Below are 144,179 nucleotides of genomic sequence, written 5' to 3'. Positions count from 1 at the left end.
TAGAGGATGAGTCAAAAAAGGCGATAGATCCAACACCAAAGAATGTAAATAGGTGCAAATTAAAAAAAATGAAGAAGCCAAAACACCACCGACAAGAAAACTTGCAAGTGCCCCCTAGGTAACCTCAGCAGCATCACAAAATAGCAAAGGAATTTGCAAAAATATGGCACTACCAAAAGCTAACTGACCTGCTAATTTGACGGGCCCCTTATGCTCACACGGTGAAGGAGGTGCTCCAAATCAATTTTCAAACTTAATATGACCATTTTTTTATGTCTTGGAGTGCAAACAAGGCCATAAAAACCCAAAAAGGGGGTGGCCACAGGGTGCATAGATGGGGCAAACAAGGTCCCATCTATGCGCCCTTGTGGCCACCCCCTTTTCAGGCTTTTATGGCCTTGTCGGCAGTCTAGGACACCGACATGATCAAATATTCTATGAAATCATGTATTTATGCAACAGCACACTACAAATTCCACCACAATGGACCTAGTCAGTGCTTGGACAGTTAAATTGAAGCTGCACTTGTGATTTTCTAGTGTCCAGAGCTGCGGATAAGGACAGAAAGGGCTAAACGAGGACTGGACACAAGGGCGCACAAATGTGTCAGACAGGAGACCCCTTTTGGCCCTTTCTGACCTTGTCTGCAGCTCTAGACACTCAAAAATCACAAGTGCAACTTCAATTCAACTATCCAAGCATCATTTCAACCCCAGGGACCCCTCCCCACCCCCCTTGATAGTGGCCCCTTATACTAAGTTGTTTCTTAAAGAAAAAATGACACCGCTTATTAAATCACAACAAAAATTTCATTAATTTACAAGACGAAGAGATCACATTGAAAATAATTTAAAAGATAGAGAGGCAATTCAATATATATTTTATTACCTTTAAAAAGCTAGAAATTTACATCATACATCTGAGGAGCTCATAATTTTAGTCATCAAGAACACAAGATGTGCAGTTTGGGCAATGGTGCACAAACACAAAACCTTGCTTAAAGCTTTCAACGACCATGTCATGAACTGGCCTTGGGGAGTAAATTTATTATGTACAATGGAAACATTGCCACGGGGGAGTTTTCCTATGTAATGTGCAAGGGAAGATTGAGGTCCAAAGGCCGTTCGCTTGCCGCCCATCTGTATGTTGCAAACTTATCCACCTCTAGGACGTCCTATCATAAACCAGTCAAGGGTAAGAAAAAGACAGTTAAGGTTAGTTTAAAAAACCTTGAAAGTAGGGTAGAGTTTTCCTCCTGTTCCTTGTCTTTCTCCTCTCTACTACCCTTTCCACCCAAGTTGACGCTTGATTTCATCACATCCACGACCTTTGTCTCATCAGAGGGGGGACTCTGTAGTGGAGTAAGTATCCTAGTCACCACAAACTTGGCTTGCGTGGCCTAGAAATCTTCTTCGGCCACATGCAATTGCTCTGATTCCAGGACCTTTGCACACACAAAATTGCAATAGTGTCATTAATAGAGTCACCAAGTGGCAAAAGCTTACTTTCAAGGGCATCTGACACACTATCTAAGGAAATTGGGACTTTCAAGCACTCATCCATGCACACACTAAATGATTGCTCCAAGTCATGCAATAAGACATACTCCTCCCAATTCACTACCACTAAGGAAAAGCGGCCGATTCCTACTTCTAGGATATCCTCATTCGTGAGCGGTGCATCCTCTAGAGTATCACTAGTGCCAGCCACAATGATAGATATTTCAACCACCTCCTCAAGCCCCCTAGGATACTGGAGCCAAAGTGCCAGGACTTTTGCTCCACGGTTCACAGGGACACTCTCCTGCTCCTTGGCGTCGTTGATGAAGGACAAAACCTAAAGGAGTGGTAAGTGAAGCTCCTCTAAATCAGGCTCCTCATTCACAAAGAAGATGAATGTTCCAGTCAAGAAAGGTACTCCACCCCCAATTTGCACTTCTTTAGCGCTAGCACCCTTGGGCCTGCTCATCCAAGAAACGGCCTACGATAGAGGCAATTTCTTGGAACCGTTTCAATCGCTTGGAGAATGGGTGATCACCTTTTTGCTGAGGTGGACAAGGGCACGGAACAAGAGAGGTGACCTCTAAACACCCCTCAAGGCTCCTGTGAAGCTCAATCGGGGCTGGGGAAATCGAAAACAAAAGAAACCACAACAAACCCACAGCCAACAACAAGTGAAGGGGCACCACCTAGTTAGATATCAAACTAGGATGCAAAAGAGGAGAATCCATGAGCAATACAAGAAAAAATGAAGGGTACAATATCACTAATGTCAATGCTATAAAATAGACACACCAAACACCTAGAGAGAGAGAGAGGGAGAGTTTTGTGCAAGAATTTAGCTATAATTTTAATGATTGACGCGGGTGTATACACAGCTTGGAGGAGAGCCAAGAGACACAATTAAGTTTGATGATGTTGCAATCTACACATTATCTTAGGGTTATGGGAACCCTCTCACCATACAACCCTCTTGTAATGTTTTCCCAAGCAACAAAAACAAACACAAGAGCTCTTGAATCACATACAATAAAATACTACAAAAGAATCTAAAAATGAAAACGCATCACCTTAAACCAAATGAGATGAGATTTCCAAGCGTGAATTGAAGAGACTCAAGAGAGTTTTGAAACATGGTTGTACCCAACTTATTGATTAAATTGATATGAAAAAGTAAGTACAACTTTGATTGGAAGTTATGAATCACTCACTGCCTTACAATGCTACAACTAGCTCAAAGAATTTTTACTATACACCACAAGTAGTGGTGTATAAAGAGCTCACTCTCTCTCCCTACAACTAGTATGGAGAATGGTACGCTCAATGTAGTGAGCAATAGTGTAGAGATCATGTCATTTACAAAGGGAAAAGGGATCTATTTATAGGTGAGGAGAGCCCTTATAAGGATTATCTTGTGATCAACATTTACCTAGAAAACCATGTTTATGAAATTTTCTATATGTTCTTATGAGAGTGGGGCTCTCTTGTCTCTTGAGTCAAATGGATATGGGCTCAAGAGGAGAGAATTATTGAGGTGAAATAGATAGGATTCTAAAGAGGTGAGTGATTTTTTTGTGAGGTTGTCTACTCTAAGGTAGAGTAGAGTGGGTGCAATCTACAAGAAATGGTTAGCAATTACAATGTTTTTTTCTTATTTGGGAGATAATTGGTAGCTTCCACACACCTATGTACAATGAGAAGATAAGGTGAATTTTTCAAACATATGCCTTGGGTCAAATGTTTTGTTGCTTCACAAAGATAGCCTACCCAAGGTCGTATGCTTTATTGTAGGGATAAAGGACAGTAGCTTATTGTTCCAAAATTGGAAAGCCAAAAAATGGCTATCATTGTATGTAGTGCAAGAGATTGCAAGGCACCCAAATTTATGCATAAGGGGAGATAGATATGACATATTTTATGATGTGCTCCTCTATGAATGCTGGAATCTTGGCAAATTCATTCATGTGGAGGGAAACTGTGGTGTCAAGGTTAGGGAGACGAATGAAGAATGCATGGAGATCTAGCATCCCCTTGTAGTTGGTTTCCTTGAGGAAGAGGGTGAAGTGTGACAAAGGGGTGGATGTGGGTGCACATATAGAGGCTCTCAAGGTATCCATATCTAGTATGGGGTGTAGAAAGAGAGTGAAAGAGCTCAAGGGTTGCAAAAGTAAAATATTTGAATGAGTTATGCAGCACCCCTTTTATGATGGTTTCTTTTTTAAAGAAGGTACTTTTACCAAAAATGAACTTTCGTCTTAATGTGACGGGTAGATTTCAATAATAACTAATGCTTTTTTGACCATAAAATATGTTTAGGAGGGTTTTAAGAAGATAAGATTTGATTTTTGAAATTTTCAAAAAAGGAGGGAAACTTAGAGGTTCCAGGTGCCCCCCCCCCCCCCCCTTCCCCTTCTCACTAGGTAAGTATAACAGGACTTGATTTTGAAGTGTTTTAGCAATAAATTTTGTTTTTCTAGGAAGTTTTGGTCGTTTTAAATTTGGTCCACTGTGTAGAAGGATGTGTGGATTGTTTTCGTCCAATAAAATTTTTTGATCTGGAAGGCACTTTCTGGGCACTTTTGAAGGTGTTAACATGGGATTCTGGAAAAGTGATGTGTGAAGCGATTGAAGCCTGTGTTATAAGGAAAAACTTTGGTTCTTTGAGTCTTTAGAGATTTTGATGTTTTGATGCTCGTTGAGGGCCAAAGATTAAGAGAAAAGTGGGATTTGCTGTTTTTGCATCGTTTTTGTAGAAAATGCTGTTTTGCAAGTTGATTTTCAGCAAATCAGAGCAGGCTATGGAAATTTTCCTTTACGGATCGCTTCGCGATCACGTTCTTATCTTATTCTCGCAGGTATACTTGGTGCGTAAGTCGAGTCGACCGAACGCCAAAAATAGAAAAGCGGCTATTTTGAGAGGTCGCATGCTTTTCGAGGAAAAAAACAGAAAAGAAAGACGGGTGGTGCGTTTTGGGATCATACACAGATCTCTTCTTCTGCTAGTGCGAGTACGAGTGCTAGTGAGACGCTGCATGCAAGCGGACTGAAGCTCGGGGGTGGTCGGGAGGTTCGAGCTCCGTACAACGGAGTGCGTCCATATATCTTATTGCTCCTCTGTTGTATCAAAACTCTATCAATACAAAGATCTCTTTCTCTATCTTTTGTTGTCTATCTCTATTATTCTGTTCCTATGACAGTAAGAGGCCATTAAGAAGCGTAAGACTACTTTGTTCCCCTACCTTTTTGAGGGCATAGAGTCTGTCTACCACCCTCTTCTCATTGACTGACCTCTAATTAACCATAATCCCAAAGGGCCCCTAGAGGGTTCATATTTTTCCTAATGTATTTTCTTTACCTCTTTGGCATACACCTGTGGACACACATAGCCCTAATTTTCTCTCTTCATAGCATCAACCATTGAGTTGCACCAACGTGCTCCTCTCTGCTCTCCCTATCTATCTCTTTTGCATCTCTATCTCTCAAATGGTACATAGCTTCAATTATGGTGCACCTGCAACTCATCAAGTATGTAGATTCAATGATTGAATGTGCTCCTCTCTCTCTCTCTCTCTCTCTCTCTCTCTCTCTCTCTCTCTCTCTCTCTCTCTCTCTCTCTCTCTCTCTCTCTCTCTCTCTCTCTCTCTCTCTCTCTCTCTCTCTCTCTCTCTCTCTCTCTCTTTGTCTATTTTGCATCTCTATCTCTCAGATTGTACATAGCTCCAATGATGATGCACCTACAATTCATCCGATATGTAGATTCGATGGTTTTATCACTCATTGCAATCATATTATTTTGTTTATTTTGTACGCCATGTACACTTCCCGGATGTACCAAATTAAGTGCCCACTGGTCAAATCCAATCCTTTGCCAAAGTGTAACACATGAGCTAGTTGAGTGTAGTCACTTGTCAGGGGTTGCTATATCTTGGGCTTGCATTGTGCGCTCCATCTGCAAGACTTGTTGCATCACATCAACAGCTCAATTATCAACATCCTATTCAAATCCTAACCGGCCTGTAGCCAAGCTACAATTGTTGGTTTTGGCATCATGACTCCTATTCAACTGTATACGCAGACTTGCAATTTAGCATGTTGCTCAAATTTGAGCACCACCTTGCATTCAATATACTTTGTGGAAGCCTCATCTCTCCTACTCAATATTTGTTGCCCCATCACCTCGAGAATTGACTTTCCTAGCAAGGTGTGTCAAGCTACAAGGCATATAAAAATCAATTTTTGCTTAAATCTATTCACCACAGTCTTCTTAATTGTCTCAATGGCCTTTTATCCTTGAGCTCTAGCTTAAGGTTATGTTCTCGTGATGCAATTTTATGCCTCTTGCCCAAAGCTATTGCAAGGGAACAATTCCATGGCATTTTAAAAGGCCTTGTACTCTCACCCTCTTCCCAAGAGGAGTTTTTTGCAGCATTCATTAAAGTTTCTCCTTGGCCTATACACAAGGGAGTGCACTAGCCTCTAAAGACATAGCACTGTATGAAATATCCTATGCAAGATTTTCAAAACCTCACAAAGCACAAAGCTATTTTCACATATTTATCTTTGGATTTTGTATTCACCTTTACATTGGACACAAAGCACAACCATGATTGGATTCACAAGAGAAATATTTGTACAAGGATCAAACATAACAACAGGTATGCCCATCCTAACTAGCCCATATTTGGACAAAATCTAGCAAATACATGCCATGACAAACATTGGCATATATTTGATGGTTTTGAAAACACATTTGGAGGGGAGGAGAAGCATCATCATCGACAACAACCACAGTGGTACTTTCCAGCCAGCATCGACAACACAGAATGCCAAACACATTTGAAATATTTGAAGTACGGTTTATTTTGGCCCCTCGTCCATCGAGGGCATACAAAGCACCATTTTTATTTGGCCTTCCACCTTGACTAGAAAGGGGAGACATTTGTTTCCAATACTATTGTTACATTCTTTAGGATAGACATTTGATTCCTACACGCTAGTTGAAAATCTCTAGGGGAGGAAATTTTGTACTTAGGTACTACTTTGACACACACGGGGAGGATTGTTGGGGTGTGTGACAAATTAGACCCCCTCTCCCATCGAAGCCTATATAGCTGACATCACTGATTATTTCATTATAAACTCTCTCCTAACTCTATAGAAGAAGCTTAAGCTACACACTTTGTATCCTCTCATAATCCAACTCATATCCATTCATTGCCATCAATCTATCCCACTTTGTATCCACCAATTGGATATTATCTTGTGATTAATCTACTCGTGATTTCTCTTTGTAGTTAACACACTAATTATGCCATGGATGGCTCATTAATGTTCTTTTTTATAAACATTTTATTTCAAATTCTTAAAAATTTTATTGGCTATAGTGACAAAAGTTCAAAATCTACAACAAGACTTCAAATCTGGGACAAGAAATGGTATGCAACAATATTTTCTCTACTTCAAATCATCATCTTTCTGCTACAACCTCCTCCATGTTTCATGTATACATTACAAAGCTTCTGTCTATCTTTTTTGAGAATGTAATTATAATGCTTACTATATAAAAATGATCATGTGTAGTTTGGAGACTCGTCATTACACTTATGACGTGGCTTTGTGGGTAACTATCAAGGGTCTTTTCCTTCTTCTATACTATTTGGTGGGGATGGAGGGGGTGCTAATAATGGAGTTCGTATTGGTGGTGCTTGTAGATTGACCCTCAATAGTTAGGCTTGTAGAGAGCAAAATGTCAATTGCAACAACAATGTAAGATTCTATAGAAACTACACTACATGATTCTAGTGCCTTAATATTGGCATGAAAACATTCTGTATGAGAATACCTTGGAGAAATTGTAGTACTCTTGTGAAGATGGATCTTTTTTCCACAAATCATTAGGCATTGCATCATTGTTGGCTACATATGCTTGTGCTACTATCTTCAGTTCTTCTTCTCGCCATTCTCCTTAATCTTTTTTAACACCTTCAAATGTGCTTCTAACGCTTCACACTACATCTTATTGATATCCTTTGTGCCTTGATCAAAAAATTTCTTGCTCTTTTTCTTGTTCTTAGCAGTTTTAATGTTGCCAAGATGATTTTATATGCACCATTGTTTCAATTATATCTCATTCATTTCATTTGTCATTCTTTCAATCTTGTACCTAGATGCTCCTCTATGGCCTTTGCTTACTCTTATGCATCATGTATTTCTTGTGTATAAATTCTCTAGCAGTGATGCTAGAACTATCTTTGTACTTCTAGTGCAATATCCACTAGTACCCACAACCCAATGGTGTGCTCTAATAGTTCTTGACACATTGACCTTGGCACACATGCATCATCATTCTCGGCGAGGAGAGTAAGGATCAGCATCATGTATTTCTCATGTATAAATTCTCTAGCAGTGATGCTAGAACTATCTTTGTACTTCTAGTGCAATATCCACTAGTACCTACAACCCAATGGTGTGCTCTAACGGTACTTGACACACTGACCTTGGCACACATGCATCATCATTCTCAGTGAGGAGAGTAAGGATCATTGAATTCATCATCATGTGAGTGGCATCAATATTTTTGCATCACTTCCTGTTTTTTGTTGTTGATTACTTTTCTCTCCCTCAGAGCCAAATAATGCCGATAATTTGAGCTTGTATCATTATCATTAGCATCCTATTCTGGCATATTCTTTTTTTTTCTTGTCTAGCCTTTCTTGCATTATGTAGTCAACATTAAAAAACCAATTGCTTTTGCATTTTCATCTTTCTATAGAACTTCATCATCATCCTCCTTGACTGCATCACTTTCTTTAGCTCTTTCAAAACTTTACAGGTTGGCAAAACCTCTAGCACTATGTTTTTAAGGATGATCTAAATTTAAAAATAATATTTTCAATCATCATTAGGCATAAGAAATAGCATACGGTGAAGAAACAAAATTAAATGAGATTTTTAAAAGAATTAATTTTATAAAAAGCAGCACCCAAAAAAGTCGAGGTAGTTTAGAGAGGTCATAATCATCCGGAGGTATCATGGTACAGTATAGTTTAGTTATGATCACATTAGTTGCTAGGATATCATTTTCATTAATCAATTTTTGAGTAAAAATATGAATGGAAAGGGGGAGATTTGACTATCAAAAGCATGCTTCTATTCTTGGCAAAGAGGGGGTGCCCAATCTCATCTTGGGAAGCAGTCCAACTTTGCAAGAAACCTATAAAAAGGTCCCTAGTGCTCAATTTTTAGTTTCGATAGTTGCGTCTACTACCACATGGCTATACTTATGTATTATACAAAGTGGTACAATCTCTCCATCACCATCTCTAGTAAGAGCGTCTCTCTTGTTTGCAGGAAGAAGAAGAAGAAGAACACACACTCTCTCTACTTGCTTACTATATTCTCTTCTTTTTTACGGTGTATGCACACCTTCGTGGAAAAACACTCTATGGAGCTCTCATTACTTCTCTCTTTCCACAAAGCAAGAACCCTTCCAATCACCAGTAATCACTTCTCAAGTATGGTAAGAAGCTCTAAACTCCATAACCATCATCTCTGCTCTACGTTCTAAGTAGCTACCCTCTCATGATTGCTTTTTCATATATGTAGGCTTACCTGGGTTTTCTAGATGTGTACAACGATAGAGGTAGCTTGGGAGTAGATTGTACTTGCTAAGTACCTTGTAGGATTGTAGGATTAGGTTAGGATTTTGAGAATGATTGATGGACAAGACAAGGTGTTAAGATCAATGCTCGAGAAACCATAAAAAACAAGAAAACAAGTGTTTGTGGACACTTTCCACAACCCAGTTGCAATAGAACCTAGGAGTAGGGTAAGTAGAATCTGAGGTGGATCTCAAAGCATTGCTCACTCCAAAGGAACCATCTGTGAATTATTTATGTGAAGTGACATAATTTCAGGTCTACGTCTTGAAACAATACCAAAAGACTGTCAACCATTGAATCCGGCTGGAGATTATGCTCTAAAAGTTGTATGAACCAATAGGTAAGCTTAAAGATGCAATTGAGGTAAATTTTCAAGAGTTTGCCAAAACTCAGATTATTTACTTTTTCTTGAGATTTTAGGCCAAGAGGCTAAAAACAGGTCATAAAAGACTGCCCACCAACAAATTTGCAAAAAGTGCTCATTTTAGGCCAAATGTAAATAATCACCATTATTTACTTTCAGTTCAAAACTGACCAAGGTTGATACTAGAGACTTTATGGAGGATTACAAACATCTTTTGTAAAGGCTCATAGAGTTTGGATCACAAAACATGCCAAAAACTAAGTAAAAACTGAGATCTGTACTGATTATAGAGAAATTGAGTTTGACTTGATAAATCTTGTTCAAATTTGGTGAAACTTAACTCAGAGGCTTCAAACATGTCACAAACAGACGGAGTATTGAAAAATTTGCAAAAAATGTTCATTTTAGGTTAAAAGTAAATAATTGTAATTATTCACTTTTAGCTCAAAAATGATCAAGGTTGATACCTATGAATCATTGCAAACATCTTTTGTAAAGGCTCATAGAATTTGGATCACAAAACAGACCAAAATCTTGAGAAAAACTGAAATCTGTAGTACTGTTTGTCAAGAACTTGAGTGTGACTTAGTAAATCTTGCTCAAATTTAGTGAAACTTGATTCAGAGGCTTAGATTGAAGTATAAAACATGTGTATATGCTCATATGACCAAAAATATGTAAAATTTTACCATAAGTAAATAATCACAATTATTTACTTTTGCCCTATTTTTCAACTTTTTTGACCAACTAAGCATACCACAAGTTTTATCATGTTATATTGAGCACTCATACCAAATTTGGTAAGATTTGGATCATTAAAGTGGTAGTTGTGATTAGATTTATAAAGTCATTCCACGGACAAAAAATTGTTGACAAATTGAGCAATAATTATCCAAACTTAATGAAACTTGACTCAGAGGCTTAGATTGAAGTATTTAACATGTGTATATGCTTAGATAACCAAAAAGATGCAAAAATTTTCTAGAAGTAAATGATCGTGATAATTTACTTTTGTCCTATTTTTTAACTTTTTTTATCAACTAAGCATACCACAAGTTTTATCCTGTTATATTGAGCACACATACCAAATTTGGTAAGATTTGGATCTATTAAAGTGAAAATTGTGGTGAAATTTGAAAAGTCAGACTATAGACACAAAATTGTTGACAAATTGAGTAGAGTTTATCCAAACTTGGTAGAAATTGGCTAGGGAGCTTAAGTTGAGTTTCTTAACCATTTTGTATCAACATTTTGGCAAAAAGTTGCAAAATTCCCAGAAGTAAATAATTGTGATTATTTACGTCTTCTTTTAATTGGATTATTTACGTAATTTGGTAAGATTTGGATCTATTAAAGTGAAAATTGTGGTGAAATTTGAAAAGTCAGACTATAGACACAAAATTGTTGACAAATTGAGTAGAGTTTATCCAAACTTGGTAGAAATTGGCTAGGGAGCTTAAGTTGAGTTTCTTAACCATTTTGTATCAACATTTTGGCAAAAAGTTGCAAAATTCCCAGAAGTAAATAATTGTGATTATTTACGTCTTCTTTAGAATTGAACATTTTTGCACATTTGGGTATACCACAAGGTCAAGCATATCAAGTAGACTCCACAAATCAAATTTTGTGAAATTTGGATCACAGAAGTGAGACTTAAGCCAGATTCTTCAAAACTGAGTCTATGGACACCAAATAGTTGATAACTTGAACAAATCTTGTTTAAATTCAGTAAAACTTGTCCAGAGACTACAACAAGGTGTCTATGGCAAAACAAGCCTAAAAAGTTTTTTTTTTTTTAAAAGTAAATAATTACGGTTATTTACTTTTGAGCCCCATAAACAAGATTTTAGACTTTTGAGCTTGTACAGTGTTATAGCAACATAATACAAGGTCACTGGTCAAGTTTGGGTTCTATCGGATCAAAATTAATACATGATAACTCAGTTTTCAAGTTGCAGATTAGTCCTTTAACTCCTTGCAAGGATAGCATTTGCAAATCTCATTTGCTGACTCACTAATTAGCTCTCCGATTGAAGAACCAAGTTGCAAGCAAAGAATTGGGAGCTTGACAAGAGTTGAATTCAAGGCAAGTGGAAAAATTGATAACAATATAATCCACCGGTTAGGTTATTCAAGGCAAGTGAAAAAATTGATAACAATCTAATCCACCAGTTAGGTTATTCAAGGCCCAAATTTTCATCATTTTAAAAGTTGCAATCAATTTTGACACATTCAAGCTAGAGTTAGTCAACTGCTAGACTCTAAAGAGTGTGAACTGCAAAAATTTATTTGGCCCAAGTAGTTTTGTCATGCCAAAGCAAGAGAAAATTGACGGAGCAACATCAAAATATGCTAAAGAACATCTTTACAAATTAAGCATAGCATGGACTCAAGTCGAGACAAGAGTTTAAATGCATGAGAATCAAAGCTAACCAGTAGTAGTAGCAACATATGCACAACTCTAACAGAGTAAATTTTACAGCTATATGGCTACATTGGAGATAAGGTTTTGTATACAGATTTGGAAGGCCATAGGTATTTTTGAGTGGAAAAAGCAGCACAGGAGCCACGATCCTATTGATCAGAGTAAAGCCAAATTCAGAGAAATCCTAGATGTTCACAGATTTTAGTGGAGCCAGGTATTGCAAGCTCAAAAATCAAGTGCAGGTAGAAGTACAAAAGATTGATCCAAGTGGTTATCCAACAACCTGCACTAGCCAGGAAAGCATCCATTTGGTGCATATGGAATCATGGTCATTGTACATGTATTATGGTGGTCAGATCTATTATCAAGAGCTAGAATTGCAAGATCCAACTGATCAGCTAATAGAAGCCAGTCTAATTGGAAAACCGAGCCAAAGACAGTAAAAAGGTCAAGATGGAGCAGTCTACAACTTGATGCTTAGTGTCTTAAAAGAAGATGTCGACAACTTGGCCATCATAGAAGCAAAAACTTCTCAGCTAGAGCTTGACATGACATAACCAAATGAAATACCACCAATCATGGCATATTGCTCAAATTGTGGACGAAAAGGTGGACATTTTTTTGAAGATTGTCCAAGAAATCCAAACAACAGGGACACATCAACTGCCAAGCAAGGCTAAAGAAGATTGGAAATGTGAGTCTCGATGTAAGTGCTAACTTGTCACTTTTAATGCAATCAAATGATTTTGCATTACTATTAGAAGCACCAGTAAAAGCACTGCAAGTCCAAAATCAGCATAAAGATGCACAGGCACCTAAAAAGTTTAAAATTGATTCTTTGAACAACAAATCCTTGCACGAATTTGGTCAAGGTGTCCAAATATCACCGAATGCTGAAAAGAATGTTAAGTTTGCAAGTGATCCTGCATCCACTGCCACAAGTGTGAAATCATTCATGAGTCTAAGGGACACATCAAAATGAATGATGTTTGCTTTGTATGGCACACATAATTCATATACACTCTATGTAGACCAAAAAGGGCAACTGTACAAAAAGGATCAACCAGTGTTTGAACGGCCCACATCCCAGCTCATAGAAGTGCGTCCAGTGATAGATCAAAAAGGATGGTTCATTTCAGAGGAAAGAAACTATTATAGCCCATCCTCTCTAGAGCTGAAGGATATTACCCAAGTGGACCCAAAATTTGTTCAGAGCCAAACTCTCCTCCATTGAAATTCAAGCTTCGACGTTGTAACCAAACAAGCATATACTTTGACCAAAATAGTCGTAGATATAGAGGAGAGTCTAGCATCTATGATGACTTGGGTCTTGAAACCACAGAAGCTCCTATCGTAGGAGACCCATGGGATAGACAATATCAAGGCAAAGATAATGCTATCTATAGCTTGACTTGGGGAATAATTTGTCTGTTTCATGGAGATACATAGGAAACTATGCAGAAGGTTTACAGATGCCAAACATCAATTGTGCTATCCAAATTGTGCATTCACAATCCCAAACAATGAGACTAAACCAGAGCCAAACAATTTTGAACTCACATAATGAAGCAGGCTATAGTGATCACCCTAGGAAGGGGGGAGCTGCAAATCCATCAAGCTCAGCTCTTGTACCCAAGAACCACAATGTCAGTTAGAAGCCCTAGAGCCTCTAACCAATAGACCCCTTTCAAGTAGAAACCATTGAAAGATCATATGGTTGTTGGAAGTTTCCAAGTGACCCATATTCCATCAGAGTCTACAGATAAATGCCTCTATGAAGATCATCAAGGACAGAAGTTCCAGTTGATCTCCACAAGTCAGAGTCAAAAGCCAACAAATTTAATAGTGTTCAAGCAATTACATGTGACCAATCTCACATATGCATATCGAGATGCACATGGTAACAAATATCAGCAAGATCACAACCTTGTACAAACCCATCCGGATGATGCAAATCCTCAAGTTGCCAGAACAAGTGACAGAAAAGTCAAAATCAATGGAAGATAAATTCCAGAAAGCTACACAAAGGTCACCACCCCCTAAATCTCCTTCAAAGAGACAAATTCTTCCAGAAAGTACATTGGATCTATTCAGATCAAGGGTTACCCAGATGCAGGCAGACAATTCTCAACATTTGCAAAAAGGTGCAATATTACAACCAATGGAGTCAACATCAATTGAAGCAGGCAATCAAAGCAAAGAAAATGCATATAAAGCTCAACCAAAGGACACTGCCACAACAAAATCAGTCAATGCAGAAAGAGATCCTGAGATGATCAAGTGCAACATTGTTGGTGAGAATGAAGAAAAACTCTCAAGTAAAGCTAGATTTTTAGTTAGATAAGAACTTCATGTCCTTTTGCACTTGGAAAAGGACATGTCCTTTTGCACTTGGAAAAGATGTGGCCAACCACAGTTGGAAGATGCTCCTAAATTCATTGACATATCTAGAAACAAATGAGCAGAATGTTGGGGAATCATCTCCAACAACATTGAAGTAAGTCTATAGATCATCATAGCTCAATTTCATGTGATCACGGCAAAAGATATGCCATACAACATCACAATGGGAATGCCAATGGCCTAGAAGATGTTAGAGATACAGAATGCAAACATGACGGAGTCATCACAGAAAACAAAGAATGAAGACCAAGACTGTTCACCCACAAACGACAACACAAGGTCCTGAAGCACAGTTAAAGTGGAGACTTATATCAAAGCAGATCTTATTGAAGATGATTCATCTCCATCAAACAGAACTTTAGAAGAGCTTAAAGAAAATCAAGCAAAAGCAAGTTCAGATCAAACAGAACAAAGATCAACCACAAAAGAAATTGAGCAGAGAATACCACCAAAGCTAGAAGTAAAGAAGAACAGGGTTGCAGACAAACCGGAAGCAATAGGAAGTCCAAAGATCAATCAGACATTGCCAGCATAATTAGTTGTTGTAAGTCATATTGGAAAATAGAGTCTCAAGTCACCCTCCATAGAGACACATTTAGATCAAGATGAGACCGTGGCAAAAGCAGGACAGAAATCTTCAATAGAACCTCCAATGAGAATATTTGTAGGAGAAAGTCTCAAATGTAATGCTCTATTGGATAAAGAAGTAAAGTGCATCCAGAGAATACTAGAGATCACTCCAGGAAAACAGATACATGTACCGTTCATGCTAGATTCAGAGTTGCAAAAGTCACAAGAATCAAAGGCAAATATTCCATACAAAGGTAAAGCAAAAATGGACCTTCCACCGATTAGCACAAAAGGTGTGACAGCATATGCCTCTACATCAAAAAACCCTTGTGGATCAATACTTCTAACAAGTCAGGATTTCAAAACTTCAAGTCAATTGCTGACCCAACTAAAACTCTAGGAAGACACCCAGAAAAATAAAGATATATCAGTCCAAGTACTCAAGAAAATAAAATTAATTAAAGCAAGTTTTTGTTCAGAGAAATTTAGTCAAAGTCAATGATCCAATTTGGATTAAAGACAAGAAATCAACACAAAAAAACAAACACATGGGATGGATAGCATCACAATGGAGCTTAAAGGAACGGGAGTACTATAGAGGTAACAGACAGATATAGGTACCAAAACTGGAGGTAAGGGCATACAAAGTAACATCAAATCCCTCCCAAGAAAGAAGGCCCACAAGGTATCAACCTCGACAATATCCTAGGATACCTAAGAAGCAGGTATACAGCAGAACAACATCCAAAGATGATAAAGTCTACCACAACTCTCAAGAGGATACAGAACAAAGACAGATCTCAAAGAATCTTCCTCTTGAACAAGGATTCTACACAGGTTATACAGAGATTTGACTACCAATCAAACACAAGCCAACTGCAACTACATCAAACCTGCATGAAGATCTCAAGAACTCAACAAGACCTAGAGCTAAGCAAAGTCAACAAAGGAGCTACAAAGGTCCTCAAGAGATTTGGATTCCTAAGTCTTCCAATGAACCGAGTCAAAAGCCAGTTGTCGACAGCCAATGGAGGCTTACAACAAACTCAAAGACTCCTTACAACAGGCCTAATTGGAGAATCAAACAGATAATGGGGTCTTCACAGTCAAAGAAGGACAACCCAACCAACGCGAATGCAAATTCGAAGAAGATCAAACAGGTATGGCAAGAGAAACCCTCAATGTCAACTTGGTCCTTCAATAATCCTCTTTTTGAGGATTCAAGCTTACTTTTACATAACCAAATGTCTATAGTAAGCATAAGAATGTAAAAATTCAAGTCGCTAGGGTGCAAAAAACACTCTTTGGCATAGTCAGAGTCGGGTTGCTGAGCCATAAAATGAGCAAAGCATTAGTCCCAAAGCTTTAAGTTATATTAAACTTTGTGCTAAGAGTCCTAGTTATTAGGATTACGCTCAAGCTGGAAGAGTTGAGCATATTTAAGTTTTTTCACTCATGTTGGATGAGATGAGCATAAGAGTTGAAGTCTATTACCTTACAATTGGTGGAGTGTCGTAAAGTCCAACACTCACGCACAGTGCACAGTAAAATGAGAGCACATATCCTCGACAACAAAAAATATTCTTAAAGGGGTGCCAGCTTGCAAAGCCATGTCATATGCTTTTATAGCTACACCATCCTTCTCAAGAACCCCTCAAAATATTTCTGGCACATCATATTTTTTCCCATGCATTTATGTGTTTGCATATATAGTACGTCCCACCATTGGACAATATGTATTAGACACTCTCTTTTGCTTTCACCTAAGCACCTTGAGTGGACTACAACAGGCAAACCAATGTTCTGTCATGCTACCCTCTCATATTTGCTTCCTTTTTAATTCCATATCTATCAGCAAATAATCCCTTGAGTACTTTATTAATATTTTCCATGGTAATATGTCTCCAATAATGCGCTTATCTTAAAGGCACTTTTTTCCCACTGGGGTTTTTCCCTTTGGTCATCCAGGTATTAAGCCCCTAATTTAGAACCTAATCATTATACTTCCCTTGTACATACTTTTCATAAATAAACAGCAACCTCATCATATGCTATTACAGCAGACAAATGCAACATCATCTCTCACATCAAACAACTTCAAACCAATGAAGATGCTGCAGCAAATTAAACCTCTTCAACAATTTCAATGACAAATGAAGACAATAAGCCTATCAACAACCAATCAAAACCTTCCATTGCCTCCACGGACACTTCTTAACAATGCCCGAGGACGGGCACTAAAATCGAAAAAGGGGGGAATGTTAATTGAGCCAACATCAGTTAACAGGAGTTGCTAAATATTGAAGCCTTATGAATGCACATCAAAGATGAATATGAAGAAGCAATGAAGATTGGAGTTACACACTTTTCACATTTTTTCCAAAATGGCCATGTATTGTAATTTCCCGACTTATTTAGCCATTGTGATAACTGTAACGTGTTATGGGCTCAATAAGAGTTCCAAGATGTAAAGAATAGGCCAGTGTGTGTACTAATTTGTGGATACAGTAAGTTGTGGAGCCTTAAAAGTCTTGGGCGCCAGACATTACACATTTTAGACCTTGGCTAAGGTATAAATTCCAACTTTGTAAACATTTTATTAAGTTTTCGATAACAGAAACGTAGCGTGAGCTAATGGTGCTCACTTCTCTCCTTCTCGTGCTTCCTACTCCCTTCTCGATTGTCACATTGCAGTGACGTTTGTTGTGTTGTAACCGTAGGTAAGAGCTCTACACGTTGACGTAAACATTTCATGGTAATCCGTAGCTTTTCGCATCATCGATTTGATGCCAAATTTTATCATAAGTAGTAATTTAAGCTAGGAAATCACAAAGTAAGCATGGGCGGGGTATTGGGGTATCATTGCTAAGCATTTAGATGCATTCTGGGTCAAAAATGACTAGGTCAAAACCTCACTGCTATTAATAATTGTGATTTTTTCACTTGACCTAAACTAAGGTTTGAGACCATAAGCATGTGTGCTTAGGTCTTATAAACATTTCCTAGAAGTTTCATAATGTTTGGATGTCGTTTGATATTGTAACAGTTATGATTTGTTTGTCGATTAGCGACTAGCTTTTGGTGATTTTGGTCATTTGAGTGTAGCTTGAGTTAGATACGAGTTGTCTGTTGTTTTCTAAGAGATTGACAACCTCTTGTAGCCTCTATGCACTAGTCGAGCCAGCTTCATCCCATGGATTGACAGTTATGTTCGTGGTTCTTGCTATGTCTGCACTAAGATAGGAGTGAGGTTAAGAAACCCGTCCCACAAAGAAGCTCGTCTCATAGTTATGAAGCGTAAGGCACTACAACAAGGCATAGTTCAACCTATTATAACCAAATACGAGTAGTAGATGAATTGATCAATGGAATGGATGTTAGAATATACATTGGCTCATGCAAAGAGAAATCTAGTAGATACTAGGGCCAAAGTCAATTTCATGAAGTACATAATTTATTCTAGGGTGACAACAAAAATTATGGTTCTTTCTTATATGGAGTTTCGAATAGATCTGCATGAAAAACACTAGGCCCAATTCATAAAGATAGATGGGTAGCTTTTCCACATTTGTTCTATGTGATTCTGCTATGTCTTTTAAAACATGGTGTTTCTCGATGTAGAGCTTGGAGAATAGTCAATACTAGAAACATCATGTATTAGAAGATAGAAAATAGTTTTAGATTGGAATACCAACACTCCAATGGTACATACTTAGAAAGGATTCCAAACAATCTCTTTTAGCGACTACCCTATAAGAAACAATTTCTAGAAAATACTCAACATAATAGACAATAATAACAAAAACAACCATCATGCATAGGCATGCACAAATCTAAGTAGATTTGGTACAAAGGAAGGTGCTTGAAGATAATCCAGCCTACATTTGGATACCCAAAAATAAACTTCAACAATAGTCTCTCAATGAAAGAAAATACATATTTGTAGAAGATCACGATGGTGCGTAGATAGAAAGAGCAACAATACGCGATAAAACCAACCAAGGTACAAGCTCAAACCACGTTTAGAGAGAGAGAGAGAGAGAGAGAGAGAGAGAAACCAAGTTCAAATCTATATCATGAAAATTAACATTTGTATGGAGAAAAACCCAATGAGTGTTCAAGAACCCTAGTGGTCCATTAAAGATAGGGCAATCCAATTGCAAGATCTAATTTTTAGAACCAAGAGACTTTGATAGGAAGCTTCACCATTGTAAGCTTTTGGAAAGTGAGCTCATGTCCCTCCTCTTGCATAACATATTATTTTGAGTTGCACTGACTCTAGTAGCATGGTAGAGATAATCAAGATTCAAGGCTATGCATAGGCACACTAATTTAACTCATGCACAACACTATTTTGGTGGAATACTATTGTCTAGGAGGATGTCGTCTAGAAGGGACAAGGCATTTTAAATGCAAACCCAAGGTAGATTAGGATATTTACATGGGCAATGTTTTTGGAGGGGGAATTGCAAAACTTTTTGCTGGCATTCTATTGTCCACAAGGATGCTAATTAGGAGGGGGAATTCATTCTAAATGCAAACCTACATTAGAATAGGATATTTATATGGGCATTTCTTTTGGAGCAAAAATTGCAATTTTTTTGTGCTTGAGTCCAAATATTTTCAATTTTTTGTCTATGCCCATCAGAGTGAGTCAATTACGTGCAAGAAAAAGGACACCAATGTTATATATAGGCCCCTAGGTGTGTGTAAATATGTAACTAATGATGATTTTTTGTATATATTTTTCTATTTTTAGTCTAAATAGCATAAGAATGGAGTAATCCATCAAAAGTATAAATATGTGTTGATTATAGGCTAGCTTGTGAATTTTCATATGGGTTTGTAGTTTTTCTTTCATTTTTATCTATTTTTCTTTAATTTTCTAAAGAAAAGGTCACAAAAATATTAAATATCTACAGTGTCTAGATAAAAAGTATGAACATATATAGTGGATAACAACAACATGGTGGGAATCAAAAAAATCATAGGATTTGGAATACCTTCACACAAAAATTAATTTAGCTACATGGAGATTTGCAATTATAGAATATATGTCAAGTGGTCAGATGATGCCAAAATCAGATGATTTTTTAGTATTGGGCACTACATGTAAATACGTATGATTGATAGGCAAGCGAAACACTTTGTGGTTTAGAAGCTATAGAGACCATATAGTTGAAGGAGCCTTTAGGAAGCTCGTTTGGATCATGACAGTGTGTGTGTGTGTGTGTGTGTGTGTGTGTGTGTGTGTGTGTGTGTGTGTGTGTGTGTGTGTGTGTGTGTGTGTGTGTGTGTGTGTGTGTGTGTGTGTGTGTGTGTGTGAGAGAGAGAGAGAGAGAGAGAGAGACACAGAGCTTGTGGATCTTGTAGTCTATGGCCTTCTACACAATCTAGCATTGCACACAATGACTCTAGACATGAGAGGGATGTCTTGTATACCTCTAGACATGAGAGGTATGTTCCTTGTGTACCTCTAGAAATAACAGGTATGTTCCTTGTATATCAATAAAGCTCTAGGAATGTGTTTTAAGCATGATAATCACTATGGGTCATGTAGGGGAGGAGATATAAACCAAGGGACTGAGTGTAGAAAAGATTCCTAACTGAAGGGACAATACAAGACATCAAATCACACTAAAATAAAACCATAGTCTCATAAACAAGTAGTCAACAAGTCTATAAGGCAATGGTGAGTATATTAAAATTATTCCTAAAAACATACATCAAAATGGAGTTATGATCAAGTTAGGGAAATTTCTCAAGTCAAGTTTGGGTCATCATGCTATCACCAAGGCTAGAATCTAGGTTTTAGAGTTCTTTTTGCTAAATAGAGTCTAGATAATCTATTAGAACATTCAAATAGCTTCAAAATTGGATGAATAGGCTCGGGGACATGAGGCCAATAAGTCATCAAATTTTAAGATCATGATTTTTAACTTTGATAGCAATTGGGTGATTTGTCTTGAATTGGTTCATCAAGAAAGTGTAGGTGTATCTACACCTATGTGGGTCATTTTGGACCAAGAACCAACATTGAACATTAGATCATAGTGATTTGGGGTCTTTTAAACTAAATTGGCTATATAGGGGCAATTTACCAAGTCCAAAATTACTTTGGAGTGCATCATAAATGATTTGGCATATGTAGGAAATAATTAAAATTCTAGGTAATGTTCGTAGTCATGATTCTTAAGATTTGTTCATATTAGAACACAGTGGCATCAAAAGCTTCCCTATACTCTTGCCTACATGCACATGAAGTTTCAACTAAATTCGACCGCAAAAATTACACTAACCAAACATGGAAGAAAACTTCAAAACCCATGAGACAAAATTTGGTTTAAACTCAACGGTTTACACTCAAATGAAATGATCAAAATTAGCTCTATTTTACATGGAAGGTCTATATCGACACTGATAAACTCAAAAATCTACAATATGAAGAATGTTAATAATGGTGATTGCTTACATTTATCCATATTGGAGGGAACTGACTTCACAAGGTTGTTCCCATCATCATGTGGACATGCTTACCAAGTTTGGATGCCTTTGGACACCAAAATAATCATCTATCACCAAGACTACCAATTTTTGTGCCTAATCACCAACCTTTATAGGTTCAAACCTAGAAGTGTCACACAAAAGGACTCATGAGACATGAATATCTAGTATTTTAGCACTAGAATGGTAACAAGACACTTTTATGTCCTAGGACACTTTTGTGTCCTGTTAAGTGACCATTTTTCTTCAATTATTTGAAAGAGTATGAATATGAATTTCTAGGTGCTATATATCCACAAATTTGCCTTATGAGCTGAAAAAAACTTAGCATTTTTTTTGGAGTATCGATCTCACCATTAACCTTACTCTTGCACAACATTTTTGAACCTAAACTATGTGAAAAAACGGGTCTTGTTTTTGTCTTTTTTTCCATTTTTGGCAACTATACCACTCTAAACTTCATGTCTGTGAGGTTTATATGGCTAGAGGTTAGGCCTTCATAGTTCTCAACATGTTTTGATGCTTGTAGGGAGAGCTAAGTGTTAAAATTGAAAGTTATGACCAATTTACAAGAATTGCATAATTCTGTTTTTTGGCCAAAATTAGTACTTTTATGATTTTTTTGGTGGATTTCTTGATATCCAAATTAAATTTTGATTGTGTAAGTGTAATGTATAACATAAAGCTAATCTTCATTGAGTTTTGGGGGACCTAATATGCTATATAGCATAGTATATGATGCTGGTTGAGTTTTTTGATTACTGAAGAATACGATACATTTTAGAGTAGCAAGTATAACTTTCTCAACATTGCTAGTTTCTTAGGCCAATTGTGTGTATTTTGTAGGTAGTAACCATATCTAATCATAGATTACAAACTTGGCTAGATACTGAGTAGTTTCTATGGATTTCTAGAGGTCATAATGCTAAACCCAGTTTTTTCATGTTTGCTGTATTTAGCACTTTATCATTGACCCCAAGGTTCCAATTCTAAGAGATCCATTATCCTTTTGACATGCTCCATGGCTCCTTTTGAATCCAAAGGCCCAAAGGGAACCAAGAAAACATATTTATAGTATCTGTATTGAGCGTGACTATAGAAACTTTGATGATAGGTCCGCATAATGGCAAAAATGCAACTTTTTTGTACCTTTCTTTTTGCCCAAAAAAACTTTAGTGAGGTAAAAGAAACCATATGTTTTGGTCACCAACCCATTCAAGTTAACGGGGCATTTTATCTCATGTCCTACAAAAATCCCCACTCTTATTTATATGCAATCAACCGTAAGAAATTGCTATTTTGGGCCAAATGCACTTGTCCATCAACTTTGGAGGCTTGTATTAACCAAGTGATGAGAAAAATTACAAGTTTCTCATTTTTTCCATATGTAGTAGTTATTGAACTATAAGCTCATGAAAGGATTTTTCAAAATGAGTGGATCTACTATGGTTTTGGGAAAAAACCCTGAAAGGACACTTTTATGTCCTGTTAGGTTACCATTCTAGTGTTAGGTCAAACATATGCATCACGTAGAATGTTAATAGCTATGTTTCTTATTATGTCTTGTAAATTTTCATTTTTTTGTTACATTCAATTGTTCCAAGTCTCTAAACATGTCTTACGGTAAAATGTATCGTTGAAAAGTGGTAATCAAATCTCAAGCAATGTAAAAATCATAAGTAGGAAAATTGACTCTCTCAAGTTTGAAATTTGGAGCTTACATGAGCCATTGAATACTTCACATTTGCACAAACTATGCTTGCTACTAGTAGAGGAGCACCAAAGAAGAAATTCCTCAAGAAGATGATGGTAGAGTTCGAACCATACCAAATAGAAGTTGTGAGCATCAGGCAAGATATTGCTTGCTAGATAGACATGGAGTAGTTGAGAGTGTTCTCAACTACTATGTTTGAAGGCAATTTCATGGATTCACAAGGCACTATAGTTAAAGTGCCTATAATACCCCTATGATATAGAACACATCCCCAAGGTACTAGATGTAAAGAGGACCTTTTAGAGAATGGGATTTCAAGCCTATTATGAACTACCGGCCCATGGAGTGGACTTCCAAAGAGCCATGAATTATTCTCTACAATTACAAAAGAAGGGATAGCTCGACTATCTACCTCCAACCTAGAGAGGATCGAAGTGTGAATCCCAAAAAATGTTAATGCAAAATCCATCAAGCTTTGAGCATCTTGAGAAACATTCAAGATCAAAGAGATTTCTATTCTATATGCTTTCAAAAACATTGGAGCTATAGTAACCTTTAGTGATTTGAAGAGGCAAGATCACTAGGACTAGGTCTCTAGGCTCAATACACTTATGTTCCGAATTCACATGCACATACTTAGAGCCGTAGCTCTAGGAAGTGGTGGTTGTGCTCCTAAACTAAGGTGGGTAGTCGTGTTCCTAGATCCATGTTGGCTATGTTAAGCTTCCCCTGACTAATTCATCTCCTCACCCTTGGGTGGGTGGTGGGTCTTGTATAATACTAATATCATTTAACGTATGTAACCTAAAGAAGCAATGTTTCATTTTGTGCTTTCCCATTCTACTGCAAACATCATACCCTAGCATTCCACTAGCTCCTTTAGATATATTTGTACCTTTCAAGAAGCTTTATATATAGTGATTAATTGTACAAATTCTGCATACATAGGCTCTAAATATGATGAGTGATTCCACATGTAATAGCTTGGTCCTCTAATTTTCCATAGCACTTGTTCCACTATGGCTTCTAAGTTAACATGGGGAGAGGTGCTACTAAGGGATTCAAAGATATTTTTAGTTGCTTCAATAGGTCCCTCTGGGTTGAAATTACTTGCATACAATAAAGCATCTCTTTAAAAATCATCCCAAGTGAAGTGAAGCTTTAAACATAGGCATATGTACAAGTTCTTTTCCTTGAGCCCTTCTAGGAAGCAAGAAAAAAATTATTCTTTGAAGTCTTCTCCAAAGTAGAACACGCTGAGATATATTACTTCAATCAATCGGTTGCATCTTGCTTGGGGGGGGTCACTTAATAATTATGTGACCATCACGATTTATCATACGTTTCCACATGAAGAAGGGTACTTTAAAATGGAACTAGGAAAAAAATTACAAATTGATTTATACATAGTGGCCCCCCAAGCATCTTGCAAAGTTTGCTTATGTTGCTACAAAACTCAAGATTACAATTAGTGTATTTTCCTTGATGCCGTTTTTTTGTTTTCCTCTACAAATGTCTTAGCCATAACCTCAAAGTCATACAAGACAAGCACTTTTATGGTCCAAAACAAAGCTATAGAATTTCCCTCCTAAGTAAGACCAAATATTGGACATGTAGCTTTTGTAGTGAGAAGTTTTAACTCCTTAGAACTTCCCTCTCAAACCCACATTTTTGCATAAGCTGCATCAAGATTATCCTTGTGCATGTTTGTCTTGTGGGTTCTCTCCCCTATCTCCTCCACACTGGGTTGATAATTCTTGTAAAACTAGTGGGTGGAGCTGGTGGAATAGGGTAAAATGAAACATGGGCTTGATTTCCCTTCTTGGCCTCTAGTCCCCTTAGAACCATGCACCTATTGGATATTGAGGTATTTTGATGGCTAATTTGAGATAATTGTCCTCTTCCAATCATTGAACGTGTCTTAGAAAGGGTGGTGGGCAAAGAGGCATACAAATCTCTAGATGGTTTGGGCGGGTATAATCAATCATCTATACACCCCAAGTATCTTGCCTTTGTTATAGAATGGGGCATTTTGTTTATAGGGTCATGCCTTTTGTATTGATCAATGCTCTAGAAACCATTCAAAGATTCATAAATCATGCATTTAAGGCACATAAACTTTTACAGATGTTCTTAGAGGTATAGATAGATTAATTATATGTTCATTCTTCCCTTAGGAGTGATCATGGTTCACTTAAATTCTAATATATGTGTATTCATGGTATGACAAGGTAGAATAGTTGGACATATAGTGATAATGAACGGGTTTCAATGGACCTTGAAAAGATGAAGAAAAAATTCTGCAATTTTATAGACACGCAATAGTTTGTGAAGTACAATCACTTATGGGACATGGTGGATATTATCAAAAATTCATATACATGTAGATCCACAATTGGATATTATCAAGAATTTATATACGTGTATACTATTTAGCTAGGTCTCTTTTTGGATTAACTACTAACTTCACTTGGACTAATGTAAAAAAGGAGTTTTTTTTAAAATTGAAAGATGCATCATATCTTTGATATGAAAGACACTAGAGTGGAATAATATTTTTCATGTGTATCTTGATGCATCAAAATTTGCTATTGATTGTATGTTGGCATAGCCAAGTGAAGGTTCAATGAATTTTTCAGTGTTTTTACTAGTAGGCATCTAAATATAGCAAAGCCACATTATAGATTTCACCAAAATTCAAATCTTATGACATTTTGAAGTTTCCCAAGGTTTATACGTACACTTAGGGTCCCCTTAGTCTAACTGTTTGACTTTTAAATGCCAAAATTCCACTTGTTCCTATCTTTTCCTTGGTTCAATGATTTTTTTTCGATCCTTATTTATTTGGAGATATAGTGATCCAAATAACACCATGTTTGGTATTCTTCATCTATACAAATGCATACAATTAGGTCGTCAAGAAAAAATTGAAAATGGATCCCAAATGTCTGTCCTACAAAAAAGGAATGCTTGTTTGGTAGGTGGCCTTTGTGAATGTCAAAATTCCAACTTTATTATGTGCACATATATTCCTAGTTATGTTTGGAGTGTATTGGTGAACAAAGCCTATCCCAAAGCAATATGCTGGAAAATAAGTGTGCTCAAAGAAATTCCCCAAGATTTAAAGTTTGTTTGCCTTTTTTTGTAGATATGTGGTGTTGGTCTCACTCTAGTGGTCCAAACTTGCCCAAACTTGGTATGCAACATGTAGATAAGATGTACAATCAGTTTGTATATTCAAAGCCCCAAATTTTCCCTCTATTCTCAAGCAAGAAAAATTTGGACTTTTTTATTTGAATGATCATGTTGTGGATTCAAGCAGTGGTCTGAATTCTATGTGGAGTTTAAAATCTCATCCAAGCATTAGGCCTTTAGAGCTACAAACTTTAAATAAATATTTCATTGTTAAAATTTGTGTCTAATTTAGAAAAATTGTTCTTTATACTTTGTCCATTTTCGAAGTTTGGTCCTCTAGCCAGTATGGCTCATAACACTGGCAAGCAAAGTGCCATGGGTAAATGAATTACAATTGGAATCCATTTGCTATAAAGCATTGAATATTCAAGCATTGCACAAGTAGGAAAGGATAAGCAGTGTGTTCCATTTTAGTGGGTCTAATGGTAGGGACAATGAAGCTTACAATGATCCTTGTTTGCTGGATTGACAATGATATACCACTATGCATGCACGATTTTGTAGTACCAAGTTCAAGAGTGTTACTAAAAGAAATCTATCCACTGAAGATTTAGTATCCCATAGCTTAATTATTTGCTAAAATCAAAATATGATAGGGTTAAAGCACCTTAAATTTCACAAAGAAGAAAATTACTTAGGTTAGTACAAATATTTAATCTTGGAGTGTGCACCTTGTAAATATGTAGGTGTATCAAATGTGCTCTACACAAGGGTGTATTATTATCATTGACATTTACAAATGGAGATTTTAAGTTCAATTTCCAACTAAAAGTTGCAAGTTTGGGTCTTCCTACAAGAAAATGAAGATCATTTTAACAAATCCAAGTAGCCTTGAACTTTTAGAAACAGGGCTCAACAAAGTAGGCAAAGAGTTCACATTTAAAAATTGCCAAAAAACCTAGGAAAATTAGTGTAGATTCATCAAAGATGCTTGGAGACAGGTAATTGGACACATTTCTGATTGAATAGTAGTAGCACACAAATTTTGGGGGGGAAATAAGTGACATTTAAAAACATCCTCCATCTAGATAGCACAAAAATAAAACTAAGATGAAGTTTTAAATTTTAAATATTTAAAGAGTAAGAAAGAGTAGAAGAGCCAATTTTGTGTCTCCAAAAGAGAAACTATGGAAGAACACATGCAAGAAACTCAATAGAAAGATAGCAAAAATGAATGATTATGAGGCAATGATAACTAACAAGATGATTGAAATGAGCATAGGATTAGGTGAGATGATGCAATTGCTAGCTATTAATAATGTAGAACTAGTGTTATCAAATGAGATCTCACTGCAATATTTAACATCTTTGAAGAAAATCCAACAGTATCCGAGGCTGATTCCACTATTGCAATCATAGTTGCAAAATAACTATAGAAAGAGAAGAGAGAAAAAATCAGTGAAATGGGTAGTTTTGTGGCTATTAGCACGATTCTTATTAATTAGCAACACGCATGGTTATTATCACGGGTATAGACCCATGCAAACAACCTTGATGCACATAAGACCACATTGATGGTCGCTATTACCATGAGCAACACTAACGTGGTGGGTTTTGGGACTGAATAGGCATTCTCTTTAGGTGTCACTTGAAGATGCTCATCTACTCCACCTACTAAAATTTCTCTATGAGGCTCAAGCATCAAGATCGTAAGTATGCTCATTATAGCAAGCAGCCATTGCATAATCGTTTTCCCTACCCAAATATGAGCACTTAAGTAGTTAGTTAAGGAGCAAACAATTAACCATCAGTCAAGTTGTAGGAGTTTACTTGTGAGATTGTGAGACTAATCCTATGGGAGGATATATGCTTGACATAGAATGAGATGCCGCTATCCAACCAATACCAAAGAAGCATCAATAGGTTGTAGGAGTATACTTGTGAGATTGTGAGACTAATCCTATAGGAGGATATATGCTTGACTTAGAATGCGATACCGCTATCCAACAACAGACCAAAGAAGCATCAATAGGTTCTAGCTGTAAATAGTAGAAAAAGGTGCATGCAAGACGAACTCGCTAGAATCCAAATCATTTTGGCTTGCGGGGTAAGGCTATTTGGAAGGATAAATATGTAAGAAATTTAACCTATCCATTTAACATTTTTTAACTCGTTTCAACTTATGGTAAATCATAAGACAAGATTTGATCTCACAAGCATGTGACCCTCAAGCAAGACAAAAAAGCGTAGGGTAGGGCCTACTCTACGCTTTTTTGTCTTGCTTGAGGGTCACATGCTTGTGAGATCAAATCTTGTCTTATGATTTACCATAAGTTGAAACGAGTTAAAAAATGTTAAATGGATAGGTTAAATTTCTTACATATTTATCCTTCCAAATAGCCTTACCCCGCAAGCCAAAATGATTTGGATTCTAGCGAGTTCGGCTTGCATGCACCTTTTTCTACTATTTACAGCTAGAACCTATTGATGCTTCTTTGGTCTGTTGTTGGATAGCGGTATCCCATTCTAAGTCAAGCATATATCCTCCTATAGGATTAGTCTCACAATCTCACAAGTATACTCCTACAACCTATTGATGCTTCTTTGGTATTGGTTGGATAGCGGCATCCCATTCTATGTCAAGCATATATCCTCCTATAGGATTAGTCTCACAATCTCACAAGTAAACTCCTACAACTTGACTGATGGTTAATTTTTTTCTCCTTAACTAACTACTTAAGTGCTCATATTTGGGTAGGGAAAACGATTATGCAATGGTTGCTTGCTATAATGAGCATACGTACGATCTTGATGCTTGAGCCTCATAGAGAAATTTTAGTAGGTGGAGTAGATGAGCATCTTCAAGTGACACCTGAAGAGAATGCCTATTCAGTCCCAAAACCCACCACGTTAGTGTTGCACATGGTAATAGCGACCATCAATGTGGTCTTATGTGCATCAAGGTTGTCTAACTCTGTGAAAGGTGCAAGCCACTCTAGTGAATCACCCCCTCCTTCAAATCTAGTCCTCAACAAGAACAACCCCCCATGACAGGAGCAATAATCACTATCTTGTGAAGACCGCTAAACGACTCTAAAGATGTGCATCACCTATTGGAAAGTCTGCGATGCTCATGTTGTGGCTATTGTCAAAGAATCCCGAGGAATTCACTAAGGATTATTACATGAAAGCACATGAGTGTTTACTAGGGGAGGGGGGTTTTATAAGGGGGGGAAAGGCATATTCTATAAATTAGGGTTCCGTATATGGGGGCTAAAAAGGTACTTTGGTGCATCTGACACCCAGAGTACAAAAGTTCTTTAACCCTAGAGGAAGCATTAAAGACACATTAAAAAAACTCTATATTTTTAAATGTGAAAATATATTACATGCATACACCCATGGATATTATTGCACATAATATCATAGATATACCTATTGTGCACCACAAAGCTAAAATATCCTTCCTCTCTCTCTACTTTCCACTACCTCCCTCAGCTCTTTCTCTACTTTTAGTGGGAAATGACCATGTGGTAGTGGACTCAACCTCCCATAGTACAAGATCAACTAGAGACAATGGTTGATCAATGTAAGTGTTGAAGGGATTTTCATCACAATAGTGGAACTTTTTTCTATGACAACATAGCTACTAACCATAGGACACTTACTGTGGAATGGCATCAGAGAAAGATTGCATAAAATTGTTGGTATAGACGTCAGTATGCGCGGCGATATACATGTCGATATAGGCATCGGTATACGCATCAATATAGGCGTCCGTATACATGTCAATAAAGGTGACAAAAATTTACGTTTGAGTTTTGAATTGAGAAATGCCTCCTCCATTTTTATCAATGCTTATTCCGTTGCCCGCCAGTGACGTCGAGCAAATGGCATCAATAACCAAGCGATCCCTTGTACTGAAACTATGATGGTTCTAATTATAAGCATTCCAAATGAGGATGGAATTTGTGAGTAGCATGCTTGATTGATAGGTCACCATATAACCATTGAATTGTTGGCAATTGTGCTTATAAACTTGGCTACATACACATGTGTATAGGTCACCATATACCCATTGAATTATCGACAATTGTGCTTACAAACTTGCTTACAAACACATGTGACAAAACCAACCTTACTGAAAGAAGAAATAAAGGGTATGGAGCCTCTCTCAAGGGGGAGGGGACACCTCCCCTATTCGTTAATTACCTTTTTTATGTTGGGAGCCAGTCACGCCGTTGAACGAAAAGGGATCCCTTTTATGAAGAAGAAGAAAGAGTACCTTGCTCAAGTATTTTTAGTCAAGAGGGAACAAACCCTTCAATGATATGTGTGTGTGTGTGTGTGTGTGTGTGTGTGTGTGTGTGTGTGTGTGTGTGTGTGTGTGTGCGCGCGCGCGCGCATGTGCGTGTGCGTGCAAATATAACTGAGTACATGGAAATGTTAGCAATTGAAGGGCTCCCTATTCTTTCAAAAGACAAGTCATAGAATTTAGTAGCCTTCCCTATGGAAGTGCATATTTTCCTTTTGCCCTGTTAATGATGAGATATGACAAAAATTACAAGTAAATGTTTGTATTTAAGTTACACGTTGGTGAAGATTATAAGAAGGTAGTGTGCTTGGTGGGGAATATTGGTAAAAGTTTTATTTACAATCTTCTATGCAGGTCAAAACTTTATCCACTACAATTTTGCTATACATGACTATTAAAAGGAACTCCTATTTTACATACTAGTTTCCCATTTTTAATACTACAACATGTCCATGTTGTCTAAATTAGATGGGCATCTTAATGTACTCTTCCTCCATTGCCAAATACCCTATTTTCTTTCCCTTCCCTACAGAAGGACAATTTTCAAACAAACCCTTCTACAAGCCCTTCTAATGAAAGATCCATTAGACTTTTGACCTTCATACGGAAAAAAAAGCCTTAACACTAGGTTTATGTTTGAGCCACAATAGTGGCTTGTACCTCATTCTATAAAATTGGCTCTAAGACTGGAGATTTTTCAAAAAATGATGAACATAGGATATTGAATTGAAGTCTTATCACAAAATGGAAAATTTTTGTATACCATTTATCCAAAAAAAAATGCAAATTAGAGAATTTAAATTTTTTTAAGATAGTAAAAACACACAAAATTGGCTTTCGAATTTGACAGCATCAACGTTTTTAATGCTCAAAACAAGTAAGCAACCTTTTGCCTATAAATAATATATGCATAGATTCTCATTGTGTACATGTCCATGTATTTTTCAAAACAGTTTCAATGTGCTTTGAAGGTTTTTAAGAGCTGAACATGGGATATCAAGACTTTTGAGCGATTTTTGTTCAGTTGTACATAAGAGATGGCTCTTGAAAAATAATAAATTTATATGAAATTATTTATTTATCTTTTTTGCAACTCCCTACATGCTTTAAGAACAAATCCTTGAAAGGTTTTGATGAGGGATTTTGTGGTTCATGAGAATGAGAATTTTTAAAAAAATTACTTATAACCACAAAAGCGGCTTGTGTTCACACATCTCGTGTTAAGAAGGGCACATGGACTTCAAATTCTATCGTAGTTAATAATAATATTACTGATAGGAAGGATGATCGAAGGATATCATAAGCAAGTCATTTTCAATTGAGCGATACTATTTTCTTTCCAGAAATATATTGTCATGATTGTGAACCTAGGGGATGGCAGAGAGCCATCCACCCATCACTTGGTTCTTAACCAATGAGGATAAAGCAAGTGTCAAACTGTGATTGGAGAATGCGCAAGGAGTAAACATTACATTATAAGAGGAAAGCTAGTGAGAAAGGTGTAGTAAACATTCCATTATAAGAGGAAAGCTAGTGGGAAAAGTGCAACAAAGATTGGCATAGGAGAGAGTGTGCACAAGATAGAGAGGCATGATGACACAAAGAGAAGGGATTCTTTTGTGGTGATGTGGGGACCCAAAAAGGGGGGGGGAGGAACATTGAGGGTTAGGCTATGCCAAGGTGGACAAATCAAAAGAGGGAGGGGAGGGGAGGGGAGCATGCTACTATAAATAGCGTGCACCCCTTGAGGCATATGGAACACTTGCCTGAGAGCCAGCCTTTGGTTGGGTCTTCACTTTGAGGTGAGGACCTTGGGCTGTGTTATAGGTTACTTTTTCTCATCAAATGTATGTTATGGTATTTTGTCATTTCAACGTATTTTTTATCTCATGAATTTGAGTGCAGCCTTTCACTCTTCATCAGCAAGGGACTCTCGGCCACCACAGCTAGTCTCCACCACCACCACCACCACAACATGGTGAGGTCGATTGGGCCGCTCATTTTTCTTGGGTCATACAAGGGTGACACATTCGTGGCTTTTAGGAATTTGCTATTTTGATTATAAGGCTTTTTTTGAGCTACTACCGCCCCGCCCCTGAAGTGCCTGCACTTCCCCACTTCCCCCTACACTTATTTGGCCTCCCTTTATCTTTCCATTGCTATCAAGGATTTTCTCTCTCTTCCAGCCTTTGCTTCTGTGCGTGCTCTCCAAAGAGTTGAGAGTGAATCACTTGCTCTCCGCAGGCAGAGAGAGAGAGAGAGAGAGAGAGAGAGAGAGGGGCTGCTTGACTACCTGTCACAGAGCTGCCAAGAGGAGGCAACAAGGTATGAGAGAGAGAGAGAGAGAGAGAGAGAGAGAGAGAGAGAGAATCTTGAGGTCTCAGGGTAACAAGAGGAGAGAGAGAGAGAGAGAGCGATGGCAGCTCTCAGATAAATGAGAGTAAATGGTCCTGGCGCTTTGCAGGCCTTCATGGTTGGCGTGGTGCTTTCTCGTGCGTCAGTTTGGATGCGCCCTGTGATTGGCTGAATGGTTGGCGCCCTGTGATTGGCTGAATGGTTGGTGTCCTGTGATTGGTGCTTTTGTCATCTTGCTCATTTTGTAGTCAAGATTTCTCGCAAGCTGATCCCTCTCGTGATTGGCCTGCCATCATCATGCTCTCTCTGGCTTTACCGGATTTGACATGCATTGATCTTTTAAGGATATTGGGGGCGTTTTTCCAATGTGTCAAATTTTGATTGGCTGCGTGTCGTTTAGTCAAATCGCTGGGCGCAATTGGCTCGTTGTGGGGGGAATGATTTGGGCTGGTCACTGCATTGTCTTGTCCAGCAAAAAGGGCCTCCACGGTCCACCCTCTCAGCCTTCAGATAATTCTGCACGTGCGTGTGTATCCATGCCTTGTTAGGCAGAGCCTTAGAGCCTTAATCTCATTGTGGCTTTCTTGCGTTCCATTTTGACTAGAATAAACAATCTATTATTGCGTCTCAGAAAATCCTTCCGCTGTTTTAGTGTCTTGTTGTTTCATAGATCTCTCCCAGTACCTTAGCATGCCGAGGAAAATAAAAGCACAATTCATGTTAATGGCCTGTTTTGGCTACGTTGGGTGCTTCCTAGGGAGCAACATTCTTCTAGTGTCCTCTCTATGCCATAATTAGAACTCTTTTTTCCCTTCTACATACCGTCAAGGTCGGTTGTGCCATTGTACTCACTCTGAGAGAGAGAGAGAGAGACCAAATAGGAGATAAGAGATATTAAGTCCCTGTCATAATACCCTCGCAAATGCTCCGTTCTTCATTGTTGTGCACTGTAAATTCAAGCCCTATTAGCTTCCAACACCAATGAACTTCTTGATTGACATCATCACACATCCATGTAACACTAACCCACAAAGCTTGTTGATTAATCTCCTAGTGCAAAGGCAAGTATACATTCCTCCTCCTACTTTCTATGCAGTTTTGTGTCTTATGCTAGTAAAGACAATTAATTGGTGAGTTTTTTGTTCAATCTTAATTTGGCTTTAAATGATAGGCCATGTATGTCCGGGTGAAGCGAAAAAAGACTACCTACTTTGTGCATTGTGAGCCATCTGATACCACGTTGCAAGTCAAGAACAAGCTACAAGCTCTCACTGACTCCCCCACCAAGAACCAACGCCTAATTCTTATGGACTCCCACCATGTCCTTGATGATGGTCGGACTCTCGCCCAACAACACGTACTGATATCTCTCTCTCTCTCTCTCTCTCTCTCTCTCTCTCTCTCTCTCTCTCTCTCTCTCTCTCTCACACACACACACACACACACACACACACACACACACAGGCACAAGCACAAGCACTCTGCTATCACATGAGCAGTAGACTTGATAGCTCTGTACTCTCATTTTCTTACTTATGCTTGCCACTCTTATTTACACATAATGCCTCTAGGTAGTCTCTCACAAAAATCTCGAGCCATTCCCCCTTCCTTTGATGGAATGTTATCATTTCTTTCTACATTTGGAGCTCCATCATTACTTGATTTTTTTGTAATGTTTGCAATAACATGCAACTAACTTGCATATTCATCTTCCATTCACTCCTTTTGTCTTTTCAAATTTTGCAGGTGGAAAACAACTCCATAATAGCCTTAACCTTGAAAAAAAGTAAGTATCCATATTTTCCTCTCTTAATTTGGATTGGAACTTGAGGTTGAGATCCCAATATGGTAAATTCTAACTTTCCTTTGACTACACTAGGCAGTGGAGAATGGGAGGACATAGACATCGACAAGTTCAACAATCACAATGTGTATGATTCAGAAAGTAGTAGTTGAGCCATATGTTGAGCTCCTTCCCTAGTTGAATCGTACCATAATGGCTTCCTGTGACTCAATTAAGTAATAAGCTCTTAATCCTTGACCACCACATAATTCTTTAGCAAGTCCATGATGCATAATCTAGTGTATCAACTATATGGTCCTCACGTGATGTAACTTCATAATCTACAATCAATGATAATTTGTGCCAATATGTTTCAAAATGTAGTAAAATTTGCTTTCCAATAATTTTTTACGTTTTTAACTTGACCATGAATACTATTATCTTGACATGCTTATTAGATCTCTTGTTTAATTGACATCTGCAGAAAGTATGTTGCATCTCGCATAATTTTGGTCTTATATAGTTGCAAAGAGAAGTGGTCTCTTTTGTCGAATTGACATCTTGAGAAAGTAGATTGCACTCTGTAATATTCATCTTATGTGGTTTGCAGAGAGAAATGGTCTCTTTTCTTGGTCTCATTCTCTGCCATTTATAGTTGCCAAATTTTCTTCTATACATCTTTTCCTACTTGTTTAGGATTGATTATTGTCTTTTTCTCTTCCTAATTATATCTTACAAAGACATGTATACTTTGTAAGCAGCCCATTCACCAAATATTGTGGAATAATTTGGTGCGAATATTGAAAATGTTGTAAATGCCATGATATAGATCTTAATTTCTAAATTCACCCGACAATGGAAAACACGGTACTATGTGATTCGTTTTCATTCTTGTAGATGTAAGCATGAGAATGGAAAATGATAACCACTACATCTATTTCCTGCATGCATGATCACAAACACCCATAGGGGCACTCACTTGCACACAAATACATCTATCCTCAAAATCATTTCTTTCTAGATTTCTGTTGTTATTAACAACACTGTATGGGCATGCACATTATTTTTGTAGTAAATCATTTTTTATAAAATTTTCGGTTTAACATTATTGAAATGTAAAAATGGTGTTTTCCAAAATTCTAGATATATTTTAGGATGTCCGATTGCAAATCGTCATACATAAACCAAAATATAATAGGTTGACAATCAATATTTGTATATCCTTGGAGACATGGATGTCCCTTGATCTAGAAACATTTAATAATGGTTTACAAAGACATGAAAACTGAATTTTATTGAATAACAACCCTAAAAATTCTTGACATCTTGAGCTAAGGGTTCCATTTCAAACATATCCTTTGAAAGCCCCTTTGAAAGGAGTTTGGAGGCTAGAAGTGTGAAAAGTAAGTACTATTTTGTTTCCAAATTTCTCAAACTTGAAAGTTAGAGCACCTTACAAGTTAATTGGTGTACTTCATAGTGTAAAAACTTAGGTCTACTATGTTTAGACATGAGTTATCATGCTTGTAAGCCATATGGGATGTTGATATTATAAGTGCCTTAGATCAAGAAAAAAAAATGTATGTTCTTTAAATGAAAATTTTAGAACTTTGGTAGATCTTGAAACATAGCATAGGTAGAAAAAATATTTGTGTTCATGGACCTAATATGAAAGCAAGTTACACACAATATCAAACACACATTGCAATTTAACATGGATATTTGGGTTGAAACCAAATTAAGCTAATTTGCATGTGAGGGTGTATTCTCTTGAATATCTGTGTTTTGTACCAGTTTCATTATTAAAGTATATACCATATAAAAATATCATAAGGAGTCTCCATTGGGTCTTATGTGGATAAGTCTTAAGGGGATGTAAAGTTCCAATTACTGAAGTAATATTTATATTTTATTTGTTAGATTTAAGATAACATGACAAAGTAAATGTGGACATTAACAAAAATAACTTTGATGGTGGATACAAATTATGATAAATGTTAGCACTAGGCTAGTACATAATGCATAATTGTTCCGATACAAGTACAAGAATAGAGTGGAGGTGGAGCAGTTTACAAAAGTGGAGTAGGATAGAATAAATCAAGATAACCAATAGGAGTAAGACTGTTGTATCTAGAGGTAACCATTCCTTTTAGACCTAACAAACCCCCTTTCATCACATGGGTGAAACTTTCTTGTGAGATGTTGGATAAGTTTTCTCAAAAGAGGTATAAGAGGTAGATTAATGATGATAGAAATTGTTATAGGTTCAGAGATGCCTACCTCAACATAGTTTAGAGAAAGACATGCATAGTTCAAAGGAGACTACCATGTATGGATCAAAGGATGATTAAAACTCAACATGGCTTGGCAGCATGTGCCCATAGAAAAATAGAAGTACATATTCATGACTGAGAAGTTAAGCTCAAATAAATGCTAGAGAAAAATATTATGAAATTTTTGAAGTTCATATGAACTTTGGAGAAAAAGTAGGAAATCTTTCCTAAACCGCTATCTCCCTCCATACAGACTAGGTTAACACTAGTTTGGTACCAAAACAGGACACTTTAATTGTCCTTTTTTAACAAATTTACATTAAATGCTACTTTCATTAGACGGTTTATTTAAGAAAACCCTCTTGATATGCTTAAATATATTAGCTAGAGGGCCTTTAAAAAATATAACCTTGCATTTTAAAATCTATCATGATCAAGAACTATACTCATCAAGTTGACCCTCGTAAGACTTCGATTGACGCTTTGAAGAAATCGCCTTTATAAGCTCAAGAAAAAATAAAGCGACATTGTAGAAAATTTTAGGTGACTCTTCCACCATTTTGCTATAGATAATTGAAAGTTTCATGTGCAAAAAAATTGACTTTGGAGTATATAAAATAATGGAAAGTTCCATGTGTTTGATATGATCATTTCAAGCATATCGTTGTATACAAAGAAAAATATGTTTATGATGTATTTGTGAGTTTTAGAAAGTGATACATTGTTTGCCCTTTCCATTGACCACTCAAGGTGGAAAGTAGAAGGGTTTTGGTATGCAACAAGTATTGGATCATTTTAAATATTCAAAACTCCATAAGAGAAAACTTTCATATTTTCATTCTTGAGACATAAGCATTCAAAATCTCAAATAATATCAAACTTTCCATGTAGATCAACTAAATGTATCAAAGTACATGGTACATATACAATTGGGGTGCCTAAAACCTTGGTTTCAGTGTTATTATGGAGAACTCAAGATTTATAAGATTTTTTGCACGATAAAAAATTCAAGATAGAGTTCAAGCAACGAGATTTACTTGAGTTAGGGAGCCCAAAAAATACGTAGTTTCTTGGTTTAAACATATAAAGTCGTAGGTAGTTGTCAAATTGCACTAGAATAGTACCAATTTCATTAGGGGACCTTTGGAAGACCAAAATTATGCTCTTATTCAGCACGTGCTCATGTATGAAATTATGTCTATAGCTTACATATGACTTGAAAACTTATCTTTGAAGTGCATTCCATTGTTTTGTAACACTACATGCTAGCACTTGGATTTTAAAGACATAAAAAAGGTCATCTCTAAAAAAAGATATGATAATTTTATGATTTTTTTTTGCAAAACATCTTGAAATTTTATTAAAATTTATGTCTTAGAACTTACGAGAATTCTCTCCATACAGATTGTATTTTGATATGAAAAAAAATCTAGTATTTTCTTTCCCTCATAACCAATATATGGTAGAAGCAAGGTTTAAAAAACTTCTTCTAGCTTGACAAATAAATTGCTAAAACATGGTAGAAAAGCAAGACACTTTAGTGTCTCAGGACACTTAATTACAGAACTAGTGTTAATGACCAAGTGATTAGGGTTTATTGGGTGTATATAGGAAGGGTGACCTTGTCTCATACTAGAAGTATGGTTAGTATCTAAACCCTATAGATACAACAAGCTATATATGTATACACAAGTCAATGGGAAAAAATCATTTTCTTATTCAAGCAATGCGTAAAAGGTGGAAAGTTGTATGAATTTTGAAATTTTAATTTTATGAGCTTCTAGAAACCCCAAAAATCAATACCATTGGGTAGATCACTAATCATTGCTTGCTTCTAGCCTTGTCTTGGTTCTAATTCGCCATTGATTTAAGCTATACGACTAACATGTTTCTTCTCTTACTACTTTGCTAACTTTCCTCATTGTGGGTTTGGTGGGGGGGGGGGGGGGGATTATATGCAAAACCTATATATTGTGTGCATTCAAGGACCATATGCTTGCTTCTAGTCTTGTCTCGGTTCTATTTCCCCATTGATTTAATCTATAAGACTAACATGTTTCTTCTCTTACTACTTAGCTAACTTTCCTCATGGGGGTGGGGGAGGGGGGGGATCGTATGCAAAACCTATATATTGTGTGCATTCAAGGACTATATAAAAGCCCCTAGTTATGAACTCTTTATCAGTAAAAGGGACCTCCTATTCAATCTGTAAAAAAAAATTCAAGATCATTTTTTAGCACCCTTTTGTATGTGAAAATGTGAGAAAATATCGAACAAATAAATCCCTACTATTGAATCCATGTGATAGGTATTTTTATATCGTAGTAACCCCAAAGATGCTTTTTACATTTCTTAACATCTTTTTGTAAAGAGAGCCTTTGTGGTGAAGTTCTACTAGGTTGTGGTGGTAGCTCATCTATTAGCTTCTTAGGAATGGAAATCATTTTCTCGTACTTCATTTCTTGCCCTAACTTAAGTGCAATAATAATTTCAACAAACCTATCTTCCTTTACAAGATTGTTGAGAAGGGATGGCTTTTTTGTCATTGTCATGTAGATGACAGTTTAGGGTGGCCATTTGTTAGAACAAAAGTCTTAGTACCTTGAGTGTTTTTCAGTGTCTCTACCATTTGATAAGTAAAACAATAGTGATGCATTTTTAGAAATAGATTTGAGTTATTGATGTTACCAAAAAAATGTTACTTTGAGCGATACCCAAACCTTCTTTTCCATCTTTGTAAGATCAAAATGATGAAGTAGATTACTGTCAAGACCAAGATCAATGAGAGCAAGTGCAGCTTTGTCATTTTCAATCCAACTAGAGTGTCGAGCTAGATTGGTGCAAATATTATCAAGCTTTTCTTGTGCTATGAACTTCCACACACCTTCTTCCATTACAAGAAGCTCCATATTTGTTCTCCATAGGGAAACCCCTATTCTTGAGAAATTATCAATTGTGAATCCACATTTGAAGACTCCTAGTGACCATGATAGGCTTCAGTTTCAAAATGAGGCCTTAGGTACTGAAACATTGTTAAAAAGATTCATAAATCTAAAATAGAATCTTCATTAGGAAAAAATTGGACCCCCTTAGGGCCATGTAAGGATCCCTAATTTTAAGGGATTAAAGCTAATTTTGTAGGGGATGGAGGAAACAAAGACAATAAATAGGGCTACGTTTGTAGCTCTCTCTCTAACTTCTCTCTAGATAGGAGAGGGAGGGAAAGTAGGGAATGAGGGTGGTAAAGTAGGAGGAATAGGGGGGATAAAGTAGGAGAGAGAGGAGTAAAGGTAGAGAGAGGAACCATTCTCTCTCTACCTATCACCAAACAAAGAGAGTAAGTAGTTATGACAAAAGCCACTTTTCAGTTCGTGCATCAATTTACCCCCAAAAAATGAATTTTTTATAAAATCTTCAAAATGAATCTTTTAAGCTTTCAAAAGGTCCCTATATATATATATATATATAACGTTATTTTTTTAGAAGAATCTAGCTTTTATAAGCTCCAAATCTAAAATTCCTTGGGTCCCTCTCTACATTAACTCCAAGAATAAATAGACAATGCCACATCATCAAAACGTCCATCTAATAAAGCCAAAAAATTGAAATTTTTAAAATTTAAAAATTTCCCGCCTTTGAGCTCAAAAATTGAACCTATATATGAAAAAATATATTTTTAAGTCTTTTTATCCCAAAAATTGTCTGTTTATCCCAAAAAGTATATCTTATCAAATTTTTTTTCCATCATAACTTTTCACCATGTCTCTTCGCGACATAACCAATGAATCACCTGTGCCGTCATCTACTAGGTCAACTAATGTCAGTCTGCGTCTACCGATCGAATTTGATCCCACAAAACAAAAAGACGAGAAAGCATCTCAACCGGCATCCGTACGACAGTTTCGAGGAGAAACCAATGTTGACTTGTGGCTTGATGGAGGGTTGTATCCAAAAGATCCGCTCGTGGGCTGTCATCCGACATTCCATACACTTCCAAGCTTAATCAAATATGTGGGAGAAGGAGAACGTGGTCTTCTTGGGTATTGTAAGAGATTGGACTCCAATCACGCAGGTGCGTCGGCATATTTCCGACAACAATGTCAAGTGTTACACAATCATTCCACAAATCTCCAACAACAACTACATTCCACAGAGAAACAACTCAAAGATCTTAAAGAGGAGATGAAAGCTACAGAAACAGAGGTAACTAAGCTACAGATTGCACTAATGCACCTAAAAGCCACTCCATTTGGCATGCGTGAGCGTAAGAGGAAGTTCTCTTCCATTGAAAACTTAGCATCTAATGGAGGGGCACGTAAGAAGCGGATCACGGCAACCAGGTATTTTTTTAAATTCACAGTGTTTATAACTCTCAAATAATTTTCATCAATTTGTAACTCGGTTCACCTTTTGAAATAGGACATATATACAAGATGTGTGTGGAAGTTTTAGACAAGAGGACCGTTGCAACCTTCTCCTAGGATGCATCTCAAAGGAAGATATACTTTACATCATAGGTTGTGAAAAGGCCAAACACATGAAAGATGCCATCACAAAGGAGATCCTAAAAAATATCTCTAACCTTGTGTCTGAGGATGATGTCCAGAGAGCTTGTGATGAGGTTGGGATCAGCACAAGTGCATACCATGCACTTCATGGATTGATGAAAGATGCATTACCAGAGCAAGGCATCACCGAGAATTTATTTCCTATTCCACATAAGGTCCGACTTGCAAAAAAAGCAAACAATGATCTCGTTCGGGAATCCCTTGGCGAATACAAACACATTAAAGGATCCATGGTGTACTCTTCCACGAGTGCCAAGTCACGTGGTAATATAAAGGGAGGCAATACTATTCCTAATGGGACAAAGTCTTTTAGTTATCATCAATTCAACAATATTTTTGTTGACTTGAAACGACTACAACGAGCTATGGTTAAATATTATGCTTTGTCTCCACAAGGTAATACAAATTGTAATGTCGTTTTTTATTTGTATTGAATATCATTTAGTATAACAATTCAATTCTTGTGTTGTTTCAGTACTTGGAGAGAAGCTCATATTTATTCTTAAGCTAGATGAATGTCAAATTGTCAAAGGACGGAGATTGGAACGTATGAGTGTGACACTCATGAATGAGGCAATGTTTTTTGCAAAAGTCGATGCTATCGGTGATCATTCTCAGAAACCATCATTTAGTGTACAATCGGAAAAAGAAATATGGTGGTTAGGAGCTTTTGAAGTTCCGAAGGAGACTCATGAGGTGTTGGCATGGGTCTTCTCTATGATCCCGTGGATCACAGAGGTTATTAAGGCACAACTAGAGAGAGAAAAGCTAGAAGTAGATGGAGTAGGTACATTTGATGTTGAGTGGCACTTAGGAGGTGATCTAAAAACAATCAAATGTATACTTGGGTGTAAACAAGGTGCTTCATCACTTCTTCCTTGTCCATATTGTGTACGAGGATACAAGGAGAGTACTCATGGCTCCACGTCTTCAAAGAAAAATGTCAAGGGAAGTCAGGCAACAGGGTCAATGGATGATGATGCAAGGGATTGGGTGTGCTCGGTGTTGAAGTGTCCTATCATGGAGGTCCCCAATCGGTCGACAAAAGATAAAACATGGCATCCCATTATCAATTTTCCACTTACAAATGTACACTTTTACACTTTGCATGCCTTTATACGTATATTTGATCGCTTGTTAAAGCTTCACATAGAGTACGCTTTCACAATGAAACCACTTTCCAGATCCGTGGAAGCCATTGGAATAGTTGAAACAATTCTAAATTCGATTGGATGTCATGGTGGCAATGTTTCTATCATCAATGAGGTGGATAATATGCATGAAGTGCCACAAAAAGTATCTATGAATGGTGTGAAAGCACGTAGGTTTTTCAAGAAAACCAGAGATGCGAAAGGAGAGGGGTGAAGAGGATGCTCCATGGGAGCTATGGAAAGCGCTTTGCAAGTGTACGACCGATCAAGATTCAAATCCCGTGCTTGTAAATCTGCGTAGGCAAGTGTGGCACCACTTGGAGTTAGTGCTTCAAATCATGTGGAAACCCCAAACCACGAGCGAGCAACAAAATTTGTTCAAAGATCACATTTCGAATTTCACTAAAGCATTTGTGCAAGCGTGGGGAGAGAGCAATATCACACACTACATGGTAAGTTACTTTGTTCAGTTCAAATTTTGATGCTATACATAAATATTTATTTGATCTAAGCATTTTTTCTTGATGCAGCATATTTTGTATGCGCATGGAGCATTCTTTATGTCAAAATATGGTTCATTAGACATGTGGAGCACTCAAGAAATGGAAAAATCACATTATCGAGCCAAAGGTGTTTACTTTAAAAATACACGTCACGGTGGTGGAACTACAAGATCCAACTACATGAAGGAAATGTTTGATTGGTTCTTTCGTTGTTCTTTGGGGAGATGTCATGCCATAGATCGAGCGCGAAAGTCAAGTCTTGCCAAGGAGGTTAGGAGGCAATCTCGAGATACTGCTAAAGAGAAGTGGAGAAACTCCATCGGACCCCTTAATCATGCTAGGTGGCGTGAAAATCGCCATAGAGTGGGCAAACGTTGGTTACCCAACATGTAAAACAAATGATGCTATGCAATGTAATGTTTATATTTGTAGATGTCTTTGTTGAGTTGTATATAATACTTCTCTATTTATCTATTTCTTGTTTTTTATATTTTGATGATATTAAGAGTTTTTTTAAGTGGCCTGGTCAAGTGTGAAGAGACCTTTTTTTTTAATAAATAGAGGGCTTTTAGAGAAGAAGCAGTCTCATTTTCAATCTTGCCCCTTCTTACACCATGGCACGCACAAAGCAAACAGCAAGAAAAGATCAACCTTTTTTTGCTCACCCTCACTCAACCGTCCAAGGTGCTCAAAAACCACCTTGGATACACAAACAAGAGCTCTTAGAAGAGATGGAGAGAGAATGGTCAGGTGAAGAGCAACAAGATGGACAACCTTCACGCAAGAAGAAACGGGTAGTGACATCAAACACAGAAACCGAAACGGACAACGAAGCACAAAGCCCACCATGGAGCGGACAGGAGATCCCAAGCAATCATCGAGTTCCAACCGGGAAGACATTGCCACGTGGCTTCGGCGCTCTGCCGTCAGATCATCCTAGAGGTGATCATGGATTACTAAATGAAGAGGATTTTGAGGATGTAGCAGATGAGCCAGTTGGAGCGCAGGGTGGAGTTGAAAAGCCAGTCGGAGCACATGGTGGCCTTGAAGATGTGCAAGCTCCCCCTCGCAAGCCCTCTCGTAAAAAGAAAAAGTTTTTCAAGGTTCGCCCTCGCAAGGCCCATGTCCCAGATCCTACCATCCCTCAACAACGGGCTCCTGCTGTGAAGCGACGCATTCCAAAGGCATTGCAAGAGATTTGTCACTATCAAAAAACTTCATACCTTCTCATTCGCAAGGCACCATTCGCACGTTTGGTAAAAGAGATCATGCAAAGTTATCGAATGGCGTTTCGAGTTCAAGGTATCGCCGTAGAAGCTCTGCAAGAAGCGTCAGAATATCATCTAATTTCTATTTTTGAAGACACCAACTTGTGTGTTATTCATGCAAAACGGGTGACAATAATGCCCAAAGATTTAGCTCTTGCGCGTTGAATCAGAGGACAAAGAGATTGAATTTGACTTTTAGGAAATTTTGCCAATGTAAAGATATCTTTTTGAAATATAACGAGTCGTGGCTTTTTCAAATATAACGAGTCATGTACATTTGTTTTAAGTGATAAGTAAAGCTAAGTAGAGAGAGGAAAAGAGAGAGAGAGAGAGAGAGAGAGAGAGAGAGAGAGAGAGAGACGTGGATAAAAGAACTGTCAACCAAGTTTGGTTGATTGAATAACCAAAAAAACATTCTATTCTTATAATTTTTGCTTTAAAAACCTTTAATTAGGTTGTCTAGAGGCTTGCCGCAGAGGCGCGCGAGAAGCCAAAAGTAAATGTTACTTCTGACTTCTCGCGCGCCTCTGCGGCAAGCCTTTAGACAGCCTAATTAAAGCTTTTTTATGCCAAAATTATAAGAATACAATGTTATTATGTTTTTATTGATGGAGATTGGACTGAAAAAAACTCTATATTTTGATTCAGAGAATTACACAAGTGTATCACAAGATAGAACCAATCATATACTATCTATCGTACAATAAACTCAATATAGAAGTTGAAAAGTACCATTTAAAATCAATTTCCATTCGAATTTTGAAATAACAAAGTACAAAGATGTGATATCTCATTACATACTTGAAGAAGTTAATTACAAGATTTATGCATCTATTGACTGCTTGAGCCATCTAAGATATGGCGAGCAATGTTTTCTCGGCGCTCTTGGGCGCAAGAAAGCTGTTTGTGCAGCACATCCCAAGCAATTTGTTCCACATTGCTTAGACCTACAGCTTGGCTTAAGGCCACGTTACAAAGCACACGACCACGAATGTGTGTCGCAAATGCAGCACTGGCCAGAGATTTATTTACAAGATATATAACTTGGGAGGCTTGAGATATGGTTGACAGGCATAGGATGCGGCTCATTGCTTTCATCATTGACACCCAAAATTGACCACAAGGAGTGTACGCCTTGTGGATTATCGCAAAGCCGTCCTGGGGGAGCTTGCCAAGGTAATGCGCAAGAGACGACTTCCATCCAAAATCTTGGCGCCTACCATCTCCTCCCCGACCTGCATGCTCATCCAGCTCCACAACATTCTACAAAGAAATCAATAGGTAAATAAGATTTCAGAATGTAACAATGAAAATTAACGTAATCACAAAACAAAAATCAATTAATACCTCTTGTTTTTCATCGTCTTCATCGTTTATGCCTTTGATGTCAAGAGAAATAGATGAATTGGGAGCCATAGCGACACTCTCAAGTTCATCTATATGAACAGGCATAGGAGTACGCTGGGCTTCAAGCAATACGCGTGTAGCTACAAACTCATCCTCCGACACAGATGAGTGCGGTGCATCTGTCACCGCCACCATTGCCAACTCCACTGTATCTACCACACTCTCTTCAAGGGGAAGGAGGCTTCGATCCAAAGGATCGGAAGAGGGGTCAATGGCAGAGGACTCTACAGTGGCACAGAGGATGGACAGACACTCATCCATGTGGATGTCAAAAGTCTTTTCAAGATCATGTAAAAACAAATATTCCTCCCCATCTATCACAATTGGGGAGAGGTGTTCAAAAAAAAACCTCCGGAGTTAATGTCTCCTCCTGTGCATCTGCAGCGGGCTTAAAGGATGCTTCTGCACCCTCATCACCCATGGATTTGGCGGCATCCATGACACCTCCTAGGTAGGTTAGGGCAAGAATATTGCCCTCTTTGCTCGCATCCCAGGGCGCGATAATGGGCTCCTTTGTGTCCTTGACGACACCCCCAAGGCGCAAATGAGGCAAATTCACCTCAGATCTTTCAGGCTCCTCCGCAAGAAGAAACACAAAAGTCGCCAAGCGACTTAGAAACTGGGTGCCGACCTTCTTCTTTTTCAAACGTGAATCTTCAATGTACTGACCTGTCTCACCCGCAATTACACAAAATCGCTGAAGTCGCTGGGTGAAAGGCTGATCGCCTTTGTGTATGTAGCGAAGCAAATCGCATGGAATCCACAATTCCCCTTGTCCGACAATTGGTACAGCATACTTGTCGATGTAAAATTCAAAAAATTCTAAGATAGGCTGAAAAGATTGGCTGTTTAGGTGAATAGTTGCATTCACATCAGGGAATTGGGTGAAGAAATTGTGAAGATCGTCACGATCTTGCCACTCGGTTGTTTGTAAAAACGCTTGGAAGCGTTGTAACGCCGTGGCTTCGGAAGGAGTGGAGGAGGATGCCATAATGCTAGCTCTTAAAGTAAGAATGCAAAGAGTGTTGGAGCTCAAATGAGAGTGTGAACAGGCAAAGAGTGTGAAAATGGTAGGATTTAGGAGGATTTATATAGCACACGTCCCAAAAAAAAAAAACAATAATTAAAATATTAAACAATTTTCATAAAGTAACACAAATAACAAGAAGTTATAAAAAACTTACAAACTAAATTACAATCATTTAACTCAAAAAACACATCACTACAACTTTAAGATAATGTGCATTGCCAAAATTTGATACAACCATCTGCTTAAACTTACAATTGTGATATTATAAAAAATTTAAGTACAAAACATAACTACTCTAATGATAAAATCAAATTCTCTTCCGTCGTCCATGCCTTTTCAATTTGAATCGTGCTCTCCATGCGGCTACCAATCTAGCAAAAAATAAATAAATTAGCATACCCAACTTAGAGCAGGGAATAATCAAAAGAACATAAATATAACATAATTAAGAGAGAAAAATCATTTACCTTACGTCGTCCGATGCAAAATTTTGTATCTTCTCCATGCTCTAAATCCATTATCATTAAGTGCTCCCGCACATTGGCCAATGTCCAATGCTTGTTCACTTGGACGGTTTCAACGGCACCACTCGACAATTTGATTGCAATATCAAATACCTCAATTGTAGCATCGGTGGATTGCAATGGAATCCATTCACCAAGCTTGCACATCCACCTTTCATACAAGTACCGCACGTAAAGAGTGGAGCGCACCTTGATGAAACGGATAGCAATGCCGAAACTTCCAACATGACACCGAAAGCGATCTCCGTTGTGAAGTCCTTCTAGATACCCCCACTTCTCCCCAAGGATGGCTTCCAATGTATCGTATTGTAGATCTTTGCAAACATACATAGTATTTGTATGATGGAAAGGCAAAGATCCAAAGATGCTAGCGAAGACATGAGCAGGACAACACCATCCAAGCCCAACGGAACGCGAGGCTTTTCCAAATTTTAATGATGCTCTCACATCAGCTACAATCTTGGCTTTCAAAGACATTACAGTGAATGCATCTGGCTTTGGCCACTCCATGCTACGCAAGGTTGTAGCCTCCAAAGGTTGTAGCTCTCCGTAGCCTTCCTCATCTGTAGGTACAATGTACTTGTGGGTGTAGAAGAACACCCTCTGTCGTGCAAGGTTTGATGAAGTTGTGTTGGAGAAGAGCATATCCCCAAGACTTGCATGCATGGCCGTAAATGTGCCTGAAAGGCACGAGAGTGGTTGCTCCTCCACAAGGCTAGAAGGAAAAACATCTACATAGAAACAAAACAGTCCGTGAGATGTAAAAAGTCCTTTTTTTTGTTACCACCAAAACCATTGAAGTGCAAGGGACATACAATTACAAGGAAAATCCCTTGGGTTGGTGATCACTCGTAGACGCATGTGTCCAAACATGAAAACATGTTGAACGATTGCCACCGTACCCTTGTCTCTTACTTGTTTGAAACCTAGTAGTCTTCCCTTCCAATGGAGATCAACATTTCTTCTTTCACGAACACGATGGGGACCGATTGCGGAAGGTTGCATGTAGACCCACGCACCTTCTTGAAAAAGCTGAGGTTCCCATTGTTGTTCCTCATTCTTCGAGTTGTGGAAAATCATACTTTGAATGATGGGTTTGGGGCGTCTCTTTTGACCATTGTTTGCCATGGATGCTTAAGTGGGAGCTTGAAATTGTAATAGAGAGCTTGGGGAAGGAGGAGGGAGACAAAGTTTAGAGAGAGAGTGGGAGCTTACAGTTGCAATGGAGAGCTTGAGGAAGGAGGAGGAAAACAGAGTTTAGAGAGAGAGTGGGAGCTTAAAGTTGCAATGGAGAGCTTGAGGAAGGAGGAGGGAGACAGTTTAGAGAGAGAGTGGGAGCTTAAAGTTGCAATGGAAAGCTTGAAGGAGGCAGGTGTAAAAGTTTAGAGAGAGAGTGAGAGCTTTGTGTTATGGAAAGGGGCTATGGAGGAAGGGAGTCTTGGAAAAAGGGTTCTAGAGTGAGAAAATGACTTTTTGATCATAGGGTAGGTTTGGGGGGAGTTTTGAATGGAATATTTTGAATTTATTTATTTTTTTGAAAATTTTGAAATTTTAGGGTTTTTGCAAAAACGTAACTGTGGACCCACCACTCCCCCCCCTCCCTTTTTCCCCCTCCCTCTTTTACCCATCCACCTCCCTCTAGGATACAAAGCAATAAATGAGTGGACAACCCTATTATTCTCTCTACTTTCTTAGGTTCTAGACTTATATACATTGCTCTCTTCCTATTGGCTGGAGCCTAATTAACCTTAATCCTATATGGTCCAAAGAGAGTCCACATTTTTCCTAATGTTTTAAATCTTTTCTTGCAATCCCTTTGAGATACTTAGGAGAATGCAGTAGTAGTTGAGAAGACCATGAATTGTTAGTGTAGGAATTTTGAAAAGGCTAGAATTAGCCTTGATTTATGCATGCAAAGCTCTTGGTAGGCTGCCGACAACAGTCAAAACCTTAAGGGTGATGATGGCTTTTGAGATAAATCTTGGACCTTGAGGTCCAAGCTATGAGATTTTGATGGTGCAAGAGATGAGGGTTGATGGCATAAGCCCCTAGTGGAGATGGTGATAGTGTTAGTTTCTTGAGCCCCACAAGCAAGGACAAAGAGAAAGATAGGAACTATGGGCAATAAAAACTCTAACAAGCTCTAAAGTATAAAATTACTCGATATTTACATATTGTGAAGGCTTTTTGAGCATTAAAGCCTCTATGTATGAGTCAAAAGAGTTTAAGACTCTTAAAGATACCAAATATCCCATAATCTAATATTAAAATAATAACTTAATTATTATCAAAATGGGCCCTGGCTATTGATTAAAATAATCCCTCTTGGATAGTATCCCTTTAGATAGTATAAATCAATCTCTAAGATTTCAATAAAGTGGAGAATATTAAAATTAGAATAGGATTGCATCTGCCCTAACACTACATCTACGAGAACATACGAGACTAAATGTAGATGAAAACAAAAATAACTATGATAATGGATATTTCTGATAAATTCTAGCATTATGGCTAGTACATGACGCACACAGAAGAACACCATTGTGGGTAGTGTATGATAGAGCTACTCAATTGGAATTATCAAGGACCTCCATAAAAGTTTATGGGTAGGACATCGAGGTGTATTGGAAAACATTTGCCAAAGTAAAAGAAAGGTATTGTTGGTAAGGTAGAGTCTTATGTGACATGCTATATGTATTCAATGATGCATTGCATTCTACTTATCCATTGCCATAGATTACAAATCTTTGTAGACTTGGGAATGCAACTTATATGAGATGGGATAGAATGAAAATTACTATTATAAGAAAAAGATTTAATTGTTCAAAGAAGAGGGTATGTTGATCCATTTGATTCACAAGCAAGAAAAGAAGATGATGGGTCTGAGTAGGTGCAAAGCTAGGATGAAAGTGAAGACATCATATTTCACCATGAGTTTTGAAGCTTTAAAAAAAACTATTGTAGCACATATCAAAGGATGTGTATGTTTAGAGGGGATGGATGTTACGAAGTGGCACGTACATGTAGGAAAATAAAGTCATACATCTCACTAATTATACTTTTTGATGCACAAAACTAAAGAAAACAATGTACATGTTGTGATACATGGGAAAGCAATTACTACATTTGTGATACCAATGGATGTGCATGTTTAGAGGAGATGGATGTTATGCCATGGCACATACATATAGGAAAATAAATTCATATGCCTCATTGTTATACTTTTTGATGCACAAAAATAAAGGAAATAATGTACATATTGTGATATATTAGAAATCAAATGCTATAGTTTTGATTCACAAAAATAAAGGAAACAATGTACACATTGTGATATATTAGAAAGCACTTACTACAATTTTGATGCACAAAAATAAAGGAAACAATGCATATATTGTGATATTTGAGAAAGCGGTTACTACATGTGTTGTCATGTACATACTATCCATGGAAATTTATGTCCTTGTATGTGGCAACGTTGTTACCATATACATGTGTTAGTGATGTGTGTGAACACACTTAGAGCCACGCGGGCATTTTTTCTCTCACTAGGAGGTTTCTTCCCTTGTGCGTTGTATATACGTCCATCACTCTAGGGCTATCTATATTTCCATTGCGCACTGATTAGTAATAGACTCTATTGTGTTCCTTGAGCTTCCTTGGTCTTCTCCAAGATGTGTTTCCTTGCAACCCAAATTCCAACAATTGGTATCAGAGCAGGTTGCATCCTTCCGAGCTTAGTCGTCAGCAGCTCAGCACATACCTGCTCACTTTCTTCGATTTCTGTGAACTTTGGCGATCGTCAGTAGGTCGACAAATACCTTAAGACAGCTTGTAGAGCCTAGTCTGCTCAGATTTCTGATTCGGGCTCATTTTGGCCTCTGTTTCCACTACAGATAGTGTTGTGCAAGCGATTTTTTCACTTTATACAGAATTTCTACCAGTGTTGTTTTCTACATAGCAGGTCCCTTATAGTCTTCTACGATTTGTGCTATGTAGCACCTATTGTTCTCACTTTGTTTCTCCTCCTCTCGGGAAATTTTCACATCAGATGCAGCATTCGCCATGGCTGGCAACAACACAAATGTGTTCAAGATGTTTGCTATTGAGGATAGATTGGATGGGGACAATGACCCTATGTGGGCTTACATGATGCAACATGTCCTTGTGTCAAAGGGCGTTTGGAACATTGTGCAAGGCATTGATGTACGTCCCGGTTCTAAGAATACAGGCGAGGTTGAGGATGTTGCAGGTCTTGCTACAAGGCTTGCTGCTGTTAGAGTTGTTTTTCCTAAGGTTGAGCAAGCTTGTTGGGATGTAAAAGATGCGCATTCTCATGCATTGATTGAGTTTTCTGTGAAGTGAACTATTACTCCTCACATTCATTCAACAAAATTTGCAAAACAGGCTTGGGATATTCTGGCTAGTCTTTATGCAAGTCCCAATGAGGCAAAAATTGCATTGCTGCGTAAAGAGCTAGGGTCAAAGATTATGCATGAGGAAGATGAGATGAACACTTTCCTTGCTCGTGTCAAGAATATCAATGAGCAACTTATTTCTACAGGCGAAGTCATTTCTAATAGTTCCCTTGTGCAGAATGTCATTGATGCTTTGCGAAACTTTTGCTAGTACTTGGAGACTTATGACCCAAGGAAATCCAGAAGTTGTCAAGTTTAATGCATTATGCGCATTGTTGTTGCAAGAGTCACTTTCCAAAAAAAACAAGGCTAAACAACGTGAAATTAAACAAGCCTTTATTGTTGCTCAAAGAAAAGGTGGTAATAGCAATGTCGACACTTCTCATGGTTCTTGTATGAGTGGTAAATCGCTTGTTCCAAATGCTTCTGTTGGAAGCAATTTGTCTAGGAATTTTGGTGAAAATGGAAAAAAGAAGATGTGTTGCCATTACCGTAAAGCTACTGATCACTTGATCCAACAGTGTCCTAAGTTGAATGCAAGAGAGGCTAAGGAGGTTGGTTCCACTACAAATGCAGCCAATGTTGAGTCTTCTGTGAAAGGAGATTGTGATGCTTATGTTGATCCAGAATGGACTATTAGTACAAAGTGCACTTATGATCCTTATGTCCATGATGCATGTTTGTCAGTTTGCTGCAGATGCTCATATGTGTTACTTTGACAGTGGTGCTATAAATCACGTTACCTCTCATCATGACTTGTTTACCTCTCTCGAGGATGTCCCTCATGAGAATTCAATCACTTGTGCCAATAATATCTCTTATCCAATCAAGGGAATTGGAAAGATTGTGCTAACTGGTGCAAAGGGTAGTTCTTTCACAGTTGTTGATGCACTTTATGTACCTAAAATCAACAAGAACCTTTTGTTTGTATATACACTTGCTAGACTTGCTATTGTTGTGAAATTTGTGGATGAAAAATGTACAGTCCATGATCTCATTTTTTATGATGTAATTGTTGCATATCACGTATTTTATGTCGTGGGCTCTATAAAATCACTTTGCATAACAAGTGTGTGCAAAATTTTGCAAATGCAGTTGTGGATTCTAAATCTATTTCATATGCAATACTTTGGCATGCATGTTTTGGGCATCTGAATTTTGTCAGTTTGCTATGTTTGCAAAAATCTATTATGGTTGCTTCTTTGCCGCCTCTTGAAGCACTTGTCAAACATGTTTGTGAAGGATGTATTTGGATAAGATGCAATGTTCAAAGTTTCCAAAAAATGGTTCAATTAGGGCCACATGAAGGTTGCAGCTTGTGCATGGTGATGTTTGTGTGCCCATGCAAACTCCGTCCTTGGGAAATTACCTTTACTTTGTGAAAGGTTATAGGTTATACCATCCATAAACAAAGCGTATCTTGGTTTCACGGGATGTTGTGTTTGTGGAAGATTCTATTTAGCCCTTGCTATCATGTACTAGAGATAGTAATGTAAGCTCACAGGACATTTATGACACTTTGTTGCCTCTTTTCAGTAGTGTAAGTTCGAATGTAAATTCCAATGAGGCAAATGTACATCCTATGGGGATTGCTAAAATGTTACAGATTAGCCTATTAGTGATACATATGTACATGATGTACTAGATGAGGAAAGGGCTGAGAATGTGCATGCTAGAGGTATGCCTAAATGGCTAGTGAATACTTTGCATGCTTGTAAATTGATGCACCTTTGTCTAGTCGTACTTGTTCGGGTTCTTGCCATGCATCCTATGTATCAGATTGTTATGCTTTGGTTGTGTCTAGCTTATGTGGATGTTGAGGAACCTCTGTCTTTTGATGAAGCACAAAATTCAAAAAATTGGATGGCTACCATGCAATCATAATATAATGCACTTATAGAAAATGACACATGGACTTTATGTGATTTGCCTCCTAGTAAAAAATCCATTAGTACGATGTGGGTTTACAAGTTGCAACGCAAGCTGGAGGTGAGATTGATCGTTATAAGGATCGACTTGTTGCAAAGGGTTATGGAGGGTAGAAAGGCATAGATTATGAAGAGACTTTTCTCGCACTTATCGTATGACTACTCTGCATTTTCTATGTGCATTGGCGGCTCATTTTGGTTGGGATGTACATCAGTAAGACATTGCTACTGCTTTCTTGAATGGTAACATGTTATGTAACACAACCTCGCGGTTTTGTCAAGCAAGGACAAGAGGATAAAGTGTGCAAATGTAGAAATCTTTGTATGGGTTGAACCAATCTCCTAGTGCTTGGTATGAGAAGGCTAACACTCATTTGTTCAAACGAGGTTTTAATAACACTCCAACATAAAGCACATTGTATGTAAATTGTGAGAGTGGTGTACTTCTCATTGTCGTTCTCTGTGTGGATGATTTGTTGATCACTGGACCAAATGAGAGACATATTGCTGAATTTAAGTCTGACTTGAATGCTACTTCCAAGATGAAAGATTTGGGGTTGTTGATGGTGGTATTGCTTTGTGTCAGACAAGTTACATAGAGACATTTCTATGTAAGTTTGGACTTGAGGATTGCAAACCTATTTCCACTCCCATGAAAATAGGTTTGAAATTGAGTCTTCATGATTATGGTGATCCTGCCGATGTCACTCTTTACCAAACTACTATTGAATACATTATTTATGCATGCAACACAAGGGTGGATATCTAGTTTGCAGTCTCATAGGTCACCATATTCATGCATAGCCCAAGCTCTAAGCACTCGTTGGCTGTCAAGAGGATTTTTTGCTACTTGAGTCGCACTTCACATCTTGGCTTGTTTTATCCCAAGGGGGTTCATTACTGATAGATTTACATGCTTTTTTGGACTCAGATTGGGCTGGTTGTTTTGACACTCAAGTGTCCACAAGTGGTTTTTTTTTCATGCTCGGCAGTTCATGTATCTCATGGTTGAGAAAGAAGCAACCTACTTTGGCTACTTATAGTTGTGAGGCTGAGTACTTGGCAGTATTCACAGCTACGGTTGAGTGTGTATGGCTCAGATGCCTTATGGTTGATTTGGGTGTTGGAGAGGACACTACCAACACTATCTACACTGACAATAAGAGCACATTGGCAGTTGTGAGGAACCCATATTTTCATGCTCGCACAAAGCACATTGAGGTGCATTACCACAATGTCAGGGAGAGACTCTCAGCAGAGGGGAGATCAGCTTGGCTTATGTGCCAACACAGGAAAACCTTGCAGATATTTTCACAAAGGCATTGTCTTGTGAGAAATTCAAAGCTTTGGGCTTATTCCCCTTTGTTTACTGATCATGTCCTCAGGACATGGAACTTCCTTATACTCTATGTGCCAACTCTCATTCATCGTATGATTCCCAGGGGGATTTGTTACCATATACATGTGGTAGTGATGTGTGAACACACTTAGCACAGGCGGGGCATTTTTCTCTCACTAGGAGGTTTTTCCCACCGTGAATTGTATATATGCCCTTCATACGCCCATCATTCTAGGGATATCTATCTTTCCATTCCACACTAAGTAATAAACTATGTTATGTGCCTTGAGCTTCCTTTGGATTCTCCAAGCTATGTGTGTTTCCTTTGCAACCCCAATTCCAACAATTGTTACTTGTTTCCTCAATTTAGAACATGCCTAATTTCAAGTGTTTCATGATAGCACACTTGTCTTGCTTACAAAGGTCAATGTGTGTAAAAGCTATCAAAAATAATAACTAGCATGTGCAACCATCATAGATGTGTTGAGAGATATAACAGATGGAAAATGATATTGAGCATAATATTTGAGCTCACGAATGCTTCCACAAAAGTAGGGATTTTAATCAAATCTTTTGTCTATTTTATGGTGAAAAGGATTATTTTTGGACCAAAAATGGCATGAAATTGGTCAAAAATAGTTAGTTTCAAGTAAAAATACAAAAAATTAACACCAACAGTTTGGTTGTGTAGGAAATCAAGGGAGTTTCTCGATTATGGCTAAAAATCTACTATTTTCACTCCTTTTGGTATTCACTTCATGGTTGCTCCCCATAGGGTGCACCTTATAAATATGTAGGTATATGACATGCGCTCAACAGGAGGGTATATTTTAGCTCATATCAGTTATAGATTTGCAGTTATAGGAGGTAAATTTTAATTCTATTGTAAGAAAAAGTTACAAGCTTATGAAGAAAGAGGGGTAGTTTTATTTTGATCCACAAAATGTGTAAAGGGGGTCTTTTACTAGGTTCCGATTGCACATGATATAGTAGATTTTGTAAGGTGCACCCCCGAGGGCTGCCTTGTAGGTGTATAGTGCAATTATACCTCTCTTACTTCTTATATCTAATCTTGTGAGGGTTGAATGAGGGATTTCCTTCTTCAAATGGTGAGTGGATTTATTTATGAAAGCTATCAAATCTTTGTAAAATCAAAATGAGAGTTATTGAAGAAGGAAGCTCAAGTTTTTTGATCCCTACTAGCATGTTATACATTTCCTATTCAATCAAATAGGAATTTTTATATCAATTTGTGCTATGTCATGAGAGTTATTATGTTGTAATATTTTTGTATGTTGCATCATTGGTTTGGGAAATCCAAAAACAACTCCATTCCTCACCAAGAATTGCAGTCTTGATCACTCTTTTTTAGAATCTATATGCCTTGAAGTGATCACTACATTCTCTTTGATCTTGCCTCGGCAACATCATAGAAAAAGCAGCCTCATCCTCTTGGTTTTGATCAAGCAAATCGTTAATGGAGATTTTTTCTTGTATCTTAAATAAAAATATCTTATTCTCATTTTCAATATCATGCAGTTTGGCTCCTCTCTTAGGTACATCATCATCTCCACTCACTATTGAAAGCATTTAAATTGGGATCATTTCTTGTCATTGTTCATTTCAAAATCTAGTATGGCTCATGAGTTTACTCATTCATGCATGTATCCATCGTTGCCAAGATTTCAATCCATTCAAATGGCTCACAAAATGGATCTAGAATGTATGCTTCATTTTTTACCTCTCAATCCAAGATAACATCTACTTTCGATAAAGTACCATTCTTTGAGGCCCCACACATCCAAGGTTTTTGCATTCAACAATGATAGTAATTGCATTCTTTTATATAGAATGAGTCATATTCTTTAGTCAGGTTTTTGCCACATCTCTAAAAGAATGTTCTTTTAGGTTTATTCTTGTTATAGATTTAACTTGTGTGAGGTTTCCATAATTGTAACCCAAGTCTCAAATCATTGCAAAAATCCACGAGAATAGAAAAGGAGTGTTGGTAGTCAATACCACACAAATGGATCACAACTCCCTCCAAAAATCCTATTGGTTCTTCCACATGCCCATCTACAAGTTGAAGTTTCATTTTTGTTTTCCTAACAATAGATTTCTTTCAAGATTCTTAAACCTTCTTGGTAGTAATGGCAATATCAGCTCGACTATTTAGTATCCCCATGGATTGAACCGAGTACTCTACATGTAAAGTGGTGTTTCCCTCTTCACCCTCACAATAGTCTTCTACCCTGTTCACTAAAATAGGTTTTATAGTCTTCCCTAGAGATTGTTCTTTCCCAATTCAGCTATATGTTCTTGAGTTAGACCCTTTATCCCCATCATTTCAAAAAAAAAAACCGATTCACTCCATAAGTTAGTTCTAAGTCTCAACAATTCTTCAAGAGTTACCACGGATTTGATCATAGTGGGCATAATAGAATGTAAGTTACCAATGTTTGTAAATTCCTTGGTTTTAAGAACTTTGGTTGTCTTAAGAACTAATAAACGCTCTTCATGTTCACCCAAATATGAAGGTGAGATTTTTTAAGTATTGTCTTTTAAAATTCTTAATCTCTCTAAACCACAATTTCCATACAAAGATTGCATATCCACTTCGATGGGAGGTGATCCAAACTCTTCTAATGGAGCCGGCCATAAAGTTTGACATCCATCCTTTATGTCTCTTACAACATCCCAAAGATGATTCGGCCAATCTCCCACCACAGACAGAGCTCCATGTAAGTCATCTTTTGTATCTAGCACAACAAAAGTTGGCTCCCTTACAAACTCTAATTCTTTTTCGTACAAAGGTACAACTCATGTGTTGATCTCCACCCAACCATATCTTCCTATGGGCCGTAGCCTCTCTTTCGGATCCCTTGAGCACACACGCCTAGTTGGTTGTGCCTAGGACCTTGTTGGTCTTGATCTTACATTTGTCTTGAAACTAAAACTTATTGCTCTTGACATCTCAAGTCATTTTTTCAAACTCATTCTAGATCACATGCGAGCATTACCTCCTCTATACGTTTCTTACACACTCTGATGTATACTATTATGTTGATAAAAAAACGTAAATTATATATCTATTGCATAGACCCTTGGGGAGGGGATCTCTCAATGGCTACCACCATGTGTGTATGAGTGAGATATTTGGACCTTTTAACATTTTGTTTCAAACAAGGGGCCTAATATAAGTTGCCCCCTGCTACTACCGGAGCTAGCCCTTAGCTTCATAACTTGCCCTAAGCCACTAGTTTAGCCGGTTGAGGTCTCACATGACACCTACAACTTCTACACTACCTAGTTGGTGAAGTGTCAAGTGTGAAGGCCTTCCCTACTTGATTTGAGTACCACACTATCCCCATGTGACTTCATGTGTATCCCTGATATCTTATCCATTCTAACAAATAGAATCACTTGTTTTTCAACCCTTACAATTTCCAAAAGATCTGCAAGGTCTAAGGTTCCAATAAAGTTTCAATCTGGGTTTTAAGGGTCTAAATTTGTTTGCTTTTAGAGTAGAATATTTATGTGTGATGCAATGCTTAACTTATGATTCACAAAACATCCTACTTTATCTAACTTCTTAAAGCCATTTGTAATAAAAGATTGCTAACTTTATTGGATAAGAAGGTGGGTACCTTACATATTTCTCTTGTTATTTGAATTTTTAGAACAATCCTGTGGGGAATTTATTCCCATTCTACCACACTCTACACAATAAAACGCAAGTGGCACTAATTTCTCAATTGAAAGGAACATTTATTCTTTCAATGATCATCTTCTTCGGAGCCATGCTATCCTCCATATATTTTGTGGTTCCATCTACTTTATTAGAAGGAACCAATAGTGCTAGAGAAATTATCTAGTTTATTAGATAGTGAATCAATAGTGCTAGAGAAATTTGTAACGAGAGCTCAAGCCAAGCTTCTAAAGCAAGAACAATAGAAAATTTGTATGGAAGCAAGAAATCTTCTCATTCTAGTATAAGCCAAAACAAATAGAACCACTTAAAGAAAACAAAATCAAAATACCATAGCTAAGAAGGTTGAGGGATTGCTTAAAAAGTGAGCCAAATTTATATCAATCAAGAAAGAAAAATCCATAGAAAGACCTGGAGGTTCTATCTTAGTGGATACATTGTTTGAGACAATTAATGCTTCTCTAGAAGCATATCATGATCATTTACTAGAGTTCAGAGTGTCAACTGAAGAGACTGTCAACCAAGGTGGACCCCTAGAGACTATTGTTGAAGAAGTGCCACACTTATTCCAATTTGACCTCGTACATGTCTTTCTTCTCCACACATTTTGCGTGCTGGAAAACTCGCTATGGTTTACCAATACTCGTTGGATTTAAATTTATTTGAATCCACAAGAGCAGTACATGGTTCGCGTTGATGACCATAGTGTTGAGTTTGAGGAGGAGGTTATAGTCAACAAGAAAAAAAACTTCTATATGGATAAAAACGGAACGCAATAATTGTCGGTACTTGAGTTGGATGGTTATGATCAAGTAGACACAGTTTCTAAAGCGTATTTTGATAGATAACCCACAACTACAAGTCTGATGTTGGGAGAAAATAAATGATCAACCTTCGTGTGCATCTCTTCAGGGATTATTTTAACAATAGTTTTGATGATACTCAAGATATTGAACATAACAAAATTCAATCAAGGATATGATCATGGGAATGGGACCAACAAAAAGATTTTTTGGTAGTATGGCTAATCAATGGGGTGGTACGGCCCATGGACTGCACCTCATGGATGAAAACTACTTAGGAGAAGCAAAAAGTACCTTACAAAAAGGAAAATTGGGTGGCACTAGAGCCATTAAAGGGCTACACAAGTCACCAATACTCAGCAACTGATTTGAAGGCTTAGATGGAGGACCATTGGCTAGGAGAGCATGTGTTGAGCATAATCAAAGAGTCAAGGGAAAAAAAAATACAATGCATCTGAGGATCCATATGACCACTTAGCGAACTTCAAGCAAGTGCTAAGAGAAAAAATAATTTCTAGCTTCCATACTCAATTTGAGAGATTTAGAATGACCATGAAGGAAAAGGCTTTGACTTGGTTTCAAATTATACCGCTTGGCCTGAGTATAGACTTAACAACATGAGCTAAGAGATTTGCTGCTACTTGTTCAAAAATGGAAATCAAGAAAAGCAAGAAAGCACAAATCTATAGCTTTAAACAAAAACAAGGAGAGATTGTGTGAGAAGAATGAGACAATACATTGATAGATACCCAGTGTTAAGAATTCCATCCAAGGAGAGACTTGTCTCCTTGTTTCTTAAAAAACTACTCAAAAAAGAATTGCATGTTTTGCTTTCTAACAAAAAACACACTACCTTGAAAGCATGCATTATTGATGCGATAGACTTAGAAGACAAGCTATAAAATTTTCAATGAAGAAAGCACTTTGAGAGACACTCAAAGTGAATGGACCGTATCTATGTGTTAGATCATAAGTAGGACCAAGTGCAACAGCTCCTCTAAATTCCATAGAGGACATGCTCAAGCAGATGAACGAAATGAGGAGCAGCATGCATGCAAAGAATGCTAGAGAGAGGGCCAAGACAAGGTCCACCACACCAGAAACCCATTAGACCAACAAGGCCACCTAAATGGTATGTTGTCGAGGGAAAGTGGACAAATCATGAGATGAATTCATTACTTTTCCCGAGATAGCTAAACACAACCATCATGTAACATTGCATATCATTATTTATATATTATGACTATTTTTTTGTAATAGCATCAATAAGTTTTTTGCAAGTTGCAACTCAAAAGATGCACCTTCATAACACAGACGGAGTGCCATGTCAAGAGGTAGCTCAATTGATATTTGCTTATTTTCCTACGAGCTTGATCGTGGATACCCTTGGTCCCATTCCTTGAGGTAACTTTTTTTTTTTGCATCAAAGGGTTACATGAAATATCACGTTTCATATTGACATTAATGTTTCTTTTAGAGGGCATGAGTACTCCCAAGTGGAACACATTCTTGCAGGGTCTATTCAAGGATTGCATGGACCTTGTGGATATTTTTCCAATGATGGCTTCTTGGTCACTATGTGCTTGGGTGAGCACATAGGAAATTTTATTGCCGATACAACAAAAGTTGGGCTTGCATTTCACCATACTTGGATGCATATGTGTGAGTTCAAGTCATATCAATATCACGTCACTAGAAAGATGATAAGATCACTATAGTTTTAAGAACTTGCATGACCAATAATGTTGCTTTTATTCGTTGGTGAGACATGGTTAGGTGGTTACTAGTTTTGTTCACAAAGCACTGCAACTTTATTTTGGAGATTTTTATGGGGTATGGTGGTTTGGAAAGTGCCAATGCAAAGGATCAAAGGCATTGCTTGTGTAGAGCTAAATGATGTGCTTTATGAGAGGTGTCTGTCTTCCATAGTGTATGGACACATACCCTGTTGAGGGAGGACTTTGTTTTCTGAAAGGCTTTAGACATTTTATTTGTTGCTACTTCTATATGCGGATCATGTACTTCTTTGCTACAATATCTTTTGTGGTAACTATATGAAAATATGGTCAGCATGCAACTACCTGACTATGGTTGGCATGTTCCTATGTTGGTTTGGGAGTTATTATACGACCACCATGTGTGTGACTTTAGAGGTACTTGGCATGTGACTCTGTTCGTTTATTCTTTGCTATGATATCTTTGCCTTAAAGTTTACATGGATGCCCCAAAGAGGGTGGATGGTAAATCTTACTGAAAAAGACAAGCTATTTTCAAAGGAACTCTAGCAAACATTTTGTAGAAGATGGCTTGCATTCTTTTGTTTCATTTTTTCTTAAGAGAGCATACCATATGAGTGCTTGGTTGGCATGTGATAGGGTCTTGCTTTGTTTTGAATTCAAAATTATTTCGCTTTGTCTTTAAAATTTCACTTCAATAGTTTTTGTACATGTTTTGTCTCAGACAAATTGAGACTATGCCATTTTGGGTTGCAAAAGCTTTAAAAAATCAAGCTAATTGCAAAAGCCTAAAAATGGAAGCTCACAAAATGAAAATACTCAGTTCATGAATGCAACATTCTATGGATAGGTAGACCTCATAAGTTGGGTACCAAAGACGTTTATTTGTATTCTCGTCGGCCTAGCTAGCAAAACTTGACGGTTGTGCCTTTGAAAGATATGGGGTAAAAAGATTCAATGTTAAGTACCTAGAGTATGAGCTTTCTAGTGTGAGTTCTTTTTAGATGTGTAATGTTGTAGCATATGGTGAATATCAACAGTCTATGCCTCTTGTGTTGAGTATCTATAACTTTCACGCTCAAGACTCTATGGTGTCTATGTAGAATATACAAAATAGGACTTCAACTCTTGGGTTATGGTTTTTTGTGAGTTTCCATGATGCAAAATGATAATGGTTCTCTCTCAGTCTATGGCAATAGGGTTGGAGACTTGCCAAAGGTACCTTGTACTTCATATTGATCAAGCACACACCTTACACTAGTATCAAGGCGTGATTTAGTAATCCTAGGAGAATGAAATGCCCTCTTGTAGCAGGGAAAGAATTTTTTATAGTTCACTTAGGAATACTATTTTTATATGCTAGATAAACTTACGATCAAATTTGCCCAAGGGCCAATACAGAAAGATATTCATATGGATTACCAGAAGTTTGTAATATTCTTCATTGTATGATATTGCTTATTATTCACCAAAATATATATTCAAAAGACAATGATAAAGAATTTAACAAGTTGTTTGTACTACCTGCCTCAAGGATTCAAAGCGGATAGAGGATTGATTGCATATTGTTTACCTATTGTATTGAAGCTGACTAATTAGGATATATGGTAGATAACGTAAAGAAGCTTTGTTGGTCTAAAGAGATAAAACTCATTCAAGTCTACTTATTTATTGATACCACAAGAACTAACACAACTATCACAGTTGAAGGCAAAGAAGTCTCTCAAACCCGATGGATTTATGATCAGATCAAAAGAGTCCTTTTCAAGAATCAATGGTAGAAGTAAACCTATATGTGTATCTCCTAATTTTGAGTATCACCGTATATTGTATTGTTTGATTCTACAACACAAACCCTAGTATTTTACATACTCAATATATAGGATCATGGATGTGTTACTTGATCATATGAAATCGGCTTTCAAGAAACTCGAGTGTACATATGAATAAAATCCAATCCATAGAACTCTTTTTTTTTTGCAATGTTATTTTTTTCTATGTAAGTTGAAAAATTAGCTAAGTATATAAGGCTAAGTGAAGTCCTTGTTATAAAGGATGCAATCAAAAGAAACTTCTTACGCAAGTTCAACCACCCTCTTTCAAAGAGAAAGGAATTCAAATTGAACACAATGGTGAAGTATAGCTTGAAGAGAGATTGATGATTACTTTACTATTACTAGAATTTCCGCTGAAAGTAAAGCTATGTTAAGAATTTTTACTAGTGATGTTGAGCTTTGGTGAACGCGGTCTTGTGAGAACAACGGTGTAGCATAAGGTACCCAAACTTGGGAAGACATTAAGGTTGTGTAAAGGAATACTATCTCCCATCTACTCATGAATCCCTTACAAGGAACAAGTTCTTCAACCTACACTAGTATTACCTTACTTTAGAGGAGTACTAATAAAAATATGTAACGCTTAGGCACTATGCTCCGTAAATTTCTACAAAACAATGAGGAGCCCATTTTTGCCAAGGTCTATATGCTCATATGACCACTTTCCATGAAGCAATGAAATCAATCAACCAAAATGACGCTCTCCAAAGAGCCAAACTGTTAGCTAAAGAAGTGGATAACTTTCAAACGGAAAACAATGGGAATCCAAGAAATGGTGCTAGTAGAGGAAGACCCTTCAGCCGGAATCAAATACCAACTAACCTAGCCTATCAACCTCAACTTGTAGTTGTAGCTCAAGCAGCCAAAACTCTAAATTTCGATGTCTGGTTTTTTGAATGCAATGATCCATGACATTTTGAAAACACATGTCCTAGGTTAGCTATAAATACACATGTTTGAGTAAGAGGACGAGGACAAATGGTCTCAACTGTCCGGAAAGAATTGTGGACAAGCATGAGGATGCAAAAATTCTACTACAAGAGCTCATGTTGTTGTTATGGGAAAACAACCTTGAGAGAAGAATAAGAGGAAAGATAGACATTAACAATATCTTATTCTTCAAGCACTTACAAACCACCAAGGTGAATCATTTGAGTTTTTCATTGATTATGGTAGTACTCATGCAAATTTTTCATCGAGATGTTTAAGGAGATTAAGTCTTATTTAACATCTAGTAAGAAAAAAGAGCATAGAACTAGCAAACAAAAAGGAAGTGAGAAATTAGTATCCTAGTCTCCTTATGGATGAGATTCTTGATTACTACATGAAGCCAAGATAATTACAAAGATTGATCTATACCCAGTCTATCATAAAATCCAAGGTTAGAGATTGACATGCCTAAAACCGCCTTTGACACTCGCTTTGGCGACTATGGGTTTACAGCCATGGGTTTTGGGCTTACAAATTCTCCTACAACTTTTAACTTCCTGATGTAAAAGGTTTTTCAAGAATTCTTGGATGATTTGAAATCATGATATTTATGAATCTTAATTTAAGCATTACTTCACACAAAAATTGTTTGCACCCAAATTGGAGCTTTCAAGGAATCGTAGACCTTGCATATATTTTGAAACCTGTAGGGTTTAAAAATAAACAATTTTATTGGCTAGAATGGATAAGTCCATATTCCCTCCATAATCAAGTCCATATTCAGAGCTATTTTGTAGGAAATCCTATGAGCCCAAAGAGCTAAATGTATTTATCTACCAATCCATATGTCCAGAGCTCATAATATTTATAAGCGTTGAGCTTAGAATTGAATTTGTGTGCTCTACTTAGCCATTTGCTTGAGGATGATAGAGTGTGAATTCATTATGGATAAACATAAACTCACTCAAAAAAAATTATATCACCTCATTGAGAAAGTATGTCCCTCTATCATTCACAAGCTCAATAGGAAGTTAGTATCACGTAAATATACATTTTCACAAGAATGAAACTATGGTTCATGCATCATTCTTCCAAGTGGCTTTAGCTTCAGTCCACTTGGTCAGATAATCAATAGCTATAATAACGTATTGTGCTTGAGTCTTGTAAGCAGGTGGTTGTATAGGACCAACAAAGTCTATACCCCATTTAGCAAATGCTCTTGCTCACATCATTGGTCACAATGGCATGGTATCCATGCTAGCCGGCATTTTACCTCTCTGACAAGAGTTACATCTTTTCATATATTCTTTCACATCAGCAAACAAAGTTGGCTACTATTTACCAACCATCATAATTGCTCTTGCCATAGCTTCATGAGAGATATGAACCCCCGCTAGGCCTACATGTGTTTCTTTCAAGTTGAAATATATTTATCTTCATTAGCACACGGTTTAAGTTGTTGGTCCTTTCCTCCTCTATATAGTTGTTGGTTGATCATGGTGTAATTTATAAGCTCCGTTTCAATTGTTCTTTGTCTACATTTACTCATATCTTCAAGAAATTTTTTGATTATCAAGTACTCCACCAAATATCTGCTCCACTTAGATGCAATAGATATCTAGAATAAAGTAGCATGTGGTTTTGATGCTCTCTTTTTACATTGGGAGCAATTGTCTACATAGGCATGAGCATCTCTTTTTATGTTTTGCCAAAAAAACCCTAACCACATCAGTCGTCTCAATGTTTGGTCTACTACAAAATGGATCCCCAGTACTACTATTATATGAGCTTGATTCAAGTAGTTAGCTTGCTCCTCCTAGGGCTTTTTCACAAAAGTAGAATTCGATCTCTATTCGTTTGATATAGTCTTCTCACTAGCAATTGTTGATACATAGTCGATTGCTTGATCAACCGTGTGTGAATCTACTTGTGCTATCGTCATTAGAGTAACCAAATCCTTCGACCATCTTGGAATCATCTCAAACTAAGAACAAATAAATATGTGGCAAGTCATCATCAACCCTCTTGGGAGGTTCTCCTAAGGTGATCCTCAATAGGTAATGAGCTCTTTGATGCGTGGCGCCTTTTTCACAACCACTGCAAAATCAAACTCCAATAAGATGATGAACCATCTTACAATTCTCCAAGTATTACATGGTTTGTTGACGAGATGAAACAGAGCTTGATGATCCACAAAGAAGACAAAAGTTATTTGTAGTGCCTGAACTTTTTTGACGGTATAGACCGTTCAAAGTCCTCTCTCTGTTGTGGTGTAATTCTTTTCATTTTTGTTCAATTGCCTACTAGCATAAGAGATGAAAAAATTAATGGTTCGATCTCATGGTTGTGCCAATATACTACCAATAACAATATTTAAAGCATCAACATATACATGGAAATTTTTATTATAGTCTGAGGTCTTCAAAGTAGGTGTTGAAGACAAAGCTTGCTTCAGCTTGTGAAATGACTCCATACTCATCAGTCCATACAAACTGAGTGATATGTCCATAAATGATCTTAGTAATGACAACATACATATAGATGAATCTTCAATAATATCCACAATATTTCATGAATGATTGAACTTCCTGATACTCATCAGTCTCAATATTTCAGCAATCACTCACTTTTTTCCATATCCATTGCAAAAGGTATTACCAAAAATTCATAATGTCCATATTTTGTTATGAATGCCGTTTTATACTCATCACCTGCTTTGATTCTGATTTGATGATAACCAAACTTCAAGTCGATCTTCGAAAATACTTTAGCACCCAAAAGTTGGTAGAGGAAATTTGTTTTTAACCGTTAATTTGTTTAATGCGCAGTAGTCAATACACTAGCGCATTGAACCACCTTTTTTCTTAACCAACAACACTGGAGCACCAAAAGGACTTTTACTTAGATGAATGTGACCTTTATCTAGTAATTCTGTCAATTGTCTCTGAACTGTTGGTTTGAATTGAATTGTATCAGTTGCGACATCTTCGATGCTACGTATCATTAAAAGTGCTATGAAGTTATCGGTTTTCATACCATCCGTTTAACTTGCAATGCAGAAATGACAGTCACCGGTTGTACGCAAAATAAGCCATTCAAAGTAATAAGCTGACCATCTTTGCAAAGGGTTATAGTATGTCCTCAGAAGCTGATCAGAGAATCATATTGGTATAATCAGCATTGGCCAAGAATCATATCATAAGTGGATAATACCATTACTTCGAAAGTAAGGCTAACCTGATAATCTTGGACGTCAAAGAGTAACAGTTGAACAATTGTGTTGCACGTTAAAAATGAACCATCTGCTATCTCAACATCGTATGGTTTAGTATTTTGAACAATAGGCAATTTTAGTCGATGCACAATGTTGGTTCTCATCCGCTATCGACCAAAATGTTAATTGGTTTGCCATGAATGAAGCCAAGGAGACTTAAGACTTTATTAGACAAGCTGCTCGGTATGGGCATACTATTCTTGGCATTTTTCATTAGAAACGTAGCCACCTTGGAAACATGTATTGTGTAACAACACGTTTGCCTCTATCTTGCTGTGAAGTAAAATCTGCAGATTGATCAAAATTAAAAGGTAACACTGTAGGTGTCTCTGCATTAGCATTGAGTTGTAAATTAGACGGTTAAGGCCGTTTATCACATAGGAACCATCGATGAGTTCCACCACAAAGTGTACATAATCCATCTTTGAACGGTTGCGAATTGGACTATTGTGGAGGAGCGGCAGAAGTTGACGCTTGCTTTCAATACGAACGTCCGTCTTGATAAGAATTTTGCTGAAAAGATTGTCGGCCTCGACGACGTCGATTGAAATTAGACCAATCATTTTAAAAATTTGGTCTACTACTCTGCGCTCTCGGACTCCAAACACTAGATCGGGACAAAGGAACTAGCAATTGATTGGGACTGTGAAACATTAGAACCACTGTGTGATCTGTTGCCTGAATAAGAGACGTTACACTGATTTCGAAAAGGGGCACGACATCTGCGACCAAATGGGTGATCACTAGCTCAACCAAGCGGAAAGTGGTCTCTGCAAAAGTCACCTAACCATTCCACATGAAATGGCATCCTCAATTGTAGGGGGTTTTGCCTTTTGTACATCATCGCGTAGGGTGGGCTCAAGTCCATCGACAAAAAAATGCAATTTATCGTCGGGACTAATGGTCATTATCTCCAAGTTCAGTCGTTGAAACTAAGATATGTAAGCAGTCACGGAGACTGTTTGCTTTAAGTGGCGCAGCGCAGAATGTGGATGAAAATCAAGGCTTTGCACATTGCGCACTTGAATTTTCCCATGTCGCCGTTTGTTTCCATAAGGCAACCGGATTTTGCCACCAAAGAAAGGCAGTGTCTTTCAAGAGGCTAGCAACTAAAGCTACATTTTTTTGTTCCGTTATGTCTGAGTTATTGAAATAATTGTCCATTTTGAATATCCATTGATCAATCACTCGCTTATTGCGACGACCATCATAAGGTTCCAGGGGTCTTATGTCCACTTTTTTTTATTAGATTTTTAAATTAATCGAAACAAATATTTAAGTTCAAGATTATTAACCTCATTGGGTGGATCTAGCATGGCTTGATCTTCGCCGCGCATTGATGATGTAGAATTGACATCCTGCTACGTTGTCGGCTATGTCAGGGCTTTGACTTCATTTGATAAGGATTGGAGCATAGACTCGAACTGGACATGTCGTGAAGCTTGGGCCTCAAACTGTTGCTTAATAGCGGCCTAGAGTGCCGCTCCATCCACCTGTCCCTGCTGTATCCCAGAGTCCGACATGACGAGCTCACTGCTCGTAGCGAGGCGAGGCTAGAAAAGACCATGCTCTAGGCAAAGTAGGTGGTGTGTGTAGTGGCTCTGCGAAATCGTCAAATGTTGGGTCGTCCTCCGTGAAATCCTCGATCTCGTCGAGCTCTCGAGTAAGTGGAGTGTAATTTGGCACGACCTTCTCTGCGTAAAAAGGAACCAATGTGTGGGAAATCTGGATCTCAGAGAGGTTATCCACGTAACCAGGCCGAAATATAGTGTGCGACGAATGGGAAACGAGTCAAAAGTAGCTCGTGATGTGGTAATCTGTCTGCTCGCACCAAATAGTAATCCGTCAAACTGACCACCTCTGGAACGCGAAACGGCGTTACGAGATGTGCACCGGATACTCTCTTTCTAGAGGGTTAGGAGGTTCAGGAGAGTAAGTGGGAGACGGAATCCTCACGAGTACTTCCGAAACTGCCTGCTCTGGGATGGGTACAGGAATAGGTATGGGTGCAAGGATCTTTGGATTTCTGGCTCTGGAGAATCCGGAATGTGTATATTATCGGGTTTCGACGAGTCGGAGTTAATGATATTCTCGCAGGTGGCAAGAGGTTCTGGTGCAGGAGCCGGTAAAGGCAAAGTAAGATTCTTTGGAAGGATTTCTTCTAACAGAGCGTCATGTACGACAAGTACGAAACAGGCACATCGTACGCATCGTCATCCATGAGGAAGTGAAAGCCGAATGCGTGACGCGTTGTGAGAGGAAGTACGCGCAAGAATGCCAGCGCTGGAGTTTTTCTCTGCAATGCGGACTCGTACATAAGGTTGCGCTGGTTTCATTTGATTTGCATAAATCATCCTTAGTTATGTTTTTTTTTTAATGAGTCACCCCCTTTTGGCTGGCCACCCAAGTTTGGGACGGACGGGCAAGTTAAAACATATGTAATGTTTTACACTTAAGTGCAGCCAGCGTAATAAACGAGCAACGTAAGAATTCAGCCAACAAATAAGTCAAACGCTGCCAAAATGCTGTCACTTCGACAAATTTGCTAACGCTTGGTGAGTGTTGTTGCTGCCGCTTGGGAAGAGGTGTGGCGAAGGGACACAACTCTCCAAGTACTTACTGCGCACATAAGTCTCCAAATACATGCAGGGCGCAACTCTTCGAGTACGCCACACACTCACACACACTGTTGTTTGCTCTTTTTATTTCTCTAATGTTCATAGAATTAAATAGAACACCTAAGAGTTACCTCATACACGTAGGCAATTGGACACCAAGGTGAGAATTGCGGGAAGGGTATGCAACAGTGATGCCAAGGCCAGAGGCCCGAATAAAAATTTAGCTATGATACCACTGTGAAGAACATGCTTACTATGTGTGTTTATTCATATTGAAACTAAGATAAAAAATGAACTCTGAACAGAACTTGATAGCAAGAGACTCAAAGACTGAATGTGTTTGATTGATTGGAATGTGTTACAAGGACATTCTTATTTAGAAGCTGAAGAGACACGATGAAGAGATATGACCATAGGTCAAAAGACATGACTCTAGGCCAATAGTCGTGTCCCTCTGTTGTAGAGTCGTGACCATTCGTCGTAGAGGTGAAGCCATTCGGTGAAGAGGCATGGCTATTCGCCGAATAGGTGTGACTCTTGGACGAAGAGACATATCCTTTCAAGAACAAGGGTCTTTGATGTGGTACATCTTTGTATCTACAAGAGAACCAAGCGAGAAAGGTAATACAAACATGAAGAATATGTCACAATCGTGACACTTTCCACCTGTTGGTTCTCCTACGATCCCCTTTCCTCTTTAATCATCTCCTGCACTTTGGCTTTCAGTTAATCTTCTCTCAAGCTTGAGTCTACAGTAGGCTCAATCCCTTTTCCTTCCATTGTGCTGGCATCAAGGTCTTGTAATATTTCTTGCACTGACTTGTAGGATCTTCTTGGAACATGTAGGTAGCATCTAACTTGCTGTGACCAAGGAAATCCTTCCGATCCATTGGGGTGTTGTCATGGGTGTTCGCACCAAAAGATCCTCTACCTACATATACACAAAGACAAAAAACAAGATTAAATCATCAATTCAAACGATATAAACATATAGTGTCCAACACAAACACCCCGATTACTCTTCAGTAATGACCTCCCTGACACCCAAGCCTGTCTCCGAAGGGATTGCAATGCTGCAACGTGCCTTCACGCACATATCTTTCATTCTAAAACAGATGCAAAACACAATGGATGGTACTGATATGTCTACAAGGAAGCGTAATACCAACCACATAAGAAGCCTCCAAAGCCTTCGAAAGGATTTCAATATTGCAACGTGACTTCACGCACACATCTTCATTCTCAAAATAGTTGTTAAACATAGTGGATGGTATTGATGACTGCAGGGAAGCATGAAGGTACCAACAAAGTAAGAATCCAAAGCCTCCCCACAAGTAACACAAGTACCAAACACATGAATTGTGTTTTCAAGGTCCACAACATGAGGCCTTGGAGTCAATGTGTATGTCATTCCCCTCTTCACATCAGCACACAGCTTGCTTACAAATTTGCAATGGTCTTCGGTTTCGAGACACTCATTCTAGAGCTTGCATACTCTACTTGAAAAATAAGCATACTCTATTAACTAATCTACCAAAACAAACATTAGCAAGCAAGAACGAAAGCAGTACCAAAACTGTATTAAAATAGTTAAAAGAAAACCAAAACAGTACTAAATAGGTACCAAAACATGTCAAATAAACTAAAACTGTCACAAAATGGTGACGTGACATGACCACCACGGATAGAATTGATGACATGGCAACAAACTACACAGACAGGCAGCAGTGCGGATTTTCGTGATTTGCGCTAACTGTTGACGTGGACACAAAGTACGGATTTCCTAGATTTGCACTAGCAAGTGCTGACATCGCATTTTTGCAAATTGCACTAATGGTTTTTGACAGCTTTTGGGACCAATTTCTTTTGAGTTTAGAAGCTTTTAGGGCTCTGCTTTTTGAACATCCCTTGTACCAATAAATAGACCCAAAGGGCCTCAATCTTGAGAACATCTAGACGCAGAGGCTGAGCAAAGGTCCCTCGAGAGTTGTAACTTTGCTCAAGCATAAACATAAAAAGAAAGATCGAAAGGGACGTGGAATTGGAGCTGATCTCTTGAGAGCTAATTCCAGTGTTGAAGGATTTCAACTACTAGTGTGGGAAGATTTCAGACAGCAGACTTGACAGAATTCAGAGACTAGACTGAAATATGGATACTGAAATAAGAATCAGACTTATAGACTGGAATAAGATTCAGATTCAGATTCAAATTCAGAAGACTGGACGAGAAATAAGTATCATTGAAATATATGCCATGATTGAGATTACAGATCAAGATTACAGTGAATATGATTACAAAGAGAGAGAAAGTACAGCCGACAATACTGCTACTGATGCTCAAGTACAAGTATAGCCAAAAGCGCTAATACAAGTGATAACAATTGCCAACCCGAAAATAATGTAATGGGCTCTATCTATACACTTCGAGTTTACTGTAGTAATTACTGAGTAATTCGTTGCCCATCGTCTAAGAACACGTTCCCACATGGTGATTATCCAGCCACCTACATCCTTCCCTTCTTTCTTGAATTTTGGCAAGATTCCAAAATTTTTGAAAAATTCCCTTGTCGGATTCTGATAGTTGATCGCTCATACCAATCTTGAAGCTCATCGGTTATTTTGAAATATGTGAGTCGATCAACTCGTTCTTGATGTTGAGGATACAGTGCTGGAAAGAATCTTGGCAGCTCAGTTTCTCTTGCTAGAACAGTATATAAGAGAACTGGAGAATCAGGCACAAATTCCAGGAAATTGAGAACAACCTGGTTCTCATGCTGCATCATCTTTTTGGTAATTCTCACTAGCTGGAACAGGGTTCGGAGAGCAGTTGTCTGTGCTCCTACTGACATTTGCGTTTGAGGTCCTCTACTAGTGGCTGTCTGGTCCTCAAGAATGGCTTTGACTCTCTGATCCAAAACACCTCTGGCAGTTTGCAGTTGTACCAGAACTTCCTTCAGTTGTACCCTAACATCCTTCATGCAGCGGTAAGTTGGTTTGTTACCCAGCAGAAGTTCTAGTTCTAGAGCTAAGGACCGACAATCTGCAGTAGACTGCCTTTGCCAGTGCGGGTTTGTCACTTTCTCATCAGCATTGAGTATCCATTCCGGAACTCGTTCCAACAACTGGACTGTACTAGGATGCGCAGGTAGTCTACAAGCTTCTTTATCATGGAAAGCAGCTGATTTCCAATGGTCTACCATTTCCCTAGCTCCCACAGTCTTTGAAATCTTTCTAAATCAGTCCAGAGAGCATCATCCTCCAGATGGAGGCCTGTTGATGTCTCAGTTGCTTATTCAGAGTAATGAGCTGCAGTGAATACTGATGATCAGCCACTGGTCCTTCATCCTGAACCTTCATTTTCCCTTTAGCCTCTCTGTTGTGATGGGATTGATTAGTTGGCTGATTCCCATTGTTACTGGATTGTTGCTCTTCAGTCTGCTGATTACCCGACTGGTGCTCTTTATCATGTCCTTCCTGCTGACCCTCATTCTGGTCTGGCTGGTTTGGCTGTGACAAGACTCCTTCATCTGGCCCCGTCCCTCCAGTACCAGGTCCTAGAGGTGGAGATGGTGGTGGGGCATCATCATTATCCTGTGTATGCCCAGTTTCTTGATCATCCTCCTCCTGATCAGCTTCATCTTCTTCATCCGGGGAAGTTTGTTGCTCAATATAATCCATTATAGCTTGGTTCATCAGAGCATTATTGAACTCACCCACCTTATCTGCAAATCGCTCTGCATACTTTCCATCAAGGACTTTAAATTTTCTAAGTCGAAAACAGCATTGCCTGAAGGGTTTAAAATTTCAAACAAGCTATTGTAGATGTATCCGTCAGTCAGTGAACGCTTCAAAGCTGTATGGTGCAATAGCAGCTTTCTGAATTCCGCCCGCTTCATCCTGAGCATCGTTTCAGTTCGCTCGGCAGCTCTCAGCGCTTCATTCCTTTGACTTTTGATGATCATAATTTCAGACTCAGCCTTAGCTAACTTTTTGTTCAACAATTCCTGAGTCCTTCCTGATTGAGCTTCCAGTACCCTGTGTTGTATGTTCTGTACCTCCTGGCCTTTCTGGAGTGTTTCAATCTGATGCTGTGCTTCTGCCAAGTCAGCTTTAAGCTTTTTGACTTCATCTTCTGATCCAACAGCCTCCACCAATTGTCCCATACAACTGACAATGGTATTCCAAGAAGATTGTATCAGTAATGAACATCTATCTTTGACCGTGGTTGGATCAGAATCAACAGGTTCATATATTGCCACTGGAGCCACGTAGGGTAAAGTTGCATAATCAGCTTTGCTGAGCAAAAGATGCCCTCTCAATTGCTGAGTTTGCATTTGCTGCAACTTATCATGTTTTACCAGTTGCAGAGGGTTTTCAGTAATGGCAGGAACTCCACCAGACAAAGTTGAGAATGCTGGACCTTTCCCTTTGTCTAGTTGACTCTTGCCTTTGTCCCCTAACTGGTCTAGTATCTTCTCAACAGTGACTGGCTTGACATAATCTTTCCCAGATCCAGTAGCAACTGTATTTTTGACAACTGACTGATCAAGCACAATCTTCTGAACAGATTGCTGCTCAGTTTTACTTATCTCAGCTTTATCAGTGCTTACTGCCTTAACCTGGCTTTCTATGTGCTTCAAGAACTCACTGCTTTTTGTCAGTGTAATTCTTGGCTTCTTTGAACTGTCAACTTCTTCTGTCGTGGCTTTTCTTTTCAGGTCATTGGAGAACGTTTGACTGCTGTTTTCTCGTCGTCTGAGGACAGTTCGATCTTCTTTGGTTCAGAAATGGGCTGCTCACTCCAAGCCTGCTTTACCTGCTCATTAACATTTGCAGCAGTGGCCCAATACAGGAATTGCCAGACATACCATGCCTTGAAAACAATTGGAGATTTCAACTTGACAGTCTGTTGGAGTACATTATGCGAGAGTATTTGACAAAGCTTGATATGGACTTGTGGATCCAGTATCTTGGCTAACAGCATAGCAAATAATTTTTCTGACACATACGTTGGGTTGTTCTTCAGGCTGATTGCTTCAGCTACAAACCTGTAAGCAGCAGAGGCTTCCAGTCCTGCTACTGGAACTCCTTGAGCACTTGCCTTGCGCTTCTTTCTAGCCGCTTCATCCTCCTTCAGAGCGATACTTATTTGCTGCGCAGTTTCCGCAGACGGTTTGGGCTCATTAGGCATCCGAAATGCGAATGCAATGGCTTCTGGTGTCACTGACACCTTTCTACTATTTACCATAGCACTGCTAGTTTCAGCATCAAAGGAATCAAGAACTTGCTTGATGATATCTGCATCAAAAGCAATCCTTGTAGCTTGCAACACAACTCACAGATCCCAGAGTTGTAGCAGAGTCATTGCGTGATCAGTAAAGACATATCGTTGGATTTTACTGTATGGAAGAACGGGAAGGCTTGCCTTTGCCTCAACAACTATAGCCTGGGTTTCTTCAAGAGTTTCCTGCATCTTCTCTGAGCATTTCCTTCTACCCATACATTGTGAGGTCGACGACGATGAGACAGACGAAGGAGAAGATGACTTACTTGTGTCAAAGCCGTTTCCTGGTGTCGCTGGTAAGTCTGTCTGACAGTCAGCTGTCTCGTCAGAGGTCGAAGTTTGCGGTTGTAGTGAAGAAACCTCGGAGCTCGGCGATGGCGAATGGTTGACAGGAGGAAAGCGTCGCGCAGGAGATTTATGGGGAAAAATGCTAACTCTCCTGACTGTTAAACGTGTTCGCGCCATAAAAGCTCCACCACTCGCCGCTCCTAGACTTGTGTGCGTCGTTGCTGTCGTGGCAGACATGCATTGGACAAGACTGTGACCCATCCTTGTAATAATTATCACTGGCGTGCCATTTGACCGTTGGACACTTAAAATTTGGAAAGTGTGTCCATACTGGTACTGAACTGATTCCCAGTCTGGTGCAACCATACTGGTGTTGATTCTAAGATCAGATTGATCTGGTCCTTCTGGTACTGGTTCTGAAACTCGAACTGGTTGCACATGAAAAAGTCCAAAAATATCTGATTCCGGTATCTCTTGATCAGCAACCTCTAGTTCCTTAGTTCCTTGTTCTAACCCAGTTTCTCTGGTCTTTGAATAGTAGAGCTTAATCTTTGCTCCATTATACACTCCCGGCAACATCAGTCCATATAAATCTTTCAATCTGAATGTGCCATTGGAGAAGACCCAATCGACCTCAAAAGGTCCTGCCCAAGCAATCTTCAAATTCGGCTTCTTTGGATCCAATCTAGACTGATATAGAAGCACTAAGTCTCCTTTCTGGAATTCTCGAACTTTAATTCGGCGATCATGCCAATCTTCCTTCGTTGTTGAACAATTTCTTGTTCCAATATATCCCTTTGCCTGAGTTCATCTAACTGCATCAGTTCATCCAACCTTTTCTTAAGATTATGGTTGAAGTCTAATCCATACTTCACAGCCATTCTCAGACTGGGGATTACAAACTCCATAGGAACCACTGCTTCCGTACCATACACCATTCTGAATGGTGTCATTCCAGTAGTTACCTTATAAGCTGTCCTATAAGCCCATAGAGCAGTCTGAAGCTTCAAGTCCCACTGGTCTGGTTTCTTTTGCACCACCTTAGTGAGAATAGTCTTTATTGTTTTGTTGCTACTTTCAGCCTGTCCATTGCATCTAGGATAGTAAGGAGTAGATTTCCGATACTTGACTGAAAGCATATCCAATAGGATTTCCATAGTATCATTGATAAAATGTGTTCCTTGATCGGTCACAATTTCTACTGGACATCCATATCGACAGACAATATTCTCAAATAGAAACCTTGCAGTTGACTTGGCTGTGTTGTCAGGAAGAGCCTTAGCTTCAACCCACTTGGTAACATAACAAGTAGCCATCACGATATACTTGTTCTTCCTGGGAGTCACCTTCTTAAAAGGTCCCATAAAATTCAGTCCCCATTTCATGAATACTCCCAATGGTTGTATTGGCATTAAGAGAGTCATGTCAGCAGTTGTTGGTCGGCCCATTCTTTGGCATATATCACAAGTTTTACAAAAACTTCTGACATCAGCAATCAGTGTTTGCCACCACAGGCCTGCTTGCAGAATCTTCTTGTAGGTCACTTCGTTGGAAAAGTGTCCACCAGACTCGCCATTATGCGCTTCTGAAATGACTTGCATTCTTCCTTTCATAGGGATCTTCGAAGTATACCATCCACACCTAGTCGATAAAGTACTTGAACAGTTCAGCTAACTGGAAGAATGGAGGAACCAGTTGATATTGGTGTAATGGAAGAACCAGTATGTTCTGAAGAGTACTCACTGGATCAAAATAATGATTCAGAAATGAATGGACCTTCTTGGGACTACGCTGAAGAATTGACCAAACGAAAAGGAGGCGGACCAAACTGGTTGCTTACAGACGATCAGGAAGTAGAGGAGTGGAACCTGGGATCAGAGGAAAATCCCAGAATGATCAAAGTCAACAAGCACCTCAAACCGGCAATGAAGGAAAAGGCACGAAAAATGTTCCAGAACTATAAAGATGTGTTTGCCTGGGAACATACAGATTTGAAAGGAGTAGATCCTGAAGTCTGTCAGCACCGAATACCACTGAAACCGGATGCTAGGCTAGTAAGATTGCAAAGATACCGGATGAACCCCAACTATGCAAAGAAGGTCAAGGAGGAGATTGATAATCTTCTTAAGGCTGGGTTCATTACGGAAGTAGCAAGCAGTGATTGGTTATTTCCCATGGTCGTCGTTCCTAAGAAGAATGGGAAATTAAGAGTTTGTGTCGACTATAGGAAACTAAATGCCTAGACCATTAAGGATCCATTTCCCTTACCCTTTACTGATATGTTGCTTGATGAGATCGCAGGATATGAGATGTATAGCTTTATGGATGGTTATAGCGGCTATAACCAGTTACAGATTGCTCCTGAAGATAGGGCCAAGACCACTTTCATCACTGAGTGGGGAGCATTCATGTATCTGGTGATGCCTTTTGGCTTGTGCGATGCACCAGCTACTTTTCAGCGGTGTATGATGGTGATGTTTAATGAATTTCTTCATCGATTCCTCGCTATTTTCATGGATGACTTCACTGTCTATTCAGATGAGGAACAACATCTTCTATATATGCCATGATTGAGATTACAGATCAAGATTACAGTGAATATGATTACAGAGAGAGAAAGTACAGCCGACAATACTGCTACTGATGCTCAAGTACAAGTATAGCCCAAAGCGCTAATACAAGTGATAACAATTGCCAAGCCGAAAATAATGTAATGGGCTCTATTTATACACTTCGGGTTTACTATAGTAATTACTCTAGTAATTACTGAGTAATTCGCTACCCATCGTCTAAGAACACGTTCCCACATGGTGATTATCTAGCCGTCTACAAGACGCCAGCTTTTGGGACCGACACTTTTGGGCACGGAACTATGACGGGCCGTGTCGACTCTCTATTCAACTGTGATTAAGCTTGTGAAGTACTTGAAGTGATTCTCTGCTCTGTCTTGCAAGATTAACGGTTTGGGATGTCCAAGTCTGTTACAAAAACATTTCTATACAGCACTAAATTGGTACAACAAAGTACCACAAACTCTCAAGACATACACAAGCAATATCAAACAGTACTAAATAGGCACTAAAACAATAACAAAAGAAATCCAAAATAGTACCAAATAAGGACCAAAACAATATCAAAACAAGTCAAATTGTACCAAAATAGTACTAAATAATAACAAAACAATACCAAAACACTAATAAGGTAGTACCAAATATGTAACAAAATAGTACTAAAATAGGTCAAATTGTACCAAAACGGTTCTAAATAGCACTATATTAAAACAACAAAGTACCCAAAACTCCCAAGATATACCCAATGAGACCTAATAACTTGTCACAAAAAAGTTCCAAACCGGTACTGAAATAGTTTACACTGGTACCAAATTAAGCATAAAAAACACCAAAGATAGTATCAACATAGCAACCAAGACATATTTACCATTACCCAATAAGACCGAAAAACTTGTAATAAAAAAGTACTAATGTAGTATCAAAATACCAATGCGCCATCCATCTCTCTTTCTTTATGCGATGTTAGATTAGCCACCATAGCTGCCTTCAAATGAAAGCCTTGGGGTCTGATATCCACACTCTCTCTCTCTTTCTTTGCACGATGTTAGATTAGCCACCATAGTTGCCTTCAAATGAAAGCCTTGGAGTCTGACATCCACACTGAAAGAGCAATGACATCCATCCTTTGATAGATGATGCTTGCAAAAGTCAAATCGCCTTACTCCTATCGATGCTGACAGCTTCAAACGCACCTCAAGTCTGTTGCAATTAGGTCATTATGTGTGCATGCGTCACACACACACACACACACAGATGCCAAGTGGAGAGAATCCCTTTGCCTTCGTATGTTGATTGAAGGGAGTTTGGATGATGGCAAGTCTTCACCTTCACATGTTTGCATTAGGACAGATTGTGGAATGCAAAGCAACACTGTAACCTTCAAGGGTCTACAGATTTAGCGTGTGCCTCTTCTATTCCCCTTGGTGACAGGCTCTTTAGCTTGCACCCCAGCCCTGACAAGCTCCTTCCTCTTTTGCAACAATCGGGCCTTTGATGATGGCCATCAACTGGCCGAAAGCAAGAAGACAACAGAGGGGGCCGACAAAAAGAGCTTGCAGGCAGCTTTGCTTTTTTCCGTCTCCCTCTCGCTAAGAGCCTCTCTGTGCACTGCTTATTGCGAAGAACTCTTAACAACATAAGAGCATGTATCGACATGGTGCATTCATTGAATGACGTTGCCCATATATGTAGCAATAGATTGATGGGTAGTTTTCTTACTTGCCTCTACATTCACCATACTTGCCATGACATTGATCCTTCTTTGATTGCGCGGACATCATTGATTGAATGGAAACTACTCATTGATATATATCTTAGTTGCATACGTATTCAGGGTGGTTTTGATCTACCATTTTGTTGCTCTTTTGGTAGCTAGCGTGTTTGCTCTTTTTGTAGCTAGAATGACCAATGAAAGGGACATGTCCATGCACTAAGTCTATGTTAGGAATGTTATGATGGTTTGGACCCTATTTGCACTCATCTAATTGCATTTAGCAAGCTCCTATATCTGTATGCCGACCTTTTTGCTAGAGGTTACTTACCTCTCTCTCTCTCTCTCTCTCTCTCTCTCTCTCTCTCTCTCTCTCTCTCTCTCTCTCTCTCTCTCTCTCTCTCTCTCCTACCTCCTACCTAATAATAAATATCGGCCTGGTTGACTACGTGTAGGTGAGGGTGACGGGCAGAGCCGGTTGTGCCATGTTTTTTTTTAAGAGGGGGTTGGGGGGGGGGGGGGGGGGGGGGGGGGGGGCGCATTTAGTTTAGAGCTATAAGCGGAGGCTACCTCATACATGCAAGAGCACGCATGTAGCCTAGAGGTAAGGTAAGTGCATATGATACCATAGGTAACACGTTCAAGACGCATGTGGATAGCGCGTTCAACTTTTGATCAAATTCTCCCAGCCGGTTGGAGTTGATTGGCAACCGACTGTGGGTGCATTGCCACGAGGTCAACCAAGCCGATATATAACCAACCCACCCTCTCTCTCTCTCTCTCTCTCTCTCTCTCTCTCTCTCTCTCTCTCTCTCTCTCTCTCTCACACACACACACACACACACACACACAAGAGGTCAAGAATCCCCTAAAACACCTATTTGCTTTTATCACTATGTACAAACAAAGACATGCTGAAGATTATTTTCTCCCCTCTGATGGTGGAGAATGCATGTCTCATGCAAAGTGATGCTTGAAGGTGATTCCTCCCTTTTATTTGTTGACGATGCATGTCTCCTGCAAAGTGCATACAACATACCCTCCCAAGGACAGGCCTCGTGATTGTTTCTCTAAGCAACTGGAAAATGCATAAAAGTCGCCCTCAAGCATAAGTGAATGTTGTCTCTCCTATGCACAGGCAGATCCCAACCCACTGCAACCAATAAATACATCAATAACATGGAAATCCTCGTTGGTGAAAATTCTAGTTACCAGCTAAAACAAACACAAAAGAAAATGATTATTTATATGCACAAAATTCAAAGATTCGAAAAATTGAGAGAACACTCTCCTCCTCTAACCATCTTCCCTAATGAAGTCATCATCCCTCTTAAGATAATTCTCTTGGAGATGGAAAATACAATACACAAGATACAAATTCTCCAGCTAAAAGACTATTGGAAGCTCCATCTATGGAATTGTCTTCCAAAGCCTCATCATCGAAAACCTTTTCTGTTTTCTTACACAGCTTTTAGGAGCTTTGGTAGAATTCTAGAGGAGCCATAGTTTTTCCACACGTCGGACGCACACGGGTACGGAATTACGGAATAAGTACGAATCAAACTACCCAAAATTCCACACGTCGGTCTTTCAGATAGCCTACTATATAGGATGCTACATACTACACCACCTGGCACTGGGCAATGGGCACCATGTTTAAAACTTTATACACAAAGACAAAACCATAGAAACTTTATACACAAAGACAAAACCAAAACCACAGAGAATAAAAACTGGAGATGGTGCCTCTAAGTAATAAAGTAACCTCCACACAAAAAGGAGTGAGGACTGGTCACTATAGAAGCAAACATTCAAGAGTGTAGTCTCTTGAAGGCTGAATCCAAAACATAAGCAGAGAGTCAAGACTATCTGCTAGAATCGAACTGTAGATACTAGAGTAAACAGTGAACACTGAACACCATACGGCATAAGTAACTAACTCTCACCATAGCTCACATCTCATGGTCATAAGCAACATCATCCTCGTCCTCGTCCTCATCCTCATCACCATCAACTGAGCATGATGCTCCAACATGACTGGTATCAGCAATGGGAATAGGCTCTATCGCATCTGTAGTACTCTCTGCAATGGCCTTCTGAATCTCTTGCAAGGCAAGCAAGCGGTCCTCATCTTTTTCCTTATTGAGCATTTCCAATGTGACCTTCATTCTCTCATAGCCACACTCTTTGATTTTGGATATGAGCCTCAAGTTTGTGTGTATGTACACAAGCTTCTCTGTATGAGATGGGAGTAGCCTACTTCTTCTCTTGGTATGAATGAGAGAGAAGGTGCTCCAATTTCTCTCACATGGAGAGGCACATGTCCCTTGAGAAAGCACCCTCAAAGCAAGAGCTTGCAAAGCGGGTGTGCAAGCCCCAAAATTTCCCACCATTTTACCCCCTCTTGAATCCTATTTGAATCTTTTGCAATTGGATGAGCAAATGACTTGCTTTCAGCTTTATAAACGTCAAACTCATCAATTAGGGTGCCCTGCAAGGTCAAATCACCCTTGGTGTACCTCTCCAAGAATGTCATCCATCCTTCATGCACCTCGTCATCATTGTCTTGCCCTTTTCCTCGCCATATAGGATGCAACATGTATCCAACAGCATGTAACGGTGTGTGCAACATATTCCATCTTTCAATGCATACATCCCTAATCTCTCTCATCATTGCAGCATCAATGCCTTGCATGCTTTCAATTTGCTCTACCATGTGATCCGTAAGCTCGTACATAAGCCCCATGGTGGCTCCTTCCCTGTTAGCCAAATGGAGAATTTTCAAAATTGGAGCAGTTATTTTTAAAATCAGACTGACCTCTTGCCAAAAGGACGCATTAAACACAATGTTAGAGACCTCAGTAGCCTTTTCAGTCTTGGATCTCTTCATCTTCACAAATTTGTCATCAATCATAAGCTTGCGCAGACCTTGCATGCATCTCTCATCCACAAAATTGCCAACATAATAAAGTAGTACGCAAATCGAGTGGCTGACGGCTTCACCAAGTCCTTCTTGCTAAGTTGTCGAAACGATGCCAACACAATAGACTTTCTTGTCACAAATGTGACAATCTTTGTTGCATCCTCCAGCACTTTTGAAACCCAACCAATCTGCCCAATGTCCTCAAACAAAAGGTCCAAGCAATGGCAAGCACATCTGGTTTAAAAAAATGTGTTTCCACTCCCTTTCAATCATCTCCCCAGTGCCAACACAATTGGTTACATTGTCCATGCATACTTGCACAACATTTGATGGGCCAACCTCTCTGATAACCTGTTTGAGATGCTTAGCAATGAATTCCGATGTCTTTGTTTCCCCAGATGTGTCTACAGCTTTCAAAACTAACCCATGAATAGAGCATGCAAGAAGTTAATGATAGGCATGCACCTAGTGTCAAACCATCCATCACACACAATAGAGCGTCCATATCTTTCCATTTCTTGCACACACCCATGATCTCAGTCTTTACGCATTTGACCTCTTCATTCAATTTTGTGGTGCACAAAGCATGATAAGAAGGGGAAACATACGAAGGACCTTCTTATCCAATAGCTTTCACCATCTGCAAAAAGTAAAGGCTCCTTACTTTCCATGAAGGAACATCTTCAGCATAAAAAGCATACGCAAGGTTTGGTATGCTTGCTTCCATGTTTGCAAGCCAGATGCACTTACCAAACCCCCTTGAGCAGCCTTCCTATTCTTGCTTGAGGACCCCACATTGGACTTGGAAGAGGCACTTGCATTAGTCGTTCCCTTAGCATGTGTACTCATTGAAGCACCTCCTTGAGCTTGAGAGGCATCTCCTTCCAAATCATTGACCAATGCATCCACAAACGCAGCTCTGTCTTCTTCCTCCGTATCACAAGACGGGCACCACGTGCCAATAGAAAAGAACAGACTTGAAATGACTTTTAGCACTTCAATAACAACTGAATTGAAAGAGAGACGACATGTGACACCGAGTGGCGAAATTCCACCCCAGAGAGTATTGGCCCCAAACCTTGGCGCCCCTTTCGGTATTTCTTTATATTGCATCATCAAAGTACAAGCCGGTACTCCAGACTCTACACCTTCTCCGGGAAGCATGCCAGAGAATGAGCCCTAGCCTCATACTTAAAGGCTCTTGGCCTCAAAAGCATTTACAGTAAAAAGCTTTTAAAACTCAAAAGCTCCTGGTCCAAAAAGCAATGTCAAAAGCTGTCAACGTAATTTACGAAAATCCGTACAGCCTGCCACATCATCAGCCAACGCAAAACACGGAAATCCGTACAACCTGCCATGTCATCATGTCAACGCAATTTTTGAAAATCTGCCACGTCATCAGTTTTTGCGTTTGTGCGTGTCTTGCTTTATTTTCTTCCTTTATGTCACTTGGGGCCCATCGAACGGGGTCCCCATAAGTTGGTTGGTAAGACTTCTTCTGTTACTTGTTCTTCTTAGGGTTTAGGCCCCTCGGCCACATCTGCAAGTTGGCTCCATTCTTTAGGCTTTGACACGTCAGCAGTTTGTTACATCTCCCCTTCTTGAAAGAGAGTTATCATCCGCGATTACAGCATATCTCCAAAACAACTCAAGTTAGCTCAAAAAAAAATTCCGAGGGACATTTCGAGGGACAATCAGTTAGCTTTTTATTAAGGAGTTAGCTTTTCCTTTCTGCTCTCTTGATCAAGGAGTTAGCTTCTCCTTTCGACTGTTTTGAGAGCACTGTCACAAGGCGGGCACCACGTGCCAATAGAAAAGAACAGACTTCTAGCACTTCAATAACAACTATTTTGAAAGAGAGAGACGACACGCGACACGGAGTGGCGAAATTATCCCAGAGAGTATTGGCCCCAGACCTTGGCACCCCTTTCAATGTTTCTTTATATTGCATCATCAAAGTACAAGCCGATACTCCAAACTCTGCACCTTCTCTAGGAAGCATGCCAGAGAATGAGCCCTAGCCTCATATTTAAAGGCCCTTTGCCTGAAAAGCAGTTACAGTAAAAAGCCTTTAAAACTCAAAAGCTCCTGGTCCAAAAAGCAATGCCAAAAGCTGCCAGCTAATTTACAAAAATCCGTACAACCTACCACGTCATCATGTCAACGCAATTTTCAAAAATTTGCCACGTCATCAGATTTTGTGTGTGTGCGGGTCTTGCTTTATTTTCTTCCTTTATGTCACTTGGGGCCCCATCGAACGTGGTTCCCATAAGTTGGTAGGACTTCTTCTGTTACTTGTTCTTCTTAGGGTTTAGGCCCCTCAACCACATCTGGAAGTTGGCTCCATTCTTTAGGGTTTGACACGTCAGCAGTTTGTTACACTCCGACCTTGCATCTGCATTCAATCTTCTAACAATCTCTACAACATCGGTTGGGGCCTCATCACATGGGCCTCCAACACCATGGCCACCAATGCCCAAAATATGTGCACGGATACGCAAAGGACCACCGTCTGATAAATGCCCACAATAATTACATGTGCAGGTCTATTTTCCTTTTGGGAGGCACTTCACTTGCTGCACATATTGCCACTCGGGACGCTTGGTTTGGCCCATTTGGATTCTGCAATGTGTCTTGGCTCTCACAAGAAAACGTCACGCCACGCGATGTTTAAGGGCCCTTTAGGCTTCGTGGGCACGGGAGAAGATGAAGGCCCCGATCACCAAGGTGAGCAAGAGAGCAAGAGAGGGCTTCGCGTCAAATCTCACCCACCTCAAGTCTCTGCAGTGCCTGCAGAGCTCTCCAAACATAATACAGAGAAGAGAAAACTCTTCGCGTGGCCAAGTTAGTGAGTCGGCAAATTTTTGGACCCTTTTTTTTCATGCGCTGCCTGGCCGTGCGAAATCCAGTTCCGTACTTCATCCGTACCCATACCCGTACGGCAACTCATCCGTACGCGTCCGAAAAAAACTATGAGAGGAGCCATCTTCATGCACAACTTGCCTTCTACATGCGTATCGAGAACATAAGATCATGCCTTCCCCGTTGCCATTTCTGTGCTTACGTCAAGCTCATTTTCGATTATGAAAATGAAGCAAAATTCTAGAATCTAGTAACCCTAGATGCTTTTAATGATCTATTAATTCACTTAACTTTCAAAATATTTGAGAAAAGGAAGTACATGTTATATAGTCAAGCAAGCATTGAAGACTAACTAACTCATTGTGTAGCAAGTAAATAAATTCTAACCAAAAGACGAGGTCAAGCAGGTAGTAGCCACATAAATGAACCATTTCACAAGACTACTAACCACATTGAAACTCATCAAAACACCCCCATGACGACAGCTTGGAGAAGATCAATGGATATACATGAAAGATAGAAAAGAGGGCTTTGTATTTCAAATAAAACCATCGTATCTCAGCTTTGTATCACTCAGAGCCATTTGAAGGACTACTCTTCTCTTTTATCAGCTAGAAATCATCATCCTAGCCAAAGAAGACATACTAGTCGAGGTAACAAAATTACATATATATCTTCAATCTTAGAAGACAACCTCAAAATTTGTGAAGCACAAACAAGGCTGCCAGGTTTTTTATCACTGTCAATTTTTCATCTTGTATTTCCATTCCAGAATGCGCAATCACTTAGTCAATAGCTCCACTACGGTATATTCGAATATGGAAAACTGTAAAGCATTCTCAAGATCCTTTGCTATGTCCTTTAGGGTATCCTACAAGCTGATTATCTCACTCGAATACGTATAGATCTATGTAACTGACAATCAAGATGTCTGCATTAGATGAGCCTAGATACTCTTAGTGTGTTCTCTCCCTGATTTCGCAAACTTCGTCCTTTCTACATGCACCTTTCGGAAGGACAATCCTCACCTTGTTTGAGCACTCTTGACAACATTAACTGAAAAAGAAAAGATGGCAGTCATCCCAAATAAAAGAAAGAAAAATCTTTTGAAAATTACAACCTTCATTCAAAGGAAACTCCAAACTTCAATAAACAATTATCCACATGTCATGCAACCATGCACACAAAAAGCGTATAAAAATTGTGGCACAGCGTACTCTCTCTTGTTCTCTCTCAAGCACAAGCGGAAAGAAATGGTTAAGACATGAACCGCCCCCTTTCTTTTGAAGAACAAAAATTGATCTCATTTCTTTACATCAGAAATCATGGCCTACCTTTGGTAGTTTGCAAACATCCTCAAACACGGCCTATGAGGCGCCTCTTCACGGTGTGTAGATTGATATCACAGTAACAATTGCAGCACTTGGGTTTTCTCAACCGACTGCTGCAAAACAAAATCATCAGCAAGCAGATCAATTTCACATTAGAGAGCCTTTTTGTACTCCTCTCATCTCCTCCCTCCGGTCCACAAGCACACTGACCGTCCGTGTGCATGTGGGCAGTCAGCGTGCTAGGGGACCAGAGGGAGGAAATGGAAGCAGTACACAGAGCATACAAAGAGCAGAGAAAATAAATAAGCTCTGAGTGGATGTTGTACACAAAAGATAATGCTCGTAAATGCTCCCAAAACCTCCAAATCGCGAGCGAAACAAGGAACACACGCTTCCGGACACTGTGAATTTTGAGACCACTCACTAGGATCTGCTCAAAATTTGATGTGGCAACATGCTTCCGTGCGGACTCTAAAAGCTCCTTAATGAGCAGCTCTAGTCAGCTCCTTGAACGGATTCTGCCCACCACAGAATGCCGGAAAGCTCCCAAGTCCCATCTCCGTGTGTGAGCGTCCGCGGACTGGCGAGGGGTTGGAACGCTACCTACGCAGAGCAACGGAGAGCTGCCTGGCGAGAGGTTTCAACGCTGCCTACGCAGAGCAACGGAGAGCTGCCTGGCGAGGGGTTTCAACGCTACCTACGCAGAGCAATGGAGAAGGATAGCTTGCTAGTAGGCGTGCCCAATTTTGGATTCAATAGTTTGGCGAGAGTATCGATCGAGATACCTTTGAATGAAAAGTCGGATGGTGTGAGTTGCAAAAGGAGGAGATGGCACCTGGAAGAGAGAGGGAATCGAGATGTGGCATTTGACATCAAAAGCGGGAAAGAGGGAAGGATTTTTTTTGTTGCGCTCTCTCTCTCTCTCTCTCTCTCTCTCTCTCTCTCTCTCTGTTCGTCTCATTCTCTCTCTCAAAGACGCATCGAAATTTGTAGGCAGTATGGAAAAACGAAAATTGTGGTCATTGCTACTGAGGGGGAGCAACAAAAATGCTCATCGCAGTCCTCCTCTTTCTCTCTCTGTCTTTCGTGCATGCACTATGCTGGGTAATGGCTCTGTTGAGTTTGAGTGGGCGCTACAGTCGCCAAGCCGATGCGAGCAGAGCAAGAGCCGACGCGAGAGGCCTGGGGTGGGGGGGGGGGGGGGGGGGGGTTACGTTTTCATCTGGAAAATCAGGGGACATGGAGGGAATCGGCGTAGATTCTATCTAATGCGCACGTAGAGCCAGAAGGAGCAATCATGTTTAGTGATGATAGCTTGCTAATAGAAAGAGGAAAATGGTGTAATCTTTCTAGCACCCAAAAGTGCGGTAGATTGGTTATACCATTTCTATTCTAACTAGTCTTGCTTGGTGAGCGTTTCTATAGAACTTAACAGGACATACGTTGGTCGACATCAAGCATCTAGCACTGAAGTAAACAAAGTACAAAGCGTATCGAAGAATTTAAAAAAAAGACTTGTGTATATGATGACTAATTACCTCTATATATGTCAATAAAATGGTCCAATTTTACGGCATTAATGAAATTTTAAAAATGAAATGCATGTGTATTTATTCTCCAAATCAAGTAATCAATTTTCTCTTATTTCTCATAGAACCTGAGAGAGAGAGAGAGAGAGAGAGAGAGAGAGAGAGTTTTTTGTTGTTGGAGTCAAAGGGAGCAAGGAGTCTTGGCTGTATCACACAACCTAGTGCAAAACATATTTGAGGAGGAGAATGCTAGGATAAAAGATTTTCCTTGTGCTACAAAAGGATTATACAAACAAAATATTGGGTTGCAATATATAAAATGCATTGCCAAACAAGGATGTACACAGATTCACATCAACCACCTAGAAATGAAGTAAACATGTGCAGAGTGCATTGAGTACTATAATACATAACTTGAATTGCCAAACTATAAGAAAAAAAGTGTGTGTCTATTTAATATATAGATTCAACGATCGAGATTGACCATACACTACTGAGGAAAACATGTGGCTAAACTAAACGTAAGGAACCATTCACAAACTTAAAAATACAGAAAGCACCAACATACTAAAAGTTAAAATGCACTACAGACCTGGTAATCGTGTATGGGTGTCGTCCAATTGTGCAAGCCGAAGAAAAATGTTTGAATCAAGCTACATAAAAGCAATGTGAATAGTTAAATGTTTTGTTTTACAATTAGGCACAAAGTGAAAATGCTAAATATAGAATGCATGTCATGCAAAAATGCCGTACAAAAGTATGGTGCAGAGTTGGCACTGTGGTCTCTCCAAAATTATAAGAAACGGACGTCGTGCCCTGCCCCATAGAATTTATGTGTTGCGCCAAGCAAAAGTATAGACATAAGAAATTGGATATAGATAACGGACCTTGCAATGTTGTTAAGCTGAAGTCGTGGTTGTGCAGTCCAAACGTCTAGTGTTGCGAATATATGTATTCTCTGTCAGACACAAAACATGAGTTAACACAAATACAAAAGATGCATGATATAGATTAATTTTAAAGAGAAGTAGAGCAAATTTTATATTGTACGTCGTAGACGGTGAAAGATTTATTTTATTAATGAGTTCTCAGCTCATAAGCTCTGGTGCAAAAACTATAGTAGAATCGCTCAAAGGATAAGTACGAGAAAAATTTAAAGAGAAATTTACGTTAATGTAATGGAATTGGCCTATTTAACTTGAGAGTAGCGGAAATTAATGAGAGTACTTTTGAGAAATGACTTTGTGAGCATAGCGTGAACATAATTGAAGATAGAAACATAATCATTGCAATTAGTTAACTTGGCATGATCAATACTTTTGCAAGAGAGAGAATTTAGAGAACATGACAACAATTGAGGACCGGATTTATGTGGAGCCAGTCCCCCCTCCAATAAGCATTTGTATTATGATTTCTCCCATTAAGAGAGACTTGTTACAATACAATCTTTGTGTTCCTTGTGACCTAGGTGATGCAATGAAGATGGAAAGCTTCATGCATCACAAGCATAACATAAACTTGAAGAAAGCTTTAACTATCCCAAGCCTCAATCTCAAGACCTCAAACACCTTCGAAGGTGGAGAGAGCTAGCAGGGAATGAGGGTAGGGAAGAGGAAGAAGAAACATTTCATAGGAGAAGAATTAGTTCCTCACTTATCATAACTCTTCTTGCTAGCATACATAATAGCATAGTAATTAAGATGGAGAAGATGGCAAGCTCAAGCATTGAAGCATGGCACTTGGTTGGATTTGCACTCCATAGCCAAGAGTGTTGGTGGTGGCTCTCAACTTCTCAAGGAGCTTGGAGAAGGAGATGGAGCTCGTGCACTTTGCATAGCACACAATAAGAGTGTTTTTAAGTGTGTGTGGGTGAGTACACCCCCTAAGCAACCCCCTAGCTTGCTTGGGTCGACCCCCCCTTGTAGCTCATGCTTGAAGCTCATTGGACCCCTCCAGGCCTAGCCAATCACAAGCAGGAGGCATTACAAGCAACAAGGGTAGCCTTGGAACAAGTGTCCCCCTTTCCCCTTCAAGAGAGAGGACTTGATAAATGCAAAATCAATGAATTAAATCTCCTAAATTATCATTGGACCCCTTGGGTGGCCAACCAATAGGCTTCAGGCACACCATGAGGGCAACATGAGGAGGAACTTGACAAGTGTCCTTTTTGCTTTCTTTGTACCATGCATGCCTTGTGTGAATGTGTGGGTGTTCTCTCTCATTCCCCCTCTTGTAGGGCTCGCCCCCTCCTTGTAAGGATTGAATCTTGACCTTTTGACACCTCAATCCCCTCATGCATAGGCCCGGTTCCCACCACAAGCTTGTCCCTTAAGCACTTTAAGCTTGGGTTGGGTTCTCACCTCAAGTATAGCCCTGGCATCTCAAGCATGTCAAGCACCTCAATCATCAAGAACCCCAAGCATCTCAAGCACCTCAAGCACCTTAGTCATCAAGCATGACAAGCAGGACGAGCACCTCGAGCTGGGTTGGGTTCCCGCCTCCGCCTCAAGCTCATCCCTAACTTACCTAAGGTCAAAGGACTTTTACACACATTATTGGAGGTCTTCAATGAAGCTAACCCTAAGGTCTTATGCTCCATTGGTTAGCCTTGCTCTTTGATAGACCATCTTTCATTTGGGCCCCTTTACCATTGGCCCCGTGTTGAGATAGATCTATAAGGACGTGTCTATATCTTAACCCTTGTTCCCGTTTATTCTCCCACATTAAGTGATCAGTTTAATATGAGAAAATCATTTGGGTTGGTTAGATATTAGATTTTATGATAGACCATCTTTCATTTGGGCCCCTTTACCATTGGCCCCATGTTGAGACAAATCTATAAGCACATGGCTATATCTTAACCCTTGTTCCCGTTATTCTCCCACATTTTAAGTGATGAGTTTAATATGAGAAAATCATTTGGGTTGGTTAGATATTAGATTTTATGACATTACCTCTCTCTTGAAATCATAGTCGTCCTCGACTATGAGGTAGAAGAGATAAAGCCTTAGTCATTAGTCAATTTTACTTAGCGGGTAGAGGATCCCTTTTTACCCTACGACATCTTTCCAAGATGGATGACTGCATCCATTTGGTGCTTGGCAGACATAGCTGCCGCAAGCATGTCCACTCTTTAGTCCATTTCATTCTCCCAAGGTAGAGTGACAAATTCTAATCGTTCGGTGTTTAAGAGACGTCGTTGTAAGACCGCAGGGTAGACCGACATGCGAATAACCTCCCAACCATCCTATATATATACCCTTGGCCCTCTTCTATATATAGACCCCTTTACTGCATGTGTGTCCGACACGTTGCCAGGGCCGTGCTCGCCTAGTCATACCCTTGGCATGACATTACTCTCCCCTTGGAGAAGTGTTTTCATCCTCGAAAACACAAGTGGTAGTATCTTCATAAGAACACTAATGTTTTCCACCGTGGCATCCCTCATGGATCCAACAATTCATTGGATCGGAACCCGGTTCAGTGGGAGGTTCAATGAAATCAAGAATAACATCTTGATTTTTCCACACTGTTGTCCCTGTGCAACCGTCTTGATTAACCGACCCATAACCAACATAGCGTGGAACTCCATTTAGAACTCACTTGAGTATGCTAAACGAGTTATCACAACTAAAAGGTGTCTAAATGCATACCCAGGTTTCAAACTTTCTGAAGGTTCTGGATGTGCAATAAGACCTCTGCTCAACTTTCCATAAAAGTATCATGTTGATATACTTATCAACACCAACCAAGTCCTTGACTTGCTGTTGTTTCTTGTCAGTAACCAACCTCATCCAAATTGATGATCAAGGTTGATAACTTGAGAATAATAGGCAGAGACTAAAACTAGTCGCAACATGCCTTTCATCATGCGAAACAAACTCCCAACCAGAAAGGTAACCGATCCGGTTGTGTCACTTCTTGCTAACGTATGCACTTAGCATATCCTTCAGCGTGGTTAACTAACGTATGCGCTTAGCATATCCTTTAGTACTAAATATAATGCTTGTAAGTTGCCCATCCGACGCGGAATGAATAGCAGAGAATAAGAGTGAGGTGCTTTCCCCAATCAATTACAGAAGTCTTCCATGGCTGATGATACCGATGACTCACCAAGTGAGGTTCCATTCGTATACTTATGTGCATCTGACCGAAGTAAACTCATAGAGTTTAGATCATCCAATCACAAACACCCATACTAAACCATTATCGTATATGGCCAGGCGTGAACTCATAGTAAAACTGCAAGAGAGATTGCACTTGGAGTGCAAAAGGGTGCAGAAAGAATAAAGTCCAGGAATTTGCATGCCGCTCCAAATAAATCTGTGCTAAACACTAGGGCCCATAACACCTAGTGTGCAAGCATTTAACAAAAACATATCCGAACCGCAATTCCATGACAAGACTTTCCACGGTACGTACGTGAAAGCCTTGCAATGAAAGTTGGATCATAACAGAATGTGAAAACTCAGTCACACCTAGGTACCAACCATGAGACATTCTCATTAATATAGCACACTTGGCTATTTGTAGAAACAACCATCCATTACGTGGTGGTTTCACAGCACTTGTAATCATAACAAGTCTGTACTTAGTACCCAACAATTTCTCGCCACTGAAATTGTTCCTGATGTTGTGTGCTCCTAGGGACCTAGGGACTTCTTCGCAACACATCATTAGGAATTAGGCGCCAGTGTCAGTCCTAGAGACTCATATTCTCCACATGTGGAATATGTCTCAAATAAGGATGTCGAGAAAAAGGACATCCTTCAAGTACGAGATGTACTTGTGGGTGGAGGTAACTGCAAACACTCTAAGACGTTGAGAGCGGATTTTTTGAGATGGGGCTCAACTCAAGGCTCCCACCAGACAACCACTCAGTGAGACCCTACACACGCATATTTCTTAGGGGCACCACCCTCTTTTATGGAGAAAGAAGGAAACCAAAGAAACCATATACAACACACACACACACACACTCACACCTTCCTTATGTGCTTCAACACAAAATGCCCTTTAACCATTCAACACACACTCCTTAAGCAATCCCTTTGAACACTGCACAAACTCACATGCAAATATTGACCTTCACCATATTAGTGCTCATATACTTCTAAGAAAAGCAAGCACAAAACCTCAAAACTCAAAACACCATAATGCACAAATACTTGACAACTCCTTTCCTTTCCCAAAAGAAGAGACTACTTACACACATAAGGCGGCATGCATAGAGAGCTCTTCTCCATCTATGCAGCCCCAAGACTTACTTACACACAACATAAGGAGAGAAGCCAAGCAAATAGACACCATGGTGCATAAAAACTTTCTCAACAAACAAGCAACCCAATGAGCACAAAATATGAGAAGCTGCCAAGATATGCTTACCAATTTTACATGCGTTTAGAGTAAAAGTGTGACGACGACACCCCAATTGCAACAATTTGTTGATCAAACCATGAGATAGATCATTGAACTTGATATCCTTGCTCTCATATAGAATCTAAAATCCTTATTTAGGGATGAGTATGGTAAGAGAAATGTTTGCAAGAGAATGGTAGCAATAGCATATTGATGCTCTCTCTATGGTGCCGCTTATGATAGCGAGCTTAGGAAATGGATAGGGAGACAAGAGGAGAGAGAGATTAGGGCTTCCCTAACCTTAGAGGAGCTTATTTGCAGCAATGGAGTAGGTGTGTGTATTTTTGTGCTTGCCAAAGGGCCTTTTTATAGCTGTACAAGACCTTGGGTTAGGTTAAACTTGATTAAGGTAGGTAATTAACCATAGTTAGGTTCCCTTTTGACCACTCCTTCAATTATGCAAATAAGGGACTTATTTTTTCATTAAAAATAGCCTTTTAAGTCGTGGAGGCTCCATAAGGGTTGAGAATGTATGTGGGCCCCACCATGATGTCCCTCCAGTGGCTCCTGCAGAGTGTCCCCATCCTGTTTGTTGTGTCTCTGGAAGCATCTTGAGCCGACCCCTCCACATGAAAGTGGTTTTTAACTCCCCATTGGTATTTTAGAATGTTGGAGAAGTCAAGAAAACTTTTCACCTTTGTGGTTTACCTGATTGTAACTTTGACCTGCAGTAACAGTGTCCGCAGCACCTTGTTTTCACCATAACTTTCAGCCTGTAACTCAGAATTGGGTGCTGTAAAAGGCAAAGTTGACCTTCTCAAAGTGTTTAAGCTGATTTTGGAGTGTTCCTCAAGTATACCTACGAGCTAAGGCATTCAAGATGCATCCAAAACACCTTTTGAACCAAGTCTCCTTGTAGGGGGCCCTTTAGCATGCATCCAAGGTGTAGCATGCTTTTTTCAAAAGAGAATCCACCTTAAACAAATGAGGTAGGCTCCAATAAAGTTTGATTTATTGGGGATATACATTATATTTAAGATTTGTTGACCAACACAAGTAAATGATCCAAGAGTTGGGTCACATAGTGGTGGGGAAGGGAAGGCCTACAAGGTTAACCCTACCCTTGAGAGAAGATGGGTAAAATAAGTGCCCATAAATTATTTATTTACAAATTATGGGATGTAGATAGCTATTTAAATTAGTAAAGGTAATTAGTTAAAAGAATGTGCAGTAAAAAAACTAGGAGAGTAGAATTAAGTTTACTATTTACATTTAGCATGAAGAGAGAAATATGATGTAAATGCATAAAGATCTAAGAAGGGTAAGGTGTTTGTATGGAAAAAGGCAATTACGGAAAGAGAGAATGAACACTAGGTTAAAACTTTGATAAAAAATGTATACATTTGAGTAGAAATGTAGTGCAAATGCAAAGTTACCATTTAACGCTACTCATATTAGCCCTCCCCCTTCATCTAGGATCATTCATGCTCCTAAATGAAACAAAAGAGTTTTTTTTCCTTTTTTTTTTTTCTTATTTTTCCAAAAAAATGAGGGGTGATATGCACTCTTTTACTCCATTAGACCTGCTTTTCATTACCTCAATCCCATAAATCGGAGATGGGAGGGTTGCCTTGGGTATGTTCAGATTCCAAGGCTGGTTCTTCTTTGCACATCAAAGCTTTAAAAATAGGTGGAGCATTTGCCAAGCCGAAGGGAGCCATGCCCATTTGGAGCTTAGACGATGTAGGTAGATGACTTCCTATCAACGGATTGATACGTTGAAAGTAGGGCTTTAATCTCCATCCATTGACTCTGGTCTTGTGGAGTTTTCCTGATAAATCTGCTAATCTGTAACTACCATTCCCAAAATTTGTTTTTATCATGAAAGGTCCCTCCCATCTTTGCAAAAACTTTTTGTCAAGTCGAGTATCAAGTCGGTTATCATAGCGAAGAACCAACATACCTTCTGTTAACCCTCACGGCACACGGACACCCTATGATCTATAAACGTTGTATTATTTATTTAAGTAGAGTCAAGTACCGGGCTTGTCGGACCAATAGGGAAAGGTAGAGTGATCGTCGATGAGAGGCGCACTTTAACTTGGACATTCAAGGGGTTAGTTGGTTAAGCATGGGCGCCCAAGTGTGAATGGGGTGAGCTTCTATAAAAGCCAACTAAACCTAATTTTTACTCATTCTCTCATTTGTGCAATTGAAGAGTGCTCTTGCTCCATCTCCATCTTCTTCTTCTTCACCTCCTTGTGTGTGTGTGAGAGAGAGAGAGAGAGAGGGAGAGTGTGTGTGCGATCGAGCATTACGAAGGCACGACGGCGGCGAAGCGGTTGAGCGCGGCACGACTGCAGCTTCTTCTTCATCGCGGCGAGGAATCCACCACGAAGGCGAGCATAGAGCGGTGAGTGACACACCCTTTGTTTTCTTGAGCTTGCTAGTTTAGGCTTGTTGTGTGCTTGGAGCCGTTTGTGGCTCGCATACGGTGTATTGGCAAGTCCTTTGCTTCGACAGTGCGGCAAGGAGCGCACATTTTTGGCGCCGCTGCCGGGGATATGCCCTACACTAAGCTCGGTTAGCACTTTACGCTTCCTTGTGGTGCAATTTCTATCATAGGAAAGGCAGGGAAGGAGTGTGTGGAGATTTCTGTTGTTTGCGTTTTTTGCATTTGCTGTCAAGTTTCAATTTCTGCTATTGTCTGCGTTTTTTCAATTTCCGCAATTTCTGCATTTTCAAGTTCGGCGGTTTCAATTTCTGCAATTTTCTGCATTTCTGCGTTTTTTTAATTTTCTGCAATTTCTGCATTTTCTGCGTTTTTTCAATTTCTGCGTTTTCTGAAATTTCTGCATATCTGCGTTTTCAAATTCTGCATATCTGCGTGACTCTTAAAACGGACGGGTTGGTTTGTATAAAAGATAGATCGGGATCAGGATCATTTTCCCAAGCCCAAGCCCAAGCCCAAGCCCAGGCCCAGGCCTCAGTCCTCAGTCTTATGATATATACTAGACTCACTCTTATATATATACCCTACTCCCTCAAGAGAGAATGAGAGCATGTGGGACAAGTCCTCCACTCTCCTCCTTTCTCTTCCCACTTGCACCCTTAGACTTTCTAGTTTGGGCTTAGTTCCCAACTGAAAATTGACAGTTTTAGGGATTCCGAGGGCATAGAGTGACCAAACGGAGGGTTGTAAAGCACGGCACGACCCTCTGACCGATACGCTCGTTTCGAGCTATCACACGGACCATTCCACGATACGCTCTAAAAAATCTAGCAAAAAAACAAACAAAAAACACGCTAAAAACTAGTCACAAGGCCTCCTAGACCAGCTTTTTGACACCTTAGGGTATCAAAAGCACATGCACTTACGCTCTGGGCGGGTGCTAGAACACGAGCATATTGAGGGTGCCTCTGTTCATACGGACACCCATTACCCATCCACGATAAGCTCTAGACCCTCAGCGGGGACACAAGGTAGCACCACCCAAGACCCTAAAATAGCCGCTAGTGATTCCTCCTCCGACTCAGAAATCATGGAAGCATACCCTACCCAAAACACTGAGAGAGAAGGCCATGCACCTCCCGAAGCTCCACAGCCTAGTACTAGTATGTTTAGCCGTTTCATGGAAACATTAGGTAGAGCTACTCGCTCGGAACCTGATGCAAATGAAGCACACGAAGGGGGTGGGGAAGTGGACTCTCCTTTCACATCGCACGTGGACCCCACACCCCCAAAGAGTGTCTGTGGATATCCTGCCAACTTCTTACCAAGAAGGCCCTGTTGAGCTGCCTCCTTCAGAAGTTCCCTCTAGAGTACCGTTGGTGACAAGTAAAACCACGGGGAGCAACATTGCTTCTACCTCACAAGAAACCGTTAACACGTCGACTCTAGAAGGATTGTTCATTAATGATCATTGGACATACGACCTCCACACTGAGGTGTTGACGGATCTACACTCTGGCCACGCCTACCATGTAGGATAGATAGAGATTGTACAATCCACCTCTAGTGCCACGAGCATCGAAGATCAACAGAAAATGATCTGTAATGTTATCTATGGAATTATTCAATCAGAAAGGCAAAACCGAGGGGTAAATATACTCTCAACAGGCCCCATGAGATTTCTGGATACGAGCAAGGCTCAACAGCCTACTCTATCACAAATGGAGACTCCTCTAATGAGCCCCATGGACCCATCTTACGTCATTTCACCTGGGGTCTCTATGCAATCTGAGCCTCCGAGCGTAAACTTTAGCTTCCCTAACTTGGCTCAACCCTCTATCAAGGAAAACACAGTGCTCACTCCAGGGATAAGCCTAACAGAGAATGTACCGATGACATCTACGGTTAGCGCAGTGCCACTACCTAGTGTTGTAGTACCTAATATGGGGCCTCGACCGTATGTGCCTCTAGCCCCTTATGCACACATGGCCCCCACACCTCCAATAGTACCACTTGCTTATGCTCCTCGAGTGCCGCTCCCTAGCTCTTATCCGAGTGGACCTATGTCCGGTTATGTTCCATATCCTGCATCATCCACACATCTGCCAAGACCGGTACCCGTTCCTCTCCCACATATGATTCCAAGAGTACCTCCACCGGCCCTGCCTCCTCACATAGGTGACTTGGCAGCGTTTGCTCAAACCATAGGTCGATCTATCGCGGAAAATATGCGTCATGCATCTGATAGAGAGCCTAGAAGTAAGGCAGTACAAATTGCCAAACTCACGCAAAAATTCAATGGGGATGAAGATGCTAGGAAACACATTGAAGTGTTTGAACAAGTATGTGATTCCTTAGGGGAACGCAATGAACTACATAAGTGCAATGCCTTAAGCTTGACATTAAGTGGGAAGGCTGGAGATTGGTATAGGACCCTAAGGGTGGACGAGAAAACAATCTACCCTACCCTTCAAAGGTTGTTTCTAAAGGAGTACATACGAGAAGGTGTGCTTTGGGGTGTAGCATCTCAGCTACAGAAGGCCGAACGTAAGGAAGGAGAGTCAGTAAGGGACTTCATTAGTCGTCTAAAGCACTTAAACTCTCGTTGCCCTGTAAATGAGCGCTTCAACAATAACCAACTGCTTGATCGATTCATTCGAGGGTTGAGGAATGAAGGAATCTATAATGGACTAGTGATTAGAGGTATCACAACCTGGGAAGATGTCACTGCCAATGCAATCCAACTAGAGGACAACTTGATGATAGCAGGCATGAGGGTGTCTACTGACACGAGATCCACTAGCTCACAAGCCATTGAGTATGAACCCATGACTGCAAAGCCCATTGCCAATGAGCCAAAGGTATTTGAGACATTCTTGACAGACCTCACCAAGGCAATCCAAGAGTCTCTTAAGGATAATCGACCCCCTCAAAATAGTCACATGTATCCAAGAAGGGAGCAACAATGGTGTTCCATTTGCTTAGGTCCACATAGCACTAGTGAGTGCCCTACGTTTAGAGTAAAATTTAATGGAACTTGCAACGCATGTGGTAGGTATGGTCACCAAGCTAAGGATTGTTTAATGATCAAACGTATGATGGCAAATAGACCACCTGTAGCCTGGACGGATGCACCTCGAGCTCCTGTATTGATGCCTGCTCCACCTGTTGAGCAACTACCGCAACACATGGTCCCTAGATCTCAAAATGTTGTACAAGCTACACCGTTACCACCTCCGTTGCTAGGACCGCAGCCCCCGCATCCAAGAGTCGCCCCTATGAACCAAGTGGGTTGCGAGCCATCAAATGCTTATGCAGATGGCTGTGAGGAGGAAATAGACACTAGTATTGCCTACGGACTTGATACATTGGAAGAATGTCCTATATACTACATGGAAGATTATTGGGGACACCGGTTTATCAAGCTGCTGCTCTCGCATCCAGAGGTCAAAATATCAACACCCAGGCTAGGAGGCCACCTCTTCAATGCTACGAGTGTGGTGGACCACATCGAGTAGCAGAGTGCCCTATTAGGCTGCAAAAGAATGCTGCACAGATGCAAGTGAATCAAGGGAGCACGTCTGCAATGCCAATACTCACATGTAATCGTTGTGGTATAGATCACTTGATTGCCCAATGCCCCTATAACCCAAATGCGCCTAAAATCACACCCCTGAGTTTGGTCGAAATTGCTAGTGTGACATCGCCAATACCACCCGTCGCACCCGCTTATGCGATTACACGGTCCATGCTTCAAGGGCCAGGCCATATCCTCGAAGAGAGAGATACCGCGTCAGTTATCCAAGCAAAGAAAAGAAGACACGAAGGAAGAAGTCGCAGAATACGAAAAATTCAAAGCCAAGTTCCAAAACAAACATAGGAACAGGAGATGACCCCGTGTATATGAATGACCTCGAGGATGATTCAGATTCAGTCGAGACAATGGAGACTAGAACCAATACCACAAAGAGAAAGACCGACAAAGAAAACCGTAACATGGAACCAAATGAAAACCGAATAAGAGAAAACCATAAAGAGCCTCTGAAAACACCACAAGTGTTTCCAAATCCAATCCAAGACCCCCAAGATAAACCGCAGGGGCAAAAAGGGAAGAATCATAAAAAGAAGATTGGGACGTACCCAAACCCTGTAGACGAGATTAAGCAGGTGAAACATCTAAGAGGTTTAGTGGAGGAGACTCAAAGGAAACTAGAACCAGAACCCATGCAGGTCAAAATTCATGACACAGTGTTTCCCACGCAAGTTCATCCACCCCACATGAACCATAGACCGTTAGCCATATCTAGTATCATCCAAGAAGGGAGTGAGGACAGGACATCAGAAAGTGAGCATACACCCTTCTTGTTGGGAAGGATGTTTAACGAAGGAATACCTGATCCCATTGAGGAATATGAGATTCCATCCTCACCAGTTCCTAGTCAAGGACCTACACCCTGCAAAACGCCAATGAATGTTGCCAAACTCGTGGACTTCATGTCTTCTGAGGTCCGAACCACGATCATAGCAAAGCTGTATGGAGATCCTGAGTTATTCCTTGCACTTCGAGCATTCCTTAACGGAGAGCTACGAACGGGATTACCGCAGTTTGCGCAACCAAATAGGCCTGACTCGATTATGATTGATGAGGAAAATCATGTGCAATCACTTGACTTAGATGGACACGAGTCTGTGATCGAGGTACCCATTAACGAATTAGGGCAGTATTTTGAAGGCGACGAGTTTAATGCGACCCTACCCATCACTACCAAGGGATTAACTATAAAGGGAATTCTTGATGGTGGTGCGGGAGTTAGCATCGTTACAAAAGATTGTTGGGAATCCATGGGAAAACCCCGCCTCAGTGTTACTAACATTGTGGTAAAGATGGCAAATGGTACCATAGCCAAACCTATGGGGATGCTCAAGGATCTTAAGATCAAAGTTCTAGGACACAAGGTACGACATATGTCATTGTAATGGATTTCTCTAAACACCTTATGTCATATGAAATGATTTTAGGACGACCATTCATGAGGGAAGCACAAATGGTTCACGATTGGTCTAAAAATCATGTCTATTTGCAATTCCAAGACTCTGTCCTTAGAGTGGATTTGGTGACTGGTAAGGTACACCCCTTAGGGAGTAAAACCATTATTGATCATCGCTCTGACACCACAGTTCACTCGGCCCCACTACAATATTGTTACACTTGTAAGAAGGATACAGACATTGGCCAAGATTCTCCTTATATGGATGTGTTACCGGGTATGACGGAATCAGACAATGTGGATTGGGTCCACCTAGCATCAACCATAGACACTTGGGGAAATAGGGGGACGACCTGGGTAACACCTGAGGGGGATGAAATGCCTATACCCTTAAATATGCTACAAGCAATGCATATCGCTTCCGACAAGACTCATCCTAATGTAACGAAGAAAACATACAAGTGGGTCCCTAAAGCTTCCTTAGTGACCATAGCTAGTGCTAAAAAACAGAAACCTTGTAAGAAACGTACCACTCGCTCCAAGAAAAGTAAGAAAATGTTGCGATGGATCCCTAAACGACTATTGGAAGCCCAAGGCTACTATCAAGGAAATGATCAAATCTGGGTGCCAAAACGTAGATTGTGCTCTTACCTATCACCTGACCCAAGTGAGCCCAATCCCGTAGTTCCAAAACGAATCAATGATCGTGGAAAGAAAAAAATCATAGAATGCTACACACCCGCTCCCGAGCTAGTTTGGGTACCAAAGAAAGAACGATTTGTTCCACCTAGCTCAGGAAGGGGGGAGTCCCATGAAGATTCTAGCTCCTCATGTAATACATCCATAGAGGTAAAAGCTTCTACACAGCCTCCATCTATAGTAGTGGACCTCAATGAAGCTACAAAAGAATCCACACCTCCTAGTGTTCAAGAATCACCTGATGAACCACTTCAAGTTCGATCCTGGGAGAGTACCTTACCACCGTTGCAACTTGACAAGGCACCTAGGGTAATAGAAAACTACTGGCAAAAATCCTCACCTATTACCAACTGGAACAATTGGTTTCAAAGGGTGACAAGCTCATTTCAAACGGTATGATCTACCCAAGGAAGGGGGGAGTGTTTGCTGACATCCATTATTCACTTGTTTCCCTCTCAACCTTTTTCCCTGACCTCTCAATCTCCGATCTTAGGGAATGTACATATAAAGCTTTATACTCACAAAAAAAAAGAAGAGCAAGAGCAATTCGCAAACGAGTATGCACAATAAAAGTCAAAACATTGACTCAGACCTACACATGTCACATCTGGTACAGTGAAACAGAACCTATGCCATAAAACACCTTTGATCCTCATCACTTGAGTGATGGAGGGTAGGTAAAATTAGTACGATAGAGTGTTTCTGTTTTAGAGTTGAGAGATTAGCAAAGTTCTCTTTTCCCACTAATGTGCCTCCTGGAGGTATTCCTTTTGTTTCATAGTGTGTACAGGAGCGTGTTGCTATTGATAGGATTTGGACCTTCATGGAACCTTCAGATCAAGCGCGACCATCAACACAAACAGGTGTTTCTTGTCCATTAGCATTGCCCTTATTTTTTTTGCATCTATGTTTGTCTGCTTTGATTGTGATTGGTAGCATAATATTCAGCGCATTTGCTTAGTATCAAACATTTAATTCAATGTAATGTTTTGTCATAATCACTTGTTTAGGTGTAAAAATCAAGCAGTCCGACTAAGCTAGTTTGACCAAGCTAGGTATTAGAAATCTTCTCTTAATACCATGGGGAATGCCTTCCTAATAAGCAATGGTTACTTAGGTTCTTAATCCGATTTAGGCAGCATTGTATGAAATGTACTAGGGCTTTCTAGTGGGCTTGACCCTATTGACCTTTAGCTTAAGTATTATAAAGGGAGTTTACTAATGTGATGAGCCTGGGGATGTAACAGTGTTATATGACCTCCCAAAGTTACAAAATTTAAATGCTGAAAATGAACAAGCAAAAATCAAAGTGCCACAATGTAAAATTTTAAGCTGGAAGAGAAATCTCAGCTTGATTTGGTACTTCACTCACATGTATCGCCTATGGTACTAGAGCCCTAGAGGTTCCCAGTGTGGGCGCTTTTCCTTGAAAAGCAAAAAACCCAAGGCATACAAAATAAGCACACACATCATAATTGAATCAATGTGAAAAGACTTTGGGGGGTCAAAGAAAAAGTAATCAGTCAGGCGATGATTTCATGAGAAATTCCTTTTATGGTAGCTTAACTACAAAGTCTTCTAGATATAGCCTCTAGTCAGCCCTCGAACATGAATACTTGGCTCTCGCGATTAAACAACTTAATTGACCACAGAAAATTAAGAAGCTTACCCATGGTATTAATATTCGATCTCTAGTGCTTTTCGACCGTCAAATTAGCGACCCCAGACTTGTTTAATTTTTTACCTTTACATCTGTTTATGCATTTGATTACATTGCAATTTAATGGTCATTGCTAACAAATCGTTTGAAATTCTTTTACCAATCAATTTGTCTACCTAAAACTGCATATGCTTTTTACGAGAATGCCATTACTGTGCCAATGTTGTTTGATTTTGCAGTGACTGAAGAAGGCTAAGGACATTCATCTCAAATGCTCTTCCACCTCGACGACCCAGCTTCAACTCAATAGCTTCTGAGGACGGAATCTACATCAGGAAGGGGGGCATGTTAACCCTCACGGCACACGGACACCCTATGATCTATAAACGTTGTATTATTTATTTAAGTAGAGTCAAGTACCGGGCTTGTCGGACCAATAGGGAAAGGTAGAGTGATCGTCGATGAGAGGCGCACTTTAACTTGGACATTCAAGGGGTTAGTTGGTTAAGCATGGGCGCCCAAGTGTGAATGGGGTGAGCTCCTATAAAAGCCAACTAAACCTAATTTTTACTCATTCTCTCATTTGTGCAATTGAAGAGTGCTCTTGCTCCATCTCCATCTTCTTCTTCTTCACCTCCTTGTGTGTGTGTGTGAGAGAGAGAGAGAGAGAGGGAGAGTGTGTGTGCGATCGAGCATTACGAAGGCACGACGGCGGCAAAGCGGTTGAGCGCGGCACGACTGCAGCTTCTTCTTCATCGCGGCGAGGAATCCACCATGAAGGCGAGCGTAGAGCGGTGAGTGACACACCCTTTGTTTTCTTGAGCTTGCTAGTTTAGGCTTGTTGTGTGCTTGGAGCCGTTTGTGGCTCGCATACGGTGTATTGGCAAGTCCCTTGCTTCGACAGTGCGGCAAGGAGCGCACACCTTCCTTCAATCCTTTCCCCTTGAGCTTCTTGTTGATTTTGTCCCTTTGGCTTGTGGCTTGGGCAATGTAATAGTCGATGGACTCTTCTCTATCAAGCTCAAGTCGTTGAAGATCTAAAATTCTTTCCTGCAAAGCTTCTTTTGGCCTCTTTGCTCCTCGTGAGAACAAATATGTAGACAAGTTTTGGGACTTACAACTCAAAGCCACTATCTTCAAAAAGTTGGATTTTAGAGAGCAAAAGCAACAGTTTTGTGCGGGCTTAACCGAAGAAATGGCGGAGTATGTCAACTCCCAAAGGCCACGTACCATATCGACGGTAATACACCATACTATGGTGGCCTCTAGAATCAATTTCCAAACGGGGGTTAAAAGAAATAATAAGCCCCCGAAAAACAAGGGTTCCAATGAGCCTAAGGGGAAGGACAATGTCCAAAAGTCTCCTAAGGGCAACTCCAACAAAGCTAAAGAGAAGGGAGTTTACAAAGGAAAGAATAAACTCTCTCCTGAAGAGCTTGAGCGTTATCGCAAGGATAACCGGTGTTTCAAGTGCGGCGAACAAGGGCATGCTTACACCGCTTGTCCCCAAAAGAACAACCGCCAAGATCCTCCTAGAGCTTCCTTGGTTGAAATCCAAGAGGAGGAGACTCACCAAACAACTCACAAAGGATCTCCTCTATGCCATGCTTGGGGAAAGGTAAGAGAACATGATGCTTTTATTCTCTTTGACCCTGGTTCTACTCACAATTTTATATCTATAGAGTTGGCCACCAAGCTAGGCATACAATCCTACGAGATGGGAGATATCCTACCCGCAGACAGTGCCTTCAAGGGGCAAGAAGCTTCAGTCACTCCCTTAATCGGGAAATTGAGGCTTCATGTCCAAGGCTATATGGACAAAGAGGACTTCTTTATCTCTCCTCTCAAGCATGAGGATGTAATCCTAGGGGCACCATGGTTTGACCGCCTAGCTGCCGATGTTAAATTTCCTGAAAGGAGAATCTCCTTTAAGTTTAGGGAAAAAGACATGTATATAGATGCTAAGGAAATGGGTAACACCATCCCCATTGTACATACACCAGCTTTCAACAAGTCAATAAAGAGCTCTATTTTCGTGTACATGATTTTTGTTAAAGATTCTCAAAATGAACCTAATGCTTTAACAAAAGAAAATAAAAGCAACCAAAAGGAATTAGAGTTATCCAATTTTCTCAAGGGGTTTCAAGATGTTTTTATTGACGACATCCCTTGTGAGCTACCTCCTAAACGAGGTAATGATGACCATGCAATTGAACTTCTTCCAGGAAGTTCACCGCCTAACAAACCTCCTTATAGAGTTTCTCAAGCTCAACAAGAGGAGATTATGCGGCAAGTGCATGAGTTAGTTGAGAAGGGCATGGTTAGGCCTAGCTCATCTTCATTTTGCTCACCTGTGCTATTAGTGCAAAAGAAAGACGGCACATATCGTATGTGTGTCGACTATAGAGCACTAAATAGGATCACTATCAAGAATAGGTTTCCCGTTCCACGGGTAGAAGACCTATTTGATAAGCTACAAGGATCGACCTACTTCAGTAGGATTGACCTAAAAAGTGGCTATCATCAAATAAGGATAGTTGATCAAGACATTGTAAAGACCGCATTTCGTACTACATTTGGTCTTTACGAATACATTGTCATGCCTTTTGGCCTGACCAATGCACCAGCCACATTCAACCGCTTGATGGAGAAGCTGTTCAGGCCTCATCGAACCTTCACTGGAGTGTTCTTTGATGATATTATCATCTACTCTAATTCATTGGAGGAACACAAGCAACATCTCCAGGTAATATTTCAAGTTTTAAGAGAGAATAAACTTTATGTTAATCGAAAGAAAAGTGAATTTTTCTTGCAAGAGATTCAGTATTTAGGTCACATTATCTCTCAAGATGGCATCCAAATGGATCCATCCAAGTTAGAGGTAATAAAAGGATGGCCTAAACCAAGGAATCTTCATGAAATAAGAAGCTTTATAGGTATGTGTGCATACTATAGATTCTTCATAGAAAAGTTCTCACAAATTGCGGGACCATTACATGACCTAACAAAGAAAAGCGTTAGGTATACATGGTTTGCTAAGGAGAACAATGCTTTCGAAAAGCTTATCTCTCAACCTGTGCTTACACTACCGGATCTCTCAAAACCATTTGAGGTCCAATGTGATGCTTGTAGTGATTGCCTTGGAGCTGTTTTGCTCCAAGAAGGGCACGCCATAGGCTATGAGAGTCGAAGGCTCGACCCTGTTGAGCAAGCTCTAGGCATATACGAAAAGGAACTCCTTGCAGTACTACATGCCTTAGACTCATGGAAGCACTATTTATTGGGGACTCCTTTCATTTTGCGAACGGATCACCAAAGTCTTAAGTACTTCATGATGCAGACCAAGCTCTTCGACAAACAAATGAGGTGGGAAAATTTCCTTTTGCAATTTCATTTTCATATTGCTCACATTGCTTGCAAGCACAATCAAGTAGCCGATGCACTCTCAAGACGGCCGAGAGTGAATGCGGTTTCCATAACAACTCACAATGATCTATCTTCAATGATAGATGAGTACGCTATTGATCCCGAATTTAGAGATGTGATTTCAGCCCTGGCATTAGGGAAGAAAGAAGAACCATTCACTTTACAAGATGGTTATCTTCTCTATGGCAATAGACTATGCGTTACTAACTCACTACGTGAGAAAGTAATGTATGAATCTCATGCTCCACCTTATGCGGGGCATAAACTAAGCATAGGCGAAGTATTGGGGCATCATTGCTAAGCATTTAGATGCATTCTGGGTCAAAAACAACTAGGTAAAAAATCCATTGTTGCTAATAATCGCGATTTTGGAACATGACCTAAAGTGGGGTTTGAGACCATAAGTATGTGGGCTTAGTTCTTATAAAAATGTCCTAGAAGTTTCTTTACGTTTGGATGTCATTCGATGCTGTAACGGATGTGATTTGTTTGCCAATGAGCGATTGGCTTTTGGTGATTTCAGTCACTTGAGTGTAGCTTGAGTTAGATGCGAGTTGTTAGTTGTTTTCCGAGAGATTGACAACCTCTTGTAGCCTCTATGCACTAGTCGAGTCAGCTTCATCCCATGGATTGACAATTTAATCGTGGTTCTCACTAATACTGCAATAAGATAGGATGGTGAGGTTAGACATGCATCCCGTAACCCTACATAACTACTAGCCATGCATTATAAATGGGTTGTGGATCTAGTCACAATGCATTAAGGAATCTGGCAGATGAGATACTTGGTTCTTCCACGAGAGGACCTAACTAACCAGGTTGAAAGAAGAGCATTAAGAGCTAAAACCACAAAAGCTGTGTGCAAATTCCTTCTTGATGAGATGATTTGCCGTTATGGTTGTGTGGGGAAGATTATTGCAGATAGAGGTGAGCTAGATGCCAAGGAAGCAAGGGAGTTCTTTTTCAAATTAGGAATCAAGCTTTCTCATACTATAGCTTACAACCCTGAAGACAATGGAAAGAGTGAATGAGGGCATCCTCCTAGTATCAAAGCTTTGGCCAAAGCTTGCAAACAAAGAGTTGGTGCGTGGCCAAAACTTTTACCATATGCTTTATGGGTTGATCGTAAAACACATATCTCAGTATTTGGCTATATGCGTGTGAAGATAATGTATGGTCAAAAGCCAGTGATGCCAATTGAAGATAGAATCCCCACATGGAATGTCCTACCTTGGCAAGAGGGGCTTAGCAGGGAAGGTCTCCTTGCATTGCACAAAAGGCAACTAGAGAGAAGACCTGGAGACATTGAGGCTGCAAAAGAACAACTCAAAAATGCAAGGTTGAAAAATAAGGACTACTTTCAACTGACATCGTCTCAGGAGTAAAGTAATTGACAAAGATGACTGGGTTTTAGTGTATGATAGTAGCCTTGATAACCAGCACAGAGTCATGTGTAGGTTCTCAAAAAGATGGTTTGGACCTTATGTTGTGAAGCATGTGCAAGAAAATGCTACTTATAGCTTGTCTAAACTAGATGGTACAGAAGTAAAGATTCCCATTGCAAAAAAAGGATCAAAATGTTTAAGAGAAGAGGAGGCAATGATTCAGAAGATGTTGATGAGAAGGAAGAGCAAAACACAGGTGAAGGTCAAAGTGAAGATGAATCTTGTGGATCATCCAGTGAAGAAGAAATCAAGGAAGATGTACAAGAGGTCTGATCTTACAAAGAGAAAATGTGGCACATACGAGAGATGTGCATGTTTAGAGGGGGTGGATGTTGTGCTATGACACTTACATAGTGGGAACAAATGCTACAAGATCTATCTTGCAACTTTGTAGATATATAAGTATATTTACTATAATGTACATATAAATATCTAAGTATAATAATAAGATTTCTATCTCATCCTATTATTTATCTGAAAGGTAACATATTCTTACTTTACCATTAGAAAGTACTATGGGAAAAAGCGTCAATAGCTCCGCCTCGGTAACTTGGGGCAAAAAGCATTGATTCTTTATTTCTACTATCTCATTATTATCTCACACTGTAGCTAGATCCTATATCTAAGGTAATTTCTAATATATATATATATATATATTCTATGTATTTTTCTTATATTTCTTTTTAAATAGCTACTAAGAAAGAGGCAAATCCTAGTGGGACACTAGCTTGCATGATTTTCAAAGATACACCTATTTTTATTGCATTATTGCAAGCATGATTAATTTTTTGTTGTCAAGGAGCAATGTCATGATTTCATATTGCATGAGGTGTCCATTGGAATCAAATGAAAGTCTAAGCTATGGGGACCACAAGAAGACTTTTGCTGCCAAAATTGTACCCTATTTTGGTGATTTTTTAACACAAGGTTCCAATCCTAATTATAAACAAGATATATAAAACGGGAGTCGTACATTATGGGCTGAATTTTTTGCACATATTTTTACTTTTTTATTTGGAGCCATGGTTGAGGAGATATGAGAAAAATACTAGACCCCAATCTGCCCACATCATGTAGAGATAGCCCATTTCAAACTTTTCCAGTTTCTGTTCACACTGGCTTTTCTCTTCTTTGTAAACCCTTGGGGGTTCCCTTCACCTACAAAACGGGAACTCTTCTTCCTTGAAAACTATTCAAGCCATTCATGGATAAATTCATGAGGGAGTGAGAGTAGTAATGCCTAGTTGTACTTAGCCATAAACATAAGCCTAAGCCTACACTTACTCCTAGAGGAAGACTAGCCAATCTTGTAAGCTATCCTTGGAATATAAGCTCTAATCAAAGAAGGACTTGAACTTGGTGCATCAATCAAAGCTTGAAGTCTTCCCTCTTCTTCTCTCTCCCACTACAAGAGGTACTTCACATTAGTGACGCTCGCAGTGCGACGCTTAAAAGTGGAAATTTACGGCGTCGCTATGGGCATCGCTATAAGCGTTGCTAGTTTATTTGTAACATAGCGATGCCCATAGTGACGCTGACAGGGGTAAAAAATAAACCGAGAGTGCTCGAAAATTGAGATCTTAGATCTGAGTTTGCAGCGCTCAAGCAAGCAAAGAGATAACCCGTGCTCTCCCTCTCTCTCTCTCTTTCTTCTCCACACACACACACACACACACACACACACACACACACATACACGAGGAGAGGAAGGAGAGCCAGGTATGCTCCTTCCCTCTCCTCTCTCTCATGTTCCCTTTCCCTCTTTCTCTCTCTCTCCCTCTCTCTCTCTCTCACACACACACACACATTGTGTTTTTGAGAGAGAGAGAGAGAAAGAGAGAGACAAAGATATAAAACAGAGAGAGAGAGAGAGAGAGAGAGAGAGAGAGAGAGAGAGAGAGAGAAGAAGAAGAAGAAGAAGAAGAAGCGAGTTTTAACGTCGTAGGAAACTATCCCAAGAGACCTTAAAGATCTAGCTGACGAGGAGTTGAACTCAAGACCTGTTATTCAAGAGGGAAATGGCATAACCAGTCTACCACACTTGGGTGATAGAAAGGTTATACCATTTTCCTCTTTTTATTGGCACGCACACACACCCACACACACACACACCCGAGAAGAGAGTTTTAACGTTGTAGAAAACTATCCCAAGAGACCTTAAAGATCTAGCCAACGAGGAGTTGAACTCAAGACCTGTTATTCAAGAGGGAAATGGCATAACCAATCTACCACACTTGGGTGATAGAAAGGTTATACCATTTTCCTCTTTTTATTGGTACACACACACACACACACACACACTCGAGAAGAAGAGAGTTTTAACGTCGTAGGAAACTATCCCAAGAGACCTTAAAGATCTAGTCGACGAGGAGTTGAACTCAAGACCTGTTATTCAAGAGGGAAATGGCATAACCAATCTACCACACTTGGGTGATGGGTTATACCATTTTCCTCTTTTTATTGGCATACACACACACCCACACACACACACACACCCAAGAAGAAGAGAGTTTTAATGTCGTAGGAAACTATCCCAAGAGAACTTAAAGATCTAGTCGACGAGGAGTTAAACTCAAAACCTGTTGAACAAAGAGAAAGAGAGAGAGAATAAAAAACCAAAGAGAGAAAGAGATTATGTTAAAATTTAAATTAGATTAGGTTAGATTACATTTAGATTTATGTTTATGTTCAGTTTAAGATTAGGTTAGATTTAGATTTACGCTAGATTAGATTTAGTTTATTTATGTTAGATTAGATTAGATTTAGGTTTATTTTGAGTCAGATTTACGCTAGATTAGATTTAGGTTTATTTAAGTTAGATTTAGATTTATGTTAGATTAGATAAATTTAGGTTTATTTTGAGTTTAAGATTAAATTAGATCTAGATTTATGTTCGATGGACTAGTTTTTTTTAGATTTAGGCTAGATTTTGGAGAGAGAGAGAGAGAGAGAGAGAGAGAGAGAGAGAGAGAGAGAGAGCGCACACACGAGAGCAAACGACGAATTTGAAATTTTAAATTGTGTTATGAAGTGAGGCCCATTCACATCTACGCAGCTAGTAGCCCCATTGGTATGTCTTTTACCCTTCAATGGAGGGAATCACCACATGTTTAATTAGTTAGATTTAAGATTGAATTTTTAAATTAGAGTCTACCTTCGAGATTACGGTGAAAAAATTAAAGTTAGACGAACGGTGATCCCTTTCTTCCTCTCTACGGATGCGACCTTAAGCTGGAAAGCTTTCAACGGCATGATACTTAGATTGGAGGCCAACATGTAATGTGTTAATTAATCCCTTGAACAAAGATCTACTATGAAAAGATGTTATGATGCTGTGAAATGCTACAGCTAGAGAAGAGGCAAAGGGGTTTTGTCCACTACATGCACTATCATGTAGACGTGGGTGTGTAGATTTCTTGTACCCACAAATATATACATTGATCAATAAAGACACGATTATAAACTGGTGGTTCTGACCTCCGTGCACCTCTAGACTGAGGTGTGCGGGGATTGGACATGACTAGAGAATGTGAGGGAGTTTATAGTGTGAACAGAGAGAGAGAGAGAGAGAGAGAGAGAGAGAGAGAGAGAGAGAGAGAGAGAGAGAGAGAGAGAGAGAGAGAGAGAGAGATAAAAGACGGAGAATGCCAATAGAAGATAAAATTTGTTGTCCAGGTCATTAGGTTTCTACCCTCATTATGAGTAGTGACGAGGATGTCGGGCCATCCAACCGAAACACCTATCTCTCAATGAGGATCTTATGTTCTTGTAATCAATGCAAGCATGTTGTGCGACGGACAAGACACGTTTCTTTGCAGCACGTTCGGGAATTTGGAGAGTTTGATCCATCTATTATAGATCGAGTTGTTGCCAATTATAACTCGTCGAACTCTGACGCTGGCCAACAGGCAGCAATCTTGCAACCCGATAGATGTGTTGGCAGGCACTTTGGTCAAGCAGCATATGTGAGGCCACAAGATGTAGCCTCTAGCAGCTCGGAGGATGATCATGCATACCACATTCCCAATGAGGCAATGTTTGAGCCCGAGATCGATGAAATGATCGAGACGATCATGGATTCAGAAAGGCTTATCGATGATGATATGAAAAGTGAAGCCGATACCCCATTGTATGATGGAGCACGTGTGTCTAGATTGAAGGCGCTCCTGGTTCTTCTCACTTGCAGACAAAGTTTGGATGGAGTGACACTAGCATCACAACACTTTTCAGGTGATCTATTACAATGTGTTTACTTTAATAAAAAAACTCTAGATGTATAATGATCTAATAGATTTTTACACAATTGTACCATATTTTTTTCGTTGTGTAGACTGCTCAAAGAGCACATACTGCCAGTTGATAATGTGATGCCAGATTCCAAAGAGGAAGCAAGAAAGATCTTGCAAAACTTGGGGATGGATTACAATTCGATCCACGCTTGTCCTAACGACTGCATTCTTTTCAGAGGGGAATACATAGACATGGAGAAGTGTCCGAAATGTGATTCCGAGCGATATCGAGTAGAACTCCAAGGAACAAAAATTGCACAAAAGGTTTTGTGACATTTTCCTCCGCTTACTCACTCAAGCATTTCTTTGAATGTAAGTCCATGTCCACCCTAGCATCATGGCATGGGGAGAATAAATCTTCGGATGGTGTGCTACGGATTCCTGCAGATTGCGCAGCCTGGAGACATAGATGAAACATGGTCGGATTTTTCCAGATAAGCTCAAAATTTGCGCCTAGGCCTGGCTATGGATGGAGTAAATCCATTTCATCCAAAGATCAACATATTACAATGTATGGCCTGTTGTCATCGTCAACTACAACATTCCCCCGTGGTTGACTACGAAGAAGGGGCACCTATGGCTAAGCTTGATTGTGTCGGGCGGTATAAAGTGAAGAATATGGATGTGTATGTTCGTCCACTATTGGAAGAGCTACAACAATTGTTGATTGGCATAGAAGTGGTGGATATGAGCCGACACAGAGGTCGATGGAATTCTTTGATCAGAGGCATTCTAATGTGGACCATGCATGACTATCTCGGACTAACAGAATGCTCAGGTGATTTACACTTAAACTCAAACACTGTAAATCTTGTTTTTTCTCAAGCTTATCTATTAGTATGTGTATACATGTAGGGCTTCAAACAAGCGGATACAGAGCATGTGTCACATGTGGACCTAAATTGAATGCACGTCGGGAACCCTCGTTGAAGAAGCAAATCTACGAAGGTCATCAAGCGTATCTTCTAGAGAATCATGTGTTACGCAACGTCTTTTTGGGAAGAGAGCCACCGAGGATGTTTGCACAAGCATGGTTAGAGCAGAAGGAGATGTGTGATGACGGTTTGCCCCCAGGGATGAAGAGACTCTCTCTATGGTACGAGTTACCATATTGGCCCCGACTCATGATCAATCGCTTGCTCAATCCAATGCACATATTCAAGAATGTGCGTAATCTGCTATGGGACCATCTGACCGGCAAGAAAGATACTTTGGGAGCCAGGGTTGACCTTAGAAATGTGGATCATATGGAGCAATATTGGCTAGAGACAGCATCCGATGGATCGATAAAACTCCCTAAAGAGCCATGGATTTTCAATGGAGCCCAAGAATGCAAAGTAAAAGATACCATTCAATTTGTGCGGACCCCCACTGGCGTAATACACTCCCCGGGGGATTCGCCATGGAAAACTTACCGCACCACGTAAGTGCAGGGAAGGGATTTTTTTTTACAAGTTACATAAGTGTATAAGTAAGGGGCAGGCCCCCAATAATTTATCTCCCAAGCTTAAAAATAAGGAAGGGGGGTATCATATTATTGGTTGGGGGGGGGGGGGGGGGGGGGGGACTGACCCGGGTTGATTACTTGTAATGATTGGTCACCGGTGTGCACTAGAACTCGGATGAATTTTGGGAAAGTTTTTTATCACGTCACACATCAAATTTTGCATCAATCATAGATAAGGGCTAATTTGGAGCAGGTCAAGGTTGATTTACACCAGCTTTGGATGGGTCAAAATTGGATGAGTAGCCAGAGTGCAGGCTGATCGGGCACATAGTTTGAAACTCAAACTAAGACACATTGAGGGTACATCTAGTTATCAATAGAAGTGGCTCCTTAGTAAGTTGCTAGTCACTATGCTACACACTGTTTGACTAGTTTTACTCAGTTAGATCATGTGAGACCTAAATGTGTAAGATAGGGGTATGATAGTTTTCTTCGTTGATTGTTGTATAAGGGTAGAAAGGGGGGTCATATTCCCTAATATGAGTCGTATATAGGGGTTTTATCAAAGTTGTCCGCTCGCAAGTGGCATTCCATTTTGTATATAGAGTGAATCCCCCGGGAATACACTCGCTCCAAACGTGTTTTATTGAAGAAGGAAAGTTTACCGGTTGGGAAGTCACACGATCTATAAGTAGTTCAAATGTTTCACCTTCTCTGTTTGCAGTGGTTTGGATGACAACATACAGTTGCCGAGCTCTAGGGTTATCAATGGCAGCAAAAAGATTAGCTCTTTCGTCTTCTTCGTCCATCAAGGTTGGCTCTCCTATTGTCGCATAAGCACTGGCTCCTCTGCCTCTTCCTCTGCCTCATTCTCTATTTTCTCCACCTCTTTGATTATTTCCTTGGACTATCTTAGTTTAAGGAGTGGTTCCAACAACAACTCGGGGATTTTACCCCTCTGGGCATTGGCTCCTGTAGTGCCCCATTCGATTACATCCATAACATCTGATATTTGGAAAAGTGTGCTCTATAGTGGCTGCAACTTTCACTGCCCTTCGTTGATTTCCTTGGTTGAAATTTCCCCGTGTTCTTCCTCTAAAGTTATTGTAGTTATAATAGCTCCTTGTAGGGGGATTTCCTTCAGCCGCAAGCAGTTTATCTCTAAGAAGGGCATCTTACCCTAGGGGAAAACCATCATCACACATCTCCTTCTTCTCTAACCATGCTTGTGCAGACATCCTCGATGGCTCTCCTTCCAAAAAGCCGTCGCGTAACACATGATTCTCTACAAGATACACTTGATGACCTTCGTAGATTTTCGTCTTCAATGAGGGTGCCCGACGTGCATTCAGTCTAGGTCCACATGTGACACATGCTCTGTATCCACTTGTTTGAAGCCTTGCATGTATACACATGATAATAGATAAGCTTGAGAAAAACCAAGATTTACAGTGTTTGAGTTTAAGTGTAAATCACCTAAGCATTCTGTTAGTCTGGGATAGTCATGCATGGTCCACATGAGAATGCCTTTGATCAAAGCATTCCGTCGACCTGTGGTCGGCTCATATCCACCACTTCTATGCCAATCCACAATTGTTGTAGCTCTTCCAATAGTGGACGAACATACACATCCATATTCTTCACTTTATACCGCCCGACACAATCAAGCTTAGGGATAGGTGCCCCTTCTTCGTAGTCAACCACGGGAGAATGTTGTAGTTGACGATGACAATAGGCCATACACTGTAAGATGTTGATCTTTGACCAAATGGATTTATGCCATCCATAGCCAGGCCTAGGCGCAAATTTTGAGCTTCCGTGGAAAAATCCGACCATGTTTCATCTATGTTTCCAGGCTACACAATCTGCAGGAATCCGTGGCACACCATCCGAAGATTTATTCTCCTCATGCCATGATGCTAGGGTGGCCATGGACTTACATTCAAAGAAATTCTTGAGTGAGGAAGCAGAGGAAAATGTCCCAAAACCTTTTGTGGAATTTTTTTTCCATGGAGTGCTACTCGATATCTCTTGGAATCATATTTCGGACACTTCTCCATGTCTATGTATTCCCCTCTAAAAAGAATGCAGTCGTGTTAGGACAAGCGTGGATCGAATTGTAATCCATCCCCAAGTTTTGCAAGATCTTTCTTGATTCCTCTATGGAATCAGGCATCACATTATCAGCTAGCAGTATGTGCTCTTTGAGCAGTCTACACAACGAAAAAAATATGGTACAATTGTGTAAAAATCTATCAGATCATTATACATCTAGAGTTTTTTATTAAAGTAAACACATTGCAATAGATCACCTGAAAAGCGATGTGATGCTAGTGTCACTCCATCCAAGCTTTGTCTGCATGTGAGAAGAACCAGGAGCAACTTCAATCTAGACACACGTGCTCCATCATACAATGGGGTATCGGCTTCACTTTTCATATCATCATAGATAGGCCTTTCTGAATCCATGATCGTCTCGATCATGTCATCGATCTCGGACTCAAACATTGCCTTGTTGGGAATGTGGTATGCATGATCATCCCCCGAGCTGTCGGAGGCTACATCTTGTGGCCTCACATATGCTACTTGACCAAAGCGCCTGTGAACACGTCTATTGGGTTGCAAGATTGGTGCATGTTGGCTAGCATCAGAGTCCGACCTGGCAACAACTCGATCTATAATAGATGTATTGAACTCACCAAATTCACGAACGTGCTGCAAAGAAACGCGTCTTGTCCGTCGCACAACATGCTTGCATTGATGACAAGAACATAAGATCCTTGTTGAGAGATACGTGTCTCGGTTGGACGGCCCCACATCCTCATCACCACTCATAACGAGGGTAAAAACCTTATAATCTGGACAATAAATTTATCTTCTATTGGCATTCTCCGTCTTTTATCTCTCTCTCTCTCTCTCTCTCTCTCTCTCGCTCTCTCTCTCTCTCTCTCTCTCTCTCTCTCTCTTTTCACACTGTAAACTCCCTCACATTCTCTAGTCATGTCCAATCCCCGCACACCTCAATCTAGAGGTCGACGTCCATCAGAACCACCAAGTTATAATCTCGTCTTTATTGATCAATACCTATATTTGTAGAAGTGTCACAAAATTAGTGGGTATATGATTAGGTAGCTAAAGTAATATACCCAGGTAGGATCAGACCCATGAGGGTAGGCCCTAAGTTTAAAGGACCAAAAGATGTTATATTTTTTGATCCCCTGTCAGACCCACCAGTGGTTAAGAAGATTTTGATATAGAGAGTTACATCTTGTATATAGTACGAGTCCATCTTGTACATAGTATGAGTGACTGATTGTATTAACTCTTGTATATACATTGGTTTTATGAGAATGACATGCTTTGTGTAATTTCAATGGGATGGGTATAGTAATTGTTGGATTTATGTTTTCATTCAAAGTTTTGAAAGTATATAGATTAGAAAAATTGCATGACAACACAAAATTACTTGTTATCACTAAAAGATCTTCATTAATTAAAAACTCAGGGTAATGCAAAAAGCCTTTAGAAGAAACTACTACTAAAACAGGTTCAACTCCCAACTTTCAAGGGAGAGGGAACCAACTTAGAACATGATGCCGAAGCCTGACTCGACGCCATGGATGATTATTTCTTAGCAGCACGAACTGCTTCAGAAAATCAAGCAATGCTAGGAATGTCTCGACTCACTGGAGATGCTAAACTCTAGTGGAAACAGTACTATATAGATAATCCTTCCATTAGTCCATCCTGGGAAAGAATGAAACAGGGAGTGAAAGACAAATATCTTCCTCCGGCTCATCAAGCTATTAAAATGAATGAATTTTTTCCCCTCAGACAGTTAGGGATTACTTTGGAAGAATACTACACCAAATATGTGTCTTTACAGCGTTATGTACCACCAATGACAATGGAACAAGAGATTGCTCGTTTCTGCCAGGGTCTAAACAAACCTTTAAGTACCCGTTTAGAAGCTATGAGACCCACATCTATTTGGTACGAGTTACCATATTGGTCCCGACTCATGATCCATCACTTGCTAGATCCAATGCACGTATTCAAGAATGTGGGCAATCTGCTATGTGACCATCTGACCGGCAAGAAAGATACTTTGGGAGCCAGGGTTGACCTTAGAAATGTGGATCGTATGGAGCAATATTGGCCACAGACAGCATCCGATGGATCGATAAAACTTTCTAAAGCGCCATGGATTTTCAATGGAGCCCAAGAATGCAAAGTAAAAGAGATTATTCAATTTGTGCTCCGAACGTGTTTTACTGAAGAAGGAAAGCTTACCGGTTTGAAGTCACACGACTTGCATAAAATGTGTCAGGTATATTCATAGTGGAATATATCATAGTGGGAATTGTGTAACAAATTTGTGTGTGGAATTAATATCATTGCTGCACGTGTTTTGCAGTCTATTTTACCGGTGGCCATTGAGGGATGTTTGTCTCTTGACGTCGGTAACACAATCTACAAACTTACAAAGATGGTGCAATGGATCTCACAAAAGGAGATCAATGTAGACTCCATACCATTCGCCAAACTAAACGCTGCGGAGGTTGTGTGCATGTTTAAGAAACACTTTCCTACTACCATGCTAACCATTCAGGTGGATCTTCTTGTTCACATAGTTGATGGGGTCGAAATAGCTGGCACAGTACATTCCAGATGGTGTAAAGGTTGATATTTTAGGGTGGAACGGATCGACAAAAAGCATTTTACTCAAGATTGTGGAATCATGGCAAGATTTGAACAGTCTAGTCGACGACGGTCCTCTGATGCAGATCCTGTGGTGGCAAAACTCACTTACTTCGGCACGCTACAAGAGATTTTGAGGATCGATTATAGAGGATTTTTTATCGACTTGTTTCGACGTGCAATGGTTCAAGATAATCATGGAGGGTCGCAACGCTACTGTGCGTAGAGGAGAGTCTAGTTTTCTTGAGGTGGATTCAACTAAGAAATGGACTGACCTAAGAGACACTTTTGTACTACCCGAGCATTGTGAACAAGTAAGTATGTAAATAGTTAATATCCAATTTTAGAAGTTATGTGCTTGGAAGCTCTCATGTAAGTTATGTGGCTTTGGCAGGTGATATTTCATCCTACAAAGTCTGCATCAAACTGGTGGTACATCATAGAGGTAGCCCCTCGTAGTGCACAGATGTATGAAGGCTACCATGTGCCAATCACAACAGCATCAATGGAGGAGATCAGAGAAGATGCTCAGTCAGAATCCGCTGAGGTGGTGCCAGACGAGCATCAAGCTGCTACTCTCTATGGGGTGCATGCAGAGGATCTACAAAATGAAACGGAGGACATCTGTTTAAACGAAGAGCTCTATATAGATATAGGAAGTTCTGCTGAGATTTGCGAGGATGAGAGAGAGACCTCTTAAAGCCATAAATATTGTATTTGAACAATTTAGCTCCGTTTTATAATATATATTGTATTCACGTGGCTTTTTGTCCATTTGTGTCTATATGCATCATTGTATTTAATGGTCTTTGCGTCCACTCTAGGTACGTATGCTCTAGGTATGTTCTCACAAGTAAGGACAACGAGCACTGCGCTCCGAGTGGGATGGAGAGTGAAGCTGCAATCGCAAAGGTCTGCTCAATATAGATGCTGCTCATCGCACCGCTAGATCTAGCTGATCGGGTGAAAGAGACACTAAGAAGCACAACTACTGCTTCTCAGCGTCTCTTTTACCGGATCAATTAGATTTAGTGGTGGGGCAAGCAACTTCTATGAGCAGACCTTTGCGATGCAGCTTCAGTCTCCATCACACCCGGGGCACAGTGCTTTTACAAATTCACAGAAATTCAACAAAATCTCTCTACACAGGAATCCCTAGAAGGCTTATCAAAAGACTCCCTTATACAAACGAGGCCCTTCCTTATATACATCTAGGTGGATAGGCGTTTCTTGACGCGTGTAAAGATAGTGCCGATATTATTGGTAGTGGGATACAACTGTCATGGAGAGACAATAAGTGAGTTACATAAAGTGGGTAGGTGCAATATAGCGTTCAAAGGAAAAGTAAGTGGGATACAACTAGTATGATAGCTTAGATTGCTTGCATAAATAGATCATGGTTACATGATAAAGGCTAGTGATGGTGGATACAACAGATCTTCTCAAAACTTTCAGATAGAAGGCTTATCAAAAGACCATCGAAAAATGCGGGTGTTTCCTACCTTTCCAGCATTTTTTTCTTCTAAAAATTTTCCAAAGTGCTTAAGGTCACTGCGATCTCCCCCTTTATGAGTCCTCTCTCTCTCTCTCTCTCTCTCTCTCTCTACTTGTCCATGTTTTCTTCTCCACTGCTTAAGGTCACTGCGATCTCCCCCTTTACGAGTCCTCTCTCTCTCTCTCTCTACTTGTCCATGTTTTCTTCTCCATTCATTCAATATTAAGATTAAATGTTCGTGTGTTTAATGCAGGTATGGATGATGATGAGTTTCTTTCTTCTTTGTCACTCCAGCAGAGACAGTGGTACGTGGAGCTTCATCTCTCTAGAGCACCATCACGCGTTCCTACTCCTTTAGCGTCTCCCTCTGTTTCGGAGCATTCAGTGCGCTCTGAAGCTTCGGTGTCGAGGAGACGATGTTCACACTCGTCTAGGCACCGGCGCTCTAGTGGTGGCTGCGGCGGTTGTTGTGGGGATGCTGCCGCCAATGCCTCGACACCGCCTCATGTTCGACGAGGCTCTTTACCCTCCCCTTCTTTGCTCGCCCCCACACCAGCCACGACATCGCCATCTACACCAGGTTTTGCGTCACCATGGCTATTCCTAGCAGCCACACACCACTAGCTACTCCTCCAGGAGTCACTCCAGTCAACACTCCTCGCTTCAGGGACCAGACTCTGTGGAGACACCTTACGTCCGTACCCCCATCAACACGCCGCTAGAGACCCCTGTCGGGACACCCAGGTTCACGCGTCACCGGTAAGAGGGCTTGCCTTACTCCGTCGACTTCAACGGTGGCATCATCTTGGATGATGAAGGCAAGAAGGTGATCTCGCGCATGCACGGACTTTGCTCTCAGGTGTTTAGACACTATATACTAAACACCTGGAGTGAAGTACCAAGTGATTTAAAAGACAGAGTCATCAGAATGCTGCATGATGAGTTTCCCATTTCAACATAGGATGATCGCTTCAATGAAGACGTGATGAAGGTTCAAATGTGCGAATACTGCAATCACAAGCGTTCCGAAGTGCAAAAAGCAATTAAGCATGGGTGGAACAGACTAGATTGGCTGGCCAAAGAAGATTGGAAGAATGAGAAGAAAGCAGCACGCGAGAATCCCGACAAGTGGAAGCAACAAAAGGAGGCAGCGAGAGCGCGAGTAGAGGCAGGGAGCTCGCACCACTTAGGGAGCGGTGGGTGGGCATCATTTGAGGCTGATTTTGTAAGCGTTTTCACATTGATCTTTAGGTTTGTTAGCTTAGGGTTTAGGGGTTTTTAAATTCTAACATAATGGATTCTTTGTATGTTTTGACAGTGATCGATGACAGGACATGACCCCACACCGTACCAGCACGAGTACGCAGGCAGGAAGGGCTTAAACACCCCGATGGACATTCTAAGTTCTCGTGGTGGCATGGTTAGTATTAGGTTTTACTCTTTTCTATTTGTTGTATTGTTTTATAGCTATATGTTTATACTTATAGAAAGCTGTCTTATTGTTTTTTTTTGCAGAGTCCGACAGATATGCCGCTTGGACACGATGAGACGTCTGATTAGACGACGTCAGTCTAGACGTAGCTAGATAGCCTTAGTTTCCTTTTGTCATAACATATGTATCATGAGATGATGTTTATACATCTTTTTATAACTATTGAAAAACCATGTATATTGTTTCAATAATGACAATGGTGTTGTAACTATTACATTTGCAAAAGTTTAACAATCAAATGATTTTGCCTATGATGTGTACAATTGTCATTGATTTACTTTCATCAATTTACTTTTGTCAGTTTTGTATCTTTATTCTGCAAACAATACTATGGATGATGGAGTTAATGGCTATATTGTCTTGTGGGTGACTATTTTGGCTCTATATCTAACCTTGCACTTTCTTTCAAAGGTGAATCTGGGCTTATCTTGGATTCATTTAGGTTTACTCAATTATTGAAACATTCAATATGGTTGATGGGTGGCAGGGAATTTAACCAAATTTTTCTTCTCTCAGACGTCGCTATATAAGGCTCTGCAACATCGCTATAAACGTCGCTATAGGTGGCCTATAAACGTCGCTATGATCGACGCTATAGGCGTCTCTAGATAGCGACGACTATAGAGACGCATATAACAACGGTTATAGAGACGCTCATAGCGACGTTCCCATATCGATGCTGTTAGCGACGATCTTAGCGACACCGGGAAGTATAAAAACCCAATGTATTTTCATCGCTAACAGCGTCACAAGTGCACACAACCTCTTGTAGTGTCCATCAAAAATGGTGAATAACTCCCGAAGGGTTTGTCAAGTAAGATGTGTTCTACTTTGATATTTTGTCGATTTCTTGTTGTTTTCTTTTTCATATCTAATCCAACATATATTTCCAATTTCATCTCCATCTCTAACCAAACTTATCTCTCTTACTTTAGAAATTCATTCTCTCTACAAATTCTAGGTTCTCCTTGCTAAAGGTACATGTCTCCCGTAGTATCCTTATTGGCTACGTGCAAGAATAGGGTTTGGCAGGGAAAACTTCTCATATCTTCACTTCTCTCATATTTACATTTCTCACATACTATCCAAGATGAATAATTCAAATGATGTGAATTTCTATCGCTTCCACTCTGTGCGATCTATTAGAATTAACGTATGCATTAGCCGTAAAATACACTTTCAACAATGTATAGTGTTTCTCTTTGGCCCAGAAAGGCTCAATGAAATACTTCTTTCACTGGATCCCATCATACTATTTATAGACTATAACTATTCTTTTGATGTAAGTGTAGTTATCTTGCTATGAACCAAGAGAATTTGTACACACAAATAATCTCAATCACTAGACAAAACATAAATATTATGGTAAGCACAAAATTACAATTCCAATGAACAATTTGTAGCCTGTTCAGTCAGCGAAGATTGAACGCCATTAACTCATCTATTAGCTCTTTGACATTACCCATGATACAATATGATCATAGCTTTGATGTTTTCATCTTTGTGTTGTTTTGATATTCCTTTTTGTGTTCTTTCTTTGTGTGTGTGAGTGCAAGAGAGAAAGAGTGGGGCTTCTTTGATTGTACTTCCTTCCAAACACTAGACTTCATGGCATCTATGGTTTAACTCCATCATATAGTTTTTGGAGCATGTCTCATACACTCTCACAGCCAAAATCCCAGTGCTTCCCTGGTAGGACCGCAAATTTCTCGAAAGCGTTCGATAGTCCACATACATGTCGTATGTACCATCTTTCTTTTGCACTAAAAGGACTGGATAGCAAAAGGGAGAGAATCTAGGCCTCACCATCCCTTTGTCTATCAATTCTTGTACTTGCCTCATGATCTCCTCTTGTTGAGCTTGGGTAACTTTATAAGGAGGCTTGCTAGGAGGTGAGCTTCCTGGTACGAGCTCAATTTAATGGTCATCATCCACGCATTTTGGAGGTAAGTCCATAGGGATATCATCAATGTACACATCTTGGAATCCATTTAGAAAATTAAACAAGTCGAATTCTTTCCCTATTTCTAGCACTTTGCTTTGTTAAAACATTAGCATCATTTAGAGACTCTTTGGCAAAAATCATGTACGCTAAAATTGAGCTTATCATTGACTTAACAAAAGCACATGAATTTGCAAGCGGTAAAGTACGACCAGACTCAGTAGCATCTATATACATGCTCTTTTCCATACACGTGAAGTATATTATCCTTTCGTGGAACTTCATGTTGACAGCCATACAATTGAACCATGGTGCCCCTAGGATAACATCCTCATGTCGGGGAGGAGAGATTAAAAAAGTCTTCTTTCACTACAAGAGGTTGTGTGCACTTGTGACACTTTTAGCGACGGAAATACATTGTATTTTTATAATGTGCGGTGTCACTAAGACTGTCGCTAAGAGCATTGCTACGAGCACCGCTAAAGCCATCTCTATATGCATCGCTATAATCGTCGCTATATAGCGACACATATAGCGACCCTTATAGCGATGCTTACAGGCTACCTATAGCAACGCTTATAGCGACGTTGAAGAGCCTTATATAGAGACACTCATAGCGACACCTGAGAGTAAAAGTTTTTGGTGGAAGGGCATTGAATACCATGCCACCCATCAACCATATTGAATGTTTCAATAATAGAGTAAACCTAAATGAATACAAGATAAGCCCAGATTCACCTTTGAAAGAAAGTGCAAGGTATAGACCCAAAGTAGTTACTGATAAGACAATATAACCATTAGCTCCATCATCCATAGTATTGTTTGCAGAATAAAGATACAAAACTGACAAAAGTAAATCGATGAAAGTAAATCAATGACAACTGTAGACATCATAGGCAAAATCACTTGATTGTTAAGCTTTGCAAATGTAATCGTTACAACACCATTGTCATTATTGAGAAAATATACATGGTTTTCCAATAGTTACAAAAAGACGTATACACGTCATCTCATTATACATATGCTATTACAAAAGGAAACTAATGCTATCTAGCTACGGCTAGACTAACGTCGTCTAATTAGACGTCTCATTGCGTACAAGCGGCATATCCGTTGGACTCTGTAAAAAAAACAATAAGACAGCTTTCTGTAAGTATAAACATATAATTTACAAAACAATACAAAAAATTGAAAAAAGTAGACTCTAATACTAACCATGCTGCCGCGAGAACTTAGATTGTCCATCAGTCGTTTAAGCCCTTTCTGCCTGTGTACTCAAGCTCGTACGGTGTGGGGTCACGTCCACTCATCGACCACTGTTCAAAACATACAAAAAATCCATTATCTTAGAATTTAAAAGTACAAATAGATGTAACTACCAAACCTAAAGAGCAATGCAAAAACACTTACAAAATCAGACTCAAATGATGCCCACCCGCCACTTCCCAAGTGGTGCAAGCTCCCTGCCTCTACTCACGCTTTGGCTGCTTTCTTTTCTTGCTTCCACTTGTCAGGATTCTTGTGCGCTTCTCGCTTCACATTCTTCCAATCTTCTTTGGCTAGCCAATTTGCTCTGTTCCACCCATGATTTATTGGTTTTTGCACTTCAGAATGCTTGTGCTTGCAGTATTCGCGCATTCGAACCTTCATCAGGTCTTCATTGAAGCGATCATCCCGTGTTGACATGGGAAACTCGTCATGTAGTATGCTGATGACTCTGTCTTTTACTTTACTTGGTACTTCACTCAGGTATTTAGTATGTAGTGTCTAAACACCTAAGAGCAAAGACCGCGCATGCGCTAGATCACCTTCTTTCCTTCATCATCCAAGATGATGCTGCCGCTGAAGTCGACGGAGTACGGCAAGCCCTCTTGTTAAGTATGGAGCCTGATTTACCACTCGTAATTTTTTGTGTTAAAAACGCACATTTGTAAGGCCCCCATTATGAGGAGAAGCCATCGTGCATAAAGAAAAATAACTCGACGGAAAATAAAATCACTCGTCGGTCGGAAGTCAATGGACGATGGTCGGTGGCTAAATTCAATGGCCGGTGGCCGAATTCAAACATGAATCCAAAGAAGAATGGACGAAGAGCATGCAAGTGAAGATGGACTCAGTACATCGCAACCAAACATGGGAGTTGGTTGAGTTGTCTAAAGGTAAGCAGGCACTTCAAAACAAATGGGTGTACAAGCTGAACGAAGAAGAAGGTGGGAAGAAAAGGTAGAAGTCTAGGCTTGTGGTAAAAGGGTTTTCTCAAAAGAAGGTATTTACTTCAATGAAATATTTTCTCTTGTTGTAAAAATGAATTCAATTACGCTTGTCTTAAGCCTTTTGGCTGCTCATGATCTAAATCTTGAGCAAATGGATGTAAATACGACATTCCCTCACGGTGACCTTAAGGAGGAAATTTACATGCTTCAACCAAAGGGGTATGAAGTAAAAGGTAAGGAGAAAATGGTTTGTAGATTAAAGAAAAGATTGTATGGTTTAAAGCAAGCATCAAGACAATGGTACTTGAAGTTCGATCGATGGATGTTAGATCATGTATTCAAAAGATGCAACTCAGATCATTGCGCCTACACAAAGAATTTGGGAGATGGGAAGTTCATCATCCTAATGTTGTATGTTGATGACATGCTGATTGCAAGTGCTAACATGCAGGACATCAGAGACCTAAAAGAGGACCTTTCTAAATCTTTTTCAATGAAAGATTTAGGTGTTGCAAAGAGGATACTTGGTATGAGGATATCAAGGGAAAGGACGAAGAAGACAATAAATATATCTCAAGAGGATTACATCAAGAAGGTACTAGAAAGGTTTGCAATGCAAAATGCAAAAACAGTTTCTACACCTTTGGCTGGTCACTTTAAACTAACCAAGGATATGTGTCGAAAGACACAAGAGGAGATAGCCTATATGTCAAAAGTTCCATATGCTGCAGCGGTAGGTTCTCTTATGTATGCTATGGTCTGGACAAGGCCAGACATTGCACATGCAGTGGGAGTTGTGAGTAGGTTCGTGGACAACCCACATAAAGATCATTGGCAAGCTGTGAAGTGGATACTTAGGTATCTAAAAGGGACAACAAAAAATGCTTTGTATTTTGGAGGAACTGATATTTTTCTAGAAGGGTATGGTGATGCAGATATGGCAGGTGACAAAGATACTTGAAGGAGCACTACTGGGTATGTCTTCATGGTTGGAGGCACAACAGTAAGCTGGGCTTCAAAGCTGCAGAAAGTGGTCTCACTTTCTACCACGGAAGCAAAGTTTGTAGCAATGACGGAGGCAAGCAAAGAAATTATGTGGCTTCACAGATTCTTAGAAGAGCTTGGATTCAAACAAGACAATTGTGTCTTGTACAGTGATAGCCAAAGCGCTATCCATCTTGCGAAGAACTCAGCCTTTCAATCAAGGACAAAGCATATTGAGTGGAGATATCACCTCATACGTACTCTTTTGGAAGAGGGACAGCTAAAGCTAGGAAAGGTGCATACAAGTGAAAATCCTACATACACGTTTACAAAGGTGGTCAACAAGGAGAAGTTGAGCTTTGCTCATCTTCAATCAGCATTCAAGGATAAGAAGCCAGGATAGAAAGCAGTCATAGGTTTGGTTTGGAGATCAGTCTCCAAGTGGGAGATTGTTAAGTATGGTTACCCCTTGTAATTTTTTGTGTTAAAAACACACATTTGTAAGGCCCCCATTATGTGAGGTCCCCACCCCGTCGTCTCAAACGACGGATCTGATGGTAAACCTAATGGCCACTAGATCTACAGTGGAAACAAACAACGTGGTTTTGGGTTCAACTAGCGGACGATCTCTCATCACCAAGTGAATCGAGTTCGAGCCTACTAGCATCGAGATCTAGTTCCACCTCGCAGGGAAAACGTGTCTAACCAATTATCGGTCCTAAAACCCACCTTCTAAGAGGAGAGAAGTCTCAAGTGCCTTTTTTCCCATAGCTTTCAGAGGCATGTACACTTGAGACTTCGTCGCTATTGGGGCAATGAGTAATACTAGCGTCAATTTATAGTACTATGGGGATGGAGAGTTCCCGACCAATCGGGACCACCCTTCTCATAGGCATTGGCAACCTGAGCCAAGCCCCCACTTTCCACCCCCACACTCACACTTCTTTGTGTGTCCTAATTACTACCACAATGGTTGTTCAACATATAAGTTCCTTGATTAGGTTCGGATTCAGAAGGTTCATTAAGACATCCCTTCAACCAGTATTGCAAAGCGGCACCAAGAGAGTAACTCTAGTAAAAATTCTACTCAAACTTATTCATTAAAATTCCAATTCTCTGGAGGTACAACATCCCTCCTCCAGCGAGAGTTTACTCCTCCCGTTATCGCCTAGTTGCCCATACAACTAGGTATGTCCACCGCTTAACCAACAGACGTGGACATGCCCACCGCATAGAACGCAAGACGTGGGTTCCCACCGCTTAACCAGGAGACGTCCGCTTAACCAACAGCCGTGGATTCAAGAGCCCTTAACCAGGAAATCTGTCCCTTGTGATCAGGAGGGGGTTTGGACTAGTATCAACATTGGAAATAGAAATGAACAGGCCGAGCTAATTTTTCCCTAGCAACATTCTTTCCTATCTCAAACAGTATATCCAACAATCATTCTTTCCTACTTGGAAATTAAGATATATTTCAATTCAAATGCCGTGAACTCCGCTGGATTTCTCCAACATGTTTAGGGAGATGTTCTTTCCTAACTCATTGAATGCAATGTTAAATAAGCAAAACTTGAATTAAAAATGTGACCTATCTCCACAATTTCCTCGTCATTGCTCCGTGAGTTGGCCGGTAGTTGGTCGACCATGGGAGCTTTTCCCTTCCCATTTGTGTTGCTTGTCCCAGCCTCGCAGTCGTTGGAACCACCGAAACGAGTTCTCTTTATCGGGGCCATATTATACTCACTACTTAAATTGACAACTTGGAAAAAGAAAGCTAATATTCGACAGCATATACGACCAAAATGATAGATTAGTTTCAATAAGCAAACTCTTTTATATGTGAGGTTTGATTACTTCAAGACATAGAGATTTCTGATAGCCCCTTACTTGTTCTATGGGAATTGGCCCTAAGGTTAATTATTTGGCCTAGATAATTAAGAATTTTAGATTTCTACTTGATCTATTTACTAGAGATGAATTAGGCATGCTTAATCACTCCCTAATGCAAGTAGAGATTTGCAGATTTACCGCATCCATAGGTGAGAGGATTCCTTTTCTCTAGTGGATTTTTTGTGGAATTAATTACACTTATTACATCCTAATATTTGAACAATTTGAATCTAAACATAGCTATATAAACATTGTGTGGTAATAGAATGAAATAGACTGACCTTATCACATTGTTGGCTTGATTCTATCATTCATTAACTATATTAATGACGTAGTGGATAATTCTGTTATTACTAATCATACATTAATCTATGATTAGGAGAGGTTAATTGTTTGCATAATTGACAATTAGAATTAAGAATGTGCAATGGAATAATCATATAGCAATTTAGAGAGTGTCTAATGAGAAATTTAACTGTGATTATGCATACTAGCAGTGGAATTATGAGAACCATAGAAGGAATTATAACATAACGTGAAATTAGCTTTATGTTATCGTAGTTTGGGCTGAATTTGAATCAATTTTTTGATCCAATGGAGCTTCTTGTGGCGAGAATTGGGCAACACTTCCGCCTTTTGCTCCTTCTCCAAAGGCTATGTGTGCCGGCAGCACCTCCCCAAGGCGTGTGTGTATGTGTGTGTGTGTATACTGAATGTGTGTGTGAGCATGTGTGTGTGTGTGTGTGTGTGTGTGTATACTGAATGTGTGTGTGAGCATGTGTGTGTGTGTGTGAGAACACTCTTATATAGGCTCTCAAGCTCAAAATTTCAAAATCATCTGCTATGCTGGTCTGGAGTCCACTGAAGCCTTCATGGACAGGGTTACTTGCATGGGGTGCATGGGCTGCAAAGTGTCCCATTTGCTATTCTAACTCACTCACTCACTATCTCTCAAATGGGAAAGTCACCCACGAGCCCTATCTATGTGTGAGGGAGCCCTCTACCTGCCATATAAACTCAACAGTGGCCTGGAGCCGATTCCCACACAGCTCCCGAGCCCCGGTGCCTCCCCACACAACCTTAGGAATAATTGTTTTTAATCCTAGACGCGCAATTCTAATCAGATTTTGATGCCGAAACTTGCTATGCTAAGCTAGAACTAAGGTGCATAATCCCGAGTACCTACAATATTTAGCAGCCCTCGGCATCCGAAAATGCATTTTTTTCAAATTTGGGGTACGGGTGCAGTTTTTCGAGACGGTCAAAACTGACGGGTCGGGTGACCAAAAACTTACTATTTATGGTTATTTTTCAGAAAAATTATTTTAATTTACTTTTGGAAGCTTTATGACATTCTAAACATCGTGGCATCGATAGATTTTGAAAAACTGCTAAAAATAGTATCTTTTTCCATTATGATCTTTTCATGGTACAATGGTGCTCTTTTAGCTCGGGGTCGGAGACCTTACATCCTCCCCAACGTGAAGAATTTGAGATGTCCTCATCTCAAGAATACATCTGGGTAAATTTTATGCTAACTACTTAGGTACATATATCCCTTGTCGAACGTAAATTCATCCATTGATAATAGAATGGTCTTTAGCTCTATGCGTCTTATTCTGCTGAACTTTGATGAGATCCTGGTGCTTGAGTTACTGCTCACTAGGATTAGTAGTTGCAGCATACATTGCTGCTCTCTCATCAGCTTCATCACCCACAGTTGGCTGTCCCACTGCGGCATTGACTCTAGCGGAAGCTTCGCTTCCTTGTCTTATGTTTCCTCTTCCTCGGCCTCCTCTTCCGTTTGGTTGACCTTGCCTGTTGATGTTCAGAGGTACATTATTAGCACCGGATGTTTGGGAAATCCTTTTTAGACATCGACTTTTGTAATGTCCATACTCCTGGCACTCAAAGCATCTTATATTGGGAAACTCGGTAGCTGCCGTAGTAGCTACTACCAGACGATGGTCGTATGCAGGGTTGATTGGTTTGTTACTCCAGTTGTCTGGACTGGCCCTCTTTGACAAATAGTATTGACTATCTTGGGTAGTCCTTTGACTCTCTTTAGCTAACGGTTTGGCCCTTAGCAAGGAATCTTGCAGAGTTGATGGCCTGAGAGCTTCTAGTCGGTTGTTCAAGGGGTCGATGAGTGCTTGGCAGAACCGTGCTACTTGCTGTTCCAATGTTATCCTAGGAGCATATCTCCGAAGTGTGAAGAACTTCGAGTAGTATTCTTTGACGGAAGAAGTCAGCTGTCGAAGTGAGAAAAACCCATTCATCTTCAAGGCTTTGTGAGCGGGTGGTAAGTATCGCTCCATCAAAGCAGCCTTGATGTCTTCCCATGACTGGGAAGATCCCTTGATATCCAAGTCCCTGCAATGTTGTTTCCACCAGATCTTGGCATCGCCAGACAAGCGGAACATCGCAAGCATGGTTTGGTTCTCGGGTTGAGTTCCCGCAGCTTCAAAATAGTCGTCCATTGCTTCCATCCATACTTCCGCATCTCTCTCCACATTAACCCCTTCGCCTTTAAAGGTTGGAAGCTGAGCTTGCTTAAGGAGAAGCTTTTTCTCCTGAACGGCGATATATAGCGCAGTAGATCGTACCTATCCAATGGTATAAAACTCATTACTATAGCACTCTTCTCAAATGAACCTAGGATTTTCCATACTCAAGAAGAAATTTAACTTTTTGGGCTTAACTAGTCTACTTAATCTGTACAGCTATCACAAAGGATTAACCATTCCACCATTAGTTTAAATTCCATTGAATACATCCAAAATTGTTCGCTAAATAATGGTAAAAACTTTACTCGAGAGCTTTGATCCATACTTATAAATTTATGTGCATCAACAGGCTACCTGCCCGCAGCACTAGTCGCACCAACGACTTCTCAAAAAACATCATGTGGAACCCACTGAATCCCAACAAGCTCAACGAGTAAAACTCTTTAACATCACTCAGTAGACAATCCACTAGACAAATCCAATGTATTATTCTGGGAAACATCATGCTCAAGCTTTGAGTACGAGCTATCCTACTATCCCTTTTAAATAAATAAAAAATTCAAACAACATCATTTTCCAGTTCGTAAACCTATAGCTCTGATACATTATGTGAGGTCTCCACCCCGTCATCTCAAACGACGGATCTGATGGTAAACCTGATGGCCACTAGATCTATAGCGGAAACAAACAACGTGGTTTTGGGTTCAACTAGCGGATGATCTCTCATCACCAAGTGAATCGAGTTCGAGCCTACTAGCATCGAGATCTAGTTCCACCTCGTAGGGGAAGCGTGTCTAACCAATTATCGGCCCTAAAACCCACCTTTCAAGAGGAGATAAGTCTCGAGTGCCTTTTTTTCCATAGCTTTCAGAGGCACGTACACTTGAGACTTCGCCGCTCTTGGGGCAATGAGTAATTCTAGCATCAATTTATAGTACTATGGGGATGGAGAGTTCCCGACCAATCCGGATCACCCTTCTCATAGGCATTGGCAACCTGAGCCAAGCCCCCACTTTCCACCCCCACACTCACACTTCTTTGTGTGTCCTAATTACTACCACAATGGTTGTTCAACATATAAGTTCCTTGATTAGGTTCCGATTCACAAGGTTCATTAAGACAACCCTTCAACAAGTATTGCAAAGCGGCACCAAGACAGTAACTCTAGTAAAAATTCTACTCAAACTTATTCATTAAAATTCCAATGCTCTGGAGGTACAACATCCCTCCTCCAGCAACAGTTTACTCCTCCCGTTATTGCCTAGTTGCCCATACAACTAGGTATGTCCACTGCTTAACCAGCAGACGTGGACATTCCCACCGCATAGAACGCAAGAGGTGGGTTCCCATCACTTAACCAGCAGACGTCCGCTTAACCAGCAGACGTGGATTCAAGAGCCCTTAACCAGGAAATCTGTCCCCTGTGATCAGGAGGGGGTTTGGACTAGTATCAACATTGGAAATAGAAATGAACAGGCCGAGCTAATTTTTCCCTAGCAACATTCTTTCCTATCTCAAACAGTATATCCAACAATCATTCTTTCCTACTTGGAAATTAAGATATATTTCAATTCAAATGTTGTGAACTCCGTTGGATTTCTCCAACATGTTTAGGGATATGTTCTTTCCTAACTTATCGAATGCAATGTTAATTTAAGCAAAACTTGAATTAAAAATGTGACCTACCTCCACAATTTCCTCGTCATTGCTCCGTGAGTTGGCCGGTACTTGGTCGACCATGGGAGATTTTCCCTTCCCATTTGTGTTGCTTGTCCCAGCCTCGCGGTCGTTGGAACCACCGAAACGAGTTCTCTTTATCGGGGCCATATTATACTCACTACTTTAATTGACAACTTGGAAAAAGAAAGCTAATATTCGACAGCATATACGACCAAAATGATAGATTAGTTTCAATAAGTAAACTCTTTTATATGTGAGGTTTGATTACTTCAAGACATAGAGATTTCTGATAGCCCCTTACTTGTTCTATGGGAATTGGCCCTAAGGTTAATTATTTGGCCTAGATAATTAAGAATTTTAGATTTCTACTTGATCTATTTACTAGAGATGAATTAGGCATGCTTAATCACTTCCTAATGCAAGTAGAGATTTGCACATTTACCGCATGCATAGGTGAGAGGATTCCTTTTTCCTAGTGGATTAATTGTGGAATTAATTACACTAATTACATCCTAATATTTGAACAATTTGAATCTAAACATAGCCATATAAACATTGTGTGGTAATAGAATGAAATAGACTAACCTTATCACATTGCTGGCTTGATTTTATCATTCATTAAGTATAATGACTTAGTGGAAAATTCTCTTATTGCTAATCATATATTAATCTATGATTAGGAGAGGTTAATTGTTTGCATAATTGACAATTAGAATTAAGAATGTGCAATGGAATAATCATATAGAAATTTAGAGAGTGTCTAATGAGAAATTTAACTGTGATTATGCATACTAGCAGCGGAATTATGAGAACCATAGAAGGAATTATAACATAATGTGAAATTAGCTTTATGTTATCGTAGTCTGGGCTGAATTTGAATTAATTTGCTGATCCAATGGAGCTTCTTGTGGCAAGAATTGGGCAGCAATTCCGCCTTTTGCTCCTTCTCCAAAGGCTATGTGTGCCGGTAGCACCTCCCCAAGGTGTGTGTAAATGTGTGTGTGTGTATACTAAATGTGTGTGTGAGCATATATGTGTGTATGTGTGTGTGAGAACACTCTTATATAGGCTCTCAAGCTCAAAATTTCAAAATCACCTGCTATGTTGGTATGGAGTCCACTCAAGCCTTCATGGGCAGGGTTACTTGCATGTGGTGCATGGGCTGCAAAGTGTCCCATTTGCTATTCTAACTCACTCACTCACTCACTATCTCTCAAGCTGGGAAAGTAGCCCACTATAAGGTTTCCAGTTTCTGAAACCTTAAAGGTTGTATAAAGCTTAATCAAACTGATATGATTATTGAAAAAGAAATGTGGAATTGTCCGACCATGGCAAATATTGGTATTTTTGGAATCTTAAGCACAGCAAACCCCGGGCTAGAAATTTTCAGATTTAAATTCAAACAAAAACTGACCCCGCTAGTCCTCCCCGAAGATTCAATGTAAAATAAATTATTAAGAAAAATTGAAGGGTTACATTAATCATTTAATCATAGACTTTATTAAAGGTCTCCCAGATATTTACAAGATATTTACCAATTAAGCAAAAATAGGTCAAATTATAGCAAAATTGACATTTTAAAAAGATGACAGGTAATGGGAGGGTCATCACTGACCTGCCAGGGACTCATTTAGTAGCAGGGGGCATTTTTTGACTTGCTAGGGACTGCTTGAACTGCAAGCAACTGCCTTTTACAGCCTGTGAGAGCTTGTGAGTGCCAGAAAACTATAAATAGGACCCCTTGCTTCATAATTTGACAAACACGAAGCGTTGATACACTCTCTCTTTATCTAGAGAGACTGCTACGCAGAAATCATTAGAGATTAATCTCTAATTGATCAACCTAAACGATAATTATTGTAATCTTTCTTAATTAGCAAGGTTCTATTTTGTTAATAAATCAAAGATTAGGCCTATGTATACTCATAAACCTTCGCTTAATTAATTGTTCTCTACTGATTGTTGTAATTAAGCTTGGTAATGTTAAGCTAATTAATTATCCTATCATATTAGGGCTGAAATTAGTGAAATTAACCATGAATTAATGGTAAACATATTAATTAAGCTTAGATTAAGTTGAGGTAATTATCAGAGCTGCATTAGACAGTCATTAATCTAGAAAAATTATCCTATAATTTTTTGAGTAATTTTCCTAATTAATTATGCAGAATTACACTGTTTTTAAGAGAAAATTAAAGGGGAAAATAATCAAACTAATCCCAAATATTGTGAGATATTTGTCAGTGGTGAATTAGGTATTAAAGAACTTGTGATAATTAGGAGAAGCTCACATAATTAATCTAGCTAATTATTTTAGTAGAAATACTCTGCTTTTTGAGTAAATTAAATAGGGGAAATTAGTAAACTGATTTCAAATGCTATGAGATATTTCTCAGTGATTAATTAGGTGTTAGAAAACCCATAATAATTAGGATAAGCTTAGATAATTAATATAGCTAAATACTTTAGCAGAAATACTCTGTTTTTGGAGAAACTTAAATAGGGAAAATTAGTAAAATGGATTCAAATGCTGTGAGATATTTATCAGTGGTTAATTGGGTGTTAAAAAACTCGTGATAATTAGGAAAAGATTAGATAATTAATATAGATAATTACTTTAGCAAAAATACTCTATTTTCTTAGAAAATTAAATAGGGGAAACTAGCAAACTGATTTCAAATGCTATGAGATATTTAGTAGTTGTTAATTAAGTGTTCAACAACCCGTGATAATTAGGAAAAGCTCAATAATTAATATAGATAATTACTTTAGCAGAATTACTCTGTTTTTTGAGAAAATTAAATAGGGGAAATTAGTAAACTGATTTCAAATGTTGTAAGATATTTATCAGTGGTTAATTAGGTGTTAAGAAACCGGTGATAATTAGGATAAGCTCAGATTATTAATCTAGGTAATTACTTTAGCAAAGATACTCTATTTTTGGGGAAAATTAGTAAAATGATTTTAAATGTTGTGAGATATTTATCAGTGGTTAATTAGGTGTTATAAAATCTGTGATAAATAGGAGGAGCTCAGATAATTAGTTTAACTAATTATCTTAGTAGGATTACGTTGTTTTTAGGGATAAATTAAAGGGGGAAATTAGTAAATCATGTGCTATAATTACATGATATTTATTAGAGCTATATTATAGGGTAAAGAGGTCGAGATAATTATGATAAGTTTAGAAAATTAGTATAGATATTTATCTAGGTCAAATTATACTATTCCTAGCTAAAAACTAAAGAGGGAAATCAGTAAATCGTGCTATATGATTACATGATATTTATCAGAGGTAGATTACATGATGAAAAGGCCGTGATAATTATGTCAAAGTTAGAAACTTAGTATAGATATTTATCTAAGTCAAAATATACTAATTTTGGTTGAAATTTCAAGGAAGAAATTAGTAAATGATGCTATATGATTACATTCTATTTATCACAGCTATCTTACATAATAAAGAGGCCGTGATAAATATGTCAAGGTTAGAAAAGTAGTATAAATATTTATTTAAGTCAAATTATTCTAATTTTAGCTAAAAATTGAAGATGTAAATTATATAATTAAGTTGAAAAATAATAAGATAATTACCAGAGGTCAGAAATATCTTTATCTACTTGTGGTAATTATACCATAGTTAATTAGTGAAGTTAGGAAATTATAATAGACCAAAAGTCCTATTTTTAGCAAATGATTAATTAAAATAAATAGACTTTGTGGTTAAAAGTTTTTAGGAAAATTATAGTAAGTGTAAACCTATGATATCAAGTTAAGGAAATGAAAGCTTTAAGGGAAATTAAATACAATAAATATTAAGCCCAAAATAAGTAGATTATTAGCTTAAAAGTTGATGGAAAAATTAGAAAAAAGATATAGAAAATTATAAGAAAGTTAGGAGAGCTTAGAAAACCCTTAGAAGCGGTTGAAAAAGTTATCATGCCTATATAGACAAATAAAAAATTACTAGGTCAAGAATTTATCAATTAAGACTATAAATTTAACCTTGGATGGGTTACGGTTGAATACAAAGGTTAAGTTTAGATTTTGAATTATTTACCTAATTAGACATCCTTTTTATAAGGATAAGAATTTATGGCACCAAAAAGGACTCGAGCAAATCCTACATCTGATGATGAGGAGGTAGCTCCAAAACGAACTAGAGCGTCACACGACGACGAAGCCGTGCCTAGTAATAGGCCTACGGAGGAGAGAGTCTTCAGGCGCCATCACAATAGCAGATGGCCAATCAATCCCAGGTGGGTTTCCCATTATTCAATTAAGTCTTTAGTTAGTTTAAGTTCTTTTATAAGTTAGCATTTCATACGTAATCATGATAAACTGGCTGAAAACGGAAGGTAAATTCCAACGTGCATTTGTTTATAATGTAGGAAAGAATTGTTTGGGTTAAAACTGGTTGAAATAGGAAAGAAATGTTTGACCATCCTTAAGACATCTTGTCTCAAGACACCTCCGACTCCTTAGTATACATTGATGATAATGATTGGCTTTCTAGCCACGGATAAGTCGGTTACCCCCATGAACGTTGAGTTTCTACTCCGTGTCATGTCTTGATGTTTCTACATAAGTTAGGATACCGTTTTTATCCTAGGGGAGCCGTCTGGTTGTATGGGCAACTGGTTTGGTGTATGGGCACCCGGAACCTTGGGTGGGGGTTTATCCACTCCGGATTTGAATAAGGAATGGGTGTCGTTTTTCATCCTTAGGTGGTCTTGAGACAAGAAGAGTACTGGTCATGGTTATTATGGACAATGTTTTGATTGACAGTACCCTGTTTTAAGTTTAAAGATGTCTGTTTTCTAAAAGAATGCTTTCAATGTTGTCTTTAATAATTGATTGAAGGAATTACTGTGACGGAACGTAAAAGAAACCATTATTTTAAATGTTGAAACAATGTGATAGTAATTAGAAATTAAATGAATCATGTGTAAGTGCGGGGTGGTAAGTGGGGATTGACTAAGGTTGTCATTCAAGGAAGGGTGCACCTGATTAGTCAGGTAACTATCCATCCCTACGCACTAAAACGTTTAGAAAACTTCTTCACTTGGAAGAGGAGTCCACCAGCGGCTGTGCCCTCACATCTGTTAGGGGCAAAAAAGCGTTGGTTGAGGATACCTTAGCCCAATTGTGGCAGTTATAGGGCCGAAATAGTTTTTTGGACTTTAATACATTTTCCGGTTTCCGCTGTGAGACAGGACTAGGTCTTCTTCTAAGGCTATAGACCCAAGCCATTGTCAATGGTAAAGGTTTATTCCTTGGATTTTTCTTGTTTAGAGACTCTGATTTTTATCAGATCTAGAGACCTGTCAAGGATCCCATCCGATCTCGGTATAGGCGGGTTGGGGACCTTACACCCACGTGCCCTATCTATGTGTGAGGGCGCCCTCTACCTGCCATATCAACTCAGCAGTGGCCTGGAGCCGGTTCCCACAGCTCTCGAGCCCCGGTGCCTCCCCGCACAACCTTAGGAAAAATTGTTTTTAATCCTAGACGGGCAATTCTAATCAGATTTTGATGCCGAAACTTGCTATGCTAAGCTAGAACTAAGGTGCATAATCCTGAGTACCTGCCATGTTTAGCAGTCCCCGGCGTTCGAAAATGCATTTTTTTCAAATTTGGGGTACGGGTGCAGTTTTTCGAAACGGTCAAAACTGACGGGTCGGGTGACCAAAACTTACTATTTTTGGATTTTTTTCACAAAAATTATTTTAATTCACTTTTGGAAGCTTTATGACATTCTAAACGTCATGGCATCGACAGATTTTGGAAAACTGCTAAAAATAGTAACTTTTTCCATTATGATCTTTTCATGGTACAATGGTGCTCTTTTAGCTCGGGGTCGGAGACCTTATACATTATGATTAGTAGCCATCGTGCGTGAAGAAAAATCTCGCCGAAAAATAAAATCACTCCCCGAGAACCAAAATTTTAACGCCCAGTCTCAATCCTAAGCTCGAGACTGGCTTCGTCGGAATATTATGGTCGGACGGCGGCCAAAAAGTGGTTGGAAAATGATCGGTTGGTTGGCCGGTTGGCTGGTGGCCGGTAGTCAATGGCCGGTGCCGGTTGCCGGAAGTCAATGGCCGATGGCCGAATTCAAAAGCGGACTTGTCTTCTCAAGGGCGGCCACACATGGACGGATTGGAGGGTCCGATATGGACTTATCTACACAAGGGCGGCTACGCATGGCTGCCTCTCACGAGAGAGGGTAGCCCTTTTGGCCTATAAAAGGAGGCTATTTCTACACACATTTCATAGTGTGAAGTTGATGCAAAAAGGTGGGTGTGAGGTGGTGAGAGGGAAGCAAGGTGGGAGCTCCAAAAGGGTATAATCCCTTTGTAACCTACTTCTTGTTTTGAAGTACTAAAGCCATTGAGTGGCTGCTTTCCCGTGGACGTAGCTCACATAGGGTGAACCACGTATATCGTGTGTACTCTCTCTCTCTCTCTCTTCTCTATAATCTCTTGTGTGTGAAAATTATCTCTCTCCATTAAGTAATCTCTCTCTTGGTTCACCCTATGTGGACGTAGCCCACATAGGGTGAATCACGTATATCGTGTGTACTCTCTCTCTCTCTCTCTCTCTCTATAATCTCTTGTGTGTGAAAATTATCTCTCTCCATTAAGTAATCTACTCAATTATCTACTTAGCTACATCATATCTCCTAACACCTCTCACTTGTGACGCGTGAACGTGGGTGTCTCGACAGGGGTCTCTAGAGGCATGTCGATGGGGGTACGGGTGCAGTTTCTCGAGACGGTCAAAACTGACAGGTCGGGTGACCAAAAACTTACTATTATTGAAATTTTTCCACAAAAAATTATTTTAATTCACTTTTGGAAGCTTTATGACATTCTAAACTTCATGGCATCGACATATTTTGGAAAACTGCTAAAAATAATAACTTTTTCCATTATGATCTTTTCATGGTACAATGGTGCTTTTTTAGCTCGGGGTCGGAGACCTTACACATTATGAGGAGTAGCCATCGTGCGTGAAGAAAAATAACTCTCCGGAAAATAAAATCACTCCCTGGGAACCAAAATTTTAATGCCCGGTCTCAATCCCAAGCTCGAGACTGGCTTCGTCGGAATATTATGACCGGCGGCGGCCAAAAAGTGGTTGGAAAATGATCGGTCGGTTGGCCGGTTGGCTGGTGGCCTGTAGTCAATGGCCGGTGCCGGTGGCCGGAAGTCAATGTCCAATGGCCGAATTCAAAAGCGGACTTGTCTTCTCAAGGGCGGCCACACATGGGCGGATTGGAGGGTCCGATATGGACTTATCTACACAAGGGCGGCTACGCATGGCTGCCTCTCACGAGAGAGGGTAGCCCTTTTGGCCTATAAAAGGAGGCTATTTCTACATACATTTCATAGTGTGAAGTTGATGCAAAAAGGTGGGTGTGAGGTGGTGAGAGGGAAGCAAGGTGGGAGCTCCAAAAGGGTATAATCCCTTTGTAACCTACTTCTTGTTTTGAAGTACTAAAGCCATTGAGTGGCTGCTTTCCCGTGGATGTAGCCCACATAGAGTGAACCACGTATATCGTGTGTACTCTCTCTCTCTCTCTCTTCTCTATAATCTCTTGTGTGTGAAAATTATCTCTCTCCATTAAGTAATCTACTCAATTATCTACTTAGCTACATCATATCTCCTAACACCTCTCACCTGTGACGCTTGAACCTGGGTGTCTCGGCAGGGGTCTCTAGAGGCATGTTGATGGGGGTACGAACGTCAGGTGTCTCCACTGGAGTCTGGGCCCCGAAGCGAGGAGTGTCGACACGGGTGACTCCTAGAGGAGTAGGTAGTAGTGTGTAGCCAGGAACGGTCGATAGCTACGCAAAACCTGGCGTAGATGGTGATGTCGTGGCTGGTGTGGGGGACGGGCAAAGAAGGGGAAGGTAAAGAGCCTTGTTGAATACGAGGTGGTGTCGAGGAATCAGCGGTGGCATCCCCACAACAACCGTCGTCGCCACCACTAGAGCGTCGGTGCCTAGATAAGTGTGAAGATCATCTCGTCAACACCGAAGCTTCGGAGCGCGCTGAATGCTCCGAAATAGAGGGAGACACTAAAGGAGTAGAACGATGATCCTCGTACCACTGCCTCTGCTGGGGTGACAAAGAAGAAAGAAACTCATCATCATCCATACATGCATTAAACACATGAACATTTAATCTTAATATTGAATGGAGAAGAAAACATGGACAAGTAGAGAGAGAGAGAGAGAGAGAGAGAGAGAGAGAGAGAGAGAGAGAGAGGAATCATAAAGGAGGAGGGATTCCTGTGAAGTTCTTGTGAATTTGTTCTCCCGTGTGCATTCTACGTATCTTGTAAAAGCACTGCGCTCCGAGTGCGATTGAGACTGAAGCTGCAATTGGGAAGGAGGTGATACATCTCTGCTCATAGATGCTGCTTGCCCCTCCACTAGATCTAGTTGATCGGGTAAAAGAGACGCTAAGAAGCATTAGTAGTGATTCTTAGCGTCTCTTTCATCCGATCAACTAGATCTAGTGGAGGGACGAGTAGCATCTTTGAGAAGAGATGGATCACCTCCTTCGCGATTGCAGCCTCAGTCTCCATCGCACTCGGAGTGTAGTGCTTGTAGGTATATCAGACTTTCACGACACATCGTGGAGTGTCCCTGCTTGTGAGAACATACCTGGAGCATACGTACCTGGAGTGGACGCAATGACGACGATTAAATAGGATTTAAATTTCTCAAGTATAGCCACGTGAATACAATATGTGTTATAAAATGGAGCAAAATTGTTCAAATACAATATTTATGGCTTTAAGAGGTCTCTCTCTCATCCTCGCATGGCTCAGCATAACTCCCTATATCTATATAGAGCTCTCCGTTTAGGCAGATGTCCTCCGTTTCATTTTGTAGATCCTCTGCATGCACCCCATAGAGAGTTAGCAGCTTGATGCTTGTCTGGCACCACCTCAGTGGCTTTTGACTGAGCATCTTCTCCAATCTCCTCCATTGATGCCACTGTGATTCGCACATGGTAGCCCTCATACGTCCGTGCACTACGAGGGGCTACCTCTATGACATACCACCAGTTTGATGCAAACTTTGTAGGATGAAATATCACCTGCTAGAGCCACATAAGTTACATAAGAGCTTCCAAACACATAATTTCTAAAATTGGGGTCCAAGCACATAACTTACTTGTTCACAATGCTCGGGTAGTATGAAAGTGTCTCTTAGGTCGGTCTATTTTTTAATTGAATCCACTTCAAGGAAATCAGAGTCTCCTCTGCGCACAGTAGCGTTGCGACCCTCCATGTTTATCTTGAACCATTGCACATTAAACAAGTCGATAAAAACTCCTCTATAATCGATCCTCAAAATCTCTTGAAGCGTGCCGAAGTAAGTGAGTTCTACCACCACAAGATCTGCATCAGAGGACCGTCGTCGACTAGATTGTTAAAATTTTGCCATGATTCCACAATAGTAAAATGGCTTTTGTCGATCCGTTCCACCCTAAAATGTGGACCTTTACATAGCAGATGGTCCCATAGCAAATTACCCACATTCTTGAATATGTGCATTGGATCGATCAAGTGATTGATCATGAGACGGGGCCAATATGGTAACTCGTGCCATAGAGAGTGTCTCTTCATCCCTGGGAGCAAACCGTCATCACACATCTCCTTCTGCTCTAACCATGCTTGTGCAGACATCCTTGGTGGCTCTCTTCCCAAAAAGCTATCTCGTAACACATGATTCTTTGGAAGATACGCTTGGTGACCTTCGTACATTTTCTTCTTCAATGAGGGTGCTCGATGTGTATTCAGTCTAGGTCCACATGTGACACATGCTCTGTATCCGCTTGTTTGAAGCCCTTCATGTATACACATGACAATAGATAAGCTTGAGAAAAACCAAAAATTACAGTGTTTGAGTTTGAGTGTAAATCACCTGAGCATTCTGTTAGTCCGGGATAGTTATGCATGGTCCACATTAGAATGCCTCTGATCAAAGCATTCCCATCTACCTGTGTGTCGGCTCATATCCACCACTTCTATGCCAATCCACAATTGTTGTAGCTCTTCCAGTAGTGGAAGAAGATACACATCCATATTCTTCACTTTATACCACCCCGTCACAATCAAGCTTAGCGACATGTGCCCCTTCTTGGTAGTCAACCATAGGGGAATGTTGTAGTTGACGATGACAATAGGCCATACATTGTAAGATGTTGATCTTTGACCAAATGGATTTACGCCATCCATAGCCAGGCCTAGGCGCAAATTTTGAGCTTCCCTGGCAAAATCCGGGCATGTTTCGTCTATATGTTTCCAGGCTGCGCAATCTGCAGGAATCCGTAGCACACCATCCGAAGATTTATTCTCCTCATGCCATGATGCTAGGACGTCCATGGACTTATATTCAAAGAAATGTTTGATGCAAGGAAGAAGAGGAAAATATCGCAAAACCTTTTGTGGAATTTTTGTTGCGTAAAGATTTACTCGATATCTCTCGAAATCACATTTCGGACACTTCTCCATGTCTATGAATTCCCCTCTGAAAAGAATGTAGTCGTTAGGACAAGAGTAAATCGAATTGTAATCCATCCCCAAGTTTAGCAAGATCTTTCTTGCTTCCTCTCTAGAATCTGGCATCACATTATCAGCTGGCAGTATGTGCTCTTTGAGAAATCAACACAGTGCAAAAAATGCGGTACACTTGTGTAAGTAATCTATATATAGTTTTTTATTAAAGTAAACACATTGTAATAGATCACCTAGAAAGCATTGCAACGCTAGTGTCACTCCATCCAAACTTTGCCTGCGTTGAGAAGAACCAGGAGCACCTTCATCTAGACACACGTGCTCCATCATACAATGGCGTATCGGCTTCACTTTTCATATCATCATAGATAAGCCTTTCTAAATCCATGATCGTCTTGATCATTTCATCGATCTCGGGCTCAAACATTGCCTCA

At 39.7% G+C, this 144,179-nt stretch overlaps 2 protein-coding genes across 7 annotated transcripts; one reads left to right on the top strand and one right to left on the bottom strand.

The window, feature by feature from the left end:
• Positions 1 to 29,065: 29,065 nt before the first annotated feature.
• LOC147459030 (uncharacterized) lies at positions 29,066 to 35,095 on the top strand. Its single transcript, XM_086509755.1, has 6 exons — positions 29,066 to 29,258; positions 32,368 to 32,392; positions 32,496 to 32,568; positions 34,117 to 34,302; positions 34,692 to 34,731; positions 34,825 to 35,095. The coding sequence occupies exons 1-6, from the start codon at positions 29,066 to 29,068 to the stop codon at positions 34,899 to 34,901; spliced, it is 594 nt and encodes a 197-aa protein (XP_086365881.1). The 3' UTR covers positions 34,902 to 35,095.
• Positions 35,096 to 45,243: 10,148 nt separating this feature from the next.
• LOC147459029 (uncharacterized) lies at positions 45,244 to 87,767 on the bottom strand. Of its 6 annotated transcripts, none has more exons than XM_086510406.1 (4): positions 87,335 to 87,767; positions 87,012 to 87,121; positions 47,396 to 48,183; positions 47,080 to 47,299 (listed from the first exon to the last, which is right to left on the bottom strand). In XM_086510406.1, the coding sequence occupies exons 3-4, from the start codon at positions 48,116 to 48,118 to the stop codon at positions 47,219 to 47,221; spliced, it is 804 nt and encodes a 267-aa protein (XP_086366532.1). In that variant the 5' UTR covers positions 48,119 to 48,183; positions 87,012 to 87,121; positions 87,335 to 87,767; the 3' UTR covers positions 47,080 to 47,218. The 6 variants fall into 6 exon arrangements, 3 of the variants coding, with proteins under 3 accessions (XP_086366532.1, XP_086366533.1, XP_086366534.1); XM_086510407.1 differs by having other exon boundaries at positions 87,012 to 87,118; XM_086510408.1 differs by having other exon boundaries at positions 87,433 to 87,767.
• Positions 87,768 to 144,179: the final 56,412 nt, after the last annotated feature.

This window comes from Adiantum capillus-veneris, chromosome 4 (genome assembly GCF_014529385.1).
Source record: "Adiantum capillus-veneris isolate H3 chromosome 4, ASM1452938v2, whole genome shotgun sequence".
Classification (NCBI taxonomy): Eukaryota; Viridiplantae; Streptophyta; class Polypodiopsida; order Polypodiales; family Pteridaceae; genus Adiantum; species Adiantum capillus-veneris.
This window is presented reverse-complemented; position numbering and strand designations above follow the sequence as displayed.

Bases quoted from the DNA above. Each gene is read 5' to 3' on its own strand.
- LOC147459030 (XM_086509755.1), top strand. From the start codon at position 29,066: ATGAGCATACGTACGATCTTGATGCTTGAGCCTCATAGAGAAATTTTA. The intron at 29,259-32,367 runs GTGCAAGCCACT...CCTGAGAGCCAG, and splicing joins GTTGTCTAACTCTGTGAAAG to CCTTTGGTTGGGTCTTCACT. The intron at 34,732-34,824 runs GTAAGTATCCAT...TGACTACACTAG, and splicing joins AGCCTTAACCTTGAAAAAAA to GCAGTGGAGAATGGGAGGAC.
- LOC147459029 (XM_086510406.1), bottom strand. From the start codon at position 48,118: ATGCATGCAAGTCTTGGGGATATGCTCTTCTCCAACACAACTTCATCA. The intron at 47,300-47,395 runs GTAAATGATTTT...ATTTTTTGCTAG, and splicing joins TTTGCATCGGACGACGTAAG to ATTGGTAGCCGCATGGAGAG.